Source organism: Myripristis murdjan, chromosome 5 (assembly GCF_902150065.1).
Source record: "Myripristis murdjan chromosome 5, fMyrMur1.1, whole genome shotgun sequence".
In the NCBI taxonomy this organism is placed as follows: Eukaryota; Metazoa; Chordata; class Actinopteri; order Holocentriformes; family Holocentridae; genus Myripristis; species Myripristis murdjan.
Window position 1 is genome coordinate 27781828 of NC_043984.1, and position 126187 is coordinate 27908014.

The 126187-nt window shown below is 42.2% G+C and overlaps 6 protein-coding genes across 14 annotated transcripts; 2 read left to right on the top strand and 4 right to left on the bottom strand.

The window, feature by feature from the left end:
- Window positions 1-30697: 30697 nt before the first annotated feature.
- Window positions 30698-33283, bottom strand: LOC115359817 (potassium channel subfamily K member 15-like). Its single transcript, XM_030052461.1, has 3 exons — window positions 33001-33283; window positions 31106-31698; window positions 30698-30958 (listed from the first exon to the last, which is right to left on the bottom strand). The coding sequence occupies exons 1-3, from the start codon at window positions 33281-33283 to the stop codon at window positions 30698-30700; spliced, it is 1137 nt and encodes a 378-aa protein (XP_029908321.1).
- A 5307-nt stretch (window positions 33284-38590) lies between these two features.
- Window positions 38591-42223, top strand: LOC115359862 (opioid growth factor receptor-like protein 1). 2 transcript variants are annotated; one of them, XM_030052533.1, is made up of 8 exons: window positions 38591-39292; window positions 39803-39865; window positions 40028-40057; window positions 40162-40216; window positions 40382-40460; window positions 40592-40658; window positions 40739-40887; window positions 40977-42223. In XM_030052533.1, the coding sequence occupies exons 1-8, from the start codon at window positions 38969-38971 to the stop codon at window positions 41707-41709; spliced, it is 1500 nt and encodes a 499-aa protein (XP_029908393.1). In that variant the 5' UTR covers window positions 38591-38968; the 3' UTR covers window positions 41710-42223. The 2 variants fall into 2 exon arrangements, with proteins under 2 accessions (XP_029908393.1, XP_029908394.1); XM_030052534.1 differs by having other exon boundaries at window positions 40031-40057.
- Window positions 42224-42870: 647 nt separating this feature from the next.
- On the bottom strand, window positions 42871-62499 carry dido1 (death inducer-obliterator 1). Its single transcript, XM_030052532.1, is given in 18 exon segments — window positions 42871-46692; window positions 46694-46989; window positions 48572-48767; window positions 48884-48973; window positions 49143-49290; window positions 49466-49997; window positions 50095-50251; window positions 50600-50761; window positions 51210-51326; window positions 51559-51718; window positions 51867-52422; window positions 55334-55556; window positions 56847-57188; window positions 57376-57820; window positions 58723-59806; window positions 60095-60213; window positions 60653-60737; window positions 62378-62499. Coding segments are annotated over 16 exon segments (7815 nt in total). The 5' UTR covers window positions 60177-60213; window positions 60653-60737; window positions 62378-62499; the 3' UTR covers window positions 42871-43467.
- Window positions 62500-62976: 477 nt separating this feature from the next.
- Window positions 62977-82530, bottom strand: zmynd8 (zinc finger, MYND-type containing 8). 8 transcript variants are annotated; one of them, XM_030051702.1, is made up of 22 exons: window positions 78691-78771; window positions 77686-77863; window positions 73645-73715; window positions 73146-73291; window positions 71428-71649; window positions 71088-71201; window positions 70560-70625; window positions 70266-70358; window positions 70078-70165; window positions 69936-69991; window positions 69769-69846; window positions 69543-69658; window positions 68945-69444; window positions 68670-68813; window positions 68299-68454; window positions 67544-68068; window positions 66853-67371; window positions 66303-66499; window positions 65664-65744; window positions 65503-65581; window positions 65136-65375; window positions 62977-64361 (listed from the first exon to the last, which is right to left on the bottom strand). In XM_030051702.1, the coding sequence occupies exons 3-22, from the start codon at window positions 73667-73669 to the stop codon at window positions 64186-64188; spliced, it is 3621 nt and encodes a 1206-aa protein (XP_029907562.1). In that variant the 5' UTR covers window positions 73670-73715; window positions 77686-77863; window positions 78691-78771; the 3' UTR covers window positions 62977-64185. The 8 variants fall into 8 exon arrangements, with proteins under 8 accessions (XP_029907562.1, XP_029907560.1, XP_029907561.1 ...); XM_030051700.1 differs by having other exon boundaries at window positions 73146-73297; XM_030051701.1 differs by lacking the exons at window positions 77686-77863; window positions 78691-78771 and adding an exon at window positions 82418-82530.
- Window positions 82531-85610: 3080 nt separating this feature from the next.
- On the top strand, window positions 85611-116809 carry ncoa3 (nuclear receptor coactivator 3). Its single transcript, XM_030051359.1, has 23 exons — window positions 85611-85703; window positions 99581-99648; window positions 101927-102031; window positions 102312-102472; window positions 104280-104380; window positions 104560-104734; window positions 104847-105038; window positions 105576-105662; window positions 106593-106736; window positions 106893-107040; window positions 107242-107825; window positions 107979-108982; window positions 109101-109224; window positions 109560-109799; window positions 109992-110204; window positions 110946-111063; window positions 111751-111922; window positions 112151-112522; window positions 112700-112810; window positions 112923-113175; window positions 113392-113584; window positions 113859-114069; window positions 114873-116809. The coding sequence occupies exons 3-23, from the start codon at window positions 101946-101948 to the stop codon at window positions 114882-114884; spliced, it is 4701 nt and encodes a 1566-aa protein (XP_029907219.1). The 5' UTR covers window positions 85611-85703; window positions 99581-99648; window positions 101927-101945; the 3' UTR covers window positions 114885-116809.
- A 2711-nt stretch (window positions 116810-119520) lies between these two features.
- On the bottom strand, window positions 119521-120858 carry id1 (inhibitor of DNA binding 1, HLH protein). The gene is made up of 2 exons (XM_030052648.1): window positions 120307-120858; window positions 119521-120073 (listed from the first exon to the last, which is right to left on the bottom strand). The coding sequence occupies exons 1-2, from the start codon at window positions 120667-120669 to the stop codon at window positions 120038-120040; spliced, it is 399 nt and encodes a 132-aa protein (XP_029908508.1). The 5' UTR covers window positions 120670-120858; the 3' UTR covers window positions 119521-120037.
- Between the last annotated feature and the right edge of the window lie 5329 nt (window positions 120859-126187).

Sequence of the window (126187 nt, forward strand, 5' to 3'; positions counted from 1 at the left end):
AATATGTGATGCAACCCTTGTCTTTGCTTAATCATTCATGCCTTCATATTTGTTTAAACAAATGGGGTTTTGTCCTCTTTTACAAAGAAATGCATCTCATATAAATTCTGCTTGAATGGCCCGTGTTGACAAGATGGGCAATTCACTGGGTAAGCTAAATAATCGACCAAGTGGATCTTGACAAACTCCCAGTAGAACAAACCCAATTCTGATGTGACAGCAGTCAATGCAGGTGCTCAGTGTTGACAAGCACTGTCGAATCAACAGGAATCCTAGTCCTTTTCAAGACAAAGTGGAGTCGATCGCCCATGCACACAAACACGCACAGCCTCTGCAGGAAGTATGACCTAAGCTGTAGTATTAGTAGTATTTGAAGCTATGATATTTGATTTGAAAAAGTGCTCTTTTCTCTTTTAGAACATAGAATAACATAGCTGCAAGTATCTATCTATCTATCTATCTATCTATCTATATCTACATTTATCTACATTTATCTATGTATATCTATATCTATATCTATATACTGCATGTCCACAGATTTGTTGTTACTCTCTAGCCAGTATGATGGCAGATGGCTCTCTCCTCTGCACAGCAGCCCCCCTCCCATCTGACAAAGCTGCTGTCCCACCAAACTACTCTTGTACCTGCCATTGCTTCTTTGATTGCTTCCTGTTTCCACTTATTTTGGCCTAAAGGACAACATCGATCAGGAAAAGACCATGCTCGATTTATTATTATTCTTTTATTTTCCTCAGCCCTGCTCTGCTCTGAGAAATAGACTTTTCCTGAACCACTGGAGCCAATTAACGTCCAAACAGATGTGTCACACCGTGAGCTAAGCTTTGCCGCAGGGTCGAGCAGCCTGAATCTAATCTCCTCAACAGAATTACATTTCCATCATCATGGCTTCATAGCTGCTCACCTGCTCTCAGCCCACGAGGAAGCTGGCAGCTTTGCGTAATCACATGTTGCCAGTGCAGTGGAATAACCATATATGACCTGAGAGGGGTACAGTGTGGGGGGCATCAGTGAAAATTTCAAATGAAGGCTGTTCAGAGGGAACTGCCTAAAATGGGAAGCATGCACTTTTATTATGAGGGAAAAAGTGTGCTGCGCCTCCATTTGATTCTTTATTCTGGCTGTCATATGATCACCTCTTTGATGTTCATTTTCATTTCTTTCCTCTCCCCATTTTATTCTGATTTTATGTTTGCAGAGAATGGAGGGTGAGATACAAACGCACAGGAATGAAACACCTGAGGCAAAAGTGGGCCTTTACACTTGAAAGTGCAAAGCATTACTTATGCATTAGGTATGCCAGCCTCTCTTTGAAGAACCCCAAACATGAATATTTTCCTATCCCTTCCCCCAAATAATACAGATAAAAATCAATTATTCATTTGTAAATGTTTATTTCCCTTCAAAACAAGTATGACATAGTCCTTGATGTTGGAAAAATGTTCCTGCAGTAACCCACACACAAACCCCTCATAAGAAGTTTGTACTTTTGGTAAATTTTGAAGTTTTACAGAAGTATTTATCGCGTGATCAGTATCATGAAAAACAGGTCGCACCAGTGGTTTAAAATTCAGTAGGAAACACCCAAAGGTTTCAAAGCCAGACCAAGAGTACCATATCACTACAAACACTGCAGGGTTCACAAGAAGCAGCATACTGGATGACAGCACAAAATTAATGCTTAATCAGACAGACAATTACAGAGAAATCCATTCACTTTATTGAAAATTACTTAAATTAGCTAATTAAATTCAGAGCGCTTGATTCTTAAATAACTAAGCATAATAGTTATCACTGATGTTTTGAAATTAGCTGTGGAATCACTGTGCTAATTAATTGTGGACCAGCATCTAACAAGCATACAGGCTCCTGCTTGGTCTGGGGAAAAGCACAAACAAATGGAATATCTTTTATTGAATTTTCTGCGCTGTGTACCACCAAGCAGGACTTGTTGATCAGATTATACAATAGATTGTGCTGACAGTGACTTGAATCAGTAAAATAAAACTCAAGAATTACATTCAAGGTGATATAATTAAGTTATCCATGTTTATTTTATGATTGCTAATTCTAAACAAAATCTGTGAATCCTTCAACAAAATAGAGAGAGGATGAAATTTAGAATCACACAGAATTTTTAAAGCCTTAATGTTTTATTGCAATTTAATAAGGGAACCTGGCATGAGTCTTTCTGGCAAGCAAATTGTAATAAAAAAAAAAAAAAGGAAACATAGTTGCAAACAGAAAGCCATGGGGACCAAGCATTTGAGCAAATTTGAATTTGAGGAGGAGAATGTTGAGTAAAAGAAGAACACAAGCAAGAAATGGAGTTTGGAAAAATAAAGTAGGTAAAATACCCTGTAACACTTTACAATAAGAGTATAACAATTAACGTTAGTTAATGTTAGTTAATGCCCTAATGGTTAATTAACTGTTAGTTAATCATTATTATGGCATTTACTAATGTTAATAATATCTACAATAACCCTTAAATAACATATAAATTAATACCTTAGCATGAACAGCTTTAGTACATGATTCTTAGACACATTATTTAACGGTTAGTTAACTGTTACTTAATGTTTATTACCTGTTACTTAATGTTTATTACGGCATTAACTAACGTTAATTGTTGTACTCTTACTGTAAAGTGTTACCAAATACCCACTGAATGAACTGTTACATTTCCTGATGTTGTAATAAAAAATATTGGTTTTCTGTGCTTAAACAATTATGTCGTTACAATTACATAACAGCAGTGTCAATGCGAAGGGAGAGGAAAGTTAGTTTTAAAGGTAGACCAGGAGAGTGGCCTCATCCAGCTCTGTTTTGTCATCAGCACAGAAGTATGAAGTCTTGTTTATGCAAGTCACAGGCGAGGAGGAAGGGGGAAGTGCAACTAAATACCAAAGATGGAAGTTAGCAGATAGAGTGACACAGTTGGCCATAACAAGGCTATTTCAGTCGGCAAGACAGTTCATTTTCTCTGTAAATGTTTCATTCCACAATTCATCTCTGACACATAAATTGTATTTGAGCCGGATCTTCCGAGGGCTGAAGTGAAGTCCCTCCTCTGCAATGTTAAATGACCTCTGGAACAATTTGATTATGATGTCTTGCTGACAGACAGATTTATCACGGGAGTGGAGCCGTGTAATGGATATGAGCACAGCTCTGGCGACAGGAGGAAAGAGGGTGGGAGTGAGGCAGTGGGGATGGGAAAGATGGAAGGATAGGGAGATAGAGGAATAGAGGCATCAGGGATGAGGAATAGAGGGATGTACAGATGAGGTTTGGCGTGCGGGGAAGGAGGAGAGAATGGACTGGGCTCTATAGCCCTTCTAAGTAATCCATTTACACCTATGTCACATGATAAATAAATGACAAATGAGTCTTCTTCCCTCAGCTCTCGTAAACATGAATTATGACTTTGGAGTACCAGCACAATGCTAACTTCACTCAGAGCAAATGGATCCTGAAGGAGCAGTTTCTCCACAAAACCGCAGACACTGATTGCTTTTATTTGCTTCTTTGATGGGAGAAAGCAAGACAGCACTTCTGTTGAGTTTCTTACTAATCCTTGCAGCTCTCTACTATTCCCAGTCTATGTATCTAATGAAGCTGGATGCGTTTTCTTCAGCTCAGCCTGCAAGCTTGACACATTGTTAACGGTGCTGACATCTCAGCAGACACAGCATACAGGTCTTAAGGGCTGAATGAGCAACAGTTGAGCAGTGCGGGCCAACAACAAAACAAGCATTTTCAAAATGTCACCACAGAGGCTCAACTCCTCTGTATTCATGTCCTCTTCCTTGCTCATCGTCTGTCAGCACTTGGCTGAACTCCATAACACTACGCACAATGGAAATACATGGAAGACTGACAACTGTGACATTTGTTTGGACACCTATGTGATGGCTGGAGTCTTCCTGTAGACCTGCGTGTTAACTGCACCTTGGATGGAGACCTCGCCAGGCAACAAGTGTTGACATTGCTCTTCAGTCTGCGCTTTTCTATCAATCACTAATTCTCTGAGTCTTTCCAGGGAGACCAGGTAGGACTGAGCTGAGGTGTTGAAGGGATGCATGTAACAACAGCTTATCTGTCAGAAAGTGCATCAGGACAGAAGAAATAATTTGAGTGACCCTGACAAACCTTTTGCTTCACCTTTTTCTCGCATAGGCTGCTGACAAATTGGCAGGGAAGTGAGTTTGTTTCCTTTTGCCTGGCCAAGGAAAGACACTTTTAGACAACTGGCAAACAAAATCAAAATGGGCTCTTAAACAGGAAGGAAATTGCTGTGAATGTCACGATAAACAGGTGAAGCACTGCATGTGTGAATAACATTGTTAAGATAATAAATGAGAACGAGCACACCACAGAAATTAACCAAGATTTGATGTTGCTTGTTTGTGTTTGCCATACATATTCAAAAGGAGACACTACACTTTATTTGGTAAGTCAACAAGTATAAGCCCAGAGGTGGAAGATGGCTCACAGCAGTCTATGATGCACAGCCAGTCGGTCATTATGCATGGCTTTACATGGACAGGATCAACAGGATTATCTGACCTGGAGCGTTAAGGTCTGGGACACACCAGCCAACTTCAAAGAACTAACACCAACCAAGGCACTTTGCATTGCCTCATGTCAACTCAGGTCGCCTGGTAAAAGTTTTCCAAAGATTACAGCTGTCAGCTGACATGCATGTGCTCTGTTGCTGCACGAGAGGCCATAGCTTTTTGTGCCAGAAGGGGGCAGTTATCTCAAAAAAGTAAACTGGAAGCCTCAGGATAGCAGAAAGTTAAAGAAACAGACAGTATTGCCCTTTCATTGTCACATTCCTCAGAATCTATTCAGATGGTTTTGTTATGGGAACTGGGAATGTCTGATGAGAAGCTGCAGCTGGCACTGGCCTTGTCAGCTCAAAGGTCTTTTGCATGTCAATGTTTTGTTTACCACAACTAACTCTCCCTGGTTACAGCACAAACACAACTGAATTTCTGTTTCTCTTCTTGTGTCCTGATTTGTTCAGACTGAACAGCCAATTAGAAGGGTCTCTCTCTCTCTCTCACTGATGGCCTCTGCTGCCAATTCAACACGCCGAATGAACTGGTCAACTGCTGATTATGGTCGATGAGGTCCAATGGAGCGGGACACAACGCACAATCTACAAGGAACATCAGCCACAGGAGGCCTACCACGGCCTGACGACAATGGCTTGGTCTGTCAGGGGCTTAAACATGCCCTAGTATAATCTTAAATAGGGGATCCTAGTTGCTGCATTCAGACAGGAAAGGCCTGCCAAACCTGTGATACAAACAGTTAAGCAACAACAGTAAAATTGAATTGAGTAGAGCTCAACACAGGCTCAGTGGTTTGCTCTGTCTCTTCACAGCAAGAAGGACCAGAGTTTGACCCTCAGCTCTTGCTCCCTCTGTCTGAAGGTTGTTTTATTTCCCGTGCAAGTCAAGTGGATGGTAAACTATGATTGTAAAATGTGAATGTGAATGTGATTGTCTGTCTGCGTTAACCTGCTGATGGACGGGCCACCTTTTTAAGGTGATCTCCTGTCTTTCACCTTAATGTACGCTGGGATCTGAGGCTCCAGCTTCCTGTGACCCACAATGAAACAAGCAGGTTTGAGTGAATGGGCAAATAAATCAGAAAGCAAATTATTTTTGCTTTCTCCCAAGAAAGAAAAAGTTTAACTACAACTGAATAGCCTTTCTTGACATATAAATGTACTTTTACAAAAAAGTATTTCTCTACACTGAACCACTACAAGTGCCTCCTTCACATTCATGACAGATCCCTCACAAGGGCAGAGTTAAAGTATATTTTTTCTCCTCTATCTGTGAGGGCATCAGTGATAATCTGGGGAATGTGACTGCTGTGAAAATGTGGAGTGAACTGGCTTCATATTCATGTCTCAATGCTTGATATAGCATGAAGGGGGAGGCTGAACTGTTTTTCTATCTGAAGAGGTCTCTCTAATTTATGCACGGCATCACATAACATTTTAATAATGTTAATCAAACATTAAAATTTAAGTTGGAAATCCTTGTGCATGAGTTTCTGTTGTTATCTTAATAAATCATCCTCATTAATCTTGTATTGAGAAGTACTGCGCGCTGTATTTGAGACAATATCTCTTGAGATGATGGTAATGACTTAAATTGAGAAAAATGTTGCTGCCATCATTGCGTGTATCCATGGGAACCACACACACGCACACACACACACACACACACACACACACACACACACACGCTCACTCATAATGGATTTTTCATAAATCAACCTTTACATTGTCAATCTTTTTATTTATATTGACAGTGTATTTACTGCTTCAACTGCCACGGTAAGCTCAGTGAAGCATAAAAACAACTTCTTATGAGCAGACATCTCAGAGCAAATTAATGACTGGAATGATGCAAGTGTTTTTCCCTTTCCTCAAAAAAAAAAAAAAAAAAAAAAAAAAAAACGTCACACAATTCTTGCTTTGACAGTTTTGTGGGACTTCTGGTCCATTCGATTAAATCACATATCCACTGAAATGATACTTGCAGTTGAAATACTATAGTCATCATGAGTAATTGCCCTATGTTTGTTAAATTGCTTTAGTGACATTTCAGTCTGGGCCATAAAGTGAGCCTTCGATTGCATCAATCATCAGGAAACATGCTATCAGGGGCCACACACCTGCAAAACGCTGACTGTTCCCTTTTATATACGGGGCAACAAACGAGCCATTGCTTGATAAATTCCGATCAATTAATCACCTCACAGGATAAATGAATGTACACCAGAAACTTTGGTCTCTCAAGCCCAAGATCCACTGATGAAATGAGTTTTGAAGTTCCCACACCTGTTCTTCTTAATGTACTCAGCACACCATACACAAAATGCTAAATTGACTGTTTTGCAAGAAATTCCTCTTGATATTTCTCTCTTTGTTTCTTAGTTGTATTTCCTCTGTGTTTCTCCTTCTAAGAGCCGATAGAAAGACTGCTGACAAGGCTCCTGGCCCAGATTTGGTTTCCCGGTGTAGCAATATGATCAATAGACCGGGATTCATGGTGACCCATGAACAGAAGTGTGAAAACGGCCCTCATTTCGGCCCTCAGAATTGCATGTCCAGGGAATACTCAGTCAATTAAGTTCAAAAGCAAATGTACAACAGTTTGATTAAGCAGGCAGAAATGGGCTTTTCAGCACTATCCCAGGTCATACCACCACACTCCATATGCAATAGAGTACTCAATCGTTTCAAAGGTCTTTGGAGGAAACATGTGATTATGCCTCAGTGTGTGGATGAAGTCAGTGTGGCTGCATGCAGTTGTGTGTACGGGTGTGTATATGCTTGTATAGCAGATTGAAGCTATATGTTTAGTAAATGTTGCTTAGTTAGACCTGTGGTGGTCACTTGTATATGTTCAGTTCACATTTACATAAAGTTGCTTATTATGGCTTATTATCGTCATCATATTCATATTCATAAGATTTGACCATGTACTTCAAACAAATAGGGGGCAGTATTTCACACAAAAGCACAGTCCAATACAACAGTAAAGTACAGTGAGACTTGCTTAATAAACCTTGCAATGGTATTATTATACACATGACTTCAAGTGAAGCCTGAAGCCTGTGAATTTCCTCACATAGAATACACTTATCAGGTGTGAACGTTCTCTATGGCACTTTCCTTCATAGTAACATCCTTGTTATTGTGTGCTTTGCACTTGTATGAATATTTGTTTTGAGGTGTTTTTGTGAGATAATTGTAGTGCCAAGTATCACAGCAGTTGACAAAAAATGGCATCTATAGACTTGTGTACACGGACAAGAATCCTCCTTTTTTCATTTCTTTTTGTGATTTTTTTTGTGTGTAGCTTTTGCCAGTGTTGTTAGATTTAGCGTCAAAACTACTTGGTTAAGGGTTAGGGAAATTTCATGGAAATAGTTAGAAAAAGGTTCACTGTCATGATTAAGGTTAGGAAAAGGTCACCACTCTTCCGCTTCAGTGGGCAAAACAAAATGCTGAATGTGACTTGATGCTTCAACAACAAAGCAGTGAGTCTTTGTGCTTTGGCTCTGGCAGCAGCGTCTGGTACATCCGGTCTATCAACTGTATTGATTATTGACAGTCAGCGGAAGATCCTGCAGAGGCACAGATCAACACTCAACCTGCCTGGGGTCTGACTGTACCTACTCTGTCTTTGCTTCAGCTCTGCCTCTCTTGATTTGTGCTCTCTCCACTGCTTAAGCAGATGGCAAATTGGTAGTAGTTGCTTTATCTAATTAAGAGACTCTATCATTAATGAGCAGCCCCCCCAGGCAGTAACCCCATGATTTATCTGCCTCGGTTAAGGAGACTTATTCCAAGGATATCTGTCAGTAAGAAACAGCTGGTAAAGAATCAGCTGCAAAGCAAGACTATACAAATTAACAAATGAAATGCCAGGCATGGTTCAATATAAGCAATTCATAAGATACATGTCAGAGTGCTCTTTTTGCATTAATCTTCTACTCTGACCCCAGGGCACGTAATTTAATGTGAAAGTAGCCGTGATGTATAGCACATGAGCTGATGAGGGTTAACTACTTGTTGTGGCAATGTTTACACAATCTGTGTTTCGTGCATGCCTCACAGTGTTTCAGCGTGGTTAACAAGCGCTGCCTTCCATGGGTTAGGAAAAGAGCCATACTTGGAGAATGTGAAGTTTGGATATAAGTATATAAGTTTGAGTTTCCTGCCTCCGTGTCAGTGCTTGCTGCGGGCTCTGCCGGCAAACCTCAGGCGCAGGGACTGAATCGGGGAGCTCAGGGGGATTCACGGTCTTATCTCTGCTCAGGGGAGATGATGCATGTTGGGTGATGCCTTTTGGGTTGCTTTGGCGACATGCAGGCGGGGGGGAGGGGCTCACGGACCCATTCAGCAGCTTCTCATTCACCAGATCTCACTTGATTTCAGCAGTGTTCATGTGTTGCATTTGAGGCATACAACGCACAACACAGCACAACACAAAGCATTTATGACGTTAGCAACTGTACACAACATTGAAGCCATCCCTTTTCAATAATTTCTGGAGCTCATAAAGCAGAACTTGCGAACTAATTCAGCCAGACAACTCAAGTGGGCCTCGGATCAGCTGATGTGTCAGCTGAGCATGTGTGTGTGTGTGTGTTGCCATCACTATTTGTGCAGTAAGATGTCAAACTCACTTGCTTATGCTCTGTTGATGCTCACCCTACACTGCTGTGCTGCCGCTGCTGCCAACGTATCTCACATAGCAGCACCACCCCAGCATCCACCTGTGGGCTCCGTTTCTTTATGATTCCCCACAGGGGGGTTGCATTGATCTTTCCCTGCTCTCGCTTTGGCTCGTGCTAAAAAAAAAAATGCTTGCAAGGAGTGACTGAAACAGAGCCTAAAATGAAATCTGTATATTTATTCTCAATGAAAACTTAAATATTTAATATTTGAGCAGCTGAACTGATGAAATGGGAGTTTCCTCTGAAACATATGATCAACATATTTCATGAACCAATCTGAGGTGAAGGCAGCCCAGCCCCACAGATTCATTCTGTGCGCCCCGCTGTGTGCTTTGGTATTGAAAACTCAGATTTTAATCGATAACTGTGTGGAGCAGGCATGAGCGTGGTTCCTCCCTTTTGCTTGGCCTGGCTCAGTAATTGGCCCGAGGGGAACTCACTCAGGGAGGCTTGTGATGAAAGGTCAGCAGATTGTAGGAGGTTGCAGTATGAAAAGGAGAATTGCTGTGTCCCGCAGTCTTGCTGTCTTGAAGGAGGGACCCTGCAACATGATTCCCGAATTAGCTGTGAACGTACCTTGAAAGGCAAGAACCTGCACGATGGTTGTGTCCTGGCTTCATCAGATACGACAGTTGTCAGGATTGCATCCAACTGCAACCACCTGCGATATTACCAGGAGGTTTGTGCAGACGGTGTGGAGAAATGTACCTGGTGAATGCTCCACCTTTGTGCGCTGAAAGAGTGTTCATTTGCTCATTTTATTTTCTCTAACAGGATTAGGGTTGTCTCTGTGTCTTCTCATGTAAAGAGGAAGGAAAACAGATTAATACAATTCAATATATATTCAGTGCTGTATGCCTCCCTCAGGCCCTTCAGTATATCGTCTCTACACCCTACCACAGGCCCTCAGAGAGTTCAACTGCTTTCAATTCCTACAAAGCCTCCAGACAGGCTTTTGCTTTCCATTTTCTGTCAGTTCTCCCCCGCGCTCTCAGTTGCCCCGTCTTTCTGTGTGAGTAAATGAATTCCCCCCTGATGGTCGGGGATGTGATGTGAGAGCAGCGATCGGGGCACTTTAATCTCAGAGATCCATCCTGGAGGTTTCTCCCCCGCCTCGTCACACTCTGTTCAAACACTGCACTTCCCTACCAAGACGACAAGGATTACAGCACAACCATTCATTCTCGCATTCTCGTCTCACTCTATCTCCAACCCTCTCGCTCTCTCTTTGCCCTCTTCGTCTCTCCCCGTCACTCGTATCATTCATTTATTTGAAACACAAGCACAAAGGGCCTCTGCAAATCAGAAACAAAAGCCAATAGTAAATCAATTCTGTGTACAATAGAGTGAATTCTTCTGATCTAAAAATGAACAATATGCCGCTGCTAATACGCATGCATATCATTGCAATCACATCCACATCCCACTGACTGTATAGAACAATGCAAACAACTAAAGAAGTGATTATCAGCACAGAGCACAAAATACTCTTTTGATGTCATTTTGATAAATGAAACCAGTGAGAGCCATGACAAACGAGGTAACACAAGTGTGGCACACAACTAAAAGTCCATCAGCTGTGAAATTATGTTTTCAGAGACATCTGCACCATCTAAATGAGACAGATAGGGAAAACTGTTTTTGAATATGTTACCGCCGTTGATGTGAATTTGTCCGGGCATGCACGTGTGTTTTTGAACTTGAGGTATGTTAAGCATGAATATGAAAATTCACAGATGGGTGCACTTGAGAGGTGTCAACAAATTTCATCCAAAATACATTGCACACAAAATATACTTTACAAGGCTTACACACATTTCAGACAGATGAAAAAAAAGAGTTTTTCTCTTTTTGTAGAATGTCTCCTCATCCAAACCCAATTCCTGCCATAATGAGCAAGTTCATAACTTCATGACAGCAGTATCATATTCATCAAATGAGCATCACTCAACCAGTTCATCGTTGTGCTGAGACGAACAGAGGAGAGGGAGAAAAACAATAATGTTCCTGAGGTCTAAATTGTGTTTGCTGATAGCGCTATCGCTTGGCTGGCTGTTGATGGATATTACTTTCCATGCCGTTCCCCAGGCCGTCCGTGTGAAGCAGTGCCTTTTGAAATGAGCGATTGTGTGATGCTCCTCTTAAACTAGTTCAGCATGGCATCATTCATCATCTGCTGCACTGCCAGTGGGGAGCTGCAAAGTCCCCATGTCTGCCGGTCACAATGGGGTTACATGGAGGAATGCAAGCTGCAACCTCATAATGCCACACTTTGCATTCTTTTCTACTAAGGGCCACTGAGATAGTGCTGCCACTGAATTAGAAATACACTGGAACAGAGAGTTCTCACTGAACGGCAGTAGAGGCCATTATAAAAGCACTGCCAGCTCGTATCTATCGTGCATTAGTCCTAAAAGATTTCCACAGCAGCTCCTCCTGAGGTTGGCAAGCAGTAGTAATGCATCATCCATGTACAAAAACAGGACTTGTATGTTGGCTGCATCTCCAAAAACCATGTTGCCATTATTTACAGCAAAGACACAGTCGATATCCTAGTTTTATTCCATTGCGGCCTGGTCATATTCTGAATATGTTCTGAATGATTTCCAGCTCTATACAATCAAAATGCAGCTTGGAGGAGCATACTGGAAACATAAAGGTTTTCCCTCATCTCATCATTTTCAGCTCTTTCCTTCCATAAACACCAGCTGTTTACCGTTTCAGCGAGCTTATTTGTCGCTGTACCACTATGAGGCTGTGCTTACCTTGCAGATCCTATTTTCTGCAGTATAGTTAAAAAGTGCATCTAAAATCCAGCTCTGTCAAGTCCTCAGTCTATGTGCAAGTGCCTCAATGTGTGTGTGTGTGTGTGTGTGTGTGTGTGTGTGGTATTTCATCATTGCACACCTTGGCTGCCAGCATTGCATTTAAAGGGGAAGTAGTTTGCATAGGGTTGAAGCAGATTGCTAGCGGTTAATTTAAGGCTGACACAGGGTCAGCTTCTACTTGAAAGCATTACCAAAGTGTAAAGGGCAAAACTAACCTCAGCAGTTTTGCGGCACATGTGAAGTGTGAATTCTGAAACCATTACCAAGCGAGTATTCTACACAACATTATTGACACAATACTTATTTAGATGAAAAATGAAGTCTCTGACGATTCAGATGGAAGCAGTGGGAGTTATGAGATGAGTCAATTTAAATTCAGAGTTTCTGCGTATTGGATGTGTGGAGCTACAGTTGTTGCACTTAGATGGAAATACATTGCTGGCCACTAGAGAGTGGCAAAAAACTTAATATAGCTGGCAATGCCCACTGCTTGTATTCCATTTTCAAAATGATATTGCAAGTGCACTGTGAAGGGAATTCTTGATGATTATAATCCATTTGCCCATATAATCATATTTGCTCATGTAGTTATGTTTGCTTATTTACAATCTTTCGGCAACCTATATCATGTTTAACTTTAGTCTATACTGTTTAGAAATAGAGCTAAGTGTATTGTGTATGTAATACAGTTTTTTTCAATCACTTTTTCCAGTCTAATGAAACTAGGATCCACTTTGTCGTCATCTTCACCTCCAAACCACAGCAGAAGTTTTCTTTTGCAAATGTGTTCATACCTTTTCATTGTATTCATACATTTTTCAGGCTCTTTTGCACAACATTTCTCACATGTGTCATTTACATGGCCCTGACTCCATTGACTTCACTACGGTAGTCAAAAGCAAAACATCTGCTCACAGCTGATAGAAATGAGCTGCATCACTGTGAAATCACTAGTGCACCTGCATCACTACCCTTTCCACAAATCACCATTCACCAATCAATCAGGATGCACCTACAAAAAGGGGCCTAATTGTATTCTGTATTTTTTTTTTTCAACTCCTTTGAGTTTTTCTGTGTAATACTGTATGTGAATTACAGTATTTCAATTTTTCCATCAATACAGTAAAATTTCACCTCAAAGTCTTTCTGAGTTTGGATGCAATTCTTTACTGTAAGTTCACATTTGAATGTGTAGCTCACAGGAGAACCTTGTTCAAACTGACAGCTGTATTTTGTATTCTGCTGTCAGCTGTGTTACAGTACAGTAGAGCTGATTGAAGGAATCTACTCATTTGGGCATAAGTTGAGTTGTTTGAGGGAAATATTGGCTTATTCTACTTGCTTTACAAAATGTAACTATGTAAATTGTCAAAAAATATGATTGCAATACACACAGGAAAAAGTAAGGTTGACCCTGCTCAGACTGAAAAGGGTATGTTGCATTTTGGTGTTGAGTATGAAGTGAGTGAGTGGCTGGATTCACTCGCTTGACTGCAAGTTGTATTGGGTGGTGACAAAATGTGCTTTTGCTGCATGTTTGAAATGTTTTGTCTTGGTAAGAGCCTTTTGCAAACAAAATGTGTTATTTTGGGAAGAGCGCCTCTCATTAGGCCTATGGATTAACTGTTTTTATACCAGGGTTTCTGAGTTGACAGGAGGTAAAGCGATTGAAAAAAACTGTAAGTAAAGGTGAAGCATTCATAGTATAACCTGGGGGAAAAAAGTAGATTATTGCTGACTGCCATCTCACTCAAGACCAACAACATAGAAATGTATGAGAATGTTCCAGAGTGCAACAGATTGAATACACAAGTTGCAAGCAGAAGCCTTGGTGGGTTGGAAGAGCAGGGAGATAACAGATAAGGAGAGGAACAAACAACTGCTCCCTAAGAAATGCTGTATTGCACTGTTCTGGGCACACTTGTATGTTTGACTTTTTCTGTGTTACGCTCTGAGCATTTAAGTGTGACATTACTAGGAGAGGTTTTGGTCTCGTTCCTCATTTTTGACAGAGTGGAAGTAGAAATGTAGAATTGTCGCGACATATAGAAAGACATGACAAAAATGACAAACGAATGCACAGATTGCAGCTCTTTACAGAGGTGCCCCTCCTGAGCAGCTCAAACTCAAACAGAACAAATATCATGCTTGAGCTATGACACATTATTAATGTCTCCCATCGAATGCTTTGTAATGTGTATCCACAAATATATACGATACGATTTCTAGCATGCATATGTTTAGCACCAGGTGTAAATCTGCAGGATAACAGTCGATGTGATCCTCTGTAAAGGGCTGCACATTGCCCACTGCAGAACCATTGGGTATTGTTAGTGAAGAGTTAGCATATGCCTTACCTCTCCTTGAGCTGGCATTGGTGAGCAGTAAGCATTTGATTAGAGGACATAGGTGGTTTTCAGCCTCCCTCTCCATAAAGCCCATAAAAAAACTGATGTGCAGTAAAAACTCTATCTCTCAGATGAAAGGCCGGCCAGAAAGGAGGGATGCATTCAGAACAAGGCCATTAGAACATGGCTGTAAAAACTATTGTGACTCAGCACCTAAATAATATTTAATCACAGGATTAATTTTGCCTAGCATATAGCATTCTGTAGCTCTTTCAGCTTCACACATGCAGAATGAGTGTGCCGTGCATTTTCACTCGTCTGGTGCAAATTTGACTTGACCTCCAACCAGAGCACCCCAAAGATATGTTGCTAGACCATGATTATGGTTGGTGGTGTGACATAACTAACTATTGTAATTTATAAGGCTTATTTATTTATTTATTTTGTTTTTTATTTGATATGGACATCACAAATATATTAAGACTGTCCCAGTGGGCAGACCAGATGCTTTTGCTTGGGTGATTGTAGCACGTGCTAATTTTCAACACCAGTCCATTGGCGGCTTTTCTGAAAACACAGAGCATATGATCAACAATGATAAAACATACAGAATTCATGTTCGCAACAGTGATATTAGTAACAATAATAAAGTCCATATTTATACATGTGAACATTGTTGTTTTCCTTTCAACCATGCTTTTAGTCCTCTGTTAAAAGCATTTGTATCAGTCTCCAGTTTCAGGTGACGAAAAGGTCATTTGAGTTTTAAAATATTCAATGTAATTTGCCAGCAATATCTGGTGGACATAACATCATGAGAGCCAGGTTTTTTGTTTGTTTGTTTTTTTATTTGCTCCTAAATGTGCACTATGTTAAACTGCCAGTAGTCAATTAAAGTGACTCCTTAAGACAAAAAACATGGATTAAGCATGTCTTTTGATGGTTGAGTCTATATGGTTCCTATCATTAGCTAGACTCACTGATAAGTTGCATGCTTGTTCCACATTTTTTTCCTCAGTTAAATGTAAACCATCAACCCTCACCCAAAATAATCAGGTTTTATATGTTTCAAAATTCAATTTGACAAACTATCATGCAGCACTGCAAATAATGCTTCTGGTTTTATCACTGCTTTTTCGCTGAAAATTGTTTTATTTCATATTGCATTTCATTTCACTACCTTCGGATTCGATTACATCAAATGTGATGCTCAGTTACTTAGAAGAGTCAGCATCTGACAGCTGTTCTGCAAAGAGAAAAACACATACATGCACTCTGTGTCACCCTGCATTACATGGGACTCTGCCTCTCAGAACCACAACAGAAAAAGAAGTGAGTCGACACGGGGCTGATCTCACTGTGATTATAGGAAGAGAGGCCTGTGATCTAAAATGGTACGGTTCACTCCTTCCATCACCGTCAGCGCATGAGATTCTCAACAACAGACACAGAATTCCTGCGATTTCATTATTGTTCCATATTGAGGGTCATCCCCTGGTGCTAAACATGTTTTTTTAATCTAAAGAGAGAGGCAGTATGGAAATGAGATTGATGTTGAGCACAACGGTGAAATAGCCTGTTGGTCTCCAGCAGAGATAGAGAGACACCTCTGGCTCTCAGCTCTTTGTTTAATCACCTCTCCAAGGGATCCGCGGTTCCATTGAGCAAGGTTAGCCGCCGGCATGACATATTCAAACACAAACACATGCACACACATAGGCAAAAACGCGTATACACACAAACAAGGCCAGGCGTAAGAGGTTTATGGACAAAGCCTTCATAACAGACCTGCGACAACCTGCCCAATGATTTGCACATGCAACATTACCTCCATGTCCTGGAGCTATTCTACGTCTTCTGCGGTGCATCTTTTTCATGCACACAGAATAAGCAACATATGAAGGTGTATTAAGCCACGTTTCTACTGTTCCATAGCACAAAATGACCACACTGTATGTATCTGCATGCACGAGCCAAAGACTACTGCACCAGATGCTGAGATTTCTGGCTTTCTCATTTTCTGCTTTCTTTTTTTTACTCTTAAAAACTCTGGAAGCAAACCTCCATTACTCACACTTTCAGCTGCTCATTGATGGAGGACAAGGCTAGCAAGCAACATGTACAAAAACACATTTTTTTTCCTCAGTCAAATAGCACATATCAAAGCAATAGTGTATTGTGATATATTTCCTCTTCACAACATATTTCTCAGTGATATCTTCTATAGTTGCAGTAGCTAGTTTATTCAGTCCATTATGAAAAGGCCACCATAAGATGTGTAAGGAAAATCTTTGGATGTTAAAAGAAGTCAGTAAAAGCCATAAATTATTTAATTCCTTCATAAGTAATGCAAGCAATTCAAACCAGTAATTCAGTCATGCTCGCACCAGCAGTTCAGCATTGAGTTGACTTAAAATGTTACAGCAATGAGCAAGATATAGAACTGTTCTAGTAGATAACTGGCTGCTGATGGGTCATGTTACCCAAATGCGCCGCTGCTGTCAGCTTCTACGCTGACAAATGAGGAAACAAGGCAACTGTGGTCCAACATAAATGTTCCTCTGTCGGGGAAAATTAATAGACTTCGGGAGCTGATTTCTCGTGCTGCTCGTGGTGTAAACACGCAGAGAGGAACACACACGTTGCCTCAGCCCCCCTGATTGTTTTGGTTACTTATCAGAGGGAATGCACATGTACCAGCCACAACTATTCCAAAGCTCGCTGTTCACACGGTGTCGAGGAAAACTGCCAGTTTAATTTGACGTAACATTTCTATGAAATCATAACAGATTAACGTAAAGACTGTCGTGACATGTCAATTTTACACTGACTATGAAGCTAATTGTACAGTATGCTTTCCATTTCATTTATTTTATTCATGAAACCAGCTGTTTATTGCCATAATGATTATAGCCTCATGCAAAAAGGTAAAATACATCACACAAGTGAGAGACATCTTTAATATAATATAATATAAATGGACAATAACTAAATTAACTGTACACTAGCACATCATAAAAATGCATTATTTACATTACCTGAATGTGCCTGTGATTTGCACAGCCCTTGTGACAGCTTTGGTCATTAAATGATGTCCGTTTCAGTTTTGTCATTGTTTACAGGGAACAGAACATCTGGTGTAAAGGCACAATCAAAAGAAGTTAGGTGCCACATCGACATCAACATCCCATGCAAAATCCCACTAATGGATGCAAAACACTATTTCCTTGTGTAACCATGAAAATATTCCGCTTTCCGCATGGCGAATGGATTATTTTCATTTTATTGTGACTTTAATCACATTAGCCATGCTCGGGTAAATCCTATAAATTCCAACAAGGACCTTGATAGAAATACAAAAACAATTCCATTATCAGTAACCTTTACAGTACAGAAATGTGTGACAATCAAACACATTTCTTATACATTTTTGTTTTATCTCTATAATTGTCATCACAGTTCGGCTCTGGCCTCCTATGGGATTTATGATGTTTAGCTTGAGCCTTTTTTTCCCCCAGCAGCGTAGCTAATCAAACCCAAGGAGCAGACATGTGAAATCCAGCCATGTTTATGTTCAGAGGATAAAAGATGGTTTAATCTTTATCAACCAAAGCTATTACATTTGACATAGTGGCGCAGAAAGCTTCTATACAAAGGAACAAAACCAAAACCAAAGCCTGCATGCATTTACCTAGGTGGTTCTTTGTTGATTGATTGAGTGTAAGATGTTTTATCACATAATGACTTGCCACCTGGTGAATGACTGGTGTGCCGATGCTTTGAATAGCAATTATGTGCCAAATCAAAGGAGCTATTATATAATAAGGATTTTCCCATCACAATCAAGGTCTGTTTATTGTTGTCCCGAGACATACAACCTAATTGCACACACACACAGCCACACACACAGCCAAATGCAAACAAATACACCCACTTGTGCTGTTACACTTACTAGGACACGCCTTCTTTTCCAGGATGACAGCTAATTCATATTCTAACCCTGACTTTGCCCTCAGCCCTATAAAATAAGTGTTTCCATAACAAGACACGAAAAAAACAATCCCAACAACAGACTACATTTCTAACCTTTTTATTCAAGTGACATTTTTCACCGCATGATATGCTAAAAAAAAACGATTTCTCACACACACACACACACACACACACACACAGACATAAAGGCAGCATCATCAGCCTGGCTTAAAGGAGCTCTGTGTTTACAATTGCAGTTTGTCTGTTGTCTCATTACAGGGGACGACCAGAGCCGGAGAGTCTCGGCAGGTGGGGTAGCTGCTCGGGGATGATGAGTGATGGTGTTTCTCGAGCCCATCTTTGATTCAGATGTCTCACGGTTCTGTGGTAGAGGAAAAAAAGAAAACAAGGGTTAAGATGCAAGAGTGATGTTCAAGTGGGAGGCATGCATGGCTCTGCTCAGCTAGTGTGAGTCACACAGCCGGGGCCTTGTGCAAAAAAGAAAAAAAAAAACAAGTAGAAGATTTGTAGTTCGTATGTTGTGGCATATCTGTCTGTATCTGGTTTTGCTGTTTTATTAATAAACTGCATCAGCGCTTGCCGGGCTCTATGGTCTCTCGGTGTGTTCACAACCCCCTCACCCCACCCATCCATCCTGCTCACACACCCCCAACCCCTCAGCCGCACCTTTCTTCCACAGCTCGGCCCATCCACCACACACACATTTGCACTATCACACCCATATGTACATATTTACCCTCATTAAGCCCTCTCATTCAAACTTTCTCTCCCTCAGAGACAAACCAGATGCACTTGCTTCTTTCTTTTCTTTTCTTTTCTTTTCCTTTTTTCTCTGTCTTATTTTGTTGACCTCTCACATTTTGTTGTCCTGATTTTGTTTTTTTGCCCTGTCCTGATGATGTCTGATGATTTTGTGACAATGTTACCCCTCTATGTCCTTTCTCCCAACTTCATGTTTTGTGTTATTTTGCACTTATGTTGTTGTCAATTTATTGCACAAATTAAAAAAAATAAAATAAATCAGTTGCACCAAATGTGTGTTATGAATTTCTTCCACATAATGAAATATGTAAATACAAATAACAAATTGCAGTTGAAATGAAGATTTATGAATTTTTTGAAGGAAAACAAAGTCAATATTTTCTAGCCCAAAATCACTTGTTGGTTTGCTGTGGACACTTTCAATGGAGAGATGTAAAGTTTTTAACAATCAACCTTATATTCAAAGCCCAGTTCCATAAAAGTTCAGGACACAACTGTCATTTTCTTGACTGTCAGCATTAGGTTAAAACACTAAATCATATGTTCACTCTCAAAACTTAATTGACCAAAAGATTTGTTTTCAGTTAACAGGTTTATTAAATCAATGGGAACAGTTTGCACTTAATTCAGTTTTTAGTGTCTCTCAGAATGTCCATAATGTCCATGAAAAACTTAAATATTCACGTCCAACTCAAAAATCCTTTATATCAGTCGCCAGGCAAAATTCCCTTTCAAAATGCAAAAATATAACTCAAAAACATCAATGCATTGCAAAAAAGGAAAACAAACAAAAAAAGTCTCGATCTCACCAGCAGATATCCAGGGAACGGAGGAGTGGATGAAAGTCCATACAGATGCTGTAGAATGCAGCTTGTGCTCTTGCTTTGAGGTGTTCAGCGCAGGGGAACCTTTCCCTTAGCCACGGCTGGTCTTCTCAAACTCAGAGTCATTCGATTAATTTAACACATTTTAAATCAGATCTCCTCTCACTGCTCCCTGGTTTTGTTTCTCTGCTCCTTCTTTTTCCTTCTCTCACGTCCCAAACATTCTTTCAATTTCATACCTCCCTCTCTTTGTTCATCCGGCCCCACCCACATAGGAAACTACCAATAAGCACTTGCATGACCATTTAGGAACACTAGGTATACCTTCTCTGTGGGCCAGGATAAAACATGACAATCACACCAGGTAGATCTAACCCTGCAAGGCTTCAACATTTAGATCAACCCATTAAATGACTGATCTTATGCCGGTGATGCCACAAGTTGTCCAAAATATCCACCAAATATGCTAAAATGAAAAGTTGTTTTTTTTTTCCTATTGACTTTCTTGTATGTTGACATCCAAAGCGCATGCAGAGAGCCAAGCACTCATGATGAACATTTGAACAGTGAGACTGGAGCTAATGTAATGTAAATCATTATTGATTATCTTTTTGTTTGCTCTGTCCACTGGGTGCTGAGAGTGCACACGCAGCTGCAGAACAGCACTCACGGAGCTGGGAGGGATTCATGTCTTGCTCAGGGACACTTCAGCAATGTGGATCTTTGTCAGCACTGGCCTTGAACTTGGGTATTCTGGCGGAGCCCATCTAGCAACTTCCATCTGAATACTCAAATCAATTTCAGCCTGCAGAGGTCAGAGGAGTGTGTAGGGAGTGGCAGGAATGGCACGAGACCACTGGTGCTTTAATTAATTGTACCGTCATTGAAGTGGCGCACGTGATCCCCAGGAGACAGCACACATCAGAAATTCACAGACAGGGATCATATAAGAAAGAGAAATAACAATAAACGTCCATTTAACTGGCATTAATTACCTTTGACTCTGTGGGCATCAATCCTGGAAATCACAAATTGGCCATGTCATACGAAATGTTTGTACTGTTGCGCCGGTGGTACCCATACAAGCTGTCAGCTCTCTCTCCACTTCAAGTAACTGGAACAAGTCACAGGGCGTTAATCACTCACACTGTCATGACAACCAAGTTATGACAGGCATTTCCTCAGTGAGGGGGTATTGATCAAAATAAACCTCTGTTGCACTACGGTGTGAATCTCATTACAAGTGCGATTAATTGAAATTGCGAAGACAAAGACCTTTCAGACTTAACTGACAAATGTGGATTTAACACGTGATGCATGATGACTTGTGCACACTGCGAGAATCATGAAGACTCAATCATTAAATTGTGTGATTCCACATATCCATCTGTTGAATCTAGAGGAATGGCTCCTCGCTTTTTTTTTTTTAAAACAATATATTTATTATTTTATATTAAACAAGACAATAGCAAAAAAAAAGAACAAATTATACACAATAATTACAAAAATGCACACACATACAGAAAGAAAAACACACACACAAAAAAACAAAGACAAAAACAAAATAAAAGGCTATGCAACATCCTCCAGCATTATATAGAGAGCCACATCAGTTCAAGGTACTTCCATTGTCACCATCTCTATTCATGTCCAACACAATCAACATCCCTTAAGTAATTAGTGAAAGGTCCCCAAACTTTATCATACATTTCAGTTTTCTTCTTCAAAATATAAGTTATCCTTTCTATAGCGCACTGGAATGGCTCCTCGCTTAATTTGTCCCCCGCCAGTCTTGATTATTGTGGCTTTATGCTCTCTGGGTCATGACAGAGAAAGCTCTCTCAGCTATGAAAACACAAGTGAAACTGAAAATTCTTGAGTTTGCTCCATATTCCCAAATGTACTCAAGGTTTGTGTGTAGTTATAGGACACAATTTAGTGATTATAAAAAAGCAACAGTCCAACAGTTAACATGAGCGCAGTGGAGAAGCCAGCATATTGCTCCTGTTCATCATTAGTCGCCGCTGGACATAGGCTACTGCTGTCTCTGTAGCTAAGGACAATTAATTATTTTTTAATTACTTTTGTTGTCCTTGTGTTTAATTGACAGTTAATTAAATCATAACCCAAGACAGGCCATGATATATTGAAAATAACCTCTCCCCCACCACTACCCCCATCTCGCATCACCAACACACACACACACACACACACACACACACACACACACACACACACTGTCCTGCCACATCAGTGTATAATGCATGCCATGTGGCTCAAGAGTGAGCTGAATATCTAAATCAGTTGGTAATGCCTCTGTGTGATGAAGAAGAGAGGAGAAATGCACACCTGAGTTGGTGAGGTGCCGGCTTACCGGACAGATACAAGGCGGAGAGGAATGTTACACTCTCAGCTCTCGATGCAAAACTGTTTATTCTTTCGATAGCATGTGCCGAAACACTGATAATGTCTCTGTTTTAGCCAGCAGCTCTGTTTGGTTTAGTCGTCACAACTCCCTCACCCTGCAACCGCCAAAAAAAAATAAATAGATAAAAGAAAGTCAAGGAAGGAAAACTGAATAAATATGCCTGTATGTCATTTTAAGGATGTGTTTTGATAATCTCACGCTTTTTTATGTTTATGTTTATGAAACCTCAGGTGACTGTAAATGACTGTAAATGGCATAATAGGCTCATGTCAGAGCTTTTACATCCAAATGAACAACTAAGCTAACTGTAATGTTTGTGCACAAGCTTAATAACCAAGGGTTAAATGAAAGTTGACACACTTTTAAGTCAGAGCAGCTTTCACCACACAAACGAGTCATGAAGTTGAACTAAGTAGTTATTAAATATTTACACCTAGCCTTGAGCAGGTGTAGCTGTTAGTTTACAGCATTATACAAATAGCATTAGTTTATCAAATTATCTAGCAATAACATCTATTTTGTTTCTATTTTCACTTCTACCGCTACGTAGGATAATTGAACTTGCAATTTCCGTTTCACTCAAGATTAGGCAAAGCAGTACCTTGCATGAGTGACATTAACCTGATTTACACCTGTAACACACACTGTTACCTTTGACAACATAGAAAACAGACAATTGCTGCTGAATGTAATATTGGTTAGCTGCCATCACAGGTTATTGTTGACGGTTATAATCCTAAGTTTGTCCCAATGACATTTTTTATGCTTTTCTACTGGATATGCCCCCAGCTGTAACTTACTGATTTACTGAGGTTTTACTGGGTCAAAACACACCTTCAGTTTGAGTGGTGCAACCTAGTTTAGCTTTTTATTTGGTTTAAATCTAAATAATTTTTTAAGAGCTTCTTGTGAACTTCACTCATAAACCTAGTAACAGATTTTATAAACAGCTGGCACATCTGTATCCTGACCCTCACTAAGAAGCTACAACAGCAGCCGCTGCCGTCGGCTTTGCCTCAGCACGTAACTCTTCAGGAGAACTTGCCTTTTTCATCCTTTACAAATAATTATTTATGAAGCTGGACATCCATTGAACACAGTGCCACAGTTTAGTGGGTGAAAGAGACCCCTGTCTTGTTTTTTGGCCTCTTTATCTTGGGAAGCAGCCAGACATATGGAACATGTGAAAACACCTGCCAGAGATTAACCAGTGGAAATAAGCTGCAGGTCACTCCTGATGTTAAATTCATGGATGTGTTGTACGGCACAATAAGCAGTATAATCTGTTGAATATATTGTCATTTTTTTAAGCTTAAGTGTGTGCTCGCATGTGTGTCCTTGTGTGTGTGTGTGCGTGTGTGTGTGTGTGTGTGGAATTGTTTTTTTTTTTCCTTTAGTTAAACCACTCGGTTTTGCATACTCTCTGCTCTCACATGCCGTATGTTAGAGAGGGGGTGACAGACAACAATTGCCGCTCTATATTGGGCTCCTGCCATCACTATCCAACTTTCACTGCCAAACTAACTTACTCTTGGTGCCAGCACTCTTCATAGTTGCCTTGGAAACAAAACTTGTGGTAGCTTTTTTGTTTAGTGAAAGTGAAGCAATTGATGCATTATATGCTAATCACAAATAACAGTGTGGGTAGGATGATGTGGATGTTCACACAGTTGGCATACCAAGCAGATGCAGATGAGCGTGGAGCTGTCTGTTTCGTGGGCAGACCTTTGATGATGAATGCCAGGCGCAGCTCTCTTGATGGAAACGTCTGCTTCCTGCTCAGCAGACCAGCAAAGACGCAGTCAATGGAATATTAAAATCATTATATCTGAGAATGCAAAAATATTAAGTGTCGCAGGCGAGTGGTGGCACTGTGATAAACAGCTCTGATTATTCAAAATAAACCATTTTTCCCATCTGGAATTTTTTTTTTTTTTTTTTTGGTGCGGCAGCCACCACTATCGCCAGCACTGTTTCGCCTGCAGGTGAAACATTATATTCATGTTTGGCAGCGAGGCTTGGCTGGTTCGGCTGTATTCTAGCAGTATGTGCCACAGAAACAGATGATTACTTTGATTGGTTGTGAGGCTCATATGGACTGAGCAGAGGCACACTGCACACACTGTTGACTCTATCACAGTAAAGTGCACCAGTTTTATGTCACCATGGGGATGGTGGCTTAAATGAGCATAAAATGACAATAGGACATCAAAAGTGTTCTTTTGCCTCTTTGTTGTTGCCACCTATTCCCAAAGGGCTGTTGCTAATGAGCATGGCTCCATGAAAAACTATAGCAGTGCCATGTAATCCAGTAGCAATGACTTGGGATCCTGACAGTTGACAGTGAGAAAAAGATAGACGACACAGAACTGAAGTGCAGTATGCTGAATTATTCAGTGCAGGGGCCCCAGCAAAAGATTTGACTACTTGCTCATTTAGGAAGATTAACGGACGCAACAAATCACGCTGGTGTCAATCTTTTAACAGTTTTCTCTGAGCTAAAAAACGATGAATAACTTGGTTTTCATATCACCATCAGGAACTATTCTTTATGTGGGTCCCCTCTTACTGTCTTCCCTGCGTGACTCTTCTAAAAATAAAAAAGACAGGGATTCATTTGTTATCTGCAGAGCTGAGGACCATTGTACTGTATCTGTCTCTGCTGGACTCTAAGTCATTCAACTTCTGCCGCAACAGCAAATTCTGAAATGGTCTTGCTGAGAAAATACATTTCATTCGAGTCCCATACAGTGCTCCACATAATGAGAAAATTATGAAACTGATGGACAGGAGGTAAATGTGACCTGTAAGACATTAACAGCCTATCAGTCACAGGACTTTCAGAATAGTCCATGTGTTGCTGTCGCATCAGTCATGCCAGCCATCTGGCATCTCGCAATGACATATCTCCTCACTGAACTCGTTTATATGTTGTTTCACATCGTTCAGGTCCTTGTGTAACTCCTCTGCTGTGTGTTATATTTGAACTTCACAGTTCATGAGAAGCTTCTGGCTTGGTCCCATTTTGGTTCTTTCAGTGGCATCTTACCAACATGCCCTCTAACAGAGGAGCACTCAGGCTCAATAAAGACAACGCTTTAACACAGATATTAATGTCCCACAGGCCACAGCCTTGCTTCATGACCACAAAAATATTGTCCAAGCCAACGCTCCAAGTTTCCTTGGGAACTCCACTACTGCCTCTCAGTCTCACTGTCCTCACTGTTTTCTTGTAGAGTGATGCAACTGAGGAGTTGGGTATAACAAGCAGCATCAGTGTTACTGTTTACCCCAAAGCTCACTGTACTACTTACTGGAGAAAAACACTGGAAATGCCTCTGAAAAAGGACATCTTTGGTGTTACTGCAGCTGAACATAAATTCATTGTGTCATTTGGCAATTTGACAATTTGTTGTTTGACCAGTGAAAATGCAACACTAAAAGTATACAAATATGCTTATGTGAAAACTCAGCACTACTTTCTCTGAGGTGGCAATGAGCATTAAGGACAAACACACACTGAAACAAAATGGCAATCCTGTTGTTAACTCTAGCTGATTGTCAGTTTGTGATTGCTATCATCAAATTTATTTTTCATTATTGCAGAGGTATAGGCTACCTATTGCACCTTCATTAAGGGGTAATTCAAACTCTCCTTTAAGGACTTAATTGAAACTCCGCAATTAGTCAAGCAGGGCATCTCTTCCACACACAGCGCTTAAAAACACTGTGTCTGATTGGAGAAGACATCTACCTAGTAAAAACAGCCTCTTTACTCTGTTCAACACAAGCTGCAAATTGGCTGGAAATTAAAACTAATGAGCAATTACCCCACCAATGAACTTCTATTAATGTCTGTTTTCTCAAAGCTCTCCAACTGAATCCTAATTTCTTCTCATATAATCAATCTGAATAAATATGACACTTGTTTTTACTTCCTTAATATTTCATTGTCTTCGATCTTGTAAGTAGTCTGAGCCAAACAGAATCAGCTTTTTCATTTTGATGAGTACACTAGAAAATAACTCGTAATCCTCGAGCTCCCACTGAAAGGCTGAGTTCAAACAGTGTACACAAATATATATCTGCATGAACAAACCATGGCAGTCATTACTGGTTCAATTCGTTCATATTTTCATAAATTGTTTATTAGCGTGTATGCCTCAATACGCTTGCGCACGTGCACACACAGACACACAGACACACACACACTCACACACACACACACACACACACACACACACACACACACACACACATCTCTGCCATAATAAAGGCAGCACACTACCATTTAAAAAGAACCAAGTTGCACTCTACTTGAACTGATGTTTCCCATTTCATCTTATACACCCTGCCATTCGATTGCATGGGGGAATAATAACTTAAGCGTTCACAAACAGAAATATAACACTCTAATCAATAATTCACCCACTGTCGCAGTCCTTCACTGTTTTGGTTATAGGGGTTCACCAATAAGGGTTTTGAGGTTGATACCAAAATCTAGCATCTTCCCAGCCATAACTGCCAACACGGATACTAATATGCATATTTGTAAGAATCAAGATGCTTAAAATTGACATTAGTGTCTCAAGTTGGGGAGTGTCCTGTCGGATTTGTTATCGGTAACAAAAGGTGTTCCACAAGGCTCAATTTCGGGTTCTGTCCTCTTCACAGTTTACATTAATGTTACTATTTCCTCGTTGAGTGGCTGTAAAGTCCATCTCTACTGTGATGACAATATTGTATGTTGTATTGCTGATTTTGCACAACTAGCCACTGAGAACCTGCATCTTTCCATGAATGCTCTACAAGCTGCTCTCATTAGTTTCAGACTGGTGCTAAACAAAACAAAATTCATGTTATTGACTTGAACAAGAGATATTGATTATAGTACCCACAGCAACAACTGGCTTATGCTTAAGATCCCCCAGGCATGATCTGAACTTGGGAAGTCAGCCCTTTACTCCAGTGCCCCAAGATGTTAGAATGATCTTCAACACACACTAAAACTTTATACTCTACCAACCTATGGACCATGTAAACCATAATCACATACCTCCCTGCTTTTTTTAAAACCGATTTTTCTTTCATTTTCTTTATTTGTTTATTCTTTGTGACTGAACATCACTGAAAATGAGAGAAACCTCAACGATTCCTTTGAGTATAAATAAAGGTTTGAGTGAATGAATGAAAATGCAGGTGCTAAAGAGGATAAGCTTTTCAGACATGCTTATTTTAAGACCTTGGAGGGGTTTTTAAACACAAGATCATGTTGGTATTATTCTGATGCTAATTTGGCAGGTGTAGTGAGTGACAGCCCTGGAAAAAAAGGTCTCAAAAATGGTAACAGTAAAATTATCAGACCAAAACTAATTTTGTTTTTTTAAAGCTGTTGTTGACTGATTGTCTGCTGGTATACTGGTGAATCCCTGTATGGTGTGCCGTGAACAAAACAAGCATGTGTATACTGTTTTGATAGTGATATGCAAGTGTTATTATACCATGGTGTGTAGACAAGGTTTTTCTGAAAGGAGCTAAACAGCATTCTGTGAATATCATGTTTACATGGTTATAGGCTACCTGGGTTCCAGTTTTCACTGACAGAGCTGAGGCTGTAACAGTGAAATTTGATCATAAGTTACTGAAGTATCTTTGTGAAATGTGAAATGTGACACTTGCTGACATGAATTCAAGTCAGCCTCTCACAGGTTTTCTCATTTTTTCATGTGAGTAGATGTGAATGTGAGTGAGCAGGCTTTAGTGAGCGTTTAGTATGTAAATTAACTCAGGTGAGGAATTTTTTTTATTCTGAAAGTATCTGGATTTTAAGAAGATCACTACCACCACCTTCAGCTGAGCATCTGTAATAACACTCTTTATGTAAAACACATTTACACTGGTGTTGTTGTTTTTTAACAGGAAAAACAGCTAAATCTGCTCATGGAACCATACAAGATCTTAAAAAGATTAAAGCTGTGGAATAAGAGCACCAAATCATCATGCAGAGGTTTTTATGTAGCAGTAATAACTCATTCTGCATGGCCAACTCATTTTATACCATCATTAGCCTTTTTTGGTGCTTTGGCATTTGCTTAGTGGTGTGTGCAGATATTTCTCATCACTTTTAGGCTCACGGTGTTGGAGCAGTGACAGTCATGGATATGAGGAAGGATCTAAGGCAACAGCACAGAATAAAGCAAAGCACGATCTGCAATATTAATGGAGTAATTATGCAAATACAATAATAGCTTTCATCGCTCACAAAATAATGCTCTTGTTCTGCCATGCAGACATGGGGCTCTTTGTTCAGCCTTCTCCATTCTGCTGGTTCACAAATATCTTTCTACATCAACACTGAATAAATAATACTGCAAGCCAATACATTCAGAGCTGTTTCTATACACTTGACTGAAAAGAAAATCTTTAGCTTCAGCTCCCTTATCAAGTCCCCGGGCATCTATTCACATAACAATAAGCTGTGACCTTTTCATCAATTTTCACACTTTCTGTTTTCAGGTGAAAACAAATTTATACTGTGATGTTTTCATTACAAAAACAGCTACATTGCCACACAGGAATAATGTTTTCAATAGACAAAGTGAAATGAAATGTCTTCACTTGCTCTCTGCCAGTTCACACACACACACACAAACACACACACACACATACACACACACGGTTAAATGCATAACATATTGACTCATTGTATCATTCTCAAGGTGGAGGAAGTTATTTAAATTGAAAATAGAAAATGCTTTGCCATGCATACGCATCGGCATACGATTGCCTATGCTGCCTGATACAAAAATGACCTCAAAAGATGTGTGTGACTTTTAGTTAGAGCAATGCTGCCCTCTAGTGTGGGATATAGGAATAAGAAAAAAAATCTACAGGTGCTTACCACAAGAGGTCATTATTAAAAATGAAATGTACAAAAGGATCTCTAAATGGAAAATTTATTTTTGCTTGCCCCCTTCAGAGAAGACAATCAGATGATAAAAATAAAATAAAATTAACAGTTGGAAAAAAAAAAAAAAGCACCAGGCAATGTTCACAGTATTTCACGCCACCTTGCACCAGTTCAAATCAAAAACATGTTCAGTAAGTGTTTCTCTCTTAGATAAAAGCTATGTCCTCTTTTTAGCACATTTGCCAAAGAAGATGAAAGCTTAGGTGCTAGTAAATCCACTGGTTAAGCAGAAGTACCCAGGTAAAACAAGACATTTAACATAGCCTTAGGGTAATCACCTAATTTTCAAAATTAAAATGGTGCTGTGGTCAGGTCACACTGTTTCACAGAAAATATAATTTTCATTCAAATAATCAGCAGGTGGGAAAAGGCATTATGGGCTCAGTGGTTAGTTAAAAAATACCATGAATCAGGGATGTGAGGCTGAAACCCCCATCTGGAGTGGCAATTCAACACACAATATTGTATACAGGATTGGATTTATGTTAACAACCAAATGAATCAGTGGCCAGAGGACATGCTGAAGGAGTGATAAGAATATGTAAGACAAAAATTCTCAAACTCAGTGAGCAAAAGACCTTTTGAAAATACCATCACTGCACAGCAATTACTCAGACACAGTGTGGGAGTCACAATTTTGGCCGGATGCTGCCTTTAAACAGTTGCCTCTCATTGTACGGTACGTGTCCATCTCTGCTTTTCCATTTTCCAAAGTGCTGAGAATGGAAATGTTACCTAGGCCTTGATGATGATAAGTACATTCCTATTAGAGGAAACCAATGATTACTGACTGTAAATAAACTGCAGGTCACATGTCTGACACTTGACCTAATCTGACCACCATATTCATGCAGATATTCCTCATCCTGCTTGGTCACATGCTTTGCACTCTATGCTTTTTAACCAAACACTTTCTATAGGTCACCTATACACTACTGAGTAGTGCTAGAGTGGTATCATTGACTCTGGAAAACATATATAGGGATTTCACATTCTTTCATTATTATTTTTTTTACATGTTTAATTAATAAATCTATAATGTAGAAAAATGGTCTTAGAAACTAGTTTGCATTTTATGCTATATTTTATATGGAAAAACAACCAAATACACTCACAGCTAAGAAGGTACAGGGCAATTTGGGTACCACCTAGCAGAACATTAGAGTTTTACTAGTTATGGGGTACATACAAAATGTTCAGGTCCAAATCAAAGGCCATTTAAACCCTTAAGTTAATAGTTCACATACTTAGAATGACCTCCTCCTTGTGTGCGGACTGCTCTTGTCCGGGCAGAGAGCTGCAATGCTGGGCGGCGTCTGGGAAAATGTGTCCCAGGAGCTGAAGGAGCCTTGGTCCACCCTATAGGAGACAGAGTTGTAAAATACAGGGTTGCTGTGGCAGACAGACAGTTCACAGTGAGATGAAGAGGGGCTGTCGCGATTGTCCAGGCCACAGCACAAGCACGAAAGCAAGGCACTGAATCTGCTGGCCTCTGGGAGTTTGGCGTGCTCTCTGGTCTCTAAGATACCCATCCTGCGCACCTCTTCAGGAGAGGGAAGGAGATTGGTACAACTAGTGCCCCCATCTATGGGCAGGGTCAGGTTGCATCGACTGCTGTGCCCATCTTCGCTGTCTTTATACCCCGTCTCAGAAGCTCCTGCATCGGTTTCCAGTACCTCCTTATCCCCCTGCATGTCATGCCCCTCCTCACAACCTGAGATCTTTGGTTGTGTTCCCTGTTCCTCTCTCTCCTCCTCAGGCCTCATGTCAGGCTCCTCAGTGCTGACAGTCAGGAACCGCAGGACTACCAGATTGAGGAAAGCTCCAATGACTGTGAGTCCCACCAAGATGTACATGAAGCTGAAGGCCACGTAGGGTGTTCGCCTCTGGAGAGCGTCTTTTTTCTGCAGGGCCACAAAGTCCCCAAAGCCGATGGTAGTAAGGGTGATGAAGCAATAGTAGTAGGACTGGAAGAAGGTCCAGCCTTCAAAGTGGGAGAAGGCTGCGGCTCCCACAGACAGGGTACTCGTGCAGGACAGGAGGCCCACCAGCACCATGTTCCACATGGACACCTCAATCTTCCGTAAGCCCATGCACTGCTTGGCCCTGCGTAGGAGGTATCGGACAAAAGTGTTCATCCTCTCGCCCAGGCTCTGGAACATGACCAGTGTCAGAGGAATGCCCAAGACAGCGTAAAATATACAGAAGGCCTTGCCAGCGTCTGTGCGTGGAGCAGCATGTCCATAACCTACAAAGTCACAACAGACTACAGGTCACACACAGTGCTACTACTGTACACAGTGCAAAGCAGTGATGCTTGTCCAAGTGAACTGTTGAGTCTTTGGCCTCATGATAATTAATGCCATGCCTTTGTGTTTCTATGCACATCAAGGTGATGTTAACATTAAAATAGTGATGTGCAACCTACAAATAAACACTTTGATAATTTTATCCACAGAAAAAATGGCATTGTTTTACAGATTCATTGTTCATCAGTCACTAATCTATAATTCTAAAGTATGTGACTTAAGTGCAACCTAAATGTCAATACTGTGCATACGTTTTTTACATGGGGTTGCAAAGAGGTGGCATAATGGGTGGGTGGGTGGGTAGGTCAAGTAACATAAATGTAAATTAGTTTAATTTACTTGGAGGTTCAGCTCTTCTTTGTGACACTAACCCTGTTTACACTTGATTTTAACATGCATTTCAGGTGATCAGATCAGTGGACAGTGGTAACATTTCACCATATATCATTTGTAATGTAATAAAGGCTAATGCATCCTGATGTGTCCCTGACAGACATAGTCAATAAAGTGATGTAGGCAATAATAGAATTTGAACAGAAGAGGTCAGTTAAGATGATTTATAGACATATTATAAAGACAGGTGTGAACGGCGATGTGTCTCAGCTGTCCACTTTTATTTGAATCACCCAAAATGCATGTTAAAACTAAATGCAAACAGGATGACAGACCCCTAAAACTGGCCAAGTCAGTGGTTAAGAAAAGAAAATACACAAAAGCTTAGATGAATGAAATCTGTGACCATTCAGGTGGAAAAGTACTTTATTCCTTTGGTCGTGCCACCAGTAAATAGTAAATATCCTCAACGTGGAAATGTGTGTGACAATAACAGTAACAGTCCAGTTAGGCCTACTTGTAAATTTTTGGAATCTAATGATTACTTTATAGTGTTTAGTCACATTGACCACCATATTCTATGGCAAATGTTGACTTGCTAAACATTTGCTCAGCAAACTCTATTCCCCATCTGGGCTCTATGGTCAGCAGGAAAAAGTTTAAATAGAAGACAAGCTGTTGCCCGATGCACCCCCTACCCGATGCATGTAACTTAATACAGATTCTTCAAAGGGTCCCGTTTAGCTTGGAGCCCCATAACAGAGTCCACCGCCTCTGTCCACCGACTAGTGGCGCCCCTGCGCAGCGCAAACAAACACACACAAAACGCACAGATTCACCCTAACTAGTCAGTTGTCCTGTGCTTTTCAGCTGACAAGCCTATGAGTGAAAAGCATGTCAGTACTTGCCAATCGTCGTGATAACAGTGATGGCAAAGTAAAAAGAGCCGGCGAATTTCCACTGTCTCCCGGCGCGATGTGGCTCCGACTGGAGGACCACTTTCTCAATCTCCCTGTAGTCATCATCGGTGAGGCCGTACTTCTTCTTGAGTTCGTTCAGCTTCTGCTCCAGGATCTTCTTCCTTAAACTCTCACTCTCTGACTCCAGCGCATCAAACACCGCGGCTCCTATGAGCAGGTAGGAAACCATGGAGAGGATGAGGGAGAGGGTCCTGATGTTCTGCGGCTTCATTCTCAACTCCGGACGGAGTGGGTGCTGAGTGGAGGGTGGCTGCAGCCGCCGCCGCTGCTGCTGCTGCTCACAGGCAAACACGCAAACACATCAGGTCAAGAGGACACAAAACTCCATTTAGTGTCAGTGAGTTGATGTGATTGACTCCAGAGGTCCCTTTGGCCTCCTAGAATTACATCGCAAGAATATAGGTTGCCTGTTGAAATTGTAGCTGGCATGCCTCCGCCTGCTGTCCTATTTATCAAGATGCGGCGTCCCATGTGATCAGGTGAGGAGTCATCACACTGCTGTCCGCACAGGTTACCTGAGCTCAGAGGCTGGCGGCACTTCGCCTTTCCACAGGATGTGACTCTATTCACTGTTGCCTTGTTGCACCTCTGTCCTTTGGACCAGAACCGGAGCTTAATGTCGTTGATCTCTCCTGAATAGATCTGTGTTTGTGCTATGGAAAAATCTCGTATGTAGCCTACGGCGCTTCTGAATAAAAGCGTCTGCCAAATGTGAATTGTAATTGAAAATGTAATTCAAGGATGTTCTCACGGACTTATGTTGAAAAATAAAAAATAATTGATTTTTAACACGTGCTCTCTCTCTCTCTCTCTCTCTCTCTCTCTCTCTCTCTCTCTCTCTCTCTCTCTCTCTCTCTCTCTTTCTCTCTCTCTCTCTGTCTGTCTGTCTATTGACCGACTGATTGATTGAACAATAATATGCACCCCTCTCTCTCTCTCTCTCTCTCTCTCTCTCTCTCTCTCTCTCTCTCTCTCTCTCTCTGTGTGTGTGTGTGTGTGTGTGTGTGTGTGTGTGTGTGTGTGTGTGAGTGAGTGTGCTGCTCTACCTTCTAAATGAAGGATCTGTGCTGCTGTACACCCAATGCACAGTGACTATCAATATTTCTGTGTTTAGGGAGCCAGAGTGTTTCTTTACAAATTATATGTCAAGCAGAAAAATCCAAATAATGACTCATTGTAGACATAAACAAAGGATTAGTGGAGGAAGGCTAGAATAGAAAGAATGAATCAGTACAACACTCAGATAGAGTTACCCCTTTTGTCCTAACAGCTCATACCAAATGTTTGCAGCTGCTGGACTGAAAATTTACAGCACTGCCATAGTAAAAATAACGAAAACCAAAATGTAATAACGAGCTACATAAATATGCATCATTTCAAGATGTGTCAGTTGATATCTTGCACTGCATGACATGAAGTTTTAATGTGAGCAAGTGGTTGGAGACATGATGTAAACTTGAACTTGAACATGTGGGGATACAGATCGAGTCCAGCAACACTTGAAGAGTCTGGAGTTTTCATAATCAGTGCAACAACTGGTCTGTGCAGTGTTATGATGAAGAACAATCAAAAGATAAAGTCACATAAAGTTGTATCAGTGATGTCAAGACAACATGTTTTATATTTTAGAGTTTAGTTTTCATTGTAACTCATTGTTATTTTACCAAAATAGTTTATGCTGCAGCCCTCAGTGGTTCTCACCCCAGTGATATCCTGCACCACCTGTCCTGCACGTTTTTGTTCCAGCACTATTCTTGCACACCTGATGCAATTAAAGGCAACACACTTTCATGCACACCCTGTTCAGGTGGATCCTGTTCAGCCTCTCTGCAAGCCTTCGATTCAATCAGGTGTGCTTGGCTGAGAACCACTCTAGTATGTGATTCTGTTTTTTGTTTCTTTACTATGCAATCAAACAGAATAGGTTTGCAATCAAAAGTAGATTTGATAGCAAAACTATCAACACTGCAAGCAAAAAATGTTTTATTACAAGTAAAATGGATTAAAATGCCAATTGAAAACTTTGCAAATCCAGAAGTCTTGTTTGTAAATCTAAAATATTTGTTTGCGCTTTTTGATTCACATTTTAACCACAAATTTATTTCACTTGCAATCAAATATTTTTTTGATTGAAGTGTAGAAGGTTTTGCTCTTAAATCTGTTCTGTTCTGTTAATTGCAACCCTTTTTGTTTGGTTGCATAGTAAAGAAACAAAAAACACTCCACCGCTGAGTGTGTGAAAGTGTGATTTTTAATCCCACGCCAAGGATTGACGATGAGAACTAAAAGGTGGTGTAATACAAGTTTGAATCAGTTCAGTTTATTGTACCCAGATTAAGGTGATATAATAAACCCATTCACTCCATCAGATTTTGAGTTTATTTTGAGTTATTTTAGAGAAGATATTGGACAAGTAAAGTGTGGAGATGAACCACCACTACCTGGCCCCAGTGGAGGTTTTGTACACCACACTTGCTAACACTGAAGAGTGCACCTGTGTCACAAGCTCTGTCTCTACCCTACAGACACACACATACACACACGAGGCCCCACTCTATGTGACCATAAAAAACATAGCAGAAATAGCCACTTTTCTGTATTCTACTCTCCTGATTGTTTTGCCCTGTGAAGCGTTCATGTGCGGAGTATTCACAATATTCCCGGCTGAAGTATTACTCTAAGTGATGAAGCATTGGCTGGTGGCAGCATTGACCTTTGTCAAGCAGTCACTAAATGATCAACCGAGACTTTACCATCAACTAAGTCGAACACACAGACTGAGGTGAGAGATACAGAGTTAGAGATAGCAGAGATCAGTTGTGCCTCTGTGTGCATATATGTGTGTGTGTGTGTGTGTGTGTGTGTGTAATGAGCAGAAAGCGTTAAGACTTAAATGTCATCCACTGCATGACATTAACATGAACAAGGTATTGAAGACATGACGTAAACGTGAACGTCACCTGGTTTTGAAGCGACAACAGAGTCTGTTTTTTAAATCAGAGTGACCACGCACAGGCCTGGTTTGTGTGGTGTTATTTTAATGGCACTCATATACGTTTTTGATCCAACAGTATGCCAATTTTGGAAAATGGACTGACGGGTGTTGCTCCATGCTGCAGCGTTCTCGGTTAATTCAGTTTCACATCCTGCATGAAGTTTGCATACCAATCAATTGACAATCCTTACAACTTATTTCTCATTGAAAAGGGGACTAATCAGGCTTTCTAACGGTATAAGATACAACACTATTGGGTATAAATAAAGGGGAGAAATTATAGACTGAAAAAGCGGTGCAGAACGTTTTTTGCCTAGTATATTTCAGAGGGGAATTCCAATCCATGGAGATTATTCATGCACTCAGCCAGACCATAAAGAGTCACAGGTCTGTCATTAAAATCCACATTTATTGCCCTCCAACCTATTTGAGGCACCTATTTTGTTTGTTTTTTTTTTAATCTTCCATAAACAGTACAGTACCTCATTCTGCTTTAGTGAGCACAAATCAAATCTGCTGCCACCCAGATGATAACAGTGCGGTTTGCACACAAGTCTTGATTTTCTCTACTGACGTTATAGCCCAAGAGCAATTATCCCTGTTTGAAAGGAGCGAGTCGCTGAAAGATAAGCTAATAGCCTTGCCAAAGTCCACTTAATGAGATCATACAGTGCTTATGTGCATCATTATCATTCAAAATCAGTTCAATATGTAAATCTCACCCTCGTGATGTTGAGAACAAATAATAACCCACAGAAAAACATTAGAAAGTCACACAGTAGACACATAAACTCAGCAGCAAATGAACTTTGAAACCCTTCAGGAAGACAGGTGATTTCTTTTTATCAGCTCCACATGGTTTAATGATCTGCCCTCAAACAATGCTGTCCATGAAGTAATGACGGTGTACAATCTGATGCAGCTGATCTCATATCTCTTAACAGGATGGCTTTGCCAGATTCATGCATCTCTGTATCTCCCACAGGAAGACATTAAGACCAGGATGTGCATTGACTGGAGTCTAGGCAGCCATCAGTCCATGTTTTATCCCCATACAAAATGGGGAGGAGAATTATAGTGCAAACATCGTATCGTCTTTGCACTGATAAGAGTGGTTTAGGACAATAAAGATAGTTGTTATGATGATCATATACGGCTCTTTCCGTAATTTATACATGCTGTGAGAAAATGTCACGGTAAAACTACAGGTGCTCCTTTGTATTTTGTGATTTTGTACGAAGAAGAAGAAAAAAGTCGCCCACCTCTTTTTAAAGTCTACTTAAGAAAAACAAATCCATTATATTATACTGGCAGAGGCAAAAGTCTTTTGGGGGAGAATACATGAGTGTCACAGAGGGAAACAGGTTTGAACTTTGCAGCTAATGCGAACAGTCCTTTGAGCCTCATTAACCAAAAGGGCAAGGACTTGGTCTTTTAATTCCTCAGTGACACCACAGGAAAAGGTGGCTGGTTGGGGATGGCTGCAAATGTAGAAGAAGAGCTGTATTTTTTTTTTCCTTGGGTCATATTTTTCATTGTTTTGTGAAATTATAGTAAGTTATATCTGACTGCAGTCTTTGTATTTTTAGAACCATAGTCATTGTGCCATTTTCCGTACAAGATCACAGAGTCAAAGCAACAAAATGTGTCCGTTTTTAGACACACAGTCATCTTTTGACTGTCAGTGGTAAACAAGGCTACCCCAGCTATTTTTCTTTTCATTATAGGGTGTCGAGGGTGTATATGGAGTATGAAAAAAAGAAAGAAAAAAAAAAGAAAAATGAGGAATTAAAAAAATCTAAATTCTAAAAAAAAAAAAAAAAAAAAAAAAGCTGCAAAGGTAAGTGAAACTGATTTGATTTGACATTATTTGATTTTATTCTGGTTTTGTCTATTCCGGGCTGTGTGGATGTTGAACAGTTAGTTTCTTTGACTGACTGAGGATGGAGGATCAAGCAGCATTACAATCTTAATCAAGACCTTAAAATCACAATATTTTAGCTCCGCCTTTAAGATTATGAGTGTGGTTGGATGCAGGTACATTTTGTTGCGATATTGAAGATATTTATACAATTTTAACAATAGATGATTGGTAGTTAAATAAAAGGGGATGTAAACTTCAGCTGGGACAAGTTCAGGTCTTGGTTTTGGGAAAGTGAGACACTGCTAAACTCCTGATTTGAAGTGAAAACACTAACCAAAACATGAAAAATGGCAGGGTTCATGTCAAATTGTGTTTAAATCCATGCATTAAAAAAAAAAGCACAACAGTTCTTAAGTTAAATTACAGTAGAGGTAATATTACGTTTTTAAAAATTGTTTGTGGGTTGGCCAGAGACCTGCAGGGATCCCAGCAAAATAAGTTTCACTTTTATTTCCCTCACTGGAGGATGGTCCAGCCGGAGGGTGAAAAAGGAGGAGCAGCCGGTTGATCGTTTCACCTCCAAAGACAAAAAATAATTCCGCATCAAGTTAAATAGAAAAAACAAATCTTCAAAACATTTCTCCTGGAAACTTATTTTGTGGAGGCTCTGTGGGATCTATCTTGGGGTGACTGGCGCGGGAAAAGTTGGGTCTACGCCTCTAACGAAAGTTAAATGTCTCTACTTTCTGGTGCGATTTCCTGTAAAGTGATGAAAAAACGAAAGCGAAACAGACAGCGGCGCTTGAAGGCAGCGGACAAGAGGCGACAGAAGAAACTTGTATTGACTGACAACATGGGGACAACGTTCAGCTCTCGCTTTTATCAAACTTTTAGGATCCCCCAAGCGACGAGCATACTGGACTATCTCTGTCCCAACGTGATACGGCGGCGCATCCAAGTAGTCGTTGCCGCGGTGTTTGGATTTGTTGGTTTTTTGGCGTTGCGGTTCAGGCGGAGAAAGCGCCCCGGACTCCTGGATGAACCTGTGTCAGTCGACAACGACAGTAATTCAGTGCCAACCACCGAAACAGAGGCCGAGGACGAGGAGCCATCTGTGCCCCACCATGGGTATCAGCCTGTCCCGGGTCAGAGCGCCACTGGCTCCTGCATCCCGGGGCCCCGCCGCCGACTCCAGCGAGAGGCCGGAGACTGAGGAAGATGATGATGATGAGGAGGAGTTGGACAGCAGTGAATATGTAGCTGACAACAGCGACGACTTTTACTGTGAGTATGACTCGACTTGGGAGAGCTCGTCGCCAAGCCATCCTCGTCGGGATAATCGTCGGAGAGTATTCCGCAGTGTGAGTAAATCCAAGGCCTGTAGCATGTATGGTTTCGTTTTAATACATTGTAACGATGATATTACCATATCACTAGACGTCTACGCCTGTGGTAGTCATTTAGCCTGTAATGACCTTATATCACCATATGCATGAGGTATTTTTCAATCTCCTATTGAGTTATGACTGTTTGCTGTGATACTGATTTGAATACTATCCTTTTACATTTATTATAGAATCCATAGTTTTCTTCCCATAAGGGTCCTTTGCCAATTTTATTAACAGGCTATATACTTTACCTGCAATTTATTTACTTTGTGACCGCTTTTAATGCATTATTAAACGATGAAGCTGTGCCTCAGGCCTCAGTATATTATGAGTAACTATGGCCATGGCTCGGTGAAACTAATATAGACCTACTGCCTCTTTACTGGCATCGCCAACAGACGACCCGTGTCATTGAATGTCCTGATTTTTTAAATATGTTGACCACTTGTGATATATTTACACCTGTTCGTTTATTTATGCCAGTACAAGTTTGACAGATTCGAAAATGCAGCAAAAGACATGCAGAACTACAGACATGATTATCCTGTAAGTTATTATACTCACACACAAACACACACACACACCACGCACGCACACACACACACACACACACACACACACACACACACACACACACACACACACACACAGACATTACCCCAGACTAAATGTCATTAATTTAAGCATATGTTATTTCCCCCTCTGCAGCAGAAGAGTAGACTGATCTGTTACCAGGGGGTATGTACACTCTCAATGTTTGTGTCAGAAGACTCAGCTTATTGCCTAATTAAATTGCCTGTGTGCACTTTTTCTATTAATTTTCTGTTTCATCTATTTAACAGTCTGGCATGCCCAATTTGGAGTTCTACCTTGGCAAGAGGCCCTCTTCTCCTGGTGGTAAGCCTACGGTGTGAACACGGTCAAGCCTATCTCTGTAAATGTGCATCAAGAGAAGGTTTTCATATTGGATTAGGTTTAATCGTTCTCTGCTTTACTGACACCTCATCTTTCAAATTGATTTACTTTTGGTTTCTGCATCTTTTTGTTTCTGTCTTTGTTCAGTTGTCTTCATATATGAATTTCACACTCAGTGGTACCAGAAATATTACAAACTGGAGCATGAGCATACCTTCATTCAGTGGTAAGTAATGCTATAATCTAAGCAGCACAGACAGAAAGATCTTATATAGTATTTAGGAATGAAAGGAAGAATGTTAAAATATTTTTCAGTAACAAACACCTCATAATCAAGCACTTTTTTTTTTCTCAAAGGCTGTTCCCTCTTCAAGAGAAAGGAGTAAACTATCAAGCCAGTGAGCTGACAGAAGAGGAAATCGAGGTAACATTCCAGAAACTACTGACAGTTATAGTTTCTGAGGAACATTTTTCATATATTCTGACTTAAGGTCTACTCTTCAGGCTTTCTGTGCAAACAACACTGCAAAGATGAATCTGCTGGAGTCCTACAAGCTCATGTTGGATTTCTATGGCATCGAGTTGTGCAGTGTGGAAACAGGAGAGGTCAAGAGGGCACCCAACTGGAAGGAGAGATTCTACAACCTTAACCAGTAAACTATCTCTGAATTTTATTAAACAAATCAGAACAAATATTCTTACAAATTCCTGTATGTTGATTTTAACTGTTTTTCCGTGACAGCAACACTCACAACAACTTACGCATCACCCGTATCCTGAAGTGCCTGGGGACCCTGGGCTTCACTCACTACCAAGTCCCCCTAGTGCGCTTCTTCCTGGAGGAGACGCTCATCCATGGAGAACTTCCAAATGTCAAGCAGAGCGCACTCAACTATTTCATGTTTGCTGTGCGCGATAAGAAAAAGCGCAGGCGTCTTGTCAAGTTTGCCTATATGAACTATGACTGTAAAGATGAATTTGTGTGGTGCCCAAAGAAGATACAGATGATGTGGTCAAAAAAGACAGGGTTTCCATATTCCAGTCGGCCAATGGGAATAATGACCCAGCAAGGCGATGATGGAACTTACCATCATGATGTAAGGTCTCAAAACGTTTACCATCATGATGGAAGTACTGCAAGAGTTACATCTACAGCAGACCCTGAAAGTAGTCTGTACCAGAAAGAGTCCACTGTACCAGTCACCTCCCCTTGGTACAAACAGAGCACTAACCAGACAAACAGACATGTGGATAGTCCAGCAAAAGCTCAGTCTCCTGATAGCCTCGCTGATTTAGATCAGCAAACCACTCCTGATAGTCATCTGGCAAACTCCTCACTGGATTATGGAAATCAGATGAGTGATGACAGACACCACGGAGAAGCAGTCAAGATAGATATACCTCTGAGTGATGGAGGTGATCTCACAGCAGAGGAAAAACCTTACAGTGAGGAAGAGCCCATGGACATCTGCTAGTATTAAATTAATGCAAATGAAGTACTCAGGGCAAAAGAGATCACCAAAGAGGATCAAGGTAACGAGTAGGGCCGTGATGATTAATTGTCCACAGATGCAGAGCCAGATTAGAGGGCTGCAGTGGATATTCAGAGAAAACTACATGGATACTCCAAAGTGTCCATAAAGTGGACAGAGTAGAAGCTTTAAATTTCTTGCATACACAGAGGTGTTTTACAGCTTTAGTACATATAAATGCCCCACAGACTGAATGGAACATCATGCATTTTTTCATGCAGATGCTTGTCTGTTGCTAGATGTCCATGTTCAAGATTTGTGGATTTTTGGGTGGGAATCTTTTTTACACTCAGAAGTTTGGTGGAAGAAAAATGTGCAGTATTGTGATTTAGACAAATACTTGTATTCCTGTTTAGTATTGGAAAACTGCTATGGTTCTATGGTTCTTGATTTTAGGGTTACTCCTAACATTTATCAGTTTGAGTTTACATAACTGAAGCAATTGTACGTAATTTCAAATGCATGCTGTTCTTTCTTTAGTAGGTTCTGCAATGCTGTTTTCATTTTCTTGTGATTTAAAAAGGAATTAAAAAAATCATGGTCTACTGAGTATTATACCTGCTTAATACATACACTCTTAACTAGCCATCCCACTGATGCTGACCTATAATCAAAGTAATTAAAGTTGTACATATTATTATCATTATTGCCATTGTAAAGCTCCTTACAACCTCAGCAGGTTTCAGCAACTGTTCTCAGGGTAGCACTTACAGGCACTGTGGAAAAACATTTGGCCCGTTCTGAGACCTCTGCTTTGCTTGCACAAAAAGTGCATCTGTAAACCCTGTTTTAATTTTTTTTTTTTTTTTTTTTTAAATCACATTTATGCCTAAAACCATAAGAATAATCAGATCCAAGACACTGCAAATTGGCACTGATCTAACTGGTTATTTCTAGATGATACACTTACAGTCAGCCAGAGTACTGAACACCAAGTAATTACACCTAGACTACACACATTATTCTCAGGCCAAAGTTGTCACATGACAAAAAGCAAACTCTCCCTTAATATGAAAGCATTCTTAAGCAACCTGAACACAGAAAAATGTCATAAGAGCCAACCAATTTATATTTTGAAACAATTTCCAACAAAAGGGCCCAGAGTTGTTGTCAAACAGGTTTAATTGGTCAAGTCTGAGTTGAAACAAAATCAAGACATTTCAATAACCATCAATGATGTATACTGTAGATAGTCTTTCAGTTGAAAGCTGCTGAACATATACACATACAATTGTATTGTGCAATGGTCGCAGAGCCGAGCAGTGTTGCCTTTACGTTCACATTATTCATCCAAGATATATGGCTTGTATTTTCTCTACTTAGAAAAGTATGATTAAAAACATCAGTATATACATACATTCATATTTACACTATGCAGACGACTTGTTAAATCGGTTACTTTCATTGTGGTTATTTTTAAAAGAGCTTTGATAGGAGAAAGGTACATTTAATAGGACTCAGTTTTACATCCTGTACACACGCAACTTAAGATGGCATTCAGTTTTTTTCTTAGAGGTGATAAAATAAATTTATAAACTTTTGAGTGGCCAAAGATAATACAAATATTTTGTCTAAGGAAACAAAACAAGATCAGGATGAAACTTTCAGGAATAATATTCATGGACACTGACAGTAATGACTGAGACTGGAGAAGGATCAAAGGTCTTTCATAACACTGTAATGATGTCAAACAAATGGAGACTAGGACATGTTTTTATCATTCTCCGTTTCTGCAAGTTTATCACTATCCTTAGGGACATCATGCTTACTCTCCTTTTTGTCCTCTTTCCTCTCTCTGCTTCTGCTCCTTTCCCGGCGATCTCTGTCTTTGTCCCTGTCTCTATCCCTCTCCCTGTCTCTGTCCCTGCCCCGGTCTTTCCCACGGTCTCGGTCTCTGCTTCGTCTCCTGTCTCGCTCTCGGTCACGTTCACGCTCTCTGTCGCGGTCACGGATTCTCCCTCTGTCACGATCATAGTCTCTCCTGTCAGAGTCCCTGTCCCTGTCCCTGTCCCTGCCTCTGTCCCTGTCCCTTTCTCTGTCCTTGTCCCTGTCTCGATCTCTCCTCTTGTCTGCTTCTGGATCCCTGTGTCGCTCTCCCTCTGTCTCCCTGTGTCTCTCTCCCTCCCTGCCTCTGCTGCGGTCTCTCTCTCGGCTACGCTCCCTGTCCCGGTCCCTTTCTCTGCCTCTGTCCCACTCCCGCTCTCGGCTCCAGCGTTTTCCTTGTGCCCTGTCCCAGGATGGCCTGCCGGAGTGGGGGCCCTCACGCTCTCTGTCCCTCCGCCGGTCCTCAGACAACTCTCGCTGCCTCTCTTCAGAAAGGTGTGAGGGGCCAGGAGGAGGTTCTCGGTGTCCTCCTTCGAAGCGACTAAGGCGATCACCACGAGGCTCTGATTCCTCTCGGGTAGAGCTGCTCCTTCTCCTCATATCAGGAGAGTGGCGTCGCCAGTGATCTTCCCTGTGCAGGTCTGGACTGTGGGCACCCATGCGGCCTGGCGGAGGTATTGGGCCCTCTGAAGGAGTTGGCAGTAGTGGCCCACTGTGACGGACAGGTCTGCCGTCTTCTGAGTGCCTGTCAAAGCGATACCGTTCTGACCCTCCAAAATGCTGAGGCTGGGGGGCCCTGTTGTCCTGAGAGGGAAGTCCTCGATGTTCATCAAACGTGCCTCTATGTGGTGGTGAAGAATGCGGTCTGGAGCCGCCATACTGGTTATGTGGATGGAAATGCTGTCCGCCCATCTCCCCACTGGAAGGTGGGCCTCTTCTGTCCTCATACTGGTTCGGCAGAGGGCCTCTGTATGCAGAACCTGGTGGGGGGCCCTGGTTTTCTTTATACATATGAGCAGGGTTTTGGTTCTGCTGTTGGTCCACACCAATTTTGAAAGAGTTAGCATTGTCTTTATTATACTGATCGACAGGACCTCGAGGAGGCTCTACCATTGGGGGTTGAGACCCATGGTCACCATACTGAGACGGCGGGGGACCCCTAGGCCCTGGGAAGTGGGACGGAGGAGGGAGCCTGTTATCAAAGTGACCAGGGGGTGGTCCTGTGAAAGGTGGAGGTGGGCCTCTGGACCCAGGGAATTGAAATGGTGGTGGGGGACCACCACTGAATCTTGGTGGAGGCAAGCTGTTCTGTCCATCAAAACTAGGAGGAGGGGGCAGGCCTGTAGGGGGACCTTGCTGTCCAATGTGCTGAGGGGGCATGGAGGGATCAAACATTTGAGGAGGGGGGCCCCTCTGGCCCACTGGAGGGAAAGGTGGTGGTGGTCCTCTGGGTGGCATAATATTCTGGGGAGGGGGTCCAGGAGGCGGCTGCTGCTGCGGCTGGGTTCCTCCCCACTGGTTCTGATAGGGAGGGTAGCTCCCTGGAGGTGGGCCATATTGCTGGCTTCCATCGTTTTGCATGGGGGGAGGACCACGAATTGGAGGAGGAACATGGATAGGTGGAGGGGGGCCCTGCATAGGTGGGGGGCCTGACATTGGAGGACCTTGCATGGGTGGTGGCATAGACATTGGTGGTGGCCTAATAATCAGGTTTGATCCTTGCATTGGATGAGGTGGTGGGAAGTTGGATGGTGGGGGAACATCAGCTGGGGGTCTGTACTCATTCTGAAAGCCTGATGATGACATATGTGGCATGTGATGGGAATGAGTGTCACCCATTGTGCTCTGAGTAAGTACTGGGATTGCGGACGTTACTGTAGAAGTATTTGTGGAGGCAATGAAAAAGCTGGATGAGTCTGAATCTTGGCTGTTCTGCTCATACTTAGAGTCATCACCAGTTTTTAAAATACTGGCAGCATTTGGCCAAATACTGTACTTATCTATGTCAGTTTCGGCCTCAGGTGTCTCTGCTTCCTCATTTTTCACTTCTTCTTCCATGAAGTTGACCTCCATATCAGGTTCCATCTGCTCTCCTAACAAGGGAATTGACACCTCTGCTTTGTCTGAATCCATGAAGGGAAGCGTCTCGCTTTTCACCTCATCTTGAGGCTGTTGTGTCTCAGGTTCTTCTGAGGATTTTCGGTGTTCAGGTTCAACTACTTCGGCTAACTCTGTTTTCTTAAATGCAGGCTGTGAGGAAGGTGTAGTGTCTGCCAAGGCATCGGGGATCTCCTCTTTCTCCTCAGGCTCATCAGTCAGTTTCCTGCTGGCTGCAGCCTGGCGAGGATCCCTGCTCTGCCGGGGGTCTCTTCTCTGATTGATCAAGGGAGCGACTGATGAAGACTTAACCAGTTCTTCAACCTTTTTGCCAAGCTGCAGTAGCTGACTATTAGCTAATAGGGATTTGGCAGGTTGTGTTATTAGTGTATCTGTAACTGAGAAGGATGTGGCAGATGTCACCACGGATGACATTTGCTGCTGAACTTGTTCTCCCTGTTTCTGCCATTTCTGATCCCCAATCTGTTTCATGTCCTCCAGGATTTTTTGTGGTTCTGCAATACACTCAGCTGTACCCTTGGCTTGACCTGGGACTACAGGTTTGACCTCATCAAAAATGGAGTCATCCTCAGGGTCATATGCAACATCATCAACCTCATTGGGTGTCTCTTCACGCTGTTTGGAGACCTCAGGTTCACTGACCATATCAACAGGCTTCTTAGGCACATTGTAGCCCCTGCTGGGGTCATACTCTTCTTCTGGGTCATACGGCCTGTCATCTTCATCCTCATCTACCTTCTCTTTAGAAATTTGGCCAAACTGCTGGACAATGGGATCTAGCATTGTAGGTGGTGGGGCTGAGGCTTCCACACTGTGTTCAGAGGGAGAGTTAGAGGCCTCGGAGTCATGCTTCTTCTTACCAAAAAGAGTGTTTAGGATTGTCTGAAGAGGAGTGGCAGTTGGTGCTGAGGAAGCAACAGAGCCACTTGAGGATGGAGAGTCTTTACCACTAGGTGTGGATGTGGTAGGGGGTTTGACAGCCTGACAAAAAGGAAAGAACTGAGGAGCTGGTTACAGAGCTGGAGCTGCTTGGGGTCTCTGAGGAGCTGAGGGATGGAGGTGACCCTGGAGGAGTTGTGCTGAAGGGAATTTCTTGGCTTGGTCGTACGCTTTTCTCTGTTTTGATTGACGCAGATGGCTTTGGAAGGCCAGTGTCATCAGTGTCTTTGGTTTGAGTTTTGGACCGTTTCTCCTCAACTTCTAAAGGGGCCCCAGCCCGTTTTCTGTCCTTTTGGCAGATCAGCAGCCCTAGCAGGAGGTTTGGACGTGCTGGTTCAAGTCCTATAACACAGAAAAGGACAAAAATTTTAGAAAACACTTCAGGTGTATGATGTTGGATTTGATATTCAATTATCATGTGTGACAGTCTATCAGTGATACAATTTTATGCATTTCATATGATTCACACATTAAAAACATGGTCACACTGTATTCAAGAAACATTTGCAACCTATCGAAGAGTTTAATAAGCACACAAGAAACAAAGTATACCTAAACTACAAATACTATTAACCAGTTCCTTCCTCTGAACAATTTCCTTTCTAATGACAAAAAAAACCCAAAGATACAATTATTGTGTATACTTTCTTGTCCCCATTCTGGAAAAACACCAGTAATCATTAACTGTGTTAATACATCTGAAAAATCCAACCTTCAAAATGGCATAAGGTAGCATAACTACATGTACATTCACAAAAGGTATAAGAGATATAGAGCAAGATTTAAGCCAGCAGGTATACATCAAGTGTTGTACATAGATCATTTCAATAGTAACAGATGCATTGCCAGGTGTAATCCAAAAGACATATTCAGGGTTTAAAGCAACAAACAATTCTGAGCCTGAAAGGTTGTCCAGGGGGAAATCTGCACATTGCATTTAATTACGTAATTTATAAATCTTAAACGGCTTTATGCCTTAATTCAGCCATGGTGGCTGAGAACTTTTGGCCAATCATCCTTGCAAATCTCTAAATGCTTAAATGACAGCATTTGACTGCATCCATGATGTGGCAAAACAAAACATTCAATAACTCCCACAAGGCCGGTGTTCGACAAGCTTTAATCAACCATTGCTATGGTTATTCCTTTCATAGTTTTTATTGCCATATGGATTTCATGTGGCCTGTTGTAGTCTATTAACAGACACATCTGACAAATGCATGTTGTATTATTTCATTGTTTTCAAACCACTCCTTTAGTAAAGGAAAAAACTCGGTGTGAAATAGTCTTTTCTCATAGCCATAATACACAAGAGTGGATCCACTGTCTGAAACCCTCCAAGATGGACTCCTCTTATTACTTACCACAAACTACACTAGCATGTAGTTAACAGTGGTGTAAGATCATGTTCATAAGTTTAGGACAACCTTTGATTCTTCAGTCATGAAGACATATACAGCAAGTTGCCAGTTTGTTCCACTGTGCAACATGGTAAACTATGAAAACATCATAGAGGTAACAGTGGCTGGAAATTTAACCCACGTCAAGGTATTAGCCAAGTCTTAAGAAACAGGCTGAGACTGAACTCTAAAATGGCACCAACCTGCGATGCACAACTTCCTTTATTAGAAATGTGTGATACAAAGTCAGATACACAACACAGTACATAGAAGGTGTTACATGTACAGACGTGTATTTCAGGGGAAAATCAACACCAACAGTGTGTGAGTGCCCCCTATTGTACAAAGCCATGAATCAAAAAGTTTGTCATTTCACTGTCACTGCAAAACAAAATGACCTTAAATATACTTACCACCTCTCCATGGGCAAATGGCAATTGTCAAGTTGGAAAGTATTAAAATTTGTACAATTACAAACAAGTCACCACATTACACTGAAACTGGGTATCCCTGTGAATGCTTACCTGGCCCATCAAACGGTAAGAGTTTGGAAGGCAGTGGATCCTTGGAGCTCAGTGGGATGAGATAGAGGTCTTTGATGCGACGATTGTTGTTAGCCACCACACCGAAGCGTTTCCTGCTGCTGAAGTAAGAAAAGAGAGAGACATATGCCACCTCTTCTTCCTCTGTGGCAGGGTGGAAACGAATCAAACACAGCTCCTGTGGACATAGAAAAAAGCAAGGAACAGAAGCACCGTAAGGGTGTGATTTCTTAATATACAAACAAGATCAAGTGCTTAAAACATTCTGTCAAACTATTCTTTCTTCAAACATACCTTGGAGAGTGAGGTTTTCAGCTTCCCAACATAATCCCACACTGTGCTTGGGGATATTCGCCCTCCAACGTGAATGGTGTCTGGCAAATCCTGCACAAGATCATCAACATTGTCCATTGAGTTTTAGCATTTATGTATCCCTAAGTGTAATCAAATTTTAAGAGCTTTCAGCCTAAACTTTGAAGCTGAATCCCTCTTTAAAATTAAATTTATAATGTTAACTGTGACCTTGTGTGTATTTACGGGTAAAATTACTAACCTCCTTCAAATATTCAAAGGATCCTGAAACCAAGTAAGCCTTGGTTACAAACTTAGCAACAGACTGCATGTTGATAAATCCTTTCCAAATCTTCTCCTGACCATGGAGGAAAATTGCCGTCTCACCCTCAGGAGGCGGCTCTGATGTACTGTGAAAACATAAGCAGCATCTTTTTAGAGTACAGAAAGTATAGGAACTTCTCAACCTAACATACTGAAAATAATAAGGCTAAGCACTTCTTCATATCAAAAGTTTCATACCTACATGAGATTTACACATGTAATTTATCATATTAATCCAAAAATACAGACAATAATGAGCACCTATTTTTTGCTGATTTGGACACTGTCATTGAAGGCGGGGGAGCTGGTGGCATCGGTAGGGGTCCTTTGGGTCCAACCTCCACTGGAGCAGCAACTGAAATTGAGGGTGGCTCTGCTGAGATGGGCATCACTGTAGGTGTTTCTGGGGCAGCATGAGTAACGGAAACTCCGGAGCCGTGCCTGGCCATTCGTGGGTCTCTGCGAGTGATGCTGACAGAGGAGACAGTGGGGTTGGTCACGGGTGCAGGGACCTGGGCTGGGGGCACCATACTGCTCGGGTCCTCTTGGTAAAGCTGAGGCTGGGAATCTGAGACAGGTGCCTCCATGCTCGACTGGTACACTGGAGGGATCTGGTGTTGGTAGACCATGGGGTCTTGGTGCTGGTAGCCTTGGGGCACTTGCTGCTGGTAGGCAGGAGGGACATCCCCTGACGAAGATCTGGATGAACGCAGCTCCTGTCTGGGTGGCTTAGTGTCTGGCTTCTTCATCAATTTGGCTTTCTTAGCTGCTGGCTCATCCTCTGTCTTCTGACCTGGAAGAGGAAGTCCAGAAAAAGGCGCTGATAAAGTAATTTGTTATATAACAACTGATTTTGGATGAAGAGATGAAATTAATTAAATCTAATTTACCTGTACAGATTTTGCAATTGAGGTCAAAAAGGTGAGTCCTGTGTTCAGCAGTGGTGTCTTTGAGCATGGTATTGAAAATGTCTGGCATGCTGCTGCCACTATTCCCCTCTACAGCAGAGACCTGAGCTGACACTGAGGGAGTGGTCTCATCTTGGTCCTGTGGAATTTGAAAAAAAGAGGGTCTTGATGTCAAATCTAATTTAAATTAACTTACAACAGCCAGTAACAACTCATACAAAGTGTGACATTAAAGCGCCATTATACTCTGTACAACTGTATTTTGTGCCAAGTGGATACAAGTGGGGTTAGTGGCTATTTATGAGGAAAATACTGTTAAGCTTCAGAGGAGAGACAGGGTTGGAAAAACAGGACAGTTGGCAAGTTAACTGATCTGTGCAATCCCTGAGTGTTTCCTCACTTCACTTGGATTTCGTGCAGCAAGTACCCCATGCAAAGTGAAAAGGAAATGTGAATGCCAAAGAAAGAAGAGCATGCCACCACTTACTGCCGCGGAAGCCATGCGAGAAGATGGAGAGGTGGTAGAGATACATACATCTGCGTCGGATGTTGGTGGGGCATCCTCGACATCCATGTTATGGGGGCCAGACTCACGCCTGCTGCCCAGTTTGGACTGCCCTGAATGGGCTCTGGCACTGTTAGTCTGGGCCTACGGGAGACAATAACATTGACATCTGTTCCAACTTCATGTGGAACGCAGCTACTGTAACTAAAGAAAACTAAATGCTTCATTTATTCCACATGCCCATTCCAACTTGTGCATGCTGAGTTCTTCGCAGTTTTCTACACATCGCATGGGTCTTATGGCATTTATTTCATGTGCTATATGTTTTTGTATTTTTATAAAAACTTGTTTCGTACATTCCTGCACCAAGGTTTCCCATTCTGGACAAACAGTATCTGCAAATTAGCAATTATGTATAAAATATACTGTAAAGACCTTGTACTTTGTACTTTTGTTTTACATGTTGTAAGCCAACACTGCTCAGACTCTTTCAATAGTGAATAAATCATGTACATTCTTTGTCAGGTCTTTGTGTGTGTGTGTGCTTTGCATGGTTCATACTGGTGTTCAGTTGGAGAGGAGTAACATTTACCTCAGGAGGGTCAGCCTTCCTCCACTCAGAGATCTCTTTAGAAAGTAATTCTTCAGCACTTAGTCTCACCAATCTGAAGGGACTAACCTCACCTCCTATGACCCTGTAAAACAAGCCCTGAGACAAATGCAGAGCAGCATTATTCACCATCACAGGATGAGACACATCAACTAACCAAAACTCATCAACCTACTACAGCCATCATCATAATCTTCCTCAAATTCATAACATAAAAATTCATAAACACAAAACCTAGACAAGTACTCAACTCATTTAAATGTTGCCCACATTACTAAAATAACATTTCATCAGGAATTTCACAAATATTTTCTTGTTTGCCTTTACTCACTTTGTTTTTAGGATCCTTCAGGTTGAACATGAGGGACCTGTATTTGTTCTTGTACTTGCTATCAGTGTTAAGGCACAGGTTAAACATCTCCTTCTCAATGGCAACAGCCAGTCTTCCCACCTCACTCTCAGTCATGTTCAGATCATCACTGTCACTCACCCTGGTGATAAATAAAACACATATTGTAGAACTTGTTATATTAATTTTTTATTTTTTTTTTAAACACTGCTCAATCACTATTTTATCGTAAAAACAAAGGAATACGTACAAATGACTGTACAGGATAATAGACTTTGCGGTACACTGACCTCTTGTAGAGGATGTCTGTGAGCGAGCGGCGGATGTTCTGTCTCATCTGGTTGTTTGGTGGAGGCATGGGGGACATGGATGGAGCAGAAGCTGCTGGTTGGGGAGGTCTGGAGGAGGAGGAATGGTTGGAGGGAGATGATGAAACAGGAGAAGATGGGACTCTGGAGGACGAGGAGGTCTGACTGTGGGATTGGGTGTCTTTTTGTTGGGGCTGCTTCTTAGGAATGGTGAAGGTGGACTTGGTGACTCGCAGTGCTCCTGTTATGTGGACAGGACCTGGAGGGAAGGGAGACGGGGCAGGGGCAGACGACGGAGCTGGTTTCTTGGACTTTGCTGCAGTTTTACTTGGAGGTGTGGTGAGTTTCTTGGAGAACTTGGAGCTGGTGACTTGAGGGGAAGGCTTCTTGCCCTTTGGGGTAGTCTTGGTTCCTTTTGTGGCCGGGGACTTCTTGTTCACTTTGACGGGTGTTTTGGAAGCTGGGGAGGACTTCTCAGCAGGGGCTGGATCCCTGTCCTTCTGCTCCTTCTCACTTTGCTTCTCCTCTTTAGGGGGTGCTGAAAATTAAGGACAAAACATCAAGGATATTTTAAAATATATACCCCACAGTCATTCACAATCTAGCAGCGCAGGTGGCATTATGTACTATACCAGCATAAGACTGACAATAAGGACAAAGTAATCAATTCAGTGATGATATATGATTTAGTTAATAAAATGCCTTGGCTTCATACATAATTTTTTTCGAAAATAAAAACTATTTTCAGGTTCATAGCAGGTAAAACAACTTGTGGTCTCAGCAAATAGAAACACAGGAGAAAAATACACAAAAACTGAAGACTCCTTCAATAGAGGAATCAATATTAATATAGGAAGGACATCTAAATAATTTCAAGTTTTCTGTGCACACACACAACCCAGTGGAATAAACAGATTTAAAGAAAAACAAAGCTGACAACTAGGCAGCTACACAATCCCTCTTTATTTGTCAGTGTAGCAGATACAGTGTGCTGTTTGTGCAGTTTGCTTAGAAATCCCCCCCAACCCCCGCCCACCCATCCTCCCGAAACAATAAAAAAAAAAAAATCAAATGGTTGCAACCATCTTCACAGACAGAAAAGTATCCACAAATGAGAAATACATGGCAGCTCAATTCTCAGTTCCCATAGGTCTGTGCAGGGGAGGGGAGGTGTTGCTCCACAAGTGTCTCATGTGAACGCTACTTTTAGTACAAACACTGCACGGCTCCTTTCAAAACACACAACCACAATCAGTTCCTTCCTGAGATAAACTCCTAAGGCATTATCAAATTTTCTCACTTGGCCTTGACAAGCAACAGCAATCAGTGTATTGCCAGGTTCATTTTTCTCATCTTGTCTATGAAAGCTTACATACTCAGAAACACTGCAGAGTTACAGAGGTGTGGGCATAACGTGATTTCATACAAGACACAGAGTTGGTGTTACTTATTGATAAAACTTACCCAATCTGACACTACTGATATCTACACATCAGCATTACCTCATGACCATCTGCACCTCAGCTATAAATCCTCATCACTGCTGACAGTGTAAAAGCATGAACTCTAACAACAAAAGTTTTGAGTTTCATTATAGAGCTATCCATTTGCATAGCTTATGCAATTATGCTGGGAGATTTTTTTCAAAGCTGTTAAGGTGAAAATAAAGAACTTTCTTCCAAAACTATGTCAAACAATGTCAAAATGAACTGCCTAGGGTTTATGTCCACAACTCTTTTCCATTTGTCATCCACAGATGTCAGCTTCATCTATAATTGCTGCATGTCCAGGTTTAGCATAGTTGATGATTGAAGCAAAAAACCCATTTGAATCTACATTTGTCAAAATAAATAAAATGTAACTTCACCAATGTGAACACAGCTAGAATCATTTTGAGTAGAGCAACACTGTATTAAGATCCAAGCAGCCAAACATGCATTTTCTTTACATCATAGTGGAGCAATCTGCTACAACCTTCAAAATGTCAATCACAGTAGAAGCAGAATACAGACTGTGAAAGGGCAAATCGGTGAGCCATATATTCCTAATCAAACAACTATCATAGTGTACAGTCTGAGACTGATCTGAACTGACAGGACGTGTGCATCAACACTCTTACCAATGAATTGCTTAACAGTGGCCTCTATGATCTCTTTATAGATTACAGGTAAACATAAAGTAGAAAAGTCCTCATTACATTGCAACACACTTCCCCCTCAGCAATAATGAAGCAAATGGCATCAAGTGTAGGGTGTGCAAAACAACTTTGAGCATGGATCTCCCTCTTCTAAATTGGTGTGCATTTCCCTGGTCTTCAACTTCCATCTTCTGCTGTAGCCTCTCTGAACTTCTCTGCAGTATCTCCAGGTGGTCTGGTCTCTGGCAGAAGTAATTTCTTTCCTATCCCGGCTGTTCACCATCTGGGGCCTCTGGAGTGTCACATCTCCGTGGTGTGTGTGTGGATCAGTGATGTATGCTTGTTTGAGTTGAACTGGTCAGTCAAGATATCCTACACGATGTCGACACTGCTCACATAATCAATCAAGGCATCCAAAAATCTGTCATATCACCTTTTATTTTAAAAAAAGCCAGTTTCCCACGAGTAGTGATGCATCACATTCAATAAGACTCAAAAAAATATGAAAAAGGTCAACCTGTTACCCACAAAATTACGGGTAAAACGCAGGGATGTGCTGAACAGGTTTATGCCTGATGTGATCAGCTCAACATCAGCTGAATAGCTTTATGGGCCCCTGTAAACCTAGGGGGCAAAAAAAGTCTCTGAGACCTACCTGCTGGAGAGAAGAAGGGATGGACCTTTTTTGAGACCAACAGCAGAGCTGACGAAACCAGGATGTGAAGAGACTTGCACAGGTAAATAAAGCAGCTAATTTGGGCCACACACTCACGCAAATTAAGAGGGACACCGATGCATTCATTACACCCATACATATCATGGCACTGTTTTATATGTAAGCTAAAAATTAATTGCCCTTCATTTATCTGGGCCATATGTTCCTTTTCAGGTCTTTGTCCAAGGCCCTTCATTTTTAACTGTTATATATTCAACATAAATCTACACTGGATTATTCAATACTTACCTTAAGCTCCATTCAATACTTACCCTTGCCGCTCGGTGCGTATTTCATTGAGTGACAAGTAACTTTATCATGATCAAATTCACAACATTTTGCAAATAATTAAAATCTGATGTCAGAATGGGTTCATCCCCACACACAGCATTCTTTTCTTCCCAATATGTTTGGACCATCTCTAAAGTATTGCCTTAGCATGACAAGGACCACATTTATAACGGAAAGCAACAATGTGGTTTCAACAACAGCCCGATGCATACAACTGATTTGTTGTGCTTGCTTGACAACCCCCTAGTGTGAAGAGACGGGTAATGGTTAGGACTGACGTATCAAAACCTTCAAAGAGATACATACACTTTTTGTTTAACACTGTAGGTGATATGGGTGTAGTCTTTTCTGGCGTTACTGCATTGTAATTATGGTCGCTGGACCAGGACGCAGCAGCTGGAGGTGGCGGATGTTCCTCGGCGTGCTCATCTTCTTCGTCGTCATCCAGATCAGGATCGTGCTCTTCCTCGCTGTCTGACTCCTCCTCCACGGACTTCCTATTTGGCCTTTTCCCACCAACGGTGCTCCTCTGGGTGGATGGACAAGGACACACAGATTCAGTCAGTTCAATAACAGCATTCCCGACGGTCACCAAACTTACAGTGGTGTAAGGCATACTGTAAACTTTGCTAAAGTCAAACTAGGGCTGTCTGGACTGATTAAGAAGCCATTTTAATGTGATAATTACTGCTGAACGGCAGATCCAAAAATTAACCCCACAAATTATTGGTAAAATCTGATTTTTGTGGACAAACCAAGTAACAACAGCCACCTCTTTGAGCAGTAACTATTGCAGACAATAACATTTCAGTGTCTTGCTCTTGCAGTTTTTCGTCTGTCCTTAAACTTGGTCCCTTTCTGACCAACATATGCTTGTCAACCATTCAATCCAAAGCAAAACAATGCCTCTGTATTAAGCAGGTTCCTAACATTTAAACTTCAGCAAACTGTTCCCAGAGAAACACACAGTATGTTAATTATTTTGGCTAGTAAATTATTCTTATAAACCAGACTTTATGGCATCAGAAAGATGGTGGCAGCCAGTTACCATTTGTTAAGCAATACCAGTTGAAGTACAAGTTTGCCAACTACATGTAAACCCCTCGGAACCATTATTTTATTAGAGTTAGGGGTTTAATTCAAGAGACCTGTACACTACTAAAAGGCTGAGAGTGCAGCCAACTTCTTAAAAACTAGCACAACAGCAAGAAAACGGTACATGTGTTGAGAAGATTCTTGGATTGTGTTCTAGACGTTTCTTTGGGAAAACAGGTGTAATTTGGTATTAATTAATCTAATGCTGGACAACAGCTAAAAATAGTTCTCACTTAATGTCTGAGGTACCAACATGGTTTATACAGACATATACATACATACACACAGCATACAGGTTCCTACTGAATATGTAGTCTCATATTACACTGTTATGATTGAGGTAATTCAGAGAAATGATGGTTAGAGTAATTCTTGTAGAGAAACTCCATGTCTGGAGCCTCTACTGAAAATCAAGCTGGCAATAAACAAACACACACAATCAGCAGACCAGGAACAACAAATCCCACACATTTAGAGAAAAATATTTTGCGATGGTTTTGCAAAATGAGCTCAAAGGTTCAACATCCAAAACAGTGTAACACGGTTTGTTTGGCAATCAAACACACACACACACAACTCTATTGAGTGGTTTTCCATTGCAATAACTGGCTATATTAGAATATTATGTCTACTGCACAGCACAGATTTCCTCATAAAGTGATAGGTATGGACATCCTTGGTATAACAACAGGCAAACGGCATCATGTCATCTGCCCCACGTTACCTTCGGTGTGGACTTGGTCTTCTGTGCTTTGGCCCTCTCCTTGGACTTCATGGCCACAGCAGCATGCCTCAGGATACAGTCGTTGCCACAATAGACAGAGTCTGGCTGGGCGTTATTCTCACAGCCAGGCCCAATGCATTTGGGAAGGTTAGACTCCTCAGCTTTCTCCACCCTGGGAACCTCCTTCTGCTCTAAGGCCGGCGTTGTTTTCACCTCCACATTTGATGCTACCCTCTGCTCTGCAGTTGGTGCTGCTTTCTGCTCCGCTTTGGGTGCCATCCTCTGTTCAACAGCTGGTGTCGCCTTCTGATCGGTTTTCTGCTGCGCTGTCTGCTGTAGTGCCTGCTCAAATCAGTGCACAAGACAGATAAAACCTGACTACTTGCAACACAATTTCACAATGTCAAAGTATTTGACCGCATAGGATTATGTACTGCAATTCATCAGATGGTGATTTAATGGCCTTGCTCACTGAAAACTAGGTGAATAAAACAAACCATTTAAGTTGTGATCAGCTACAAAGACCTACCGGCTGAAAGATCTTTATCTTCTTCTTCCCAGTTGGATTAGTGGCTTTCTCTATTCTGCCTTTGATGCCCAGATCATCTCCTGTTTTCTCTTCTGCTGGAGCGGATGTGGTGGATGCGGCAGGTGTAGGGGCTGCTGCAGAATGACTGGCTGAAGCGCTGGGGTCTACTGCTCTGGGGTCAGTTACCCCAGCAGCTGGAGAAGAAGTGGCAGCAGGAATGTCGGCAGCATACGCGGCAGCAGCGGCATCGGCTTTGAGCTTCCCCAACTCCGTGCCCGCAGAAAGGGCAGCTGTGGCAGGTCTGACCACCTTGTTCTTCTTGGCAGTGCAGTTGGGGCAGATGTAGTCTTCCCCGTTTCTCTCCATCAGGCGCCCACGAGCTTCAGTGATACCTACACAGTCTCCGTGGAACCACTCCTCACAGCGGTCACAGCAGATCATGAACCTAGAGAGCACAGGACATTTTTAGTGGCATCTTCCAAAGTATTGTATGGCTAGCTCTCTACTCTCAAAGTTAGGAGTTCAAAAGACCGAGCATAATAAAAGTGGTAACAGTTCTGCATACTTGTGATATATGACCGACAAACAGTGAAGGCAAGATGATATGCAACTGAAATTGAATATTTGATGTGCAATAAAAAGCTGATGTGAACTAGATTACTTAAAAACACACATTTCTGCGCCAGGTTTGCGCATCATTCACATCTTTTAAGTGTCAACAAGAGGATTAACTCTTGTCATAATAATTATGCTACAGTATGAGGAAACAAAAGGAGCAAAATGTAGATAAAGCAACTGGACGAATAGATCGGCTATTGGGGATTGGCTGAGTCTATCACCTGTAGTTTTATTTGGCTGATTTTTTGCAAAATGTAAGTAGCGTAGCTCTTTTAAGGGAAGGCTCACTGTGTAGGCTGTGTGTGGTCGAAAGACAGTCAGACAGAGAGACACAGACAGTGAGGCTGGTGACCAGACCAGAATATGAAGTTAGCAGCATATCTGTGAATGTAGCAGAGCAATGTGTGTACAGTCTATGCTATTTGTCAATGAACGAATGCTACAAGACAGGAGCAAAGTTCCCATGTTTGCTGTGTAAATGAAGAGGGGTTGACCCCAAAGTCAGTGATTATTGGGTTGCCTAACATAACCATGCTCACTTAAGATGGACTGGCCTTTAAGGTGGACCAGCTATTCTTGGGCAATCTCAGCCACTCCTAAACAACAAAGAAATGTACTTCCCAAGTCTGAACCTGCCCTCCCTGATTATACCAACAATTACCAGTTATTGGGCTGTCAGTCGGCATAAGGAAAATTTTCACATATCGACTAGTCCTTGATAAAACATACCGTTTGTTGTGTTTCTGGCGACAGATGCAGTACAGCGCGTTGGGGTCATATCCTCCATCATCAGACTCAATGGATGATGAGGATGAAGAAGTTGAAGAGTCATTTTCATCTTCATTTTCCTCATCTGTCTGGGATGTGCCAGGCTTGGCTGCAGGTTGAATTCCTTTAGGCTTGGTTTCCCTCTTGACAGGAGTAATAACCTTATTGACGGGAAGAGGAGCTTTACTAACTGGGGTGATGTTTTTATTGGCTGCCTTCTTCTTGTTGGTGTAAGTTCTTACTGGTCCACGCTTTGCAAATGCGGTTGGAGGCTTCTCTTTGCTCTCGTCCTCGTCCTCTTGGTTTACCTCTTCTTTTGGCTCCAGTTTGTCCTTTCTGGCTTCCTGCTCTTTCTGGTCCTCCTCCACAACCTCTTTCTTCTCAGAGTCCTGCTCTGGCTGAGGCTGTGCTGACTTCCCACTCCCTACTTCTTCCAGACAGGGCTCATTCTGTTCTTCATCTTTTTTATCCTCATCATTGTCCTGTGACTGGGGCTTCTTGGCACTACCATCCTCATCATTGTCCGAGCTTCCTTCATCTTTGACTGTACGTCCACCGCCCTCTCGGGTCTGTCTGGCACCTCGAGTCTTCCCAACAGTCTGTTTTCTTGTCCCGCTCCTTGTCCTCCTCTCTGGGGACTCCACTTTATCGTCTAGAGCCTTTGTATCTGTGTTACCGTCAAAGCTGGCCTCTGAGGCCGTCTCTGCGTCAGTTGGGGTCTGGGAGGGGGGGTCGCTGCTCTCCAAGGTGGGAGGGGCGCTCTTTCTTGACGCTCTTTTGGTGGTGGAGAGGAACTCCTCCAATTTGTCAGTGCGTTTGGACTGCCTGCCGCTACGTCGTACAGGACAGCGGTTTTCTTGAGTGTCGGCAGCTGCTTCACCTGGCATCTCTCTCTTTGCGATGGTGGTCTGACGGAAACCCCAAGTCTTCTTCACTTCACCCCTGGCCTTGGGAGATATATCTGGTACCTCTAGCTTCTCTTTAGCAACATTCTCATCTTGCAGTTGAAACTGTTCCTTTCCCTCTTTATCCTCTTCTGCAACGGCTGTGGACAGAGACACAGAACGTCAAGGAGAAGTAATTCCCGCATGCAACCACCACAGTGTTTTTTATATTACTTTTAAGAAACTGATTTCTGCAGGATCATGCATCCATTTCCACGTGAGATAAAATTAGATATTAAATTGCCTGATCTGAATAGTGATTTTTCACTTACCCTTCACCTAATTCAAAATCAGTGAAATTAATAGGACGTGATACCACAGCTGTCTCCAGTATCACTAAAACATCCCCAACCCTCACTAATAAGGGAAAAGAAGCTCGTCCAAGGTACCTTGAGAGCAGCTATCCATAGGGTCCTGGCTCTGCTCTGGCTCAGGAGCTAGAGAGAGCTCAGGGCTCACATTCTCCTCCATAGATGATGGAGTCAATCACTACTTTCAAACTGAATGTCTAAAGTTAAGAGAAGAGCACAAGACACCAGCTATAAGTCACTCTATTCAGTTGACATCATATAGGCCTAATGACAACTACTGGTGGTTCCCGGGTCTTCTAGGTGGAGCACTGCTTGGAAAGCAAGCCAAAAAAAACAAAAAAAAACACCTGTTTCTCCTTATGGCGTACACAACAGAAATTTGTTTTTGTCTGCAGTCACCTCAAAAGCCAAAGCCATGACTTAAAAAAAAAAAAAAAAAAAAAAAAAAACGAATAAGAAAACTCATTCAACTGCCTTAAATTTTTTTTTTTTTTTTTTGAATGACAGCTCAATAACCTATACTGTAAATCAAAGTACAGGCAGCCATATTGCAATTGGTTGGAACTTTCTAAGGCCAAAGCTGCTATCTTTCAGTATTAATCAATATTCAATATTAAAAAACGACTGTGTCCATACCTGTTGTTGAGTAGTGATGGGTAACAGGGTGCTTCAAACGAAACAAAAGGCTTCTTGGTAGTAATCATCAAGGTTACTGGGTTTGCTGCAAGGGAGAAAAAAAAAATTAGGGCCAAAGTATGTTCCCTAAATACAAGAGCAGTATGAGCAGCATGGATTCAACAATACACAACAAGACCAAACACTAATTCTATTGTGTGCAGTTTTCTTTAATTCAAGCATTGCAGCTATATTTGTAGTCAGTGTTTGTCAATTTCACATAAAAAACAAAGGATTTAAAACAAAGGACTGAACATCATTAACTTCAGTGATACCTTAGCATTATTATTCTACAGAAAAGATTATTCTACATAAAACATGCAAAGCTGCACTGCCTGCCTTATCAATCCCATATCAGATAATTTTCACAGCCAATCGAAAACATAAACGTCATTTTGGCTTACTGAATAATTTATACCATGTCGGTGCGTTTGCATACATCTATGTGCGTAACACTCAACTCGACCATCAATCGTTCAAAAGATATTTATATTGAATTGTGGCATGAACGCTGCAGTTTTGAACAACATGAATTAAATAGATAAATCCATCCAACCAGAGCCACGGCGCATGATTACAAAGATTTGTTCACCGTCGCGCCTGTGGTCACGACACCCTGCCACGTGAATGGGAGGAGAGCTGTTGCCAAAGAAATGTGGGAGGGGCCCATTGGAGGAAAGCTCAAACACAAGAACGTAAAAGCATCCTAAAATTCAATACCAAATCATAAAATCGAAATATAACGGTGCGAAGACTGCAGAGGATTATCTGTGGACGGACGATGCAGTGATGACTATGAACGATCATGATTGCACCAGTTGCTGGGGAATCAATCGTTACGCACGGCATTGCTAAACACGGTGTAAAACTCGAAATTACCTTTTTGTCGCAATGAAGAGTCAACATAGCTGCAAAAAAAAAAATATTTCTGTCGCACAGAGAGTTTATTGAGAAAGTCGCACCACAAAACTAGGGCAAGAGACGCTACCACCCGTGGTTACCACCCGTACATGCGACACAGCCCATGATGGCCGCAGCGCTAACGTGAGGGTTCCGCCGATCCAGTTAGCTTAGCTTTGACCGGACAGCTACACCAAATGCCGTGCTTTCACACAACGTTCAATTAACTCTGTTGACAATGAACGGCATGTTCGACGACGCGATGTGTAACTTTGAGCTTTTTTGTCATTTCTGAGCAGCTACTTCTTCCTCTGCTGATCTACGAAACAAAACAAATCATCGGTGGCTAGGAAACGTGCACGTATTAACGTTAGCCCGTTTGGCTAGCGCCGTTAGCCGCCATGAGCTGCGCCTCAACTTAACAGCAATCCCGAATAGAAAATTAGCCACGCTCTGTTAATTGCAAACACACGATGTGTAAAGTTAAAAAAAAAAAAAAAAAAAGGGCAGAGCGTCAATACCACCCATCTGTGTTGCTGCAAACCTCACATTTACCTAGCTACTGTAGTCGGTTAGAGTTCAGTGATTAGCTCGCGTAATTAAGCTGGAAACAAGGTTAGGCTAGCTCGAGGCTAACGTTAGCTGCATCACGTTCAACCTTGTCTCGGGGACTCGGGCTGTTACGACAGTGCTCTGTGTCTGCGGGAAGAGAGCGGAGAAACCAGCGAACTGAGCGTCAATCCAACACTACATCGCCGAACTGTTCGATGATTGTATTTCACCCACCTACAAGCTAGAACTAACGATGATATGTCCTCGCTATTTCTTCGGTTAGTCCTCCATTTTCCATTCCCGCTGGCTGGCTGGCTGCTGGAGCTAACTGACTGCGGCAGATGGCTGACTGTTTACTGGACAGACGGAACGGAGCTACAGCGCTCCTGCTGGCCAGGCGGATAACTGCAGCACTCAGACAGTGCCGAAGTCGTTTTTTCCTAACTGATTTCAAAAGGACAAATTTACTAATTTAGGCCAGTCAGCTCCAGGGGGACAAGGTACGCTGTGAGAGGGTTTGCTGTATAGGATATTGGCATTCATCAAATATTCATGATGTACACTTTTTTTTGTTCTGTGCGCCACAACCCTTTTGAACGGCTCAAAGTAGAACAACAGAATTTTATAATTGTTGCTCACAGATGGCAAAGGAACCAGTGATACTGGATTTCAAGAGTTTGATTATCCAGTCTTGTTTTGTAGATATTTTATCACTCCGATAAGTCAATTATATTCCAAGTTGTGAAAATACAAGTTTGATTAATAAAAATGTGACTGAGCTTCATTACTTACAATGTTGATTCAACCGTTAAAAAACACCATTCAGTGTCAAATACTTTTGAAACATCAATTTTACTGTACAGAATGTAAACAACAGCAGTGACAGCGCTCTGCTGACAAAATATAGTTTTATGAACCCTATCTATGCAAAAACAATCTTCTATACAATAAATGAAACAAGTTCCTCCAAGACACGAATCTAAAGTAAATAGACAAGTTTTGTGACCAATGATTTGTCTAGAATGTACAGTGTCATCGGGAACATAGTATATGGAGTACTATTGTGTTGAAAACCTACTTTGGGGCAGGAGCAGAAAAGCTGCTCACTGATTACTGAGTAACAAATACAATACTGCACTGTAAGATACTGTAACTTTAAAGTTATTCTGACAGGCATTTCCATCGTTCTCTACATTACGGGTATTTTTCAGATTTGGTTATCCTTTTGGTGCAAGTAATTCACAATAACAAATATAAATATGTGATATTCACAAATTGTGATATATTCTGCAGTAAGACTGGTGTGCGATGAAGCAGATGCTGGGTGCAGTGCTGATTCAATAACGTGACGAGTAGAAAGAGTAAACATTATGATTAAAAAATATAAAAAGAAAAATCTGTTGTTGACTTCCACGTGTTCCTTAACTCACTGCTGTTGACTCAGCAGGTAATCAAATAGAAACAGCCCATTTAAAATGTTTGAATTTGTTTTCTTTGCACTATACAACATAAGAACTGAAATAAATTACAATACAAAAGTAACTTACAGACATTTCTGTCAACAGTCATCTATTTTAAAAGTTATATGGTCCATTAAAAGGGGTAGACTTATATACTCTTAAATCGAACCAGTCACTTGCTTCCCTTCAAGCTGTGGCTACGTTTATTATGTTTTCCAGTGAAACACTGGTATACAGTACGTTCATGCACTCACTTTATATTGGCAGCTGTAAAAAGACTGCAAAGGAGTGATTTAGAGGCATTTACTTGACACTGCCCTCCTTTAGAGGATACATGCTCTTTGCTGTCAGTCTACTTGTTGCCACACTGAATGAAATGGGGAAGACAGCAGCACTCTAGCTGTATTATGTGAACCCAGAACAGGAAACAGGAGTTATATAAATAATAATTAAAAAAAAAAAAAAAAAAAAAAGATATTTAGATTGCTCCCTTAGCAGCAGCTTCAACAGAGAAATGTTACATAGACATCCTTGTAATGGAAAAAAATTACACATTTACATTTTCAAGTATGGTCAGACTGGTTATGACAGACTGACAGCAACATTTTCAGTGCTCTTCTCCATTTCACAGTCTTTGTCTGATGGTGTGGAGGCCATAGTGTCTCTGAGGGGGACTGGGCCACTGCTGGACTGTCCTAACCCTTTGTTTGGAAGGTCTGCTGTGGACTCAGTCTCAGGTTCTTGCTGTGGGGCTGTTGCTAGAAACAGGACAAAAGTGGCATAACACATCATGTAAGTATGTATGAAGAGGTAGGCTTCATTGTTGGCTTAATTAAAAGGGACCATACAGGTGTTTTTGCACATTTTAGTCCATTTAATGCAATACATATATTTTACATTACTATTGATCGTTTTCTAAGGTATACTATACTTTAAGATGTCTCAATTTATTTTTCCTACCATCTAGGCAGTTTGTTTCGTTCGGTTCAGTATGGTGTGAAAATCAATTTGCAGAGAGGTAAGCCATCACAGTGAACATCTTGCCTGGATTTAGTTTTGCCAAGGTTACTTTGTCAGAGGACAAATGCTACACAAACACTGTGAAAATTATGATGTTTATTTGGCATCTCTCTCTCTGCTAAATCTTAGGATAGTCCTGCTAACTACCAAGTATGAAATCTGATGTCTACATTAGCCGGTAGCCATGAATGAACCATTCTTCACTGTGGAACTCAGAAAGGCTTTACATGCAGAGACACTCACACAACAAAATCAACATCTCCACCAGGATAGTCCCTAAATAAAATATCGCTTTGCAAACTTAATTCAAACATCCATAACCTTTTCACACAACGCAGCCAGGGGAGCAGAGATATTTTAAGGTGGGTTTACCACCTGAAAATTTTGAATTAAACATATAGAAGCCAAGCGCATATTTAAAATATTAAAGTATGATATGCTTTGGAAAATTGTTAGTAATGATGTGTGGGTTGTCCCTTGCTTGAATGTCATTAAAGTGCAGGTGCTGTTACCTGACTGAGTGCAGGACTTCATGTGTTCTGGCCAGTGGGCTTGTTGGCAGGGATAGTCACAGTAGCTGGTGTTCCAGCAGCAGTAGAAGATGGCCTCCTTCCTGCAGTTGGCGCACCATTGTTTCTTCTTTGTCTCATCCACTGCTTGCTGCTTCTCCAGCTCCATCTGCTTCTTCACCTCAGCCACCAACCTCTCTCTCTCCTGCTCCAGGCTCTGCCTCATCTCAGCCATTGTTAACTCTAATCACAAGTGCACAAACATAAGTAGATACACAACTGTAACTCTGATTTATAAAAAAAAAAAACAAAAAAAAAAATCATGTTGTGTGTGTACACAATTTTGCTAATTAAAAAGAAAATTTCTCACCAAGATTGTGCTTCATTTCTGACAACTCTTGCTGATGCAACCACTGTAATTTTTCTATTTCAATTCTCAGTCGTCTTATCTGTGGGAAGAGCAGTCATTTAACATCCCGTGCTACCTTTACAATCATAATAGTACTCAGTCGTTGACATGAAAACACCCACCTCCGCTATTGTATTTCCTGAAGTGCTTTTAGAAAGGTCATTGTAGATTTCAGTCATTGTTCCTTTGATTGCATCCATTATCTGAAAGGACAGCAGCAACATTAATCAAGAGAGATGGATGTGAAAACACCATCATGACAAAATGTACTTGTACTGCACTCTAAAGAATGTTTTCTGTCTCTGGCTGCAGAGCCTCCTAATTTTTTCAGTTCTCTTACAGCCAACATAAGGATGCAATGACAGACCAAGTGTCTGGTGTAAGTATCAGTTTCCTAAACACTTACAACTAAACTAAGTACTATAATAGCTAATAGATATACTATGTATAGTATGTATAGCTATTAGTTATACATTTTAAAGCACGATGATGTTGATGGGTATGGAAAGCAACAATGGGAAGTGAGGGAGAGGGGGCCAGGAAGAGCCATTATCAAATCAATCTAAATATGCAGAGTCAAACTAAAATAAGACACTATAAAATATCCAGCAACACTGACCTATTTTTGATTTTTAACCCTAAAGAACTTGTATGTGGAGCTAATGCTTGATATTTGTCTTCTGCATAAAACACTACCTTTGTGTCAGTTAACACATCAAAAAACATGTTATAGTGTTTCTGATCTTTTTAAAGATACTCACTTTATTAGTGTACTTGGCAATGTCTGCAGCAACATCTGCTGAGGCGGTGGGGATCTGCAAGTCTACAGCCAATGGGGAAGATGAAGAAGGTGCACCTAAAGTTGATGCTGCCATCAAGGCCACAGAAGCTGGGCTACTGGATGCCAGGGTGGCAGCCGACGTGGATGCGCTGAGTGGAGTGTCTTTTTGTTGAACAGCTAGAATAATATAAATAACAACAATAATAATAATAATGATGACCTGGATCAGCAATATCAATCATTATGGACAAAACTGTGAATCTAGTTTTTAGCATCACAATTTTGAGCAATTAACAGATTTCTCAAATTGTTTACTTATTCAGTGGATATCAAAGTTACACAGTTATTGAAATGATTAAAACCTATTAAATCATACATTTTTCACTTTTACCCCGTAAAATCAAGGTAATAAACAATTGTGCAATCATTTTTTAATATTATGGAACAATGGTGTAAATTTCTAGTGTTACAGTGTCCATAACATGTGTATACCAGTGCTTAAAAATGGGGAACCAAACCATGTCATCTACCTTTGACAGCCTGCCTGGTCTGGTAGCGGGTGCTTTGTGAAGACTGCTGTGTCGATGATGAGGATACTGATGTTGAGATGTTTCCAGAGGGCTGCGCCTGGGCCAGCGCCTGGGCCTGGCCTTGCCCTGGCGATGTTGCCTGTAGTTGTGTGGTCGCCAGAGTTTGCTGGTTTTGCTGCTGACGCTGCACCTTCTGCATGTGCCACTTCTGAGAGGAGGTCTGAAACTTGCCGGTGGGATTCCACACCACAGCTCTCTGCACCACCGGCACCGTCTCTCTGGGCAGCAGAGGGCGCTGTTTCTTCAAAGCTGGTGTGGTGGATGCCGAGGAGGAGGCAGGGGTTGGGGTCGAGGTTGGGGTGGCACTAGACAAGGTGGAAGGGCTTATGGCCACAGGAGAAGCAGTCGAGAAGGAGACCATGGTGACAGGAATGGCAACAGGGGACTGAGAGGAAAGGCTGGAGGCTGACGAAGGGGCTGTGCTGTTTTGAGACGGGGCTGTCAGTGCTGTGGCTTTACCTAAGAAGAGATACACACACTCATTACATCACTATCTTTAGTTGGTGTTCAGTGGTTTTTGATGTATGCAGATGGAGAAAAGTTGTTAGTGCTAAAAATGTACATATCATAGTTCAATGTTTGTGTTTTCTATTCTTTTTAGTGAGGTGTAGTAGATAAAGGGAGAACTCACCTTCAGGCTTACCAGCTGTCGGCTCCTTAACGGTGGAAGTGTCTCTTCTGCCCCTCTTCCTCTCCTTGCCTCCTTGTTCTTCTCCAAGGTCAATAACCAGCTCCCTCTCTGAGTCAGAGTCCTCAACAAGCATGGGCTGCCTTACCTCATCTTTCACCTGAGCCTTCTCTTTGAGAACAGGTGAAGCTGGAGCTGCTTTGGTCTTCTCTGGGTTCTCTCTGTCTGAATCTGTGCTTGCTTTCTCTTTCTCTACTGTTGCAGCAGCAGCATCACCTGCAGCAGATTTTGATGTGACAGGCACATCAGGTTTGCCTTCTTTGTCTTGGCTAGAGGAAGGCTGGTCTTTGACTACAGGTTTCGAGGACTCCTTCTGGCCTTTGTCATTGGTAGCAGCATCCTGGCCATCCTTGGGCTTCTGCTCCTCATCGCTGGCATACTCGCTGTCACTGGAATCAGATTTGTCAGAGTCCTCCGAGTCACTGTGCTCCACACCTTTATACACATCCTCAGAAATCTCATCTATACCTACAAAGCGAAGGAGAAAGGAGGTGAAAATCCAATCTCAAACTAAAATGTGAGGATTCAGCTACAACACAAATGCTCCATTAGATTAAAATGGCTGAGCTGAAAGAAGTGCATGATATTGAAAGTTATACTATCAAGGTGTGTTTGATTGTTTTACCATCCAGCCATGAGCAACTACAGACTTGTCAACTGAACCAAGTATGCTGTGCTACTATGTATGCTGCACTGACCTAGTTGTGCTTTGCAACTCTCAATGGTTTTGTCCAGGTTGAGCTGGAAACGGCTCTTGATCTGTCTCTTAGGGGAGGTGAGGACTTGTGTCGCTCCCTGTTTCTGCTGAACTGTCTCACTCAGCTCCTTCAGGTCCATCTCCGCTTTACTGCGATCTGGCAGGACACAACACATGCACATCAGGAACGTCAACACAAGAAAGATCACATTTCGATCACAATGTGGTCCAAGAGTGAGTGAGGTGCACTTGCTGCTTGGCCACTTTGAGACTGCCTGAAACAAAAACATTGGTCTGTCCATCTTTGTCCCACATTCTCTCAAACAAACAAACAAATAAGCATTATTAAGATAGACAGCGTGAGGGATTCACCTAGATTAAGGTTAAGGATGCTTCCTGTTGGTGGCGTCTTCTCCTGCTTTGGAATGAGAGGTAGGCCAGGAGCTTGAGAGTGGAATGGTTTGGGGCTGTCCAAGGTACTGCCTGCAGGCCCGGGTCGGGTATAGGCAGGTGATGCTACACAGGGAGATTTAGTGTTAAATGAAACCAGGGGAGAGAGGGCAGTCTCGGGCCAACAGACTCATACTATCAGAAATGCACATATTCTAACAAGGTGCTGCCACACTACAATATCTCTTGTTGTATACCTGTACAGTCCATGGACTCTTCTCCAGTGCTGTACTGGCTGTTTGGGGCTTTTGTCTGGGACTTGTCTGCTGTCTCCTGCTCCCCATCTGAACCTGTATGGGCAGAGGAGTTGGTGCTCATGGGAGAACGAGGCATGTCACTGAGGGGGATCCGCCGGCCTGTCGTGCTCCCTCCCACCCCAGCCCCAGACACTAGACTCCTTCCCAGCGGCATCTTGGGTGATGCGGTCATGTCAAAGCTCAGCTTGATCTTCTCTTGCTTCTCAGGTTTGACAGAGCTGGATAAGGGGTTGGAGGGGTCCAGCAGCATCTGGAATTGGTTGTCAGGGGTGTAGGGTGTCCTGAAGGGGGCGTAGTTAAACACGCCAAACCTTTTCCTCATGTTTTCTACATAGACTTCCATCTCTTGCATGGCACTGTTGAAGATGCTCTTGGTCTTCTTGACAGAGAAAGGAATCTCTTTGGACATGAGGTAGCAATTGTTTAAAGGGACCCATGCCCTGAAGGATAGAGATTTACATCATAATGTGCCCTGTGTTACAGAAAAGCTCGAAATGTACCCCCAGGCCCAAGTAAGTGAAGTGCAAAAGGCTGATACCTGTCATGCTGGCCAAAGAAGCGAGCATCCACCTGTCCATCTTTGTCCCGCAGCGCTTTAGCAGGCCAGAATGGAAATCCTTTGAGTTTGGCCCAGACTAGAGGGTGGGGGTTACTCTGCAGACATAAAACACTACAACTAAATGGCTGTAATCCAGTGATGTGTGTTGAAATGGATGAAAAATCTGGTGGAATCATCATCAGAAACTTGAAGTTACTCAGCTTACACATGGCTCACAGAACCAGTTGTCTCTTTTTTGGCAGGCTGACAGATAACACTCAGGGCAAACTTCAATTTCGTTCATCTATAAGACAAGAACCAAATGATATTTTAACTTTCAGGTCTTAGCAAAAAAAAAAAAAAATCTTCTCTGCCCCGAAACCATATACTCACCTCATGTTCACAGATTTTTACTATCACTTTAGCTGTAGCCGTCAGTTTGTGATTGCCTGAAACAAAAACATATATCTGCATTCCACTGTTTATTAACAAACTACAATACTCCCACAGGCAGTGTCAAAGCAATGCAACATACCTCCATTGTATATTATACAGTTGTGTAAAATCCATTTAGCATCTGCCAAGAAAGCCTCTGTGCAGCCATACATTTTCTTTTTGATATTCTGCAGCACAAAAAGAAAAGATCAGCGACTGACAGACAAATTGGTCAACATCTGTACATTCAAATCCTCGGTCAAATCTTCAAAGAAGCCTGTATTTTACCTTCTCAAGTGTGCAAAGATCCATAGGATGAAAAATATATTCTGCATAATCTGGATGCTGCTCAAGAGATACAGGTTTCTGGAAGGGTTCGGTCTGTAGAAAAAGTAGCAAGAGAAAGAGGGTAAATAAACTCATTTCCTAACAACGGGCCAGACTCACTCCAGCAGCACCACACGTGAGCATGCTATCACAATGCTATTACTAAAAAGCTCTATATGCCACTTCAAACAAAAAGAGGAAAACTAGTGGAGGAACAAATCATGATGGGGTCTTGTTAGTGGTGTGATTGATTACCCAATTAAAAGTCTTTCTCTGCGTGGAAGCTGCATGGGGGGAGTGAGATGACGAGCGGGGATGGTCCTGAAAGAGAGTGAGAGGGGCAGCTGTATCCTCACCACCAGCTAGCATGTTTGGTGTCATGGTGTCCAGCCATGACAGGCCAATTATAGTGCACTGACTGAATGTTAGTGGTGTTATCAGAGATCAATTACACATGCAAATCAATAGTACATCACGTTGGGCAGATTCGTGAACATTTATTATTTCAAGATGCAAATACTGACATCAGGCACTTCTGGTGGTTTATAGGATGACCGGAAAACAGGCATGGCATTTGGTTGCATAAGCATTCTTAAAATCATAAGACTGGCCAACAAAAACACATGCCAATATCCAATAGTGATAAATCTAAATGCATGGTTAGAAAAGGCAGATACTAGAGGGAAAACAGAGTGCCCTATCTGTAAAAAGCCTATGTGCCCCAATTTTAATTAATTGCTTTGGTAGTGTGACTCCCCTGTCAGGATGGATCAGAGTACTTACACCTGGCTGTTTCATCTTCTGAAGGGCAAACTTTAGCAGGTAAGACAGCTGGTCTATAGTTAGCATCATCATGGCTTTGCTCTGAGTCTCTATACACTCAGCAACCGTTATTTTCTAAAAGACATCAAGAGGAAAAGAGTTGTAAACTTTACAGTTAACAATTTATGTGATTCTCCAATAATGCATGCACTGTATGTAGGTTTAAAATGTTTTGTTACTTATGTCCTCAGTGCAACCTCTTGAAAATTCCTCCAAATCCAAAGAAATATTACAATAGACTGAAACTTTAGGCTTTATAATATGGTTTCCATTGCCCATACACACATTCCTGGGGGAGTACCTCACACTCTGGACAGAACCAGTCGCCCTCGGGCTCGGCTGGTAGTTTGAGGCACTTGGCGTGGTACACCCTGGGGCAGAGCTCACAGCAGAGCACCTGGCCCTCGCGGTGGCACAGCCAGCAGTAGAAGTCATTCCTGCCGTCCTGCGGTATAACATCAACAGGGTCTGTGGTGAGTGCTGGCTGCTTCACATAGTAAAAGGGACCATGTCTTAGTTCTGACTGGAATGCAGGCAAAAGAAACACAAAGTTGGGGAGGGTCAAAATCAGGCCAGAGATTACAGAAGCAGAGCAGGCATGCATAGAATCAACATAAGATACACATAATGAAATCACTGGACAAAACACAGACTGCTGTGAGCACCAAGTGTTACACATTAACTGTTGATTGTTGTGTGAGACAAAAACATCACACACATCAGGATCAAAGTCAATATCAAAATCTGTCAACATTTTCTGGGATAGAAATTACCTGGAAAGATTAATATTCTGACTAATTATTTTTATTAGTCATGTGAGTCTCTCAGTGACTCTCCCTGACCTAAGTCTGTGATTAAACGCATTCCCATCACCAGTCAGCAGAGAGGTGAATCATGCTGAAAGCTTTGATTAAACTAGGAGAGGTTCAGGTACAGTGACTATTAAGTCATTTACAAACTTAATCATAAGTGTTCAGTGGAAGCCAAAAGAAATCATCTACCTATGGCACAATAATCAACTGCTGGAAGCAGGAGGCAAGCAAAGCATGCAAAAAATGTAAGACATGTGAGAGACTGAGCTAGAAGTTATCACATGATTGTTTCAGATTACAAAGACAGCAGCAGGTGTAATAAATAAATAAATAAATGTATTTATTTATTTCCTTACTTTAAGTAGGACTTCATACTGTGACCAGTATTGCAATATCACTGCTGATTATTACAATTATATAAATATTATAATAAAATTGGATACTGGCACTGTGTATATTTTCCTTCTCAGTACTTAAAAAATATTAAAGTATGTGTGTATGTATGTGTATAAAATGGCATAAAGGACATATTTAAGTGTCTACAAATTCAAGCAACATAAAATCTATTGAAGTAATCCCTTCTGACTGGACAGTCATCCATAATGATTAGGTTACCTGGGTGTTTACGACCATTCCCTTCATTGTGCAACCCTATTTTAAAATGATATTTTTAACAATAATATAAGAAACAATGAATGTTTTTATTCTGTGATCTGTTTTCTACCATAATCAGCATTACAGTTTTCATGTTGCCTGTTGGTATTATCAGTAATGACAGTCCAGGGTAAAAATAACTTAGAGGTTAAAGTTCATCATCACGTCATGAACTGACATGAAAGTGAGTCTGGTACACACCCTAAAAAGTGGTAATACCCAAACAAATTTGTTTCAGTAAAGCTTATTAAGATTTCTGTCATACAGTTTGGAATTAAATTTGAGAGCAAATTCACAACAAAAATATGCAGTAAAACTAGAAATCAGTGTTCATTCTTTATGTTTCCTGGGTGCAATATTCATCTCGGTTGACTTCCTGCTAGAAAAATACTCTACATAGAAAAATCGAACTAAAGGTAATTCAGCTAAACAAATCACAATGGTCATTTCTCAAAAAATGTAATTGTTGAAGTTTTTGAGAGCTTAGGGGAAAAAAATCACTGACAGACGACCTCATTCATAGGAGCAGAGGTGTCAGAGACAGAGGCTGTACCTGGTCTTTGCTGCTGCTTACAGCACCAGGTTTCTTCTTCTTTTTCATAGGGCTGGGGGAAGTTTCAGCTGACGAGTGACCATTGGATGAGTGAGAGGGGCTTGGCATCTTGCGTTTCTGGGCCACCCGCTCAGCTGACCCCTGGTCTGAAATTGCAGAAAGAACTCAAAGGTCATACAAACCAGAGAGGGCAGACTGATGGTGTCCTAAGAGGAGATGCAAACACTGGATGTGGAACACAGGAGGTTTACTGTAATCATAAATTACTTTGCTGCAGCCAGTAACCATGGTTACTTACATATGACAGCAATGTAAAAACAGTATGGAAGGTAATCCTCCATCTTGTTTCTTTTGCAACACGTATACAAGGCACACTCAGACATGCACACACATCCGTGAAGCGAAACCACAACACTTTCAATGTTACTATGTAATCCCATAAATATAAAAATAGCTTTGCTGAGCTTTCTAAAAACAGCCTTGCGCAGTATCTTCTTACCTTTGGATCGTGTGGAGATCTCCATTCCTTCTATTGCATCTGTCTCAGTCTTCCCCTCCTCCTCAGTCACACTGACGTAGAGAAGAGAAAGGCATCGTCAAAGCTTTGGCAACCTCTGGGACATAACCTACAGCTCAAGATTCCTCATACGAATAAGTCATTTGTTGCCTGTATCAGTCAAGATAGGAATGCGTATCACTAATTGCTCTTTTGACTGCTCAAAATAAGAGTACGCTCTTAGTGTATGCAGTACAGTCACAGCTCTGGGTAGCCTTGCAAGATAAACTGTCCTCTCAGGCAAAATGAAGGAAGTCAGGATTTGATCTATCATTTTACCAAGTCATATCATGTTAAAACCTGAGCTTTATGATTACGTGGTCAGTAAACAATAGGACACGGTCACAAATAGTTTCAAATTTCCTCATCTGAAGAAATATCATAGATTAACAACACACAAAAACACATCTGGTTGATTCAGAGAGGAAGTGCTTCAATCAGATCAAAGAGACCCACTGACTCTGAGTTGTCAGCTACACTAGTTGGTATGCTAGTGATGGCATTTCAGTCCCAAGTCTGCAATATGAGCCTACAGATGTGTACTTTAAAAAAGCCCCATCTCGATCTCAAGACACCCCCCTCATCCTTTTACAATGGGTTTATTCTTGCCATGAGGCTCCAGATGGCATTCACTTAAGATAACAGCAGAATTCTGTCAAGACTTGGGAAGTTCGCTTGCAGAGGAGAAGTCAGGAGTCATAAATCTTGCTGTGGCAAGGTGCAAACCAACTCATGCTGTACAAAGGTTACAAAGGTTTAGCTTAATACACTAAACCATTATGTCTAGCAAAACATTGTACTATAAATGTTTGTCATCCCAGTGTTGCGAATGAAAGGGTCAAAGGTCATGGATGGAACTTGTCACCATGGTGTGTTACAGTAAATTTTGTGTGAGTGTGAAGTGTCTCCACTTTCGTAGGTAAGCAAGCAACATTTTTAGGGACATTTATTTTGTTTTGGCCGGTGAAATGCCGAAAAATGGTCATGGAATCCTGAGGTCCACCAGCCATTGTGTCTTCTAGATAAAACATTTGTTCTGTACCCTTTCAAAAGTCACTTGGTTTCTGTCAGTATTTAAAAACAATCATCCAAATTAACCTAGAGCTACATTGTAACAAAGCAACAAAGCATTTGGAATATGTGTGCAAAAGCCCTCATTTAAAAATTTTAAAAAGCAGGCTTACTGTTTACGATGCAAGTATGCAAACTGATTTGTGAAGGGGAGGCCTTGTTAATCAAGAGCAATCCTTCTGAGCCCACCACAAGTGAAAATACAAGGCCACACCATGCAAATAGCCACAGCTTCAAGACACATGGAAAGCCCGGTGACTCAATAACTTTCAAAGTGGACAAACGCAAATAAACTTATAGTCAGGGAGCATTGGCTCAATATGCCAACCTTAGCCCCAACCCGAAGAAAAGCATCCGTCTTCCTCAACTGACCACAGGAGTTTAAATAGTTAACATGAGAACACTGGATAACCGAGAACAATAGAGTCTGCGACGTCTGGACATTGTGACATCGAATACGTAAAAAGCATTTAAATAAATTTTCCTATTTTCTTAAATTGCCTCAGAGGGATATTCACTCATCAGTTGACCAAGCAACAGACAGCCTCTCTTTCTATAAAGCACAAGCACAATCCCTGTCCTGTTTACAAACAGCAACATTTCCTTGAAAAGAAAGCCACATTCTTGAGGAAGAGACATTTCTTGGCTGAGAAAACTGTCCAACAGGTTTTGCCCAGTATCAGCTCGACATGAATCGTCTTGGTTTTCAGGCGCCCTGGTGTCGATCCTATTATTGTTTCCATTTTCTCTGACGCCATAACAGATGCATCCACCTTGCTGTTCAGAAGGCTTCAATTTTGTCACATTTTTATTTTACCTCTGACAGCACAGCTAGGCTATGAAAAACAAAGATAGCCTCTCACTGAACACAAAAGTACTGTATTTTCCATTTCCATATCATGTTCATTCCCCCACACCCAACCCTACCAGCACACACTCTCTCTCTCTCTCTCTCTCCCTCTCTCTCCTCCATCACTGGGGAAAGAAAATGACAGGCAGGAGTAGAGCACATCTGCAGAGACGAAGAGGAGTGCAGAGAAATGGCTTTACTGGCCTCCTCATCTAACCTGTCTGAAAAGCCTCAGACAAACAACCTCAGCAACGTCCTCTCCTGTCCAGGCCAGGAATACAGCAAGAGACAAAGAGAGGGAGACAGAGACACAGGGACAATGAGGAAGATCAATGCTGCCCATTCTGACAAAAAAAACACATTGTAAATTTAACAGCACAGAGCATACAATAAATATAGCCTATTGTCGGCTATTGATACATGCCTTTCCACACCCATCAGTGACATAACATCCATGCCTTAATGTAGGAAATCAACAGCATACCTTTTTTCTTTACTCTCACACAGATTCTTCAGCCTATTCTTTAATCTTTGTCAATTATTGAGGACGTTGGGGGATGAGGGAAAAAGATGGGTCCAGGTTTCCCAGAAGGGCCTTCTCTCCCTGCTGCTTTCTCCTGCAATTGTCAATCTTTAACCTCGGCTGCAGGATGCCGATTGGTTCGAGCGCCACACGGAGGTGCCTGATTGGGTGCCGAGCCCAGTGTACCACACAGGCTCTCTTCTCCCCACTCTCCTCAGCCACAGTGCTGCAATGCAGAGAGGATTGCTCCTCACTGTTGCTAAAACCTCCTGAAAACCAAATCTCTCACTTGCCTAAAACCCATGCAGATCACACTGGCCGTTTGCCTTTTGTCAAACATGGACGATGCAGTTCCACAGGCTTGACAGGTTGCAGATCAGATTCCTTCCCTCGCTGTGCTCTCAGCCACTGTGTGCGTATGGCGTCCATTTTGAAGACACTCTCTCCCTGGCTGCTGTGCGCACCGCACACACAGCACATGCACACCACACATACACACAGCTCCAGTCGACTCTGCTGTAAGGAGCATACAGTACAGCTTACCAGTGAACCCGTATGATGGAATGCAGCAAGGGCCTTAACACTGAACACAAAGACAGGATTGAAAATGACACAGGCCTCCCAGTCAAAATGGACGGCTGTGGTTAATAAAATACACAGGCTACTGCCAACAATCTGTCTCCATCTCCGATGCCTTCTCAGCTGCCATTAGTATACTTTCTCAAAATCAATATCTGCTTGGGCTTCTGAGCCTGAGTTACAGTAAGCTGAAATAATATACACAGATCCAAATGTGAAAGCAAATCCATGAGTGTCATTTTTTTCCTATGGAATCAATTTCGCATAGACCTACTCATCATCTGGATTTCTTATGTCACTGGCATAAATCCTGAACATAAACATGCAAAACAAGAAAACCCAACTGGTACACATATGCTAAAAATGAACCCCACTTTAAAAGGAAAACAAATGTGGGGGCCAAGTAGGTCATTTGGAAAGGTCAGGTAGCAAGGTTCTTGTGAATAATTTAAAGGCGAGGACCGGCCATAAAAAGGATTTTTTTTTGGTAGTTCCCCACAAAATTGACTGTGTCGGTGCAATGCAGATTTAAGTGCGCCAACATCCACCCTCACACCAGAGTGGAATGAAGGGATTAGAGGCATTACCAAACACCATTCACAAAAAGCCAGGGGGTGAAAAGATTTGCTCTTTCAATCAATGCAGAGTGCTGCTGAACCCTGGTCGAGCAACACTACATGTGTGCCATTATATCTGAGCCATAGTTCCCCTGGTCATTTTTAAGACAGCTTCTCTCTCAATAGGCAACCCAATAATAATGAAGGAAAAAAAAAACTTCCACACGTTCCATCTGAGACATATCACATGCCAAGGGATAAAGTGACATTGTTGATAAACCAGCTGAAATGGATAATAATCATCACAGATATGTTTTAACCTGAAGAACTATGACACAGTGAAGTAACTCATGCATACAAGAAACCAACAAGCATCACTAGGTATAAATAGCATGCATTCAAACCTGGTCGAGCTCAAACAGGTATTCTAGCCTCTTTGGATTGAAGATGAGTTTTCTGTCCAGTGCCTTTAAAAGAGAAAGTCCTTTCCTTCTTCTTTCCTTCTCTCTCACATACAAATACCCAGAGTGCTTGGAGCAGAGGGACAGAAAGGGGAAGCTCTATAAAATGGCTGCCACTCGGCTGCAGAGAACAACAGTGTGAAGCAGAGCACACCATTAGGCCCATGCAATTCTTCCAACACTGTGATACATAAGCTTCTGTGGCATATATAGTCCTTAGAGAATTGGTATTTTATAAAACTCTGGAGAGCAGCTTACCGGATTATGTCTGTTCAAAACATGTTTTATTATTCAGCATGTAAAAAGGGCATTAAGGTGAGTGAACTGGGCTTTGGGTTGGGTGTAGGAAAACACGACAACTAGACGACTATTAGCCCTTTCTTCACTGTCACTTTGGACTGGCATACGATTAACAGCAGTGCCCTCCTCCCCTGCCCTGGTGCCAGTCTGAGGCCTAAATTATCCTTGCTGTGCTGTCAGTTTACCATCTGTTAATTCCACTGGGGGCTCCCCTCATCAGTGCTCCCTCTCCCTCTACCCCATCCTGCCTCACCAGGCCTGCCATCTTGACAGGACAGGCCAGTGGCAGCCAGCTTCAAGCTCTTGCCTCCCACAAAAGCTCAATCCTCTCTAGGTCTTGACAAAAGAAAGCTTTCTAAGTCAATATAACATGACTATTACACCTTTCCCAACCGCACATCCACTTAACCCCTAAACCCACCATGTGTCCACAGTCACCCAGTCAGGAGAGACAATCTGTTGTCTGTTGTGCTGTACTATGCTTTGCTCTCCTTACAGGCTCCTCTCCTATGCTATGGGGTGACAAATACTCTCTTCCCTCCCCCCAGCCTGTCAGACAAACCTGTATTTCTCAGGCACAGATCTCACACAGTGACTGGTGCCTTATAAATAGAGCAGTATATGTGAAAGAATGAAAATCAGGCTTACCTCTGTGGATGCATGGCTAAAAAACTCAGTGTGATATGTCAATGCTTATTAAAACATGGAGGACAGCCCTGTCAGCCCTCAGCCTGCTCAGAGCACAGCCACGGCTCTCCAAGCTGTCCAATTCACTGCTCTGATAGAAGGCACACTGAGAGTGGCCACGCTCGCAGATGAGATGTAAGGCGGCTGCTGATTGGCTAGTGCATTTCCTGGCTGCTTGTCTTTTGTTTAGCACAGGCAGGCTGAAGCGCTGTGCTTACAACTTACAGAGGGAAAGTCGCTAGGCCCAGATCAAAATATTCAGCCATCGCATAACCATCAGAGGCCAGCAACACTGTTCAAAGCTGAGGTGGATTCCCAAACTTGTTTTACAGTGTGTGCCTGTATTTGCAAGGAAAACCATAGATTTGTGCACAAAGGACAGGCCTGAGGCCTGCATTCTTATGAAGGCCTTTGTCTCACTAGCTCCCACCCTAAAGTTAAACTATCCATTGTCAGGAGGGGGAAGAAAGTTACACAAATACAAGCAGAGGGCGAGCAGATACTAAGTAGGATTTATGTCCTAGGTTTCTCTGACATATAAAAGTTCATACACAATGCTAAAAATGTCAGCTCAGTTACTGTCATGTGATATGCCAAACACTGACCTTTGCACTGTTGTGATGCATAATATGGTCAAAGTGAGGCCAAGATTACGCTGTTGAAGGAACATGACGACTTCCACTTTTGGTGCTATCTCACCAGAGGAACAGATTAAACAATATTTTTGTAAAATAAGTCTGGTAGTAATTTTCAAGAAAATATAATAGTAATCATCAACATACTGCAAGTGTAATTTTTCATTATATTTCTTAAAATCCTGCCATTTCCTTTGGAACTAGTTTCTGCAAAGATGTATTTATTATATTGTATTGTTTAAAACTAATTGGATTATTAAATGTTGCCTATGAGCTTTGATTTCCATCATTAAAAACACTGGTCAATCATTGTTCAGTTAATTCAATTTATATCTTTACAGTGAAGTTTTTTTTAAACTTTACTATTAATCTTGAGAACACAGAAGAATACCACTTGTCCCCTCAGGTAGAAAAATGTGAAACAGGAAAAATGGGGGGCTTAGAAACGTGGTGTTAGGGCTCAGGTTGATGTAGACCCATTTGAGTCACAACACAACACATTTGCTTCAGTTAATGACTACTTTACCTGTAAACTGAAGTGACCTGTTGTCAGTCGTTTGAAATTCAATTCTTGTTCTGATAACCAAAGGTCACCAATTCACTGTAACACCCAGACAAATGTTCCTTTAACATCCATCTGGGGAAGCAGGGGGTTTCCGGAGTTATATCAAGTTTTTTTTTTAGGTTAAAGGTTATAAAAATAGTCCATCTAAAAAGATATGAAGGTTTTGATGATACAGCCTTGACACTTGTCATAGTGTGGATTTTCTTTATGGACCCTTTAGTTGACCAAAAAACATGCTACTTCATTCCGTTACATCTTTAGCCTCACCAGCTTCTATCAATGCAATGTGACAAGTGACAGGTGACAAGTGTCAGACCAAAACAGAAACCTCTACAGGCAATGGGCAACAATGCTGCGGCTGTGCAATAAAAAGTCCTCTTTTCCTAGCCTTATCTCTTTTTGTATGGTATCTTAGGGCCACTGTAGGGGGAAAAAATATGGAGCCAAGAAAAACTCTCTCTGAGATTAGTCGTAAATTTCCGAGAAAATAAAATTGAAAATTCTGAGATTATACAATCACAAATTTACAAGAAAGAAACTCAGAAAAATATATTTTTTCTCTTTTTTACTGGCAAAGGGACCACATTGCTTCACTTTGCAAAGTTGGATCAGCCACACACTGCAGACTGCTTGCCGTATGTCAGGCCTGCAGATGATGACCTCAGCAAATTCTACTTTGTAATGGGATTTAGTAGGAAGGAAATCCTGGTGATTTTAGCCCAGAATCACAATATTGTTTTCTTCTAAACAGGCCCAAGTCACGGCAATGTCTCTTCAAAGTTTGGATGCTGATGATATACTGTGATTCTGGGCTAAAATCATATTAAAATCATATTTTAGACCAGTATTTCCTTACTACATCTAATAGTATAAGCAAAACTATGAGTGTTCTGCTCATGAATGCGACTTCATCATCTCAGAATTTTCAAGTTTTTTTCTCATGTGAGTTTTTTTTCTCAGAAATTTACAACTAAACTCAAAAATTATGAGTTTTTTTTCTGAATATTAACCCTCCCAGCTCTGTAATTTCTTCCCCTACAATGGCCCTAATAGGCTGTGGTACTTTTTGTGTTCACTTGCAACTGGGCTTTTTTTTTTTCTTCAACAAGTTCAGCTGTACTGAACATTGGTTGTCTTTCTCTGTCAGAGAGTGCCTGATTTCCATTTCCAAATTTCACTGTGTCACAAGGAATTTGTCACCATGGAAAACATGGAGAGATTTAGTTTCTTCTTAAAAGAAACCTCTGACAGAAATTAATTCTGGACGGCTCAGGGACTGAATCATTGCCACATTTAACATAAGTTACCATTACTTAAAAAAAAAAAAAAAAAAAAAAAAACATAAGGCAGCAAATAATAAATGTAACAAATACAGGCACACTGACCACAGCTCCCCTTCACATTTCCTAAAACCTACAACATTAATCATGAAATGTATTTTTTTCCAGAGCACTGTATCATCATGTGTATAATTATGTATTGATAATTATGTATTGAAGTGCTCATCATAATAAAGTGTAATCAGAGTTGTAGCGGAGAGTAAATCCACCCAAAGTCCGTTTATACGTACCTTCAAATTTTCTGAAAGCCAAAGAGTGTGCCCACATTTTTAGGCTGTCATTTATGACATAAATTTATAACATAGTGTGTAGTGAGTGGGATTTAACAGATAAAGTTGTGTTTAAGAATATTATATAAGGGTGGAAATATTTTTTTCTATATATAACTGATTATAACTAACACTATAGGTTGCTTTCCAGGGAGCAGCTGTCTGCACTTGCACAGGTGACTGTGGCTTATTACTCGAGAAAGGGCAGCAGCGACCTCTTCCGGCGAAACGATGTAACTGCGCACAGCACATTGACCTGACTATGCAGAGTAGGCAGGCTTCTAGGGGTCAAACAATACAAAAATACACCAATGTACAAATCAACCACTTTTGTCTCTATGAGGTGGAGACGGATACTGACACATGAAGATGTTTTTGTTTGTTTGTCTGTTTGTTTTGTTTTGTTTTTGTTTTTTGCATGAATAGTCCTACGTGTAGTTCCCTGTATGATTTATAATTTATCTCTCACACAAACGTTACGGACTTAATGATAATGTAAACAAGGCGGGTTGTTATTTGTCGTCGGTTTCACTCGCCCTGTGAGGTCCAACCTAATGTCACACTGTAATTAGCTCCAATTATTGGGGTCTAAAACTAAATTTTAAGCGGAACTGTGTGTCCATTTGTATCCCTGACATGGGTGACGTGGAAATGTTTGGAAACTCTCTGTGTTCACTCAACTAATGTCATCCATGGCTTAAATTTAGCTAGGTTAGTTAGCCAATTAGCTACAATGAATTTGGTTTTAACAGGAAAACAGCTGAGATGCGAAGGAACTCGTGTTTTGCCGTTTTCCCAGCTTCGCCGCCGTCGCATTTTATAGTGAAAACAGTCTACAAACTCAATTAAACGGGGTTACACTCGTGTTGTGCAGCTTACCAGATGTTTCACACTGTATTTTGTCCAAAGTTTCCAAATTGGAGACAGTGACGCTTCACGGGAGGCGGGCCCTGTGTGCAGCGGCGACTGATGTCCGCTAGGTGGCGCCCCAGCTCGTCTTTGCGCCGTGCAGCAAACAGTGTCTGTCGGTCTTTGAAATTTATTTTTTATTTTTTGAAGTGAGTTGTCCAAATTCGAGTTATTGGAAAGTGTTCAAACTCATAATGTTGCTTTTTAACATTTTGCTTTTCAACAGGAGATTGTTGCTTTGGGCTTGGCAATTTAGTTTTTGTTTGTTTTTTGTTTTTTTCTGAGAGCACCATTGTTTGACAGTCTTAAATGTGAAAATGTGACTTAGTATTATATGTGACTTGTGCTTTTATGATTAATATATGAGTCAGTTGGTCTCTTTTACCTAACACATCATTTAAACCTGATTTACAAACTTGTGCTTTAAAGAGCGTGATTGCACTTGTGGTTTTTGATTCTGAGTGATAAACCTGTTCAGACTGGCTCTAATCTACTAATCTACTATTTACTTATTGTAAATAGTCTTTCCACAGTCACACTAACCTTAACGTGTTGTAGAATTATTCTGGGCTAATATGAAAAAAAAATATCAAGAGGAGAATATGTGAAGGCCTATCTTATTGTAACTCTCATGGTGCTTTACTCACTTGATTTCACTACTAATGACACTTGGAAAAAAAAAAGTCCTAGATGAAGCCTATCCATGTTTAAATCTCCAGATAGCATGTTAGTTTATCAGAAACAACAAAATCAATGGGATCCAAGTCCAAACTCAAGAGGGAGTGGATGGGTTATTATTCACTGTGAAAATGACATCCCTAGTTCAGTAACAAAACAATAAACTTGAGCCATCCTCTCAACAATACATATCAATACCAGCAGTTTTACAGTCTTTTTATCCTTCTTTGTGAAAATAAAGAAAAGTTGTTTATACTATCTACAACTGAGAAAGACTAAGACTAAGAAGACTAAGAAAGAAAGAAAAATAAAAGACTAAGAAAAGGCTATAATAAATTCTTAACCTGTAAGTCTGATTATTATTATTATTATTAATATTTTTATGAGGCCTAATCTTGTGGAATACACACAGTTTTGTTCTCCTTCAAGTAATGAAATACCTGTGTGATTTATTTACAAACTTTTTAGAAGTGAGAATTCATAAGTAATTCTTCACCCTCTCTTTTTTTCCAGTACATTTTCTTATAATTTGTATGTTCTAGTTTAATCTAGATGTGCCGATGTCTTGACTGTTTTTTTGTTGTTGTGTATGTCAGCTGTCTTGGATCTGTGTGATGCTGACAAGAAATGGGGGAAGGGACTGGGCTTGAAGCAAAGAGAGGCATGCTGTTGGTTGTTTGCAGGTAAAGCAATCTGAATACATTAATGATTATGGGGCTATCTCCTGTCCTTTCAAACTGTTATCTCCTGTCCTTTCAAAGTAGAGAGGCTGAGTGGGGACGGGGGATGGGATAAAGTGTCTCACACTCATGGACGGAGGGGGGAGGTCAGTTTTCCATGTTTTGTGGGGGAGGGGGCACAAACAGAGGGCCATGGGCCCCCCTTAGGTGTCCGTGGAATGTAATTGAGGCTCCCTCACTCATGCACACACACACAAACACACAAAACCACACATAACAAAATTTCACAATGATTTACCGTTATTGTGATTTCTGTTTTGAATACACCATAAATGCTCTTGAAAACCCTGAAACGCTAGGAAAGGGATCGACATACAGCTGTATTGATCTGTGCTTTGTCATGTGTGCTTCAAGTGACCTGTAAGTCTTGATTTTAGAAAACACAGAAGAATGACTTATTATTCAGACTGTTAATGGAATAAACCATGCCTTGCCAATCCACAGAGGTTTGAACAGGTTCTGTGAATGTGAAACCTTCAAGAAAATGGCATGACGGGGTAATGAACTTCAGTGCCTTTCTCGACAGCCCTCCTTTGAAGACAACCCTTCCCAGAGATTTTAAGTAGGTGAAAAAAAAAAAAAACTTGGAACTATGGAAATGTTACACCTCTGCAGTGCCATTTTTTTCCATTCCCTCCCCTTTTCATTTTTTCCACCTCAAAGGCTCTATGCTGATTGCAGATAGAATTATGTCCAGACAGGAAAGAGCAAGTAAAGAGCTAATTACCTAGTATTTTACACCGCCTACTTTCCCCTCTCACCCTCCCCCTGTCATCCTCCTGTTCTCCCTCCATCTTTGGCCCTCAGCTCGTCCCCAGCAGTTGAAATTCAACACTAGTGTGCCTGAGAGATCACCATGGAGATAGTTTCTTCCATCCTCCATGGCTTCTCTACAGGGGCCATGGGGCCTCCGTGCACTCCAATTCATAGTTCTTCCTATTTGTCACTAGAGGAACTTGGGCCCAAAGACTCAGAAATCTATATGTGAGGGAGTGTAAGACTGCGCATGTTGGCCTATATGCATGTGTGTGTCGATGGCATGCATGCTTTATAGCTGACATAATTGAATGGGACTGAATGGTTGGGTGTTATGCATGTGGTTGGGGCACGTATGTGCAACGATAAGGAGTAAATCATGGTTGGGAATTCATATTCTGTGTCACGCCTGGGCCAGCCTAACACAGACCATACTACACGTCAGACTGTGTTTTGTAAAGTGGAATGGACAATTGGAATTTCATAGTGAAGAAATAAAAGAAAAACTTGCAGACCATTAGCATGCTGCATTAAAAACTGCAGCAAGAAACAATGTCATGCAAGACATATGTACATTAAATTGCATTCCATATAAGTTATATTGTAATAAATTACAGTCCAAAAGCTTTCCTGTCTCCTGGTGAAAATAATAAAGGCCCTGCCAAAAAGGTTTCATGCCTTGCATATGATACTTTCTCTGACGCATTTTGCTGCTATTTTATGCAAGCATTTTCACTATTTGTACTCAAGGACTTAAAGTCATTTGCATAGGCTACTAGAATACTATAAATAAATCCATGCTTTTTTCACATCTCTCCCCTAATAATATCTGTGACTGCTGTTCATAACACCTATGAGTAGTGGTGTACGTGTAGTTCATTTGCGCAGCGCGTCATTCAGTTTCGTGCGGATTGCAGGGGGAAACAACTACATTACCCAGAAGGCCTGTCGCTTCGCTACAAGCTGGCTCCCTGCGCTCTGGGAGTGTTTCCCATTTAAACAAACACTGTCCTGCCGAAGATGGCGGAGAGTTTATAGAGGCGAAAAAGAAACTGCTCTACTCAATGAAAGCGTCGAAGCCGGTGAGTTTTCTGAAATTGGATTATGATTCGTTTTATAGCCAAGTTTTGAACACTGGCGTTAGTATTTGATTTAACGAGCAAACGTCTCACAGCGGCAAGTTGGTGTTGCTCCGTTGCCGAGCAGGCTGTGGTTTCTACCGTGATACAACGATTCACCCAACCAGTGCCTATTTGTTATGGAATGTTTTGTTACAAAATTATTGCCTTGTTATCAATAAACAAGGTGGTTATTTCGGTGACTTCTGTTTTGATAGTGCCCCTTTGTTATCGGCCACGGTGTTGATGCTTTGTGTTGACTGTATTCGCCACAAAGTTTACGAGATAAATAGCTAGGCTTTATGATTTGTTTGTCTGCTATGAGCGAATACGCGCACCGCTAACGAGCGGACTCGTCTGTATGCAAATAATTACATTGTAACTTTTGTTGCCACTCGGTTGTGTTCGTTTTCTCCAAGTATCGTCGCTGCTTTGGCCACATTTCCTACACATATTTCTGAGCAGTCAGCCAGACTTGTCTTACAGCGTCGCCAAAAACCAGGACTGCAAGAACTGTCGATGTGTTCAGGGCTTCACGGTAGCTGCTGTGTCGGTCAAGTTTCCTGTGTTGAACTGATTTTATTACTCGTATGCACAATTGCCAGTGATGCAGTGGACATGAAAACATTTAAAATCGGTTTACTGAGATTTTATTTCAGATTGGAGTTTTCTCACTCTTTACCCTGACACATAACACATCATAGTATAGTAAATAGTATCAAACTAATACAAATTGTACACAAATATGGTGCTGCAAGAAAATGGGTCGCAAATGTTTGTTTTTCGTGTGCATTGGTGGTCCCTCACTCAATAATGATTATTGTCGACTGCAGGTCATAGTTAACCCACCTCAGTACATCACTGACTGATCGCCACTGCTGACAACCAAACTTGAACTGACTAGCTGAGCATGGCCCTGGAGAATCCACATCTGTTATTTATTTGCTTGGCTGTAGTAAGCTTATACTGTAGTATCTGTGATTGTAATAGTGGGTATAATGGCCTATCACTATGATAGATGTTCATGTTTTGACTGCTGATAAATCTTATTTAGGTGTGTGTGTGCAAAAGACTGACAGGCAGCAGAGATGAATGTGTTGAAGTGCATGTTAGAATGAACTCTGAGGGTGTTCAGCAGCAATGCAGGCAGGCGGGGGGGGGGTTCAGGTACAATCCACTCTTGCTTTCTCCTGGCCAGACACAATGCGTATGCTGAGCACTCACTTTCTGAGGCAGTAAAGGAAACATTCTTTGAGAGCTTGCTCATGTAAAGGCAGACAATGAAGAGGTAGGTTAGTCATTGCAGGGAAACGGTTGAGATCTAGGTGTGCTGTTTCTCTGTTTGCCTGGAGCTATCATTGCCGATACTTGCAGGCATTTACAGCTCAGTACTTATTTCCACGTGACAGTCTTTGAAATGATGTAGGTATTATCTAGCCCTGTCCTATTTCTCGATGGTTGAGCCTGGCAGGTTGTTGACGATTTCAGATGAATCTGGCATTATTGTTAGTTGAAGTTCATGAAGGCATGTCATGCAGCTGCCTGATATCGCAGTAATGTGGGCATTTGCCTGTTGTGCGGTCGAGAACAAATGAGTGAGACTGATTCCATTGGCAGCCCTCATTGCTCAGATGAACTAATTTTTCTTTATTTTGAGTCTGATGGAATGCCATTACTCAAGCCTGTGTATGTGGTATTTTTGTAAGTGGTCAAATGACGACTGTGGGAACCTGCCCAATGAACTGCTTCTGCTCATATTATTGGCAAATGGAGCCCCCTGTCCCCCATTCTCTGTCCCTTTATCTCCCCCTCTTTTTCTCCCTCACACAGGGTGTCAGGCTGAGTTAACAATGAATCAATCTTTGGGGGGATTCTTTGACTGCAGATGGGGTGAAGAAGTGACTTGGATGCATTGCTTTCGCTCTTTGTCTGCTGGCCCCTATGCTCTCAATAATTCATTAACTTATCACTTTTTCTCATGGGACTGGGAGAAGTCTCTCTTCGGTAGCAGATTCTGGGGTCAGATCAGATGACCTGATTGATAGGTGCTGTGCATCGATTTAAAGGATAATTCTGCTTATTTTCAACCTGTGCCTTGTTTTCCTTGTTTTTGCCATACTGTTGATTAATTGTCAGATTGTTGAAATGCTCACTGCAGGGCTTTTCGTATCATCGCGTCACTGCTGTCCAGTACACACTCAAAGGCCAAAGCAAGCCTCAGCAGTTGAACTCAAAAACTGGCATAAAACATGGCAATATAAAATGCATCGTCTTACTGAATTTTACATGATTGTTGGAATTTATTTACTGGCGAATGTGCCTACAAGCATATAAGATTTTGACTATAGAGAGCTTCAAAATGTATGTTTGCACACATTTTAAATCTTAAAAACATAGGCAAGATAAAGAAATTTCAAAAGGTGTTTCAAGTGTTTCATTTTGCTAAATGACTTCCTTTCTTAAGTGGCTCAGATAAATTAGGCGCTGCTCTATGGTTGTAGCTCCTAAGCACTGGCTGGTATCACTGAGCAGAGGGGGAAGAAAAATAAGTGGAGAGCTCACCACTTTTGTGTGGCAGAGGCACTTTTTGATAACTGTCTCCACTCTGTCTTTGTCAAGCTGCATTTTTGCCCCATTGATGTCTGAATAGATGGCATTCTTTCAGTGTGTCGTCAGAGTCTGTGTGTGTGTGTGTGTGTGTGTGTGTGTGTAGAGAGAGAGAGAGAGATAAGTTTAGTTTCGAGAAAGCTGCCAATCGGTCATGTGGTATGAGCGTTCAATCTAAGATTAATAGTTGTGTAGAGGAGCAGTAGCTCCTGGAGGACTCTTGATGACACGCAGAGCTGAAAGGAAAACCCGATTGTTTCCCTAATTGAAATGTGACTCCTTGGTCTGAGTACCTTTCTGTTAGGCAACACGACAGGGGGTGCAGGGCTCGTTGAAGTAGAGGAAAACACTAGAATAGTTAGCTCAGACTGTTCTGTGCAGTGTTAAAATTAATTACCAGCTTTAGGCTGTTTGAACAAACTTGTTAATAAACTAATGACTAACTTTAACCAAATACCCTTGTGGGAGGGATGCATACATTTTTAAAAAAAAAAAAAAGTTTCAGCATGAATTATTTTAGACACACTTAATGATTATGAAGTTAAATACACGTTATGTTAAGAGTCCATCTCAACCTATTTCCAGCTCAAGTTGCCCTATTAGACATTTATTCAGACATTTATTTTGACCCCTGTAACTTTTTTTTTGTCACCTGTATTTTGTTGGTGCTCTTAATAAGCATCAGGTTTGAGAATAAGTTTCACATAGTCATTTCAAACCGTGTGAAACTACTCCTTTGAATATCAAGGTCATTCATGCAGTGACAGTACACTTTATCTGTGCTTGTTAAAGTGCACATTCCATACACCAGAGTGTGTTTGGTTGTTCACAACAGGTAGGTTTACTTTTTCTATCCACCCCTGAACATCTAAATATAGAGAACTCTGCTCAACAAGACAGTTATGTTTCCACTACTGAAATATTTAGAGCTACGTTACCAAACAAGTGAGGCTGCTGACCAAATCTGGCAATGCAGGTGAAACACCAGTCCTCCCATTCTTTTGAATGGGTGTAGTGCCTCCAGCAGAAAAAAAAAATCAGCAGCTGTCTGGCAAGAAGTTGAATCAGAGTTAACTTTTGCCAGAACTCAACCCGACGTCACACTGAAGTGGCCACTCACGTAAGCCGGCGATCAGATCTTAGGTGCCTACAGAAAGAAGAACCTTGTGTACTTTGTAATATTGTAGCATGAGGGAGTACAAAGACATTATTTCAAAAAAGACGAGAGAGGAAGAGAAAGTGCAAGTGAGCTGAGAGTGTTAGCAAGAGAGAGAGTAGCAGTGGTCGAGCAAGGAAGAGAGTGAAAGAAGAGAGGGAGCGGCGGTAGCGGGAACAAAGCAGTGAATTATTATTTTCTGATTATTTTCTTTCATGGCGGCTATGTTCTAAAGCACAAATAAACAATCCCACAGCTCTGCACAAGCATGCAGGAAGGTGCCGCATTGTTGGATTTGGTCTGAATGCAGCTTGAGAGTGAGAGTCTTGAGATGCGAGCTGCAGAAACCAGATTATTATAAACTGTTAAAGGAAGACAGCCAGCCTGCCACCTCACCGGGTCCCAAGTCAACCGGTGCAGTTTGCACTCTTGGCTCTGTTTGAAGTCACATCTCATTCATTCCCTCGCTCCCCTCTTCTTCAACTCTGAGGTAATACCCAAATGCTAGGCTAGCTGAGCCATATGTGAGCCATGCACACTTCTAAAAGCCAAACGGGCAGCCTGAAGCAATCATTGCACCCAATTCCAGTTTATAACCAGCAAGGCTTTGGAACAGTTCACTCTCTGTAGTTGCTGTTGATTGGACGAAAGGAAGAGTTTATTAGGGAAGGGGGTGCCAAGAGCTTTGTCCCCCCTCCTTTCCCTGCCCTTCCTCTTTAACTTCAACTCCCCCTTTAACTTTCTCTCCCTCAGCTGAAGAATGCTCGTAAAACGGGTTCACCTGAACAAGCCAATGGGAGGGTAGCTCCCTGTCTTAGTTTGTTACCATTGTAAAATGTTAGCAAGACCTTGTTTGTGTTTTGTTTAGGGCCCCCTTTTATAAAGTTTTGGGGGAGAGACAGCAAGGGTGAAAAAAAGTTTGGTTTGTGAGATAAATGCTACCAGATGCTCTCTCTGGCAGCCTCGAGACAGAGAGAAGCTGGCGAAGAGGGCAAGAGAAAGAGAGCATGTCACTTCTGGATCAACCTCCACAATACTACATGGACACCTTACTTTCATTCTATCATCTCGTGCTTCCTCCTCTTTACCCAACCTTTTCCTGCCCTTTGTTTACTCTGCCTTCATCCCCTCCAGCCTGGAGCAAAGCCAAGTCTTAAATGACACTGAATTCCACTCCAAAACAAAAGGTCCATGCTACTCTGAGTTGACCAACAAGTAGACTCAAGATTTATTACAGCATGTCAGCACTGGCAAGGCATGCTTCAGATAATTTATTCTTTTTTTTTCTCCTCTCAAACACTCTTGTATCTTAATTGGGGTGTTTTTTCCCCCTCTGGATGAAATGGAAAATGTTACTTTCACCATTACTGCCGTTCAGTGTGCCCAGTGACGTCACCCCTGTTTATGTGGCTTGTCGTTAAGGCAACACTCGAATCAAAGGGTAGCTGCTCTGAAGCTCACTGTTGTCCCCATAATAACTGAGGTGGCACTTGCCTCCGGTTACTGCCATTTCATTCCAAACTGGATGATGATGCTAGAGTTTAATTACCAAACAACACAGAAAATAATGAGAACTTGGCCGCAAGTCCGGCCCAATATGTTTCAAGGATGGTGCTACTACTGTTTGCAAGTGACTGCCACTTTTCCACTTGGCTTGTTTCTCAGGGTGCTCATATTATGGTCATCAGAATCAGCTTCATTGGCCAAATGTTCTTACACATACAACGAATTTGACTCTGGTTGACAGTACAGTTTACAGTCATCTGATTACTGTTGTCATAGTGGAACAAATTATTCTGGAGGGCTGCAGGCAAAACAGCTAAGTTTTCGATGTGTCCGCCTCGTAATCAGATGAAAGCTAAACATTGTTAAGAATAATCCTAATTTTAAAGGACTCGTGAAAGTTTTGTCATGGAGGCCGAAAAACAATTGCTCAAATAGGCCTGAGTGTGTATGCAGTCCACTCATATGTGGTGTGATAAGTCTCTAATAAAGTCGGCAGCCATGAATACCATATATGAATATTTCCTCAGTTTCCCAAACATTTACGATAAAGATATTTTCTACTGCTCTGGCTACCTCTTGTGCCCAAATTCATGCGTGTTTGAGTTTAATTTGCAGGGGCTGTTTTCTAGTGGAGATGCACATTCTGTTGTGTGCATGTCTCTGCATGGAAAACATTTTCTGAGTTCAACAGAGAGGAATGGTAACAGAGAGGAATGGTGCATTCACATATTATTGTCGAAATCGGAAATAGGAATTTCCTGCTCAGTAGATAGCCAGACTAACAGCCATAACTTTATTTTTCTAACGCAAGAAGAAGCCAAATCAACAACATCCTTTTCACAACATCCATCAACCATGGCAAAAAAATTGGTGAAGCTATGAATGTCTTTTTCAGCAGAGGGACGTACAGTTGCTGAAACAAAATGAAAATGGTAAAATGGAGTCAAGACGAGTCCTCTCAGGTCCATCAGTCATGATCTACTAGACTGCTTTAAAGGATAATTTCCTTTTATGTTGGTTAAATTACGGACCGTGGTTGTATGAACCAGAGTACAGCAGGAACTGCACCTGATGAGCCTTGCCAAAGCAAAGACAAAGTGACGGAGGAAAACAGAGGAGACACAACCTGTAGCACCAAGGCTACTGGACTAAAGACAGAATATCCTGAATCCAAAAAGGCCTTTATGGGTTACTTCACAGATAGTTCAATTGCTCTCAATTAGAGCACGATTTTCAGCAGTAAGTTTCTCAGTGTTAAAGGACTCTGCGTGGAAAATGTGTTTACCGAAAGACACAATGATAGAGGAGTCAGAAATGCGGCCAATTTTCAGAAATAGCAATATTGTCGAGGTCACCTGTTGGCTCAGTGAGTTAACAAGTAACATGTAGTCAAAACATTGTCAATTCATGAGGTCTGTCTCACGAATTGACACACTTAGCCTCAACGGTTCTGTCTCAGTCACACACCAACAATATGTGGGCACGGTTGTTTTTCGGTGTCCAAAATAAAGTTACATGATTTTATTTTCCCAAATATTACTGGTCTTTGCACAAAATAAATGATCATCATATTTTTTAAGAATAAGTGGAGCTTTTTGGAACATTTGTTTCCCTCAACATGTTGAATATTCAGACTGTAAATAAGGAGAGGGTTCAGTCTCTGTTGTTTGAACTTCTCTGCTAAGGCCTTTACTTGCAGCAGCATGTGGGAATACTAAGTCAGTCGGAAAGCTGGCACATCAGCCTTCAGCCTCTCTATGGATGAAAACTATAAAAAAGGCAGCTTGTAGTTGAGTGCCTAGACCAGCGTCTGCCATCCTTTGCCTGCTGCTTTACAGTGGGACTTGATTAGCTGTGCAGGCTTAATCACGCAGCAGATGGAACAGAGTGCAGGGCCACCAAGACAAAAACAAACCCACAGTTGGATTATAGCTCAGAGTGTGTGCGCATGTGTGTCTGTGTCCAGTCAGACGAGTGACTCTGATTCCTAAACTGACTCCTGAGTGTTGTGCTGCCTGCCCAGCGGAGCACCTCCCTCCCTTCCCACATTCGCTTTCTCCCTCCGTCTTTCAACACTTGGTCCTTGTGACCCCTGTATCCAGCCTGTCCTCATAAGTCATTTAAACACACTTTTAATAGTGTTAACCTGGATCTGGGCAGCATGTGGTAGGCAGGAGACATGGCTGGCTCTGCACAGCAGTGCGGATGGAGAGAACAGAAGAAAATAAGAAAATGCTAGTCGAGGAGTGGGAGAGCTGGAGGAGGTTTAAGATGTATGTTAGGATTTCTTTTTTATATAATCCATAATTTTCTATGTGTCTTTGTGCTTGGTCTTTGGCTGAAACCAAACAAACCGAAAATGGATTCTACAATTTTTTACTTTTTACTGCAGCGTCTCCTCTGTATTCATTTAGCAGTGGGGCGCCACCACAGCAAAGAAATTAAGAGAAAATGTTAAATCAAAATGAATATTATAATTGCATCTTACTATTGTCCAGGGTTTTTAGAAGTGATGCCTATATTATGACTAAAAGCGTTTTTAACATTAGGACCTCAACTTGAATCATATGTTTGGCCCAGACAGCGACAGATTTGGAACAAATGTAGACTTGTCGCTCAAAAGCGCCACAGCTGCACAAAGACACAGATGAAACACTGTTGTATAATGATCCTCGTGTTTTTATGAGATTTTAGGGAAATTTTATGCCTTCTTTTCGGCTTTTATCCGTCAAGGTCACTGGTTTGGTGGTCGTTGACCTGGGCAAAAAAAGACAGTAGGTATTGATGTAGCGGCTGATATTGCAGCTATCTATTTTAAAAACTCTCATCCTACTTGAGCAGCCCGTTGCTCCCCTTGACTCATTTCTGGAGTCTTTTTCACCTAGGCTCTGTCAACAAATGAAACTGGCCGGTTGAAAGAAAGGAAAAGGAGTAGTGGGGAAAAATAGTAGATGGGAGGGGGCTGCAGTTGTGAAACTGGCATCAGACCCTCTTTTGAGTGGAATTCTTTGCAGGGGTCAGAGTTCAGGTGCTGCAGTGTGGCGCTGTGATTGGCTGAGGAAAGGTGAAATGAAAACCACAGTAAACTTTTGACCCCGGCGCAGGAGCTCTGCAGGAACGCCCAGCCCCAGCTCTGGCGTGGTGGAACAGAGCCCGCTCTCTTCCTGTGTTTACTCCACCAATCCAGCAGGGACGGAGGGAGAGGGGGAGGGGGCACAGAGAGGGAGGAGAGAAAGACACAAGAGCGAGAAGGAGGGAGGGAAAAGAGGGGAAAATCATCAGAGCTGCGCTGCGGTCTGAAAATGAATGTCGGCTTTTTAACCGAGTGGCACAGTTAAATCGCACACAAACGTATATAGTGCCTCTTCTGGATAGCCAAGTTGAAGCTAAGCACTTTTTTGCATTGAGACGAGGTCATTTACTAAATATCTCTAAAAGTAATTACAGTGGTTGACATCCCCTCACACCAAATTATCTTAGGCTAGATGAGATTTGTTTTTCCACAACCTCTGCATCAGTAGCAAATAAATATGTGTGTGTATGTGTGTTATCTGACTGGACAGCATGGAGGCCGAGCAGGCCTGGCACTCTGGCTTGCCAGATAAAAGGCTGTTTAGCCATTGATTAATGAACTCATTTCCATAATATTAGCTTTGTGTGATCACAGCCGCACACATTTGTTTGGTCACTGCCGTGGTCTTCTCTGGACGATGCTGTGTGTTCGCTCTTATTACAGTCCTACATAAACCAATGTGTCAGGCTTATAGAAAAGGAAGGCAATGCAAGGTGGAAATTACAGTGGCGCTATGCGGTGTGTGTGTGTGTAGTTGGTTGGTGAATGTGTATGTGTGTGCCCGCGTGGGTCTTGTCCTGTTCCTCTGCTCTTTGTCTCTATTAATGATGGATAGTGGTACGAGATGCATTTGGGGGACACACACCCACACAGTGGAATCTGTCATCTCTTTGTCTCCACCTTCATTTATTTTCCCTGTTTTTTCTACATGCTGCAGTTTGTGTGAGAAAAATGGGAAGATGCACACAGCCTTTCTGAGCCCTGTGTGTGTTGTGTGGATAGGGTAAGGGTGGGGGATGTTTTTTTTTTTTTTTTTCGGAGGGGGGGCGGCGATGCTCTGAAAGCAGTTTCCCTCTGCTTTGAACTACCTTCTCTCCCTCACCACCTTCATCCATATGTAGGCTATATGTGTGTGTAAAGAAAAAAAACTACCTGGGGAAAACAGCAGTGTGTATATAGGGGATGTGTTTTATGAGATTTGTGAATTTTAAAAAGAAATTTCTCTGATAATTCACCTCAGTTCTGTTTTTACTGTCAGTCTAACTCATGTATACAGCCTACAATGGAGATTGCTGTGTAAATACTGAATAGTTGTTTTTTAATTTTGATTTATTTAAAAAATCAGCACATGCTTACATTTCTTTTGCAAACTTACACGTTTTATCAACCTTGTCTTTGGTATTTTCACAGTGGTGACATTATTTTTTGCAGCGTTCAGTCTTAGGCCTAGCACTGGACCAGCCAACAGTGAACCTTCAAGTTGGATCCCTGCAAGATCTCGGCCTCAGTTTCTGAAATGCATTTCTGTGATGTTTCACTAAGACCAGCGAGCCCCTGTGAGAGTATGTTTTTCTAGTCTACCATCTCCTCCTCTCTGCTCTGTTCTCTCACACCGTGTCACCACTGTGCTTCATTCTAGTGTGAGCCCTCCTCTGTTTCAGATTATTCACAAGTGTAAACTTTTTCATTTTTTTTCCACCGAGGCTTAGGCATTTCACGTGAAAATCAGATCTTCTGACTGTCTGTTTTGGACCGCTGAAAGAAAATAAATGTGGCAAGACGGAAATAAAGCATATTTGTCTATCTACCAAATTTAATTAATTTTTTTTTTAATTTAGTCTGCCCACAGCAGAGCAATCTCTATGCTCTGATACAACTATAGCAGGTTTTGCGCAGAACAATTAAGATCACATTAGAGCATATGAGGGACGAGTGCCCGATTCATGAAACTACACATGGTACAATGCAGAGAAATGAACAGGCTACACCACCATTTCCCAGACATTATGCAGGAAAAACTTGAAAACCGGAAAACTTGTGTGTGTGTGTGTGTGTGTGTGTGTGTGTGTTCAGTCTCCTTGTGCGTCTTGAGTCGAGGCCTTTCTGGAATTTCTGCGCTGCCCGTGCTCTTCCGTGTGGGTCATGGAGTCTTTCTGAAACATTTTACAGTTACACTTTTTAGAAATCCACACATGTACACACATGCTTGGCATATGTCCTCCTCCCCGCTTCCTGAGTCCCATTGTGTGTCGGCACTCTCCATCTTGCCATCATCCCTCCCAGCTCCAGTCCGGCCCCACTGGCCTGCATTTGGTTAAAATCATGTGTAAGAAAAAAAAAAAAAAAAAAAAAAAAAGCCATTAGGCACAGTGTCCACCAACAATGGCTGCCCTCTCGAACTTGGCTTCAGTATGATACAGGATGTGACAGTGCTTAAATGGAGACAATGTTGAGACTGGTGTTGTGGGCTCCTATTGTACCAAACCCGGCGTATACTTGGAAGAACGCTCAGGAGGAGGTGGGGCCGCTCTTTGAAGAAAAACAGGAAGTCATTCTGTCCCCTTGTTTCCTTTTTGCACTTGATGTCCCAAACTCTATTAGACACCTTTTGTTGCTTTATTGCCCTGTGTGTGTGTGTGTGTGTGTGTGTGTGTTCAACGGTGGGTTAGGAGAGGGATAATGACCCCATATGCCTCTGGTAGCCTATATCTGCCATGATTGAGAGGATAAAACTCAAGTATTTCAGTTTGTCTTTTCCTCCCTATAACCCCAACATTGCCGTCTACCCCCTCTCATTGTTAAAATGAAGACACTCTGGCAAATGTGTGCTGTGTGTGTGTTGTGGTGGGGCTTTAATTGTGTGTGTATGTGTGGCCCAGTATGTGTGATCTTTGTTTTGGGTGGGCGAGTGTTTGTTGTCAGGCCCACTGGTCGTTGTCTCAGGGAGCTCAGATTGCAGGCTTTATTTCAGGCTGAGCTGGAATGTCCTCACTATTCTGGTCCTGACTGACGGAGTGACACTGCTGCAGCTCTGGGCTTCAGCCCAGCCTCTCCTCTGTCTTCCCCTCCCCCTCCCTATTCCTCCTCCTCTTTTTATTCCGCTAGATCTGCCATGACTCCTCCTCCACCTCCCTAGTCCGTGTCCATTCGATTGCCAGTGCTTCTCTTGGTCTGTATTGAATTCAACTTCCTTTAGTTGCTCGTCTTGTACTTATTTTTGGTGCGTGTGCAGTCAGGATCCCACAATTTAGTTAGAAAAGGCAGTTTAACAGTAAACTCCTGTTGGAAGGGAATGAGAGTTATAGGTCCAAAGAGACTAAAATAAAAAAAAAAGAATATTAGATGAAAAATTTAAAATGATTACCTCCCACTGCACTCCCTTGAATCTTATTTTCTTGGTGGTCCTCACACTTGCCTCAGATTTGTCTCAAAGCAGAATTATAAAACCTTGGTTCTGCCGTTGACAGAAAGAGACACCCTTTCCTCTCTGTGTTTAATTATTCAAATGCAGCTTTAGCTCAGTAGCAGCCCAGCGTATGAGGCCTCTGATGTGATCAGTGATCTGTGTGGATGAAGATCTCTCTCTCTCTCTCTCTCTCTCTCTCTCTCTCTCTCTCTCTCTCTCTCTCACTCTCGCTCTCTCATACACACACAAACACACACGCTGAGCTAAGTGAGGGTCGCAGCTATTTGCATGGCATGTTGAAGGCACCACACCTTCATAAATATGTGTGTTTTTGTGCTCATTTTGTATTACTATCATTAAATAATGACACATTTTATTTAAATCATCTTTCATGGAACCCAAGAAAACGTTACAGTTCGAAAGTTTAACACACAATTGGAAACAAGTACAAGAAAGAGTCCTAGCAAATGAAACCACATAGGGGAATTCCAGCGAGGCGCAGATCTTATAAGTTCTCTCTAGGAAAGACGTGGCTTAATATTTGAGTCTTCACTTTGAACAAAACTTGTTTACTGTATTATCACCCATGGTATTCTATTTATGTCTCCGTTTTTTTCAGTAAATCTAAAAGGTATAGATCACAGCAGTTTGTGAAGAAGTTGTGCTACGGAAGTGGTAAAGAACACAGTTTAGATGGACCAGAAAGCTGTAGCTGAAGTGTGTCCACAAATAAAAAAAACACTGTCAAATATTCTTAACTCTTCAAAAATGAAATAAAATCCCAAACGTATTTGTGGTGGCAGGATTATGGTGTTGGGGTTCAGGGGCTTTGGGAGTAGTTTGTACGAGAAACTGTAGGCTAGACCTTTCCAGTCACAGGGTCACAACCCCCGTGGGTGGTCGCTTGATATGAAAATGTGGTCTGCCGAAAAATACTAAGCAAACTGAAATGCAATATCTAAATGGAATAATTGATATGTGGAAATGGAGAAACGTTTGCCAGCATCTTTTGGAGAGCAGAGGGACCACTGTACAACCTGTTTATCAGTCAGTGACCAGCTCACTAAGGCAGATTGATTTCCATCACTTTGAGGAATGTTTATCCATTTGGTATGATGAGAAGACACAATTTTTATGTAGCAATAATAACACCCCATGGGTGTTCTTAAGTCTGGTTATGGGTATGGCACTAAAGTACTCATAATCACAGTTTGTCCTCAAAGGTATTCAAGCTTTTGTACAACAGATGCTGTCTGGAAATTGTTTTTCAAAGTAAGTATACATAGAATATAAATAGGAGCACTGCTAGTCAAATTATCTGCATGGTTGGAAGTCTTTGACCAATTATAGTCTTAGCTTGGCTGGAGCTACCATTTGATTTTGAAGGCAAGGTTCACATGAATATTCTGACTTGGATTTGTGGTCACCTGCTCTACATGGTTGAAGCTGCAAATTTTTGTCTTTCTCTTTTTTTGGCTGTGTTGCACATTTAAGCAAGAGAGAGCTCCATGGCCAGCAGCAGCCATAGAAGATGTAAGCGGGAACCTGGAGGACAGGGAACAGGCCTGATAAACAGAATATGTAAATAGGGTGGATGGGTGGCCACATTTCCAGGAAGGGGAAGTGATGACGCAGTGGAACAGGCTGAGGGTGGATGCAAACAGGATGCTATCTGCTGTGGCTTCCTGTGCAATTTTAGAAAATCACTTTTTCCCATGAATTTTTGTAACAACAAAAATATTAAGAGCCATGCTGTTTTCACAGGAAGTAGATTAGCAACATTATAAACCCACTTTGAATCATCCACAGATTCACAGAGCTCCTCACTGGCTGCACACTGATGTGTATCTGAATGTCAGAGTACAGTGAAACCCAAAAAAGAAACTGTTTTGTAATCTTTTTTTCTGATACGTGACTTTCATGTAGGAAAGCAAGATGGTTAAAACATACCAATGAAAGTTGGTGCAGTTTTGCCCTGTAAGCACTTGCAGGGGAAACCTTTTTTAACTGATTTCTGTTTGCAGGACTGTGTACAGTTGATGTTAGCTAAAGGGGGTACAGTTCATGACTTTTTATTTTGTTTCTGATTTTAGGATATGCTGAGACATTGAAGCTACACTAGACCCTGAATGGAGCTTGACTGGGGCTTGGACTGGCCAAGGTGAGCACTTGTGATGTGTGGAATATTTTTTGTTTATTTTTTTGTCTCCACTAGATTTCATACTGCCTGCATGGTTGACAGCTGCTGTGTGTGTACCTGATGGTTTGTGCAACACATCTCGCTTTAACCCTGGGCAAGTTTCACACTGTCAGAAGGAGCTGGTTCAGGGTCAGTGGCATCATGCCAGGCTTGTTGTGACACATCTGTGGTTTGTTGAGCTGCTATTCATAATCTCTCACTCTCGTCTTCTAAAGGTTTCGTCAAATCAGTTTTTCTCTCTGTCTGAAATATTTCAAACTATCAGAAGAGTGTGGGTTCTCAGCAGGAATAAACATAAACTCACTAATATGAGTGCAGAGTAGCCTGAGTTGACTAAATCCCATGAGAGCACAGTTGCTCTGCTCAGGTTGTTTGTAACAAAGATCCTCAGACCTTGCGTGAGGCAAGCTTTTTTGCAAGAAAATGATATGTTTCTGTGTTGAAACCTATTTACAGCTCCTTGGGTCTTTTGCATTCCTTCCCCATAGCCAGAGTAGAAACCATACTACCATACCTCTATGATTTCCCTGCTATGATTCCCCTCTTTTTTAAAAGCCTCCAAGCAGCCCCCAGCTCTGCTGTTTGTCTGTTTCAGGATGTGAGGCTGACTGAGGGCTGATGTCATCTTTCTCCACTGCTGCAGAGGTGAGCCTTAGGACAGAAACCAGTAAGGAAGAAAGAGAGGAGGGAGGGCAGAGAGAGGCAGAGGTGCAGGGGGAGAGATGAAGACGGAGTGGGACAGCCATATTTAGACAGTGGTGGTGACAGGTAGACTGACACAGAGCATGCAGTGCAGATTTATAGTGCGAAGCGTGTGTGAGACTTGGTACTCTCTGGCAGTAGTAGTATTTGTGGTGGTAATAGCGATAGTGGTAGTAGAAGTAGCAGTAGTAATGGGTGACTGGGCTGCATGTCCTGGCGTGCATTTGTGCAGCTTGAGTTGCATAATGACTCCCATTCGTTGTGCGCTTTTCCACTCTGGAATGAGCTCATTCCATATTTGTTTCATAGTGAGTGTGTGTTTGTGTGTCTGAGTTTGGGCATGTGTGTATGCACACACGCACACATAGATCCGTGGATAGCCTTGTGTTAGAACAATCCGGTCGTGCAGCCACACGCTACAGCTTTGTATGTGTGTGTTTCTGGGTGGGAATGGGAAGGAGCAGTGACCTTAGAAGCCGGCTACAGAGGTTTCCTCTAATGTGAACTCTGAGGGGGTCAGTCACAGGGCAAGGCCAGAGCAGGAAAACAAGGGCAGGGTCCCCAGCCCAGCTCCGCTACACCCAAGGAGTGAGAGAAGGGAGGGGTAGTTTGAGGATGGTATGAGGGAGTTGCAGTCAGAATGTATGGGAAGAAAGAACGGATGTAGTCTGCTTCGGAGAATGCCGGCTAAAAAGAGTGCGGAAGGGAGAATTCCTACTCACCCCTGGAATACACAGTCAAGTCTCATCTGAATTGTTTCAAGGCTCCAAAACCCCAGGCAGTTTTTTTCTTTTTCTCTCTCTCTCTCTCTTTTTTTTTTTTTTTTCTTGCTTGAACAGTTCCAGGCAGCCAGACAAAGAAGCAGGCTGGTGAATATCTGCCTTGCTGGGACAGTAGCTAGCACTCATCTCTCTCACAGCCTCTGACTGTGCCACTACATGCCTGAGCATGTGAATGCTCTGGGAACTGTGTGTGTATGCTCTCTGTGTGTGTGTGTGTTTCTGCTGCTGGAGTGGTATCATTCAGCAAGCAGTAGCAACTCTAGCGGGCAGGCTGGCTGAACGTAGGATGACCCATCTCCCCTGAGGCTCCAAATCACTACATCATCATCAGTCGCTCCTCACAGTGGAACAGATGAGATTTCACTCCCATCAAGCACTAGGCAGGAACCAATGCTGCTTTACTAACAGGATAGTCCACCCTTATAAATCTGTGGAAATCTACAATCTACTCTACCCATGGAAATCAGTCCCATTATAACCCCTCTGGCTTAGGGATTTTGTTGATTTTGCATAACTTGCAGACACTGACACCAAGCTTTCAAGGTCAGCCTGAATTTTAAATAATTTCCGAGTGAACCAGACAAAAAACAGACAATTCAGGGCAATCTCCCATTCCACACTTATCCTTTCATTTAATTGTGCCATGTGAATGTGAGCCTATAAAAACACACTCAGTCCCTGTCCTTTTCCCACTGTGTGTGTTGCGCTGCCTACATGTGGGTGTACATATAAAGGATGTGTGTGTTCACTTCCAGGTGCTGATATGCGCTGAAGATGAGCGGGGTAGGAGAGAACCCGTTGGAGCCGCTGTGCTCTGACCGCAAACGCAAACTATCCACCTGTGACACACCAGGCTTAGGGTGAGTGCTGTGACTTCTGTGGGTGGCAATCATCTTATCCATCCCGTCTGTCTGCCTCCGTTTTTGTTTTTTTTGTTTTTTTTATCTGCATGTCAGACAGTGTGTGAGGTCGTTCCCTTTATCCCGGCCTCGCGCCGACATCCCTACCTCCAGTTCGAACGTCTGTCTGCCGCTAGCAACCATCTGAAGCATCTGAGCCCCGGCTGTACACAGACCATAATAGATGTAGGGGGGTGGAATTGTCATGGCAACACGTCTAACCCCCTTGGTGCCCCGGCAGGTGTGACAAGCGTCGGAGGGAACAGGAGAGCAAATACATCGAGGAGCTGGCCGAGCTCATCTCTGCCAACCTCTCCAACATCGACAGCTTCAACGTCAAGCCTGACAAATGTGCCATCCTCAAGGAGACCGTGAGACAGATCAGACAAATCAAAGAGCAAGGTACCCCCTCAGAGTAAATTACACCCATGCATTCCTTAAACAAGGCCACATATCAACAGGCGGGTTGTCATCATTTTGTCTATTTGTAGTTGAAGGAGTAAACAATGCATGATCTTAAATCCTGTCAGAAGCTACTACAGCACCAGGACAGAATAATACCAGTGATGAAGTGGTGTGTTTGGTTCATGGCCAGGCTGCCTCAGACAGACACTTTGGCTGGTTGAATTGCTGGGGGTAAATGAACACCAGTAATTGAGCCCTATCTATGGTAGTGATGGCTCAAGTCTGTCAGTGACAGTGTGTATCTGTCAGCGCCAACCCCTGCCTCTCTCTGGGAGACTAATGAGAAAAGCAACTCACAATCCATTCTGGACCTTGTAAAAAAAACAAACAAACAAAAAAAAGACATTGCTTCTATCCTTTGGACTTTTTCTATCATTTTGAAGATCAGAAATAATTGGATAGGCAAAGGAACCTTTTTGCTTCCACCTGTTTTTAGATGGGCTCAGATGAGATCTGTGGGGTTAAGTGGGGAAGGAACAGAGAGCTATCATATTGGAATCTGCCCAGAGGGTCACAGCTGGCTACTGCTGCTCCCAGCGTTGTGCAGCTTGGTTGCCATAGTTACAGGACAGGAGTGATGGAGGGCCTCTGTTCTTTCTCTTCTCTTCGGTCTGTTGTCCATTGCATACAGACAAACACATTATTTATTTCTTTTCCACCTCTCCTGTCCTTCTCTCAGATGCCTCTCTTTCTTCGTTTTTTTTTTTTTTTTTTTATGTTTGGCCCTTCCTCTCTCCTTAGTTCTATCTGGTGGTTCAGCTGGGCTTGTTTTGAAATGGCAGTAAATGACATGTCATATTATTTTTCATCGTTTGATGCCTCCCTCCCAAATTACCCAGAATTCCCTCTGCCTGCTATATAGAGTGGTATCTAACAAAGCCTCAGACATAAGGTGATTTTAAAAATAGAAAGGCATGTTAACCATGCACCCGTGACTTGTGCTGCCACCTGGTGGCCAACAGTAGAGCCTTATTTCAATCCACTGAGGTGGCAGCTCTCTCACACAGTCAGGTGGAAAGAACAGTGGCAGCCTGTTGAAATGATGATGACAGCCATAGATTAATGATCATTTCAGCATGTGACAGTTCATTCACTTGCCACTGTCCTATGGAAGAAGATGCCTGGGTGATCTATGATTATGCCATACTGTTGAGTTTATTTTACCACTTAGTAGTGTTACTTTTTATTATGGATTGTGTGCCCTCTACATTATTCTGTAAAGCAGTTCTGTTCATACCGTGGGGTCTGAGTAAATATCATGGTTGTGTTTCAGTGAGCCTGAATCCTCCAAATCCTTGATAATTTCTTCAAATGATGAGTTCACTTTATTTCAGCGTGTCTTCTCGGGTTACCAGACTGTCAAATCCGTCCCTGCCAAATTATCCTTCAAAGTAATATTTCAATATGACTTCAAAGAGGCTTGTGGTTTGTTGTTAAAAATAGGCACTGCTAGGTAGGGTTTTGAAACCGATGAACGTCACAGGCTTATTTTGCATAAACTGTCTCTTTTCCCCACTTGTCATCTACCATCTGTCAGCTGCTCAGTGGTTCTCTCCTCTGTATTCAAAGTCACTGTACAAAATATCTGTTAGTTTCTGATCACAATACCACTTCTTGTGCTGGATCTCACCATGGAAATATTTTGCTAAGTATAAAGAACCTTTCCAAAATGCTAATGTATATGTGTGGATGTTAAATGATAGTTCCCATTGTCAGTAGTACGATATAACTTGTCTGTCCTCAGGAAAGAGCTCATGCAACAATGACGATGTCCAGAAGGCGGATGTGTCCTCCACTGGTCAAGGGGTCATTGACAAGGACCATCTGGGACCGTTGCTGCTACAGGTCAGTCTGGGGACATTCACACCACTTACCCTTCACTATGCTGGATCAGTGCTTTGCTGACTTTGCTCACAGCTAGTTAAGAGATTGATAAGTAAGAGCAAGGAAGGTGTATATAATGTAATTATGTGCATCAGTAAGTCACATTGAACTCTCCATTTCCCTCCCTCTATTGTTCCTAGGCCCTGGATGGCTTTCTGTTTGTGGTGAATCGAGACGGCAGCATTGTATTTGTATCAGATAATGTGACTCAGTACCTGCAGTACAAGCAGGAGGAGCTGATCAACACCAGTGTGTACAACATCCTCCATGAGGAGGACAGAGAGGAGTTCCATAAGAATCTACCCAAGTCCAATGGTGAGACATTGGTTCACACACACAGATTCGAGATCATACATAACCAAATACACTTCACGTATGTTCACGCGAACTTTTTGCTCAGGTTAAACTTGCCTCTGTATCTTACTAGCACCTAACGGGGCATCGTGGGGTGGAGAGGCGCCCCGGCAGAAGAGCCACACCTTCAACTGTCGTATGCTGGTGAAGTTTGCCCATGGTCAAAGTCATGGGCCGTCAGAGGAGGGGCCTGGGGGCCAGCGCTATGAGACCATGCAGTGTTTCGCACTCACTCAGCCCCGCGCCATGATGGAAGAGGGTGAAGGTAAGAATCGCACTCAAGTGTTGACATTTTTAATATCACGTTAAAAAAAATTTAATTGCTCTTCTCGTGGCACTAGAAAGAAAATTGACTTATGTGTGACTCGTAAGTGATGGGACCAGCATGAAAACACAATCCTTAACATTTAAAAATAATGAACACGCTCATTTACCAAACTACACATTGTGCTTGGGTGTTGAAACCTAGCTTGGATGTTAGAGGAGACAGGAATGGGTGAGAGTGAGTTACAGATGTTTTGATTAATTAGAGTCACAACCTCCACAGGGCAGAACAACCATCGCAGCACTCAACATTTACTTCAATAACTGATCATAACTAAAGTCATTTACACCACCACCCTCTTTTTGCAGTTTATACCTATTGTGCAGCTAATGTCTCAAGTCAGTTTTTATTGTACTTTCTCAATTATACCACACTTGCAATTTCAAATAAATTTCCTAACCTCCCATGTCTAAAGTAGTCAAATGAATATTTTGCATTACACTGATTTTTTTTTTTTTTTCTGGTCTTTTTCCTCAGATTTGCAGTCATGTATGATCTGTGTGGCACGACGCATCACTGCAGTGGAGAGGACAGAGAGGTTCAGCACTCGCCATGAACTGTCTGGTACGATTCCACTACACTGCATCTAATATGCTTGAATGTACTTTCTGCAGGTTAGTTTATTTTGTGTACATTATAGTAGTGAAATGAGTGACCTCATTTCTGTGATACATAGACATTATTAAATATATCATAAATATAGTTTATGAAATATATATATGTTTGGACAGGTATAATAAAATCTCTCTACCACCTCACATTTTGGCAGTCTATATGCAGAGCCTCCCAGTGGAGAACTATAAAATGCTTTCACCATAATTCAGAAATTGCAGTAATAAATGAGTCATACAAGCAGCATTTTTTTTTTTTTTTTTTTGTTCACATTTGAAGCAGGCAGCTGAATATGTTTTCCTTTAGAATGGCGGGGCAGAGCGATTCAAAACCTGTCCATATTACAGCGCGCAAATCAACAGTGGCACTTGCCGCGCCATCCCGGCCAAGGCCACATGACGGGAAAATTAAAGTTTTTTTTTTTTTTTTGAGAAATGCTTACCCAGTAGTTGGAGAAGAGATCCTAAAACAGAGAAAATAGCCTGGTGCAAACTCTGTATGAAATCATTCAACAACTCCAACATGGGCGAGGCGGCCATCACTACTCCTATGGAAGGGAAAAAGCATGGTGATGTTGTGAAAGAGTCGTCAGCACCTGGTGTCTCATCATGTGTTTTTGCACAACCCAATAACACGAGGCCAACAAGTGTTGAAGCCACTTGTGAAACTGAAATTGAAAATGTGTAGGAACACTGCACTAGCCATTAGGTAGCCTGTCTAAAACCAGGCTCTTGAGATCTCTAGAGTCTATAACAGCTCTTTTGATCTTTTTGCCTTATTACATGGATAATGAGGGGGCTGAGCCTGTGTTAATGCGTGTTCACTTGATTAGCAGGCAAGGGGCATTGTATATAACCTTAGCTGTACACCTCTCCCTTTCAGGTAAGCTCATTGAGATTGAGCAGCAGAGCTCTCTCCACACCACGATGCGTCCAGGTTGGGAGGACCTGGTCAGGCGCTGCATGCAGATGTTCCTCCATCGCAGTGAGGGACAGGCCTGGTCTTACAAACGTCACTTCCATGATGGTATGTTGTTCTTTGTCTTCCTGTCATCAACTCTGTCATTTCACCATGACTCAACACCAAGACATTCGTCAACACGGTCTTCTGACAGAATCTGCATCTTTTGTCTGTGCATCCTTTGTCAGCTTATTTTCATGTTGCTTTTCGTCTGTGCTCCAGCTTTCCTTCATGGCCATGCGGAGACCCCTCTCTACCGCTTTTCACTCTCTGATGGCACTCCAGTCACAGCCCAGACCAGGAGCGACCTCTGCAGGAATCCAAACTCCAATGAGCCACCCACCTTCCTTTCCACACACCTGCTCCAAAGGTGCAAATGCTGTCTAATCTCAAAGTTATGATTACACCAAAACCACCTTATCTGAGATTAACCAATGTGTGATTTTTTTTTTTTCCCCCAAAACATGATTTTTTTTTACATTTAATGATTTGTCTTGTCTTGTCTTGCATTGCATGTGCTAATATACTGAAATTGTATTCAGTCTTTATCATTTCCCATATTCTCTTCTAGGGAGCAGAATGGATACCGCAGTAACCAGGCTGGAGGTATGAGGCCTCAAGGCATGGGCGTGAACAACCCCAACCCACAGATGAACATGGGTCCAGGAGGAGGCATGGGCATGGGCATGAACAGGGGCTATGTCATGGGTGAGCATGGCAATATGCCACCAAGAGGAGTGCCTCCATATGCTGGGGGCAACCGCATGAATCCCATGAACCAGATGAATCCCATGCATCAAATGAATCAGATGAACTCCATGCACCAGATGAACAACATGGGTCAGATGAATCAGATGAATCAAATGAATTCCATGCATCCAATGAACTCTTCCATGAACTCCGTGAACCAAATGGGGTCTATGAACCAGATGAATCAAATGAATCAGATGGCCCACCATGGCATGCATCAGCAGCAGCACCAACATCAGCAGATGGGTCAGTTCCATGGAGGTGGAGGAGGTGGAGGCTATGGCATGGGAATGACCAGCCCCCCACAGGCTAGTCCGGGGATGAATGGCCCCCCGCACAATGTCATGGGCTCACCAAGAGTCCGAGGGAGCCCCAAGATGGGTGCCAGACCCTTCTCACCCGGAGGTATGTTTGGTAGTGCCAGCTTTCTTACTTATTAGTTGTGGGGCCTGATGTGACATAATATACAAAATATTCTTTAATCAGATATTGTTTCACACTTATCTCAGTAATCTATTTATGGATTGCTCACTGCCTCTGGTTATATGGCTTTTGCAGGTATGAATTCTCCCATTAGCTCCAGTCACCCGGGTAACTCTGGTAGTGGAGGAGGAGGGACGACCTTTTCTAGCAGCTCCCTGAATGCCCTCCAAGCCATAAGTGAGGGAGTTGGCAACCCCATGCCCTCCCCCCTCACCTCTCCTCCCCCACACAAGCCCGACAGCTCTCCTAGCATCAACTCCACCAACCAGAGCCAGGCTCAGGGAGGACCCTGTAAACCAGGCCTCTCAGCCCACTCTGACTCCAAGAGCCCAGGCACCTCACTGGCAGCGGGAGGGGAGCAGCAAACCCAGCAGCATCCACACACGCCCATAACAGAGGGCCCTCCTGACAAGCCAGATAGCCAGGCCAGCAGAGAGGGGGGTCAGACTGGCGGAGAACCCAACCGACGGGTCCCTGACACCAAGTGCCACAAGAAGCTCCTCCAGCTCCTCACCGCCCCAACAGATGAGCTGGTGCCACCTAATCCTACACCTAGCTCTGGACCCAACTCCACCCCTGAGGCCAAGGAGGGAGCAACCAGTGTCACCAGCCCCTCCTCCTCAACAGGTGTGTCCTCCTCCACAGGTGGGATTGGTCAGCAGAGTCTGGGAACAGTGTCTTGTTCCAGTGGGACAGGACATTGTACCAATCAGTCCCTGCAGGAAAAGCACAAGATCCTCCACAAGCTCCTGCAAAATGGGAACACTCCTGATGAAGTGGCCCGCATCACAGCTGAAGCCACTGGAAAGAGCACCCTGGATACTGGGGGGCCAGAGGCTGGGGCGACAGCCATTGGAGGGGTTAGGGGATCAGAATCAAAGCAGGAACAGCACAGCCCTAAGAAGGAGAAGACCCACGCCCTTCTCCACTACCTTCTTAATAAGGATGACCCAATAGAAAGCGGCGATATCAAACCAAAGCTGGAGGAGCTAGAGGGGAGAGGGACTCAGGGGCCAGGCATCTCCAGCTCCGACCCCCACTCCACAGATGGAAAAGTCAAGATGGAGCCACCTGATGAGGTAAAGCTACTTACCCAAAGTTAAGACAGAACCACTCTTGAATGTCCATGTCAATTTATAATTTCAAATAATGAATACAAGATTGTTTCCTAATGATGTTTGTGTCTTGTTCTTTCAGTTGGAGACGTTGGAAACCATTCTGGGAGGCCCCAGGAGCAGCTCTGGTTTTTACCCTGAACCAGACTCCAGAGCAGGGAAAGAAGTGGGAAACAAGCAGGGGAATATCCCCGATAGTTTACACGGTAAGGTGGTTTACTTAGGTATATTATATTGACAAAACATTTAAATGAACAAATGTAACACTCAAGTTAAGCCTGGTCCATGCTTCTCATGTAAAGAAACTCCTAGTTTGTATGATCAAGATCAAGTTTTGGCCGTATTTTGAAATTGTGCCTGAAATCGTGCAACACATGGTATTTGACATAGTATTTTGGAAAATGATGCTACATTGATGAGCTCTGTCAAGATTTGGGCAAATGAAGAGAGATCAAACCATTGATCCACTCCAGTTTTTATTTTGAGAGCTGAAATTACCCACAGCGCCAATAAAGTAACGCCTTATGATGATGTTTTTCAGATGGGGAGAGAGGCCCCATGGCCCCAGTCCAACGTGGTCCCTACCAGAGGGCCCTGTCTGTCGATGCCAAGCCCATGGGTGGAGAGGGAGGAGTGGGAGGTGGGCTGGCTGGGAGGAGGAATGTACCCTGTCCCACCCTGGTCAAACAGGAGAACATGGAGGCTCCCATTCGAGCTGGAAATGTGGCCAATGGCTTTCCTGGAGGCATTGGTGTTTGTCCACCACGGGGCGGTGCCACAAGTAACTTACCCACTTTATTCACCTTGGCATGCTCAAAATACACAGCTTGGCTTTCTCTAACGGGTCCCACAGAAACAAATAGCATTGGGGGGGGGGCTTTTTCACATTAATTTGGAGGGTAGAGTGCAGATACTCATAATCCAATATACATAAAGAAGCTAAACTTGTAACCTGTTTATGGTCCCTGTTCAGGAGGTATGGGTCGAGGCATAGGAATGCAACAGCGCCCTCCAATGGCAGGAACAGGAGACTGGGGGATGCCAAGGCCCAATGCCAGCCCTGTGGGTGGACCAGGTCACCCTGGTATGGGCCGTTCTGGCATGATGGGAGGACCCATGATCAACCGCTCCAACAGTGTGCCTGGAAACACCAGGTCCATGCTACAGCAGCAGCTCATGGATATGGGTATGTCACATGTGCATGTTATGCATGTGGTCATTACAGGGTTGCATGTATGCCCAATTGGTCAATACTGTTTCTGCTAATAATGAAAGTGGTAGTAAGTTTTTACCTCTTAATGTACAAGGAATGGTTAAAATTAATAATAATAATAATACAGTTGTCCCTCGCTATAATGCGGTTCACCTTTCGCAGTCTCGCAGTTTCGCGGATTTTTTTTAGTGCAATTTTGCATCCTTTTTTTTTTTTTTTTTTTTTTTTTTTTTACTGGACTTATTTTTTTATGAAGGTTTGAACTTTGAGAGTGTTTAAACAAAAGAGAAAAGTGAGAAAATGATAATGCCTGTCTGAGAAAAGTGTATAAAGTGTGTAGTGAGGGGTTTTACAGCCTTAAAACATCTATAATAATTGTAAAAAATAAAGCTGACTACTTCGCGGATTTCGCCTATTGCGGGTTATTTTTAGAACGTAACTCCCGCAATAAACGAGGGACCACTGTAATAATAATAAAAAACATTAATTCAGAGCCCCCCCACAGTGAAGCCACATTTAGTGTTTGTATTCTGAGATGTATTTCCTAATGTTTGAATCAATCCAAAGATCACAAGGACAACAAGTGAAATCTTAGGCAAATTTCTGACTTGCGATGAGTAACCCTATCCTAAGATGCGCTTCTTTGATGGTAGCAGAATTCATCATGCTTCTGTTTGCTTTTTTTTTTTGATCATACAATATCCATTGGTAAAGGGTCCAGTGAGGGCAATATGGGTATGAGCCCCTTTGGTGGACAAGGCCCCCCACCTCAGTCCCCATCCTGGCCCGACTCTGCCATGGGATTGGACAGACCAGCGAATAACACAAACAGGTAAACAGTTCACTGTGGTACCAAATTACGTTGCTTATTTAGTTATTCATAGAAAGTTGAGTGGAGAGTGAATTCGTAAGTTCATACTTAGCAGCACCAGACACTGTAATGATTTGCACATTTCCACATTCATTTGGACTACTCACAGTTCTCCATTAGCAGATCTTGGCTGTGGAATAAAATCCTTTAACAAGTTCACATACAGACTTATAGTCCAAATCTGATGAAGCAAGCTGCTTGAAGTTTTCCCTCATTAATACAACCCACACCCTCTCTGTTCTCATCCTCTTGGTCTGTTTCCTTCACACATAAACACACACCCTCCCACTCACTCCCGCATTTCTGACTTATCCTTTGATTACATTTTCGTATATGTTTTTAATGAGTTTTTTTTTTTTTTTTTTTTTTTGTCCTTTACTGATTTCTGCTTTATTGGTTGTCTTCTAGTTAAGCTTTTATTTTCTTGATAATTTTTGTTTCTTTTGCAATGAGATGTTTGCAAGTCCCTGTTGCTCTTCCCTGTTGTTCATATCTACTGCCTATAAACCTTTTTTTCTGTTTTATACATACAGATATTGTAACTGAAGCTAATTAAACTGACCATCTCTTTCCACTGTGATTCTGATTTTGTTTAATAGAGAACTTATTGAAAAGAGTGAACATGTCCTGTGTTTTTGGTCGTGTTAGGGGCCAGTTTGGGAACCCGCTGGATGAGCTGCTGGTGCCGCCGTCCACCAGCGAGGGTCAGAGTGATGAACGGGCACTTCTGGACCAGCTGGACTCTCTGCTCAACAACACTGATGTCATTGCTCTGGAGGAAATAGACCGAGCCCTAGGCATCCCTGACCTTGTAGGCCAGGTAAAAGACATGGCCTGAACTACAGTGTGCACTTTATGTTACCTGAACCTAGTGACATGGTTATGTATGCTACTGCACAATGGAACATTTAATTTAAGCATGTTGTGTCAGGAAATGCTAACACATAACCACCAAAATCAACACTTAGTTTTGTTAACCCTTATGGACATTTTGCCAAACTCTCTGATGTGCCATACTAACATAACACCCAACTTCTCCTCACTCCAGGCTCAGGGTCCTGAGGGGCAACAGCAGGGCCAGGGTCAAGGCCAAGGTCAGTGCCCGCCGTCAGAGCCCTTCCAAGGGCCAGACTCCTCCATGGGCATGGACCAGAAGCCCATGTATGGCCAGGGTTACCCTGGGCCCCCAGGACCCCCCTCCATGGGCATGCAGCCTGGCTATGGCAGCAACCCCATGCAAGGCCAGTCTCCTGGAGGCTTCAACCCCATGATGAATCAGATGGGCCAGCCAGGGGGCTTTCCTGGCATGGGGGGCATGGGGGGTATGGGCAACCCGCGTGCCAACATGATGAGACCCCGCATGATGAATGCCACCAAGCCCCTCCGACTGCAGCTACAGCAGAGACTACAAGGACAACAGGTGAACAAACAATTATATCAAGAGATCAGTTTCAACCAGTGACCTGCACACATACACACTCATATACAGTATGTCAACTTGTATCTTAGAAGTAGGTAACTTCTTGGATGCTGCTAAAGCTGATCCAAGTAAACCAATATGCATAATCATTGGCTTATATCTTGTCTCATCTTGCAGTTTATGAACCAAACTCGACAAGGCATGAAGATGGAGAATGCCCCTGGAGGAAACCCCGCCATGCGCCCAGGCATGCAACCTGGTATGCAGCCTCCTGGCATGGGTGGTCAGGTATGTAGTCACCACTCCTTCACATCTAATGTAATGTGAATTCAACTAGCACTTTGATGAAGCCAGGTGTAGATTAACTCAAACTGTGTAAACTTGTCATGTTTCTCCTCAGCCTGGTTTCCTGAATGCCCAGATGATGGCTCAGCGCAGCAGGGAGATGATGACCATGCAGATGAGGAGGCAGCGGATGATGATGTTGATGCAGCAGCAGCAGCAGCAGCAGCAGCAGCAGCAGGGGCAGGGAGCAGCAGGAGGCTTCAGCCCCCCTCCTAATGTCACAGCACCAGGAGGCATGGACAGCCCAATGGGAGGACCCCCAATGAACCAGCCTGGACAGCAGGCCTTCAACTATGGTGGCAACTATGGTTAGTTGCCCTCTGAACTGTGTAGTCTAGGATGACTGGCTTATTAAGACAGAGGCGGTTTGCTTTCTCGCTGGAAAAATAACTCTTTCTTTTTTAATGTAACTTGTATTCCTTCATCAGAATAACCACATATAGTGACTAGATTGTGCAGACTGTGTCCATATAGTTTTTCATGTTTCATGCTCATGACTGTACTCATTGTGCTTGTACTTGCAGGAATGAACCAGCAGGGGGATCCATCATTCATGGGTCCAGGTAGCAGTCCACCAGGCAACATGATGCCAGGGCGGATGGGAGGCCCTCCTCAGAATGCCATGATGCCAGGAATGCAGGGTAACCCCCAGGGAGGACCCATGTACCAGTCTGGAGAGATGAAGGGCTGGCCACAGGGCAACATGCCCCGCAACAGGTATGTACTATGTAGTGTACACTTGTCATGGCAACATCAGTGCAGTGACTCAAAATGTCTCAAATCAAATTATAGATGAGTTGGTTATCCAAATCTAATAGGTTTTCAGTTTGATAGCTATTTATTTATCAAATCCACAGAATAAGAGTTAAACAAAGAATTTTATTTTGCCATTTTAACAACACTACTAACAGTTTTATCCTGATAACATCTTAGAGCATCATACTAATGAGTGGTGAACGTAAATGACTTTGTTCTTTTCATTTCCTCCCAGCTCTTACCCACAGCAGCAGTTTCCCCAGCAGGGCAACCAGGGGCAGTTTGGACCCATGATGATGAACAGTCCCATGGGCGGACCGGGCCCGGTGAGCGGGCCTGGAGCGGGACAAATGGGCCAAATGCCAGGGCAGATGCAGAGCCAGATGCAGGGCCAAATGGGCATGAACACAATGGGAATGGGCCGAATGCCAGTGGGACCTGATCAGGTAAATGAAGAGTGTAGTGGCTTTAAGTAAAATTGATTTGACAAATATTGATAATACAATGACAGTACAGTGCATAAAATTTCAATTAGTCCCCACCCATTGTTTACTGTTGCAACCATAATAAAGCCAAAATAATACTACTGCACTATTAACAACAACAGTAATAATGATAATGATAATAATGATAATAATAATAATAATAATAATAATAATGATAATGATAATAATAACAACAACTAACAACAGCAACAACTGTTTATGTAATTAGAGCTCAACTGACAGGCTGTTCTAGCTCATCACAAATACCTCAGTATCAGTACAGTGGCTGATGTGTAAAACAAAATAAAATATAATACAAGACAATATAAATAGCAGTAAAAGCACTTTAATTTAAAAACTGGATATATCATTAATTTGTCTGGCAGACGCCATTGTGTACAGTACTTTGTTTAACAGTTGGTAGAGTAGAGTATCAGGGCTGAGCAGGCGGTGATGCGGATTATAGTAAGAAGTTAAGAAGTTTACTTTTCAGCTGTAAAATATTAAGCCTCTGGTACATATCTCCATTATAACTTTATGATTACCACATTTAAAGATTCCTTACTGAAAACGTAAAAAACACCTGTCAGCATATCTTTATCAGATTTTTTTATATAGAAGCAAAGGATGCATCTGTAGAACATTGTCATGGTTGATTGTATAGAGAGCATAATAGGCATGTACTAAGTTAAACATTATATTTTGTAATGTTTTTGTGGCATCACATTTTAAGAGCATTGTTGCTATTCTTGTGTCCTTTGCAGAAGTTTTGCTGAAGACATGTAGCTGACAGCAGGAAGAGTCCTCACCAAGAGGGCAGCAGAATCTGGAGCCTTCCCAGCTGTGGCAGAGCAGTGTGGAGCCAGAGACGAGCTGGCCACAGAAGAGCTACACACACACACACACACACACATAGTCCTCCATCCCAAACCACCTCCAGGAGACTCTGAACACACCACAGTGACACAACACAGCACACCGCTCATACTGGAGACAGCGGGGCATAAGGACAAACTGTCACAAGGGCCTCTGTCTCCATGATGCACAAACACAACAGCTGGGCGTGTGCACGTTTGTGGGTTCACGTGAACGACCTGGAGCTGTCAGGCAGTATTCGGCTTCATGGCTGGGAAGCAGAACAGGACTACGGTACAACTGGCTGTGGCTGCACTTTACCTGGAGGCTTCTGTATGGAAAAGGATTGTTGCAATATTTCCTCATCATTACAGCCTTACTAGAGATTCAATGCCTTCACAACAGTGGGTTTCTTTGTCTTTCTTATCATTTGGATGCGCCTCATTCTTACAGAAGTCGTTGGAAGCTATAAGCACACAGTTTGTTACTGTTTTATGCAGATTGGAGCAATAACTCTTGTCTCTATGCTTTAGACTGTAACTGAGCATCATAACACCTGTCATAAGCAAACAAATGGTACTGCAGTATTAGATGTCACAAATGTCCTCTCTGTGAATATGAATTGTAAATATTCTACAAAATATATCATACATGCTTTTTATAGGCCCATTTTATTGCACAAAGTATAAGACTTGGTCGTATTTTTGTGTCTCATAGGTCAATAATGTTTTGGTTGATTTGCTTTTTTTTTTTTTCCTTTTCAAACTTGGCAAATGATGCAGGTGTGTTTTTGGTTTTCCTTCCCTTGTTTGTCATTTTGCTTTCCCCACCCCCACCCCAAAAGATAACAGCCATGTCTTTCATGTTTTAGTGAGGCACTTTTACTTGTAATGATGTGAGTGTCTGATGAGATGAAGGTTTTGAGCTTTCACATTATCAGATGTTTTATTGAAAGTTGGAGTGAGCTCTGTCAGCACAGCCCTTCAGTGTAAAGGCAGTGTCTTTATCAAAACGATGTCTGTCTGTCTGTCAGTCTGTGTGTTAGTGAGCTGGGGTGTAACAGGTGGACTGTGCGTCTTGGTGTCCTTGTCGACAGTACAGTGAAGATGGGAACACATCCTCCTCCCCCGTTCAGCGACAGGCCTGCTCCTCTCAGTGTTTCTCCCCTCCCTCCACCACCTCTTTCTGTGGAGCGATTTTATTCCCCCCATCTTCCTTTGACTGTTATTCTCAACTTGCTGAATCTACCTTTTCAACATGCGCAATCCAAAGATATTTTTCCACATCTTTGTATAGTTTCTGAGGTTGCTGGTGTACATTTTTTTATGATATATTATGCCGATGATAAATGGGTACATATCATGGATCTTTACAAGCATATGATGGTTATGGACTGTATGCATAAAGGGGACGGGGCATATTTCTTCTGTGGGGAGGCCAGGGGGAAGCTGTCAGTGCAGTACTAAGAGGACTGGAAAAGCTCAACCCCACAACAGGAAGTCCTCTTGTTTTTACATCCAGAAACAAACAATAAAAACAAACAAAAACTTAAGCATATTTTGCTGTGAACAAGGAGAACCAATGGAATGGAATACACTTTAAGACATATCAATCTGTCTCTTCTATTTTTCATGAAATAACTTCATTTTGTGTCCAGATTTTGTTACTTCAGGAAAATGACCTTTGTAGAGTTTCAATGAAGTGCAAACAGAAAGGCTGGAAATCACTCGGTTATTTTGTTTTCTTTATTTGGAGGTGAGATAAGCTGTCATTTTGCAGGATGTATATTACAGATTTTTTTCTCTTGATGTTGATATTGATGTAAATACAAATTTCTATTTAAACACCTCTTGGCTCTGACTCTCATTTCGTAAACAGCTGGGATGCAGCAGTGGAACTTATTCCCTACCGACTCTTAGATCATTTAATATTAGGCAATATGTAACGCACCCCCGATGGAGTTTCAGCTTCACTGGACATACAAGACCTCCGGAGCACCAGTGTGAGGTCGTTGGATAGAAATGATTAACACGTTAAGTTTATTCATGTCACACTTTTCCAGAGTACATAAGTTCATAAGTATCACAAAGTGCTTCACAAGTTAAAAGTGGAACAGTAGAAGAGATTAAACAGTTCAAACACTAAGACACAATAACACAGTTCTGAATAACACAAAGGCCTGCTGTCTGAACAAGATGACTGATAAATATATAATTACCAGTTTGAGATTGATCATCCTGTGTGTCAAAGCATTGAATGAAGCTGAGTTGCTTGGATTGTTGTCGTGTTGCACGCTGCTCTGAACTGCAGGATTTGGTGGAAATTCTCCGATATGATTTTCTATTTCAGTTATCAGACCTGCTGTGGACACCAGTGCCTTATCAGAGCATGTGTAACTCAACCACACGTCAACAGAGAAAAGAGTATGGTTCATCCTTTTGTATGATTTATTCATAGAACACCACACATAAAACAGAACAGCTGATAACATTGTGACAAGTTTTGTTTGTTTTTTTTTAAGATATGTTTCAGAAATTACTGTCCCTTTTTCTGCCTTTGACTATACTGATTGAAATGCTATAAGAGGTATCATGCCATAATTCATGTTCATGTTCATATATGCTATATATTTATTTTGTATTTGCACATACAAATAAAATCATAGCAAAAACAAAAGAAAAAGAAAAGCATGTTCAGGTGTTGTAGAAACCTATATAGGACTTATCATCCTTATTTTATTCATATAAAAAAAACAGCTGAGAGCTTTCAAATACTGTTATGAAACAACGGGATACATTTTTTTTTTGCAACTGTTCTTAATAAAGTGTGGCCCCGTCGTGTTGTTTTTACCTGATAAGCTGATAAAGATTATAAGATGAAGACAAAACGACAAAACGTCATGTGTGAACATTTAAGTAAATTGCATTACGACCAGAGGGAGGCGCTGTTGTCCACTCATTTGTTGCTCACTCTACACTGCCACACAGTAACTGGATAGGATTAACGTACGTAAGGTTGCAAGTCATCAAATGATCGCAAGGAGGCGCTCAGCACATCAGCTAGTCACAGGAAGGGACACTTGTGCTTGGTGAATGTTTATTGATAGACGGATTAAATATTGATAGTTGAGATAGCTGAGAAAGTATGATTTAATGGTTAAAAATATAGCAGGAAGTACAGTTTTGCTGTGTAGACTACGATAAATCTGATAGACTCCATATGTCAGTCTGACTGTATAAAAGAGATTTGATGTTGCCATGTAGAAATAAAATTACATGATTAAAATTCCAAGAGCAAACTGCATGTACTTTTGCATTTATATAAAAACATGGAGTTGTTTTATAAAAACTATTGTATTTAAAAAACTATTTTTAGATAGGACAGCTTCTCTTGCTTACAGCCCTAGCAGTAGGTTTCTTATATTTAAAGAAAAAAAAGTAAAGTGTATATATTAATAGCAGGCTTATAACTACTGTACTGTGGGAATCTCTAACAGAGAGCAAGAGTCTCTCTCTCTCTCTGTGCTGGCTTGGTTCCCGGCCCATCTGCGGCCTGGCCCGTGGATTACTGTTTGTTAATGTTTCAATCAGCTGTGTGTTGAGGAATGTGGAGCTATTTAACCTGAACTTCCCCAGGTGTGCCGAGGCGCCGCTCAGTCTGGGCCCCGCCGCCCTCCCCTGCCCTTGGCACAAAGCTATCACACAAACACAATCACACACTGGCCACGCCGGGGCTGCAGCTGTGCGCATCGCACCGCAGGGAAATGGGAAAAACATTGCACCAGGGAGACAGAATAAATCTTATAACGAATCGCCTCTCCGAAGCCATTTTAACCCCTACCCTGCCGGGAGACTAAACTCTCAATATCGACGAGTTTATTTAGATGATCCGACACTGAAACACCATATTTAAATTGGTGGTTTATTAAGAGTATGGAACTTATTTTTCAACCAGTTTACCATGATTTTTTTCTGAATTGTTAAAACATGTAGACTAATTAAAGTTTCTTAACATTCTCGTACCAAAACACATTTGTGTCATAACTGCGATGGTTATCATACTTGGGTTTTAAGGTGTGCCTTTTAATTTCAGTGGCTATTTGTCAAGAGCTCTAGACTTGACGACTTCAAGTGAGACTTCCTCTTGTAATTTGATACCTTAATGAGCCATAGAAAGGCAAATTACCAATTTAACTGGGTATGAGTCATAACGCAGACCACCAACTTTGATTTTATGTCACCTATGGTAACAATGAATTGGCTTATGAGCTTATGATAAGAGTATAGCTCTTGCTTAGAGTCACTTTAAACCTACTGAACAAGACATAGAAGATTTAGGGCTATTTATAGCTACATGTAGGCTATTGATTACTCACAACACCAATCAGTGTACTGTATTAGAAGTGTAGTCATGCATTCAGTGTGTTGTTATGCTCAGTATATCATGTGCTAAGAAAACAATCCTGAAAACCCTCAGGCATGTGATGTGATGTTACTGCATGATACTGCTTTATATTTTTCTCTCTCTCACGCACACAAAAACAGAGCAGCACAAGTATTCTTGTTCAAAAATAATTGTCTTGTTTTAATAAAAACACCAATAAGGTACATTGTAAGAAAACAATATCATTCACATAATGTGTCATTGTAATATACAATACAGTTTGTCGCTCAGGAATCTGAGAAATGTACTTTTCTTTTTACAAAATTTTTGAATTTTCTACACGGTTTACACAAGATACAACAACGTAACAGAGACATTAGCTTTCTTTAGAAACTCTAAAAGCAACAAGCGATGCTGGTTGCACTGGTAGCCTAACTGTCATGGTCGCCCGGCTAACCCAGTCTATCTGGACAGTCTTCTCAGTCTTCTCCAAAGGCCCTCTGATGAATCGAGAGCCTCGAGTGACAGATTCTCTCCCAGAGGATGTCCAAACCAAGTATTTTCTAGCATGGGAGTTTGAAACGTCCCTACTCAGTTCAAGGTTTTGACGTGGTCGAAAAGTCACGTCAGGTAGCCTTGTTCGTTCTTCACGGTGCTCGCTGTGGGATTACTGGGTGATGCTCCATGGTTTCTAACGGCACATAATCCTGTCATCCGAGCATCCATTCTGCGGGGGAAAATAAGAAGAAATTGATTAGTACATCGGCAGTTCATATATACAGGATAGTTACAAGCAAACTGATGATGACAGTGGAGATTGCCAAGTTTTACGCACTGAACTAACAACTTTACGCACATTCATTGACAAGTAAAACTGACTGTTATACTGATATACAGAGTTATATGGTACACTGGGCTATACAGGGAGACATTTAGTAACATGTGTGAATCCATTTTTACCTCCACTGAGATGCTGGCGATCTCTGCGTTCAGGGTGGTCAGCGGTGTGCGGGGGACGCTGCTGGCGGCGTGCTGGCGGCTCTTCTCCGGCTCGTCCAGCTCGACCTGCAGGTCCCAGATGTAGTCGATGACATGCTGCAGGATCTCCACTTTGCTGGCCTTCTTGTTGGTGGGCAGGGTGGGCACGAGCTCCTTCAGCTTGCTGTAGCAGCTGTTCATGTCCTGGAGGAAGACGCTCATCTGCTCGTCCAGCAGCGGGATCTTACACTTGGAGATGGTCAGGCTCTGGTCGGACAGGCAGCGCACCACGTCCTCACCGCCGACCTTGCTCTTCAGGGCGCAGGTAGATCCGACAACCTTCATCTTGATTGGTACAGGGAATGTAGTTTCCAAGGATGACGAGAAAGAGATTGTGCGTAAAAGCCAAGAGGTTTCGGTGACAGTGATGAGGTTTCTCTCACTCTTGAGATGTTGGCACGGCAATGTTGACAGTTTGCAACATCCACATGGGCCAACTTCCTCGGCTTTATAGCAGACTGGGAGCTGGGGGCGTTCCCAAGCGCGTCCTGTTTGGTGGAGAAAGGCCAATGGGAAGGCTGCATTTGTATTGACGGGTCGGTCCACAACTGCTCTCTCAGCCAATGACCGCGCTTGCCTGGTTATCGGGATTTACAATCTGTTTGAGGGATGGCGTTACAAATGGAAACAAATGTGTGTCTTTTACGGGTAATATGTGGGAATCCAGCTGTCCATGGCTTGGGGACTCTGCAGGTGTAGATTGCCTGGGGACAGTCAAGGGGTGGGAATGCCTGGGTATGTACTGTGTGAATGTGTGTGGGATGGGACAGAATGAATAGGGTGAATGGTTAATGATAATTACCATAGCGCCCTAGATTTGCCTCTCACCATAATGGATGGCACTACAGATGTGGATGACAATGGTACAATAAACCGAGATAAGTGATTACTTACTAAAGCAGCCAAACAATTCTGGGAAAGTCTTATTCGATTTGTTTTAAATGAACTAGCCGCAGAAAGTTTGGTAATAATAAACTGTACTCATCATTTAGGGTATGCTGTTTTTCCATGGAATTCTGTGATTAAAATACCTTCACTAATGACGAAAGTACAATTGCACTTTATTGAAGAATTAGTTTATAACATTACACTGATAATAGGGGAGTAGGACAATCCGTGAATTGTTTTAAAAACTGCACAGCCTCTTCATTGCTATAGTACGGCTCCGTGAACAAGTCTCGATTTTTTTTTTTTTTTTTTTTTTAAACTCAAAGCTTTCTTTATGCTCCCAAACTGCACTTTTTAAAAGCACAGACTCCCTTTTTCCTCTCGCTCTCTCTCTGGTGAAGGAAGCCCAGTGTGAGCTGCTTCACGGATTCCTTCACATGTTTCTGCAGTGTGTGCTCAGCCTTGTGTGCACACTGAAATCTCGCATCGCTCTGTTCTGAATCTTCCCCCCAGATTGTCCAAACAAGCCCGAGCAGACTGGCAGGCGCCAGCGCGGTGACGTCACCCATTCATCCGAGCCTTGACGCCTGTCAGCCTGGCGCCGCGCGGGCGGTCTCCATGGAGACGTCAAACAAGAGAGCTCGCACTCCGCACTCCCTCATTCACCTGCGTGGCGCGCGAACCCCTGAGAACAAACCGGCTCCGGAGCTCCGCCGTTCATTTATCACCTTAAAGCACTGGGATGAGATTACCGCCCAGCGCACCTGCACAACCACCATTGTCACCCAGCTAACTTCAACAGCGTCCTTAAACCTAAAAGACACAGAGGGAGGGAGGAGGGCGCTTTGAAGGCAGAGCCTGTATTCCTACCACATTTTACACAAACGCACAGAGTAACTGTTGCATTCCTTTGCACTGCCTACTTTCACTGCTTTTTTGCTTTTCTTCCCCCTGCGGTAACCATGAGGCTATTTCAGAGCAGCACTTTTTTTGTTGTTGCTTTGGAGAATGATATTGGTTTCTGTTTTTTTGCAAGACAGCAAAACAGAGATGTGGTGCAGGGTGAAGCCACCTAAAAGTTTATGCATCATTTCATTTGCAGGAATACAGCATGCCCAACTTTTTAGGGCTGACAATTTGAGATGTAAATTCATAACGCAGGCTGCACCACAGCAGCTTGTGTCAAACTCATTTAAGGAATATGAGGATAGGATTCTTTAATTTAAACAAACAAAAAACAAACAAACAAAAAACCTCATGAATTCATACTTTACCCATGTCATTATTTAAATTATGCTGCAGCAATTATTTAATTGTTAATTAAATTTATTTTGTGCAAAATATATACAATACAAAATAATGTCACTTTTCCATAGTAGGAAACCTTTAAAATTACGGTAATGCACAAAGACTGATGCAAAGCACATCTCCCATCTTGTTTTATCAAGCATAAAAAACATTTTCAAAGTCTTAATTGAATTTCAGAAATAGTCTTGTTCCCTCAGATTTTGATCTAATCAGCTATTTAAAGTGCCATTGACTATGCATCCTCTATTTTGGGATCATGCAGACAATGCTATACGATAATAACGTCAGTATTGCTCTCCTCTCGTAACAAAGTTAACTACTGCAGGGACTGTTTCTTCTGGCTGTTGCAGTAGCCTGTAAAAACTTTTTTTTTAACATTCTTTTTTTCTTTTCCCTTTTTTTTTTTTTTTTTTGCCCTCTGTCCTAGGTCGCAGCTGACAGGGCGGAGGGAGGGCCGGGTGGGCAGAACAATGGGAGTGCGGTGCAGGGATTGTGGGAGAGAATCTAGGCTGGAGCCACAGTGTCTGGAGCGCCCCTCCACTCCCCTCATCCAGCTTTTGTTCAGCTGCAAAAGCTATCAGCACTTCCTACTGACACCAACAATAACTCCACACAGCTGGGCCCTTTTTAGCCTGTTTACAGCACATCAAGGCGAGGGGAGAGAGAAGAGAGAGGGAAGAGGCAGAGGAGGGGAAAGAAAAGTGAAACATATTAGCTCTTGATTTTAACTGACAGAATGGCAGTGCCCTCTCCCAGCTCCACTCCCCCTCGCCCCCCAAAAACAGCTCCTCTCCTCCAGACACTTGTAGATGTTGCTGACACAGAATTCATTTCCCAGTGGAGCCTGTATGTGAGATTGATTACAACTGTACGAGGCTGTAGAGACCATTTGGCATTTCACTCCTATGACTGGCTACTGTTTGTGTCAGTGATGTAGCAACATTCTGCATCCATCAAACAAGAGAAATGCAACACTTGCCTTTTTTTTTTTTTTTTTTTTTTTTCGGAACACTGTGTATCTTGGCTATATTTCTGCCAGGACTCAGACTTTTTCCCATTAGTGTTTTCAGTATAAATTGTTCCATTTGGTGGAGGGGAAATGTATTAGCTAATACGCCCTCTTTATCGCTACAGCAAATAGATCTACAAAAGCACACTACAGGAAGCCACGAGGGGAAAAGTTGGTGCAGGAATTTGTTCAGAGGAAATAGGACATTCCAACAATGCTTTCACACTTTTGCTTGTGTTATTATTACTTGGGGGGAAGGGGAGGGGGGGGCAATAAGTAGTACTCATACTACTTCCTGAAACATGAAAGCAACTAAATGCACAATAATGGCAGACGAGAATAAATGGTTTCTTAGAGAGAGGATTTCACTTTACAATGATTATTGAGATACACTGTTGAAAGGCAGTGGCAAGGAATTTGATTATGAGCGGAAAGCACCACATGAAAGTTTTCAACAATTTTTAGTCATACGCACACGCAGACACACACACACACACATACACATACAGGCCATCTCCCCACAGCTGTGGGATTAGTTTCCAGTTCCCAGTCAGGCTCTTCCTGTTTGCTCGATAATGATCACACCTGTGTGCAGGTGTGTGGACAGGCTCTCACGGGACTGGGAGGGGTGTGGTGTCAGGTACAAATACTTCAGCCCCACCAGCTGTGGCAGACAATGTCATGTCTTTGCCCAATTAAGTCTCACATGCTATATAATAATTGGTTGATGACACTGAGGACACCCCGGGCCCAGGTACAAACGGAGCCAGTTTGGAGCTGTGTGAGTGTTTGATTTTGAGTGTGTCACATCTTCTGTGGCTCTGTTATGACTGGTTCCTTCCAGATTCCTGTAGTAAGTGGTGCACTCTGGCGTGGCCTGGCACCTCCCTGGGCAGCCCAGCCTCTGTAATGACTGAGGTCCCGCGGGGAGTCACATCCTGTGGAATGACGGGCCGGCCCCAGTTCAGAGATGTGTCATCAGAAGCTCAGACCTGCTGGAGCCTCGTCGCCTGGAGGGTGTTTTTCTTCTGTGCAGGCAGCAGGGTGAGTGGATGCCCTCCACTGAGAGCCAGGGGCAGGTTACAGGAAGACTATCTCCATCTGATAGTCGGTGTGCGCCGAAGCCTCACAGAGATCCTTGAAGCCCCACAGGTGTCCTCTGCTCTGTGTCCTTGGCCCAGGAGCCCGGCTGCTTCCTTTCCCTCACACTCACAGGGACAGCTTGGTCTCTCTCTATCTCTTTCTCTCTCGTGTGTGTGTGTGTGTGTGTCTGTGTGTTTGTGTGTGCGTGTGTGCACACTCACTACCCCTCCTTTACACCCCTATGGCCATCTCCCTCCGCCTGGTTCCCACACACACTATCAAAGACCTTTAATGGCTTCTAATTAGCTCCCCATCTGCTGGTGACAGCGCACTGGTGGCATGCTAAAGCACCCATTGAGAGCATAGGCATTGTGCTCTGGAATACTTTCCACTCCAGTGGCAATTGCCTGGAGAGAGAGCTTTAGTCGGGGGTAGGGGGAGGTTGGGGTGGGGCCGGGTGAGGAGGGGGTGAGAAGGAGGAGGAGGGGAGGCTGGGTAGTGTTCTCTACGGTCAGGGGCTTGGGGGAGGGCAGGGGTGGAGGGACACACAATGAGAGACAGTGTTAAGGCTTGTTGCAAATCTAATAACGCCCGAGTCCCTTTTCCGTCCGATGGTCACCCCCCACCACAGCCACCCGTCCCCTTCCCACCTCACCCCTCCCTCTATCACTCGTTCTTATCCCCCTCCTCTTCCTTTTACACTTTAGCAAATGTTTGGCGCTGACATCACACAGCGAACAGTCAGGCGAGTTAACACTGACTTAGTGCTGAGGCCATGTTGAAACTGTTTTGAGGCTCTACTGGGGCAAGACAACCTGATGAGGTGCTCCATTGTCCTGAAGAGCCCTATGGCTATAGCTCACTTCACGCACTCAACAATAGATTCACCTCTATAGAAACTGTAAATGTGGCCTAATGAGGCCTCTTCATTATCAGGCCCTGTCTATCTGTGAATGGTGCTTGTGTTCCAGACCTGTGGCCCTCTCCTCTCCAGGACCTCCAGCAGGGTCCAGGTCCACTGGCTGCAATAGGAGAGGACCAGCTGTTCCCAGCTGGTAGCCAGAAGATGCCTATGGGGGATATGGCTCACTGCTGCTAGCCAGCTTCCCCCTGCAGCAGGGAGGGACATAGAGGACAAACAAATTACTGCTGCTGTCTCTAGAAAACCATCAGGTCAGCTGTAGTATTCTCCTCGCTCTCTCTGTCCACCGCTCACTGATTTACACCTCGGACACAGACAGTGCTGCTGGACCGGACAGGAAAAACACTGTTCATCTGAATATTGAGTTATACACACATTTGAATAATATAAAGTAAGTGTTCTATGTTGTGGGCATTTAGCTGACGTCTCCACAGTGCCTCATCATCAGTGTGACAGTGGGAAAAGCTTCAATTGCTTCATTACCAATCAAAAAGATGTCAAGAGTGAACATCAGCGTTCCTGTGATCATCATGAAAAATGCGTTTCATACGTCACTGAAAACAGTGACTCTGTATATAAACAGACACTATTTG

Bases quoted from the DNA above. Each gene is read 5' to 3' on its own strand.
- LOC115359817 (XM_030052461.1), bottom strand. From the start codon at position 33,283: ATGAAGCCGCAGAACATCAGGACCCTCTCCCTCATCCTCTCCATGGTT. The intron at 31,699-33,000 runs GCAAGTACTGAC...GTGACTTTGTAG, and splicing joins CACTGTTATCACGACGATTG to GTTATGGACATGCTGCTCCA. The intron at 30,959-31,105 runs GCTTCTGAGACG...GAGACCAGAGAG, and splicing joins TACTGGAAACCGATGCAGGA to CACGCCAAACTCCCAGAGGC.
- LOC115359862 (XM_030052533.1), top strand. From the start codon at position 38,969: ATGAACCTGTGTCAGTCGACAACGACAGTAATTCAGTGCCAACCACCG. The intron at 40,058-40,161 runs GTATGTACACTC...TCTATTTAACAG, and splicing joins GACTGATCTGTTACCAGGGG to TCTGGCATGCCCAATTTGGA. The intron at 40,659-40,738 runs GTAACATTCCAG...TCTACTCTTCAG, and splicing joins TGACAGAAGAGGAAATCGAG to GCTTTCTGTGCAAACAACAC.
- zmynd8 (XM_030051697.1), bottom strand. The intron at 66,500-66,852 runs GTAGATGACATG...ATATTATTCTAG, and splicing joins GACCAGGCAGGCTGTCAAAG to CTGTTCAACAAAAAGACACT. The intron at 65,582-65,663 runs GTGGGTGTTTTC...CTCTTCCCACAG, and splicing joins CAGGAAATACAATAGCGGAG to ATAAGACGACTGAGAATTGA.
- ncoa3 (XM_030051359.1), top strand. From the start codon at position 101,946: ATGAGCGGGGTAGGAGAGAACCCGTTGGAGCCGCTGTGCTCTGACCGC. The intron at 113,176-113,391 runs GTTAGTTGCCCT...TTGTACTTGCAG, and splicing joins CAACTATGGTGGCAACTATG to GAATGAACCAGCAGGGGGAT. The intron at 113,585-113,858 runs GTATGTACTATG...ATTTCCTCCCAG, and splicing joins GGCAACATGCCCCGCAACAG to CTCTTACCCACAGCAGCAGT.
- id1 (XM_030052648.1), bottom strand. From the start codon at position 120,669: ATGAAGGTTGTCGGATCTACCTGCGCCCTGAAGAGCAAGGTCGGCGGT. The intron at 120,074-120,306 runs GTAAAAATGGAT...TTTCCCCCGCAG, and splicing joins TCGCCAGCATCTCAGTGGAG to AATGGATGCTCGGATGACAG.